Genomic DNA, 144,179 nt, shown 5'->3' with positions numbered 1-144,179 from the left:
GTACTACAGATAACCGAGAACAGGCAGGTGCGCATTGTGGCAGGCAGACCTATGCATTGCCAAGTGCCGGGCATCGAGTACACCATGGGAAAGCGTGCCATCCAGACCACTCTTGAAGGCGCAACAGCCATCGCTCTGTCCTACAGCGGTGTGCTCTACATTGCCGAGACGGATGAAAAGAAAATCAACCGCATTAGACAAGTCAGCACGGACGGCGAGATTTCTCATTTGGCAGGAGCGCCTTCCGACTGCGACTGCAAGAACGATGCTAACTGTGACTGTTACCAGACAGGCGATGGCTATGCCAAAGACGCAAGACTAAATGCTCCTTCCTCTCTAGTGGTCTCCCCTGATGGAACGCTCTATGTAGCCGACTTGGGAAACATTCGAATCCGTGCCATACGTCACAATCGACCTCCACAAGGCTCTTCAGGTCTTTATGAAGTTGCGTCACCTGCTTCTCAAGAGCTCTACGTGTTTGACTCCAATGGAACGCATCAGTATACTATGAGCTTGGTCACTGGTGACTACAAGTACAACTTCAGCTACAGTAATGAGGATGATATCACTGCCGTAACAGATAGCAGTGGAAATACGCTCCGGGTTCGCCGTGACCCCAACCGGATGCCAGTGCGTATTGTTGCACCTGACAACCAGGTTATTTGGCTGACAATCGGTACAAATGGAGGGCTTAAGACCCTTACAGCCCAGGGGCAGGAGTTGGTACTCTTCACCTACCATGGTAACAGTGGCCTGCTAGCCACCAAGAGCATCCAAATTGGCTGGACCACATTTTATGAGTGAGTGCTACTATTAATTCCTTTATACTGTAGCAGGGCACATCCCGAAAGATTTATTATTATTAATATTATTAGATCTTTTAATTTTATTTTTCAAGGATTGCACGATATTATCGGAATCGACTGATATGGTGGCTGATTTGAACAGTTACTAGCATGTGCAGTAGCAGCAACAATAACCCCCAGGTCATAATGCCCATTCGGTAAGGCCTTTTATTTATCTAGGGGGCACTGTTGGCCTACTTGTAATAAAAAAAAAGTAAAATACACAAATAACATTAAAATACTTGTGTTTCTGTGTAAATAAACCAGTAATTGATGTCATAAAATCACAAGTCTGTTCAGGCGAGAAGCTGTAGCTTACATGAGTAAAAATTACAAAAATGATACTTGTAAAGTAAATAACTGAATATATACAGATTAGTACTGTCAAACGATTAATCGCATCCAAAATAAAAGTTTGTGTGTGTGCTGTGTATATTTATTATGGATATATAAATACACACACATGCATGGATATTTCTAAGAAAAATATGTTGTTTATATATCAAATACAGTATATTTATATATAATATTAATTATATGAATAAAAATATATACATGTAAATACATGTACATATTTTCAAAATATATACTGTATGTGGCGTGAATGTGCGTTATTGCATCTACTACGCAAATTGGAAAATTTGCATGATGCATTGTCACGCAAACCAGTCAGTGAAAAACATTTTGACACATCGAGTTTGACACGTCCTGTTGTATCATTTGCGTTGAAATACGTGGTGATTTATTCATAAGAGTGACATGAAAAACATCCCGCAAGCAATCTATATTGGTATCTGCCGGCCAAAATGATTTGAAAATTATCGGCATATTGGATATCGGCACAATTCAGTATCGTGCATCGCCTTTTTTCTTTTTAAAGGTTTTTTAAGATATGCAGTTTTGATTTTTTTTGTATACATTATTGTTGTAGTGCACATTCCTGCTGTAGGATTTAATATTTCTCCAAGTCTTCTCCTTCAGCAAAAGTGTAGCCTGTAGTTACAAACCCTACCATTTATTTCACCACATGCTATTTAGAGCATGGTGAAAATGCTAAATGAAATTGTGTGACATTTTCCGGCTGGTGGTGTACCAGAAGGTTTTGCATAATGCCACTCTGGGGTAGGTCCTTCTGCCCAACATGCTGGACACAGTGTCTGTGCACCTATCCTGCCATAACCACAGATACATTGCAGGCACTGAGAGGCCTTAACGACTGTGACTTAAATGAGTCAAGTTTTTATTTTGTTATTATGTTGGTTATCTTGCGCAAGCCAGCTGTAAAAAGTAAACATACATTCAAGTTTTTCTCCACTTTCTATTTTTCTTGACTCGAGTACACAAATCAAATCGTCCGTTTGACCTTTGTCAGATAGCATAGATACAAAGGTTTCAGAGGGCCGCTATGCACGCTAGTCTGCTTGATGTCATTCCATCATGTGAACCTCAGTGAGGTCCAATTGTAATAGCTGCTTTAATGGCATTTTTGGTTTGCAGCTATGACAGCGAGGGACGTCTGACCAATGTGACATTCCCCACTGGGGTCATCACCAGTCTAATTGGGGAGATGGACAGAGCCCTAACAGTGGACATTGAGACTTCAGGACGAGATGACGATGTCAGCATCACCACCAACCTCTCTTCTATCGACTCTTTTTACACATTAGTTCAAGGCAAGTCTCTGTTGTATTATCATTATTAACAATGACCCCTGATGGCTCTATAAACTGACCTGTTGCTTTAAGTCTTGGAAATGTTCCACACTGCTAATCAAGCTGTAACTCACAGGTTAAATCAATATTAATGACCAAACACTCATTACTCATTCATTAGGGGAAAAATTGTCAGATGGTAATTTATAGTTTCACTATAATCACAGCACCACAGGGAATGAAAACACTGGACAGCTGGGCTCTGAAATAATACATCTGCATAGCACACTTTAAAGCTGAAGTGTGTAATTCTTTGGATGTTAAAATACTTTTAATAACCTTAACCCAGCGTAATATATAAAGACAACAAGTAATCCATTTGTAGGTTGACTTCCATTAGAAGGATAAACAGTGTGGCGCTATCAAAACATCTCAAATGGGCAATGCTGGCTCAACCAGTGGCCTGGGTTTGGCACCGGACTGTCTGTTTTTCCATCCAGTTTCAGATGGGGAAACCTGTTTTTTTTTTAGCAGTTTTGTTTGATGATGCAGAAATTACACATTTCAGGTTTACAGAATGAGGTAACAGGCAGCAATGGAGTGAATAAATGTGAATTTGGAAAAAGACATTAGATTAAAGGGAATTTCATTAGATTAAAGAAGATTATGTATTTATACGTGTTGCAGTGCAATCACAGCACAAACCAGAGAAATGAATGTCTGTCTCGTGGGGTTTTCTTTTTACAAATCCTTTTCTAAAATCCTTAACCAAATATGGTATGACTTGAGAATAAAAATCAAGGTAGTGATTCTGACACACTGAATACAGAGTCTTAACATAATCCCCATAAACTCTCTTCTCGTGCTTTTTCCTCCTCATAGATCAACTGAGAAACAGCTACCAGGTGGGCTATGATAACTCTATGAGGGTCATCTATGCCAATGGAATGGACTCTCACTTCCAGACCGAGCCTCATATTCTTGCGGGCGCATCCAACCCAACAGTGGCCAGAAGAAACATGACCCTGCCTGGAGAGAATGGACAGAACTTGGTGGAGTGGCGCTTCAGAAAAGAACAGAACAGGGGGAAAGTCGTAGTATTCGGAAGAAAACTCAGGGTATGTCAAAATGCCATTGATATATATTACATGTATTTACTAGTGTTGTCAGAATAATACTTCACATCTGTATAATACCCTTAATAATACTCTAGTATAAAACTACTGGCTTGACTGATTTGAAAGTTGTAAATTATGGGTGATAAAAATGTGTTATTATTTCTACAAACACTGAATAGAAGCTTCATCTTTGATCTCAACTGGCATAACATGCTATTTGAACTAGAACTAATTCTGACATTACACAACCCACAGACACATATTAGAAAATGTCTAAAGAAAAGGCTTTTGTGTCTAGTTATTTTGTCAGTGAACCAGACTATATCTTTTCTAAATTCTCATATTTTTCTCTATTTTCCTTTGTTATGAAACCAGCTGAACTGTTACAGAGTCCTCCGTTGTTCTCCCTCCACTTTCATTTGCTCCACAAAAGAAGCAGGTCATCTCAGAGCATGAATAAAGTAACCCTGATTTTTATATGGGAAACTGCTCTGACATTTCAAAGCCTTTGAGTTGCAAAAAACAGAATATAATTTCATGTCCGAGAGATATACAGTACAATGAGCCCAAAAAAATGAGACTAGGAGAGAAAAAGGATTGGAAAATTGTTAGTGACCTGTTGTTATGCAGTTTCTATTTAGTCCTCAAATGTAACCGAAGCTTGTGAAATCAAATATACCAAAAAATATTATACTTGTTGTTAGCAATGAATGTTATAATCAATATAAATATTCTGTTTTCCTCTCATAAAGGTCAACGGAAGAAACCTGCTGTCTGTGGATTATGACCGCTCACTGCGCACAGAGAAAATATATGATGATCATCGAAAGTTCCTTCTGAAGATTGTGTATGATGCCTCTGGTCATCCTACGCTGTGGGTGCCCAGCAGTAAGCTGATGTCTGTCAACCTCACCTATTCCAGCACTGGTCAGGTCACAAGCATTCAGAGAGGCCCCACAGTCGAGAGAGTAGAATACGACAGCCAGGGACGCATAGTCTCCAGAACCTTTGCTGACGGCAAAACCTGGAGTTACACCTATTTGGACAAGGTGAGAATTGTGATTCTTATAATATAAATTCATAAGTAGTCCTGTTATGTCACAAGATTTGCTTGAGTGTGTTGAATATGTGTTGCTCTGTTGTCAGACATTTCCAAGGGATATTCCAACGATGTTCAAACAGTCTGAAATCAGATGTTCTACAGATCTAAATTAATTTTTAGTATTTGAAAATGACTAAATTCCTTGCTTTTTTGGAGTTTGGCAGTTCAAATCTTCTACTTTCCATGTAAGGATGCCTAATAATTTTGTGTTTCATGCCAGAACACTGTAGGGTAGAAACAGCATGGCAGTGAGTAATGTCTAGGTGAACCCATTTCTGGGTGAACTGTTCCTGAAAGTTCAAGGTGTCCACAGTGCTCGACAATAACTGAGATTTACTGATGGTTGCTCCCTTTGAATTGGTTCTCCAGAAGCACACCATTATCACTGTGTCAGCAGTAGAAACATGAAGTTTGTTGGTCCACAGAAAACCGAGAGAAATAGCTATAGAAAGACCCCTAGTTATCTAGAGGTCCGAAATTTCTGTGGAGATTTGTGGATAAGTTTATAGACACCAGAAACGGGTGTGTGCAGAGAGGGAGAGAAACTGGATGTTGTGGATGTTTCTTCTGAAGAAAATGGCTTAGTAAGGTCTTATAGACAAAGTTACAGTCTCAAAATGAGACCACAGGGAAAACTCAGAGTTTGAGCTCAGCCTAATGATACCATGAACAAAGAGACAAATAGTGATATGTGATAATAGTGATACAGGACATCACACCTTTTTTCGCTGTTGTATGCTATACCCTTGTAAATACTAATACAAAACAGGTCTAATGAAATATAATGTTTTTGTACAACAGTGCTTTAGCGCCACGTTAAAAAAAAATTGTAAAAAATCTATGATTACAAGAATAAATTTGTAATATTTCGAGAATAAAATTATGAGAACACAAGAAAACTCGAAATATTTCAAGAACGAAGTCAAAGTCAAAGTGTTGAGAATTAAGTCCAAATATTTTGAGAATAAAGTCAAAATTACGATAACTAATTTGTAGCATTTATGAGATTAAAGTTATAATATTTTGAGAGTATACTCTAATCTTTTGGACATGCAGGTGGCCCGGATTGGAAGCACCAGGCTATATTCCAAAGTCTTAGCTTTCAAAAAAAAATAAATAAATAAATTCTGTCCATTTTATAGCAAAATACAAACAGTGTCTATTACAATAATGTTTTTTTCATGCTCTTTAATGTGACGTGACAGATCGCTGTATTCGCCTCAGTTTAAGTGTTATGTGAGTCAATCATCTTTCCGATTACAATGAGACATTTGTTTAATTAAATTAGGCTATACTGTTTGTTTTTCATTCCTTCACGTTTATATTGTGCTATAAACATGAAATAAAACATAACACTGACAGAATTTGAAAGCTGAGCATTTGTTATATTAAAAGCAACAAAGCAAAAAATTAATGGAAGACCTTAAATATTATTTCCAATCATTTACTGTATTATACTGTATTATACCACTTTGTTTTATATTAAAAGTATCAAAAGCACAAAGCTTATTGCTATTTTAGATTTTGGCACTAAAATGTCGCCGTAAGTTTGAGTGAACAGTTGGATATAAAAAAAAGTTGGAGTTTCCTCCAAGAGAGCACTCAGCTGGAACCACAAAAGTTTTGTGGAAAGAAAAAACACTGTGTTCAAATGTGTAGATTAAATATGCATGGCTAGCCTGTCTTTCCGTCGCCTGCCACATGCGCAGGTAGCGTGACCAGTGAGAGGATATCAAACATACGCCACCAGCAGTACCCAGGAAACTAGTATAATGTCTGTCCAAGTATGGTTGACAAGGTGAAGGCTTCTCAAAGGTAGACAGTCACTATAGCAATTCCTCAAGATGGAGAGGCCTCTAAGGATGGCCCTCAAAATCTGCAGACGTCAGTCAGAGTGCTTATTTTACCAGGAAAGACATGAATATACGTGGAGTGATGCGGCAGCTCTGAATGCCACAGTCTCAGATCCATTCAGCGAAAGGCTCTGGGGATGTCAGTACTTAAGCCCACAGCGAGAAACACTTATTTATCATCCTTTGCTTCAGCTCACCTCTCACATTGTCCAACAAGACCCAAAACAGACACAGAATAAACATGAGGCGTCAGTCATTCATAACTCAAAGACAACTTGCTGACTTTGTTTACCTTAAGCTTCAAGCTTAGCATACAGATGGATTTTAAAACCCCTTCTTCCCAGTTCCACAACATGCAGAGCACGAACAGTTTTCAACCCACCTTATTGAAACGGGCAAATCGTGAGGCTAAAGGCAGTAATTGTAGAACATTTTATATTTATGCAGCCATGCACATTCAACAGACCTGCATTTAGCAGCTTGAGGGTCAAGAAGAACTCAATTAGGCAAAGAAATAATCACTAAATGGAGCGTTAATACCTGCTTTTACACGCCATTTGCATTTTAATAGCATGTAAGAAATGCATGAAAGAGTAATGAATTGTTTAGGTTAATTTCTCCTCTCTCCCACCTTTTGATTTACAGTCCATGGTGCTGCTTTTACACAGCCAGCGGCAGTACATCTTTGATTACGATCTGCAGGACCGACTCTCCGCCATCACTATGCCAAGTGTCGCCCGTCACACCATGCAAACTATCCGCTCTGTTGGCTACTACCGCAACATCTACAATCCGCCTGAAAGCAATGCCTCGGTTACGGTGGACTACAGCGAGGACGGCCAGCTCTTGCGAGTGGCACACCTGGGCACTGGCCGGCGTGTCCTTTATAAGTATCGGAGACAGAACAAGCTGTCCGAAATCCTATATGACAGCACACGGGTCAGCTTCACCTATGATGAAACAGCAGGTGTACTGAAAACTGTCAACCTACAAAGTGAGGGTTTCATTTGTTCAATCAGATATCGACAGATAGGTCCACTGGTGGACCGGCAGATATTTCGCTTTAGCGAAGACGGCATGGTCAACGCCCGCTTCGACTACACCTATGACAATAGCTTCCGAGTCACCAGCATGCAAGGAGTCATCAACGAGACCCCGCTTCCTATTGACCTTTATCAGTTCGACGACATTTCCGGCAAGGTTGAGCAGTTTGGGAAATTCGGCGTCATCTATTACGACATCAACCAGATTATATCAACAGCGGTCATGACCTACACAAAGCACTTTGACGTCCATGGTCGCATCAAGGAGATCCAGTACGAGATCTTCCGCTCTCTCATGTACTGGATCACTATCCAGTATGACAACATGGGACGTGTCACCAAAAGAGAAATAAAGATTGGCCCTTTTGCCAACACTACCAAATATGGCTATGAGTATGATGTGGATGGGCAGCTGCAGACAGTCTACCTGAATGAGAAAATGATGTGGCGGTATAATTACGACCTGAACGGCAACCTACACCTGCTGAACCCTGGCAACAGCGCAAGACTCACTCCCCTCCGCTACGACTTACGGGACCGCATCACACGGCTGGGCGATGTGCAGTATCGCATGGACGAAGATGGATTTCTTCGGCAAAGGGGTGCGGAGATCTTCGAGTACAACTCTAAGGGCCTCTTGGTCCGGGTGCATAGTAAAGCCAGTGGCTGGACAATCCAGTACCGCTACGATGGGCTAGGAAGACGCCTGGCCTCTCGCAACAGTCTGGGCCAGCATCTTCAGTTCTTCTATGCGGACCTCAACTACCCAACACGTATTACCCATGTCTACAACCACTCCAGCTCTGAAATCACCTCACTCTACTATGATCTACAAGGCCATCTGTTTGCCATGGAGATCAGCAGTGGTGAGGAGTTTTACATCGCTTGTGACAACACAGGAACACCACTTGCGGTCTTCAGCAGTAACGGGCTTCTCCTCAAGCAGGTGCAATATACTGCTTACGGGGAGATCTATTTTGACTCTAACCCTGACTTTCAATTGGTAATTGGATTCCATGGTGGCCTATATGATCCTTTAACAAGATTGCTGCACTTTGGAGAGCGGGACTATGACATTCAGGCTGGCCGTTGGACCACCCCAGATATCAGCACCTGGACCAGGGTGGGCAAGGACCCAACTCCCTTCAACTTGTACATGTTCCGAAATAATAATCCCATCAGCAAGGTGCATGAGGTCAAGGAGTATGTCACAGGTGAGGACAAGGCTCTTCTGGCATAGTGTATAACTATGATTTTACCTAGTTTCACTGATTAAATGTTTGGCAAGGAACTGTCAGGCAGCCTGTGAAGATTTGTTTAACAGTGTCTGTTCTTTCCTTCATAGATGTCAACATCTGGCTGGTGACATTTGGCTTTCACCTGCATAATGTCATCCCAGGATTTCCCATTCCTAAATTTGACCTTACCCAACCCTCACTGGAAATGAGGAAGAGTCAGCTATGGGATGACCTACCGGTATGTAGTCTAATGTCATCATCTGTCCTACATGACTTGGATCTTTTGTAAATAATGCAATGAAAATAATGCACTATTCAATTTCTCAGTTAAAATTCGGAATCATATTCATTCACCTATTAATCGTTTGATTTCATTCAAGTTGAGATTCAGTGCTTACAAATATGTCCAGATAAATAATTGTGTTTTGTCCTTCTTGGCTCGCTTTAGTCCATCTCAGGGGTCCAGCAGGAGGTTATGAGGCAGGCCAAGGCTTTCCTATCGTTTGAGAGGATGCCAGAGATCCAGCTGAGCCGACGACGTTCAAGCCGTGAAAAACCTTGGCTGTGGTTTGCCACGGTCAAATCCCTCATTGGTAAAGGAGTGATGCTTGCCATTACCAGTAAGGGCCAAGTGGCCACCAATGCACTGAACATAGCAAATGAGGACTGCATTAAAGTGGCCACTGTCCTCAACAATGCCTTCTACCTAGAGGATCTTCACTTCACAGTGGAGGGCCGTGACACACACTATTTTATAAAGACCAGCCTGCCCGAGAGTGACCTTGGCGCCCTGCGACTCACCAGCGGTCGCAAGAGTCTTGAAAACGGCGTCAACGTAACGGTGTCACAGTCCACCACCGTGGTCAACGGACGGACACGACGCTTCGCAGATGTGGAGCTGCAGTACGGCGCGTTGGCTCTACATGTGCGCTACGGCATGACACTGGATGAGGAGAAGGCACGTGTCCTAGAGCAGGCCCGCCAGAGAGCGCTGTCAAGCGCATGGGCACGGGAGCAGCAGCGTGTACGCGACGGAGAAGAGGGAGTGCGTCTTTGGACTGAGGGGGAGAAGAGGCAGTTGCTCAGCTCTGGGAAGGTGCTGGGTTATGACGGCTACTATGTACTATCAGTGGAGCAGTACCCTGAACTGGCCGACAGTGCCAACAATATCCAGTTCCTGAGGCAGAGCGAGATTGGGAAGAGGTAACAGTCTGCACAGCACAGACTGTCCAACAGACTACTGCCCCTTTGCTCCACAAGCTCCTCTCGCCCGTGTACACACTCCCAGAGCTCCAATCCCAGAGACTAAAGGGAAGGGGTTTATCCTAGAGAATTGAGGAGTTGTGCCTAAGTGCCACACACACTGCAGTTATACACAAAAACCTGAGGCACTTCCTCTCATTGACTGAACACACCCCCATTCTACATATTTGTTCACATTATTGCATTGAATGGATAATGGACTCTCTAAGAGAGCAACTCAAGAAAAAAAAAACTCTTATGATTTGTTTTTGTCTTTTTGCTTTTTATATAAAACCGTAGAGGTGACTTGGTCAGTGATTAAAATTGAGAGAAAAAAACGGCAAATGTGTTTACATGCGAAGACCACTGCACCCAGATGAACTAATATAATGCCTTTTTCCGCAAGGCAGTGACTGTAATTCAGTGGTCCGTACTGTCCGTGTTCTCAGCAACATGTTTTGTCAACTAGTAAGGACTGAGGTTTCAGACTGTGAGCTGGTTGATGGTTTCTCTTCTGCTTCGATTTCTTAAGGGACACAGTTGTGGTTCATATAATCAAATCTAAGTGTACAATCTCATTCCTGAGATCATTCCAGGTGGTGAATAGAGCGGAAACTGACAGGACAAAAATATATAAATATATATCTCCTAACTGACCGGTACTTTGACAAGAGATGTTAGAATATCTTTATGGATTTTTTTTTTTAAGTAAAAAAATTCCACTTATCCGTACAACAATATTAGTCGCAGAGAAAGTAATTTATGTACAGTGTTTATACATAAAAATAAAATCTTACAAATATTGAGACTTTTTCGTCTTGTCATGCATTACTGTTTATACTCATGAATTTTAATATTTTATCTTATCAAAATTTGTGGTAATGCTAACTGAAATAAAATCAGCTGTACTGTGTCATTGAATCCTCAACATTGTTTTTCTTCTCTTTCCATCCTCTGAAACTGATTGTTGCCATTTTTTTTATTTCTATTTCTCTCTTTTTCAGATTGTCTAAATACGTTCAGTGGTTTCATGGCGTTACTGCCGCTGTAATCAACAATAGGTTTAGACTAGCTGTTTTCCAGTTGTGAGATGAGTAAATACTACAACTCGAATGCTAAAAACCCAACAAGGGTTTAGTAATTTGCCAGAAATTATTCCTTTGCAGTATTGTCATGGTATTGTTCTGTCTTCAATTGAACTGAGTTTCAAGCTTAACGCTTTTAAAGACGTTCCGTCCAGATTTACGAGTTCAAGCTTTAGCCTCGCTTTCTACCAGATATAAGATTTTTTTTTTCAAAAAGTTTCCGCTCTTTTTAATGTGTTAGATAAAGGATACATCACGCTAGCATTAATGTTTGCTGCCACTGGCAGCATGGGGAAAAAAGAAAACTTGCAAGGAGTTTAAATCCTCGCATTTATATCCTTTGACAAGAAGTAACACTCAAACTCTTGAATCAAAAGGTCATTAGACAGCAGAGACAGTGTGACTTTTTCCACTGAACACAGATTTTGCCCTATGATCATGTTATGATGCCAGAAATAAAAATGTTTTGCATGGGGCTACATTTATGTAACTGAACTAACAAGTGCTAAAGCAGGAATTTAGAAATTTACTGAGCACTAAATATGAAGCGAACAGTTACCTTCAAAGAGAATTCCGCCATCACGTGGAGATTGAGTTCTTTTGCTTTTAAAGTATTTGACAACAAATGTATTCATCCAAGAGCACCACAAACATTAAAGTGATCAGAATTCACCCCAAAAGGGAAAAAAATAATTTGTATGCCTAAATGGACTGCCTCCTTCTTCAGATACTGTTTTTGTAAAGGCTTTTTAAAGATTGTATAAAATAAAATGTTCTGACTAATGAATGAGAAAATATTGTTTCCATTTTAGTTTGTTGTTTTCCTATGAAAAGTTTTTAAAATCAATCATGTAATTGTACGGTGGAGCCTATTTTTCTATTCATGAGTGAATGGAGGTCTGAAGGGGATGTTACCCACCTGTGGGCCTGTGAGCTTTTGTTTGGGATTCTTCAGTTACTGACTGATCGGGGAGAGTCTGAGCTTGTTGTTAGAGTGAACTTTTCCCCCCTGGAAAGAGAACAACAAGGTGAGCACTTACTTAAAACACTAGTAATAGCCAGAACGAGAACCACTGCAATATTAACAGTCAAGGAGCCCTTCAATTGGTGTGTATGAACAAATTCAAATTTTCAATATTTGTTTGTCAACATACTCTTATTAAAACGCAGAACTAGCTTAACAGACGTAGATTTGGGGGTGAAAACACAAATGTCTGTGAGAGACGGGAGAACAGAAATCGTCCCTGATATGTTTGCTACTGGTTGCATGCATACAGTGTAAACCCAATGAATCAAAGGAAGGTCACTTTTTTCCTTACAGCATATTAGTGCCAATATGTACGTGTTTTGATATTTCTTTGCACTACAATGTATATGTTGAAGATGATGCCTCTACATTAAACATTATTGCAGTCGTCACGTCTCTGGTCTGATCTGAGGGAGATTGTAAAAGCCGGCTATTTTTCCTAAATTAAAAGGAAAGATGCCTGTACAGAAAATCATCAGTATTTAATTTAATACTTTAAAAAAAAAAAATAAATGCCATTATCATCACACAGTTTACAGTCACTTAAGAGTAACATTTTCTCATATCAGATCTGATGTGGGATTTGGTCAACCTAAAAATGTGTGCATTGTGTGACTGAATTTGTTTGAGTACTGAAAATGCAGTGTGTGATTAGCTTTGTTGCTACTGCGACAAATCAACCATTGTTTTTTTTGTTCAATTACTTTTGTGTATTTTGTATTATCTGTTTTACAAACATGTTCCAAACGATTACTACAACCTGAAGTGATTTTACCTGTAAATTCAATAACTTATCTTACAATCTCTCATTTGTAATGAGGATTTAGAGGAAGTTGTATTACTGATGTTCTTATGTTCTTTGTTTTTGCTCAGTTTTGCTTTTGTATTGTTTTATAGCCACGCAGCATCTCAGAAAAAAAAAAAGCTCATGATTTCCATTTGATAGACACGTCTGTTTAGAGTGCAATTAAAGTGCAATTTTGATGTAATCTAAACTAGGTCACTGCTGGATTCATTACCTTTTATCTTCAACATGTTTAATGCTCCACAGAGATCAATCATAAAAATAAAATGTAATATTCAAAAAAAACGTTGTGTATTTATTAGTCCGTTACACAAATGTGATCACCAGTGCCATGGCTTTGACGATATATGCTTTGAAATGCAATGCATTATCAAGGCTTTTAGATAAAAGTCTCTGCCAAATGCATAAATGTAATTTAATTGAATATCAGTTCAATATCTATGACAGAACAGATAAAACAGAAATTAAAAAAATATCACAAAACAAAGCTTGACAGGGTAATAAATATGAAATTATATCTAACATAGAAAAGCATGTGTGTGAAATAGTTAGAAAATCACTAATTTCACGGTTTCGTGATTCTGTATAATTTATCAATTATCCATATGTTTCAGAACTGATGGAGAGAAAAGTGTCTCAGATTTGATACAGCACATTCCAATTATACATGTTTCATCTTACACTGCTGGAAGCAGCCTAAAAACTGAGGGCCAGAAATTAATGAGTAAGTCTGATTCTCTACTAAAGCCAATCAAATTTAAGCCATCCACACTCTTTCTCTACTGTACCAGTAAAACACCGCCCTACAGTCAGACTTCATTTTTTTGAAGCAGCGAGCCTGAAGGGTTTGGGCCAGAAGACAACCTCTGATTTCATGGGCAATGGCCCATTCCTTACTGCAGAAAAAATAGCTTTGCTGCCCCTTTGTTGTTTTGAGAGCACCAGGCCAGATGTGCTTCCATAACAGTGTTTGAGGCTCACAGTGGCATGGTGCTCTCAATCAGAGTGGGACGCCATCCAAAAGGCTCCACATCTCAAATGTGGCCGTGTTTCCAACAGCTGCAGCTGCCGAACAGAAGACACAAAGCACACTTTTGGGATATGGGAAGGCTTGTGAAAAAACACAGACTGGTTGTAATGGGTTTTCCAGTCACTTCTGCATGTCTCTGAGGTCAGGCACATCTCTTTTGTTTGCCATTTATGAGAAGTCCTGAAGTGCTGATCCAGGCCTTACAGGTGCCATGTGTCTGTTTGCTCTCATTACTGGGGCTCCATTATAACCTCAGAGCAGTCCTAAGTCAACATCCAGCTCAGGCTATTTCTTGAGTGACAAACAAATTATATACAACAGGTCGACGACAGCTGATTTATTTTATGATACAAGTACAAGACCAAGCTGGGTCAATTTCCCTGTGTTATCTGCACAGTGCACACATTCTGTGTCGTGTAGGCTCTACAAAAAACGCTTATTGATATTAGATATCAAAAGTACATATAGCTGCAAGCAGCTATGACAGACCCAAGCACCTGTGCCACTGCCACCTGATGATAGCTTTAGGGAGACAGTTCTGAGAATTTAGAGGGGTTTTTTTTTTTTTTTTTGGTACTTCTTACTCACTCTAAATTCACATAGTGAGCACAACAACAATTTATGTGGGCTAAACTAATAGTCTTTTTTCCATTCCTTTCAGACATGTATGTATAATGCATTAAATTACTAAATCTGTCCTAGTGCATGAATTATTTTCTCACTCAGACACAGCCATCATCCAAAACTACAGACACTTATTTGAAACTTTTTTCCTAGGGCTGGGTGTTGACACAAATTTCATAATTTAATTTCGATTAACAAGCTTGCGATTCAATTCCAATTCGAAATTGATTCATGTACAGTACACAGATTTTCTCAAGGAAAAAAAAAAAAAAAAAAAAAGTCAATTAATGCTGTAAATTATACATGAGAGTCAGTTGGTACAACATTACTATAATATTGAAGGTTAAAATTATACAAACACTTGAATTACACTCAGTTTTTATAATAATAAAGTTATAATATGAACTTTACAATTACGTAATTATATTCCTACTCCAATTCATTTTTCTTTTTTTAATATAAACATTTAAATGTTGGCTATCATAAAAACGTTGTCATAAAAACTGATTTATTGGAACAAATTAAATATTAAATTAAATAAAATGTAATATGGTGCATATATTCAGCAAAAATATGTTAGTGTATGGTAACTGAGTATGTTTTTTCTTTGGTAAATGAGGTTATGTGTGTTTACTTTATATTAATAGTCAATTATTCTGACTATTAATCAGGTAATCGGATAATTATAATTAATTTTTTGTAGTACAAAATCAAGCTGGGTCATTTGGATTGTGTTTAAGTCATTTTAAAGGCTATTGTTCTCTTATGTCTATTTTGTCGTAAGTGAACAACAGCCTTTAAAGTGACTTAAAATACATATATAATAGCAACGAGACAACTTAATTAGTGTAAATAAATTATCAAAAGCAAGTAATCTTGGTTTTATTGAACAAAACTGTTAAAACAATGTATTATAAACAACAGAGCTAACGTACATAATGTACAGAACAAATGCCTGTAGAGGGCGCGAAAGGCCTTACGATTGTTTAAACATTTTACAGCGTGATTTAATCCATGTTTAATATCGACTAAAAAACATTGAATTCAAATGTCTTCTTAATCTTAAATTTTTGCCTACTGTAATTTCTTGAATATGTGGACATCAAAACATCTAAACTAAGAGTGAGGCTTTAAAGTTTTATTTTGAAATCACAATGAACAGCAGTGTTTTCCTTTTATACTGTTGCCACGGGTTGTTTTTCATGTACGTGGGTTGAAGCGGCCCCAATAATGTAATATTTAGCCCCTGGAATGCTAAGTTTACCAGAGGAACCCCACCACAAAATGTGTATTTTACCCCCTGGAAGATGATTTTTACCAGGGGACCCTCTAGAAACGCAACTGGGCTAGTTTTGAGTAGCAATCGGGCAGGTTTTGTTGTGAAAACCTGGCAACCCTGATGAACAGTTGAGAAAGATATTGAGAAAGATATCGATGTTTGCGTCCTGTTTGCGTAGGTTTATAAAAAATTTACCTTACAAATCTGATGAAATAGCGCACATTGCGTTCCCAGATAAACGTTATAAACCCAAACTCACAGCAATATGCAGACATGGAGTTTTAGACGCTCCACACATGTAAATGTTTACAGTTTGTGTAGTAGCATTTACTGAGAATAGAGCCACTCTGAGACACACGTACATAATATTTATCTAAATAATTATATTAAACCTGCAACACATATATTTATTTAATTGAATTGTAGTGTTTAGCAATTCTTAATAGCATTATGCTTCATTATGATTTTTAAATGGGTTTAATATGTGGAATGCACCGGATTTTTCAGATTACTTGACATAGGCAAAATGCAATCGAGGATTTTTAAATATCAAATATTTGAATAGAATCAAGGAATGGTTGCAGCCATAGACTTAAGTATTAAAAAATGGAAAAAAAAAAATAAAATAAAAAAATAAACTGTAAGCCGTAAACAAAGTCATTTGTATGTGACAGTTCACACTGCCAGTTGGTGGCGCTATGACCGTGAGCAACATCAGCAAAAAAGGACAGGCTATATATTTTATCCACTCCCACCAACCTTTTGTTCTGATTTGATATGGAGGGTCACTGCCAGAAATTTATACCCAGGGGGTCAATTTCACAGAGATCGCAATTCAAGGGCCAAAAACAGTTTCTCTGGTGAACCGCAATTATACTAACCATACTAACAATTCCAATGAGAAATGATGAGGAAGTTGCTGATCTTCTTTCAAAATGAAAAACTTTTCACAAAGGAGGATAATTAGAATACAATCATTGATCGAGTCTAAGTAAATAGAACACCTGCATTGCACAACAAAACATTTTCAATAGCTGAGGTTTTTGTCACTTCATTCTGTCAAGTCCAGCTGAATGAGTCAATAAAGACAGATAGATCTGAAGATCATAATTAGCCACAGTAATTAAACCTTGTTGACATTGCAGTCTGTCTTCTGGATTCTGGATGGAAGCCAATGCGAAGCCTTTTTTGTGACAGCTTTGACTTTTTGTGACAAGGATTAAAATGTTTCTTTTAAAGCACAGACAGGTTAAGCTGAACTGTGCTTGCGCAGTCACAGTCTGCCATCAGCCCTTTTTTGATTGAGCAATGTCTTGGTTTCCTACATTGTTCTCATAAGACGACTGATCCAACTTGGAGTCACAGACATAACTTTCCTTTATAGATGGTGTCTCACAAAACACAAACCTGGCCAGACTTGTTTTTAGAGTAGTACATAAATATTCTGTCTTTCTCATTTGGGGAATTTAACAGTGACACTAACCTGCAGATGGCTGGATACTTAATATGAAAAATGGCTTTTTCTTACTATGAAACCTAACAGCAGGACAGCTGTTTGCAAGCATTTCAAATACTTGTTTTCCTGTATGGCACACCCTGAGAGACCTTTGGCCCTTTGCCCTTTTTGTCATAACAGCCATTTATTTCATAATTTGTTTAGAAAAACTGCCAGCAAGCTTTATAGTATGCTGTTATTTGAACCAGTCCGTATGATTTGAGCGAACCTACGGCTAAAGTGAGAACACAATTAAATGCAAACAATGTTTGGAGCAAAGGGAGCTAAAAATACCCAACCAGGAATAAACAGGTTCTCACTTCCAGAGCTTCAAACAAAATTTCTCAAGGCCAAAATAATCCATAAAGACAAAAATGTATATTCTGACTATACAAAAAATGCATCACCTATTTTATTTATAGGCAGGTGGAGAGGGTCACAGGAGCATAATTCATTAAGTACCTTCAGACAACCTCCTCACAGTTTCTGAATTTTAATAAGATAATAGGCTTTAGGTGCCAGGTAGTGATTAGGTTAAGATAAAGTATTCATGATATAAAGACATTCAACCTTAATACTGTTCCTCTAAGGGGGCACATGGGACATTAGATATCCTGTAAAAACCTTAACACTTAGAAAACCAATTATATGCATTTTTGGCTTAGTTTCTCAAGTGTTCAGCGGTAAAACTGGTGTCAATCTAACATTTTTGTAAGCAGAAAAAGAGAGAAAATATTCACAGCACAAAGTAATGTGTGCACAACTTACAAAACCACCACAGACATTGAGGAGCACAAGATTCTCTGCTGCTCTACTGCATTTTATTATGCAATGCTCTGTTGTTAGGATGACAAAAGGGTTTAAAAGTTACATTTTTAGGCTGGTCTTCCTCAGTCTAACAATGCTAGTCAATGTCAAAATAACGGAGGTGCGGAGTGTGTAAATACCAGAACAAAGCATCCATTTAACACTGAAAGAGAGCGAGGTAAGATGGAAGTAGCAAAACATTTAAATATTTGACAGCTATTTTACAATAGAAATGTTAAACGACTGACAGTAACATTCAGTGAAGCAAACTATACTAAACTTTTTCCTCAAATTTTGCAGTTTTGGACTGAATGTGACAAAACATAAAACATCTCGCATTTTCAGTGTAATAAAAATATGTGAGAATGTGTGCATACTTTAAAACATTATTCGCAAACAATTCAAAAATATTTTCCAGCCAGAACTGGGCATTTATTTCACAGTTCCATTTCTTTATACACTGCCTTTCAAAAGTTTGGGATTAGTAAGATTTTAATGTTTTTTAAAAATATTCTCTTAACGCTTATCAACATTACATTTATTTGATAAAAAAATGCAGAAAAAGTAATACTGTCAAATATGAGTAAAGTTCTGTTTAAATATACTTTGAAAATACTTTAAAATATAATTTATTTCTGTGATGCAAAGCTGAATTTTCACCAGCCAGTACTCCAGTCTTTAGTGTCACACGATCCTTCAGAAATCATTCTAATATGCTGATTTATTATCAATGTTGAAAACAGTTGTGCCGCATAATATTTTTTTTTTGGAACACGTGATATTTTCTTCAGGATTCTTTGATGAATAAAAAGTTAAAAAGATCAGCATTTATTAAAAATAGAAATCCTTTTTTTACGATGTAAGTCTTTACTATCACTTTTTATCATTTTAACACATTCTTGCTGTGTAAAAGCATTAATTTCTTTCAAACAAAGAAAAAAAGAATTTAGTAAAAATTAGTAACCCCAAACTTTAATAGTAGTATATATTGTTACAAAAGATTTCTATTTTAAATAAATGCTGTATATTGTAACATTTTATTCATCAAAGAATCCAAAAAAAAGTATCACACGTCCCCCCCCCCCCCAAAAAAAATAATAATAATAATAATTAAGCAGCACAACTGTTTCCAACATTGATAATAAATCAGTATATTACAAAGATTTCTGAAAGATCATTTGACACTGAAGACTGAGGTAATGATGCTGAAAAATTAGCTTTGCATCACAGGAATAAATTCTATTTTAAAGCATATTAAAATAAAAAAAAACACTATTTTAAACTGCAATAATATTTCACAATATTTCTGTATTTTAATCAAACACACCTTTGATGACCAGAAAGGACTTTTTTAAAAAAATAAATACAAAATCTTACTGATCCCATTTTGAACAGCAGTGTATTTTATACTGAACTGCACTATACTTTTCTACAAAAAAAAAAATAAAATAAATAAATATAAAAATCCCCCCCTAATGTTCAAGACATAGTTGAGACCTTGTTTTTATCATTTAATAAAAAAAAATAAATGTTCAAACATACATTTTGATATGTTGTTTCCTCATTTTTAATCATTTTGGATTAAAGCATCTTCTTTGCAGTGAATAAATGTAAACATGTTACACAGCCTTCTGGGAGCTCCCTCTTTTCAGGGCTGTGTGAGCCCATACCAAATGCTATAAACTATTACATGGCAAATAGACGCATTGGGTATATTTAAAAAGGACTGTTCAGTCATCAAAGCCACTAACAGAGTAACGTCTCATTTGATTTCCAGTATGTGAAGCGAGAAACCCAATGAGACATGCCAGTTTAACCAAGAGCTTAGAGTCTGGTCCAGGGTTGATAGCACTGCATGGATCATCTGGAAGCGTACAGCATTAGGCTTCATATGTCAAACTCTAAAATATAACTTTATATACATATAACTTTTAAAATGTCACAATGCATCACATGCAAAAAACCAAATAAAGAATTTTTGTATAAATCAGTAATATACTATAACCTATCCACCTTATTTTTCCCCTAAGAGCATCCATTTGTATATTTTATGGGTCTGGCTTCAGGTCTCATCTGCGTCTACTTATTTTTAGCTGCACAAAATGTCATTTCGCTGCTTGATATTGCAAACTGATGTGTCTTACCATATTATTTTAATGTATAATCTTAATTATGAACACACTGTTTACTGCATGTTGTTATTCTTCTCATTATTTCCCTATAGCGACTAATGAACTGAAAGACTCGCCCATGTCAAAATGTATGTTTGAACATTAAATTTATTACATTTTTTAATTAAATGAAAAAAACAAGGTCTCAACTATGTCTTGCTCGTTGAAGAATAAAGTGGATACAAATAATATTAGACATTAACCTGACAGGCAGCATTAAAAAACAGGGCTTATTAACAAAATACATTCTTAAAATAGGTCATTAACAAAATTACCCTAGTTTTACAGATCAATAGTTTTTGTACATTCAAATATAAATAGTCTATATGTGGCATTAAACTACATTACCTTTATAAATAATGGAAAGCACTTTATCTAATGTTTGGTTTAAGCAATATCCAATATTTAAGTATATTAAGTGTTAAAACTACTTTACAGAGCACGCAGACTACTGCATATTTATAACAGTATGCTGTAATTTATAAATCCTAGGTAAAGGCTTAGCTCAAGCATATGAATTCAAATTAATTATTCCTCTGAAGGTTAGTCTATCTGTAGTCAGTCTATTCGTCTAGCCGTATGTCTGCATATTGCGCAGAGAGCCGTTTTTATTAGTGTCAAATTAAACATTTCAAAACATGCCTGGAGACCCCTCTTCCACTTCGGAACAAGAAAGCTTCCTGTGTGTACTCCGATACGAAATTAGGCTTTGTGAATATGAGCTGAGCCATGTAGTAATGCAAATTGCTTTGTGAACTCACTCTGGACGTGTTCTCTGTTCTTTCAGTAAAAAACAGAGCAGCCACTGGATTCTTGAATGTCATTTTCGTATCATTTTAGATACATTAGGAAGATTATATGAGCTTCGTATGAGTGTAAACACTGAAGCTGATAATGAAGACACGACGCTCCTTGTGCACGTTTTCAACGGCGGCAAATCTAATTAGTAGAGGAAGACGCTTGATAAGGCGATCTGAGGCTGCTATAGCGAGCAGCGCCCTCTGTTGGTCACAACAAACAAACGCCAGAGGTGGAACTGCGGCTCTGATACTCAGCCTCATTGCATTTTTAAACGTTTCGTTTATCTTTACTTAAATGATATCTGGCAAGGTTAGAATCAGAATGAGTTTTACTGCCAGGAAATTTTTCGAACAACTTTTCTTATTCTATTTATAGGTCAAACAGTAGTTTATGAATATTCAAACATAAGTTCGTCTATATTTGGCATTAAATTATATGACGTACATAAATACTAAAATTGCATGCACTTTATCCAGTGATGTGTTTAAGTGTTAAAACCATTACTGTCTCAACGAGCCGCTGTTGCACATTAATGCATTACTGCAAAAATAATAACAGTGTACAGGTTTTTAATAAATCTCACTGAAATACATATTTCTCTTGAGTTGTACTAGTGGTAGCATTTCCACTATACAATAAAATGTAATAACCTTAAACAAAGTTTTAAATATGAAGAGTTCAGATGCAAAACCAGCTAAAAGCCATCTCGGTCAAAAATGAGAGCATTCACTCAGCATCATTATCTCGACACATATTATACGTCCATCAAATAATTTTTCTTCAAACTCGCTGAAATACCAGCCTCAGCCCAATCAGAAGTACTGGTACTTACATAGAAACCTATACATCTGAGCCTGATAAAAACACATTTTTTAAAGAAAGACGTCAGATGGATTTAGTTGGTTTTGCATCTGAACTCTTCATATATGTGACCCTGGATGACAAAACCAGTCATAAAGGTCATTTTTTCAAAATTGAGATTTATACATCATATGAAAGCTGAATAAATAAGCTTTCCATTGATGTGTGTTGTTAGGATAAGACAATATTTAGCCAAGATACAACTATTTAAAAATCAGGAATCTGAGGGTGCAAAAAAAAAAATGCCTTTAAAGTTCTTCAAATAGTGTTCTTAACAATGTATATGACTAATCAAAAATTAGGTTTTCATACATTTACAGTAGGAATTTTACAAAATATCTTCATGGAACATGATCTTTACTTAATTTCATAATGATTTTTGCCATAAAAGAAAAATCAATCATTTTGACCCATATAATGTATTTTTGGCTATTGCTACAAATGAACCCCAGCGACTTAAGACTGGTTTTGTGGTCCGGGGTCACATATAATTTCATTTCTCCACCTTTTTCTACAAGAGTGGGTGAGGTAAATTCCATGTCTCTGACATCTGTCTCATCCGTGTCGAGCTATTTTTAGCTTCAAAGCAGTTCGTTTTGCTGCTTGATATTGCAAATTGGTATGTCTTACCATACTATTTTAATGTATAATCTTAATTATGAACACAAGCATCGTGTTATTTTGGTAATTTCACTATCCACCTTATTTTTCTCGTAAGAGTGGGCATGAACATTTGTATATTTATTGTGTCTGGCTTCCGGTGTCATCTGCTTCCAGCTATTTTTAGTTGTACAATACAGTTTTTGTGGTTTGATATTGCGAACTGGTGTGTCTTACCATATTATTTTAATGTATTATCGAAATTAGGTACTAGTGCAAACAGTTTTACCGTTTACTGCACTTTGTTATTCTTCTGGTTATTTCTACAGCAGCTGATGAACCAGAAGTCTCACACATTGACAGAAAACAGCTTACATCTGCATTTAAAAACAAGGTGGAGAGCAGCTAATGAACCGGAAGTCTCACCCATAGGCTTAGGTGGATGCGAATTACCCAGAAAACATGCAATAACACAACATATGCAATTTCCCATACAATGGTTTTTGTATGAACCATGATGGAACTACAGTTAATTTCCCATAATCCTCATTATCACTTAAGAAGCTGCAAATTTAGTGCATTTCAGAATGTGTGGTTGCTAAACTGAAGACATGGCTGGATCTGCAATTACAGATGTTTAGAACTAAACTTCAAGCGAATAAAAATGTTTAACACTCACTTCATAATCACAGCTATAACACCTTGCCACCTGTATTACTGTTCCTTTTAATGTTTTTTTCTTTTTTCTTTTGGAATCATATGGAAAGCAAGTTTGATGGATATCAAATGGAGCTCTCTGTGTCACATTCCATATGCTGAAGCAAACATAAAGGTAAGTAAAGTCTGCTGCGGTTCATTTAAAAATGCCATAGTGCATTCAGGTCATTTCATTAGCTGTCTGCAGCGCACATCAACTCATGCAATAGATCAAATTGGAGGGTTTTGTGTTTTTTAATGGAGACAATCGGCCAAATGAAATAAGACATGTTTTTAGTTCATTCCACATTTTACTCCAAGAGGGCATCCTTTACATTTCTGATCAAAGTGTCTTTTTACTTGGCAGCTAAAGGAGTTTTTAATGCAACCGCCTTCCTCTAACTGTTTTTATCTTCACTTACAAAGCTTTTGGCTAATGACCAGCGCTTTATCAAGGCTGAAATTGAAAGAAACAGGGAGGGAGCTCATTGCAGGTCCACGTAAGGATTTAATGTATAATAAATCTGAGCTAAATCAGAAAAAGCACCCGATGCTCAATTACGTATTATTTGTCCGTAGGTATTTTATTCGCCTTCAAACACTCACATTATGGTTACCTGAAATATTATCCGAAGTAGCTGTTGGAGTGGTATAATATAATAAATTTTAGAACGTAAAAGATGATTAAAAGATATGATGTTGCTCACATTAAATTATTTTCAGTTTATTCAACACCCACATCACCTGTCACTGTTGTTACACTTGCTGAGCGTGATTTGCCAAACACCATATCGGACAGATTGCATCTCTCCGGTCTGAAAACTTTTTGCCTTTACAGTGAAGAGCCTCTATACTGGCATGGAGGACTTCTGTTTGTCGAAGTGTCAAGCCTTGTTTACAGTTTGAAGATGAAGCCTAAAGGAAACTAGCTTTTGAGGTCAGCAAGCAGCAACATAAGGACAGATATAGTTTACAGAGTGGGAAAAAAACTGATCCTCAGTGCATTTCAAACTGCTTGTTTATATATACACTCACACAAGGACATAAGGGTGAAGCTGAAGAAATGAACAAACAAAAACAACCGCACAACCTACATATCAATCAAAAAGTCAAAATGGTGGCACCCACCATAGTTTACAATCTTAATAATAAAGGTTTTCAAAAGTGCACTCTAAAAAATACTAGGTTTTAAACGACCCAACTTGGGTTATTTGGCAACCCAGCGCTGGGTTAATATTGGACAGAACACATCCTGGGCTATTTTGACCCAGCTGATTGGGTTAAATGTTTTTGCCGGTGTGTCGCTGAAATCTGGGGCGGTAAAGGGCTGCTGTTTGCCGGGGAAAGTACCAACTTCAACTCGGTTGGGTAGGAAAAATAGCCCAGCATTAAAAAATGACTCAGCAGCTTAAAACTAATATTAAAAATAACCCAATAAAATGACCCAAAATGTTTAACCCAGCATTTGGGTTACAAAATTACAACCCAATAAAATGACCCTATGGGCTGAATCCAGCATTTGGGTTAAAAAAATAATAATAACCCAGTTTTTTGGAGTGTGGGTTTTCATAGCGATGCCATGGAAGAACGATTTTTTGTTCTCCAAATAACCTTTCAGTAAACAGTTCCTAAATTTTTTCAATTGCATTTTTGCAATTGAAAGGTTCTATGGAAGTTAAACATTCTTCAGTCATCTGTGCCAATAAAGAACCTTTATTTTTTAAGTGTTGTGTTTCTCTTAAATATTTCTGATTTCTGACATAATATTGATGATAAAGATATTGATAATAATGAGAGATAAACGGCTGGTTTAAAACTGACAGGTTGTTAGTTTTAAGACGCAAGCTTTAAGATGCATCATATATGACATTGATATTACTGTATACATCTTTCTGTCAGCAAGCTTTATTTACATATTCCTCTTACATTAAGTGACATTGTGTAGTGCTGAAAGTACAAGACCTGTCACTTTGAGTTTCAATTTTAATGTCTAGACAACACAAGCGTTGGATGAGAGAGAGTGAAGTACAGCACAATAAGAAACAGTGGCTTTTTCACCCGTTTTGTTCTTAAAGTAGGTCGTCTAGCTCTTTTCTCTCATAATAAGTGACAGGACATTTAAAATTTACGGCGCTGAAAAGATGAAAGCTGAAAAGATGACCACATCACATAAGCAGAAAGGCACATATTTTTTTTTTTTTTACTACTTGATACATCCTGAATCTGAATTCCATCAAATATTTTTGGAATGATTTGAGGCTATCACAGGTCATTACTAGTATGACAGCGCTTTAAATACTCTTCAGCGTGTGCAAAATTAGATTAAGATAAAAATAGATGGTTTTCATCAAGTTATTCAATTTTTTTATTATTTAGTTTTTCCGAGATCTGCTTTTTGTAAATATTTCAGTAACATATATATTTAATAATTTTATTCGTCTTTGCATACTCTGTCATCCTTATGATGCTTATATGCAGACATATCTTCTCCATCATTTTCTGTCAGCTCTCTGACAGTCACTATCAATAAAATGGCACTGCCAATAAAAGTCTAAAACTTGCTGGTGTTGGCGACTTTCCGAACGTACATTTAAAGAGCTACACGTTTCCACAATTTGCATCTTGTGACCAATTTGATGCGCATTTTACCCGTGTCGTTTCTTAAGGCATCAGTATCTCACCTCTGAAGAGGGCCGGTGTGCTTTGGTCTGTCTTCTCTTAGACAGTGCTGGCTGGCTGTCAGTGCGCTGTGTTCCAGAGAATGATTGCACTTGGTTCTCAAACAGACTATGCTGCAGCACTCCATCAGCTACACCATCTGACACATGAACAGGTTTTCATCTGCTTGCTGTAAACTTTTTTTGAAGCATTTTATAACCCCCTTTGCTGCTCACACAGAACACTTTCCTTTCCTGCAAAAGACCATTACAAGACTTATTTTTAGCAGCACCTCCAGACCTCTCACCCGAAACAAATCATCAGAGAAAACTGTCATCCAAAAAAATTATAGGTCTGATCACCTCCACGCATTATGCAATTTGCATATATTTACCAACTCATGTCTTTTTTTATGTAGGCTTTGAGGTGTTTGTGACCTTTCCCATCATATTAACAGCATACTGCATTTCAGATAAAAGAAAAATGGAAGAACAAAATATATTTCTTTTCTCTTGAAGTATAAACTGAGTGGGACTATTCTTTTACAGCAATGACAACTCTCCCATCAGGTGGGTGTAATGATGCAATACATCATCAAACTCAAAGATAAAAATATAAGCAGCCACAACATCTAGCTAAAAAAAGCGCAAAGTTATAGAATAGCAACAAACTAATGATCTACATCATTATGGTTTTAAAAGCTACAGTTACTTCTGATGCAGTCAGAATGTTTATCGCAAAGCGTTAAAGGGACAGGTCACCAAAAAACATGATACTGCAGACATTTATAACACCGTGAGTGAGCATGTCATAAATAGAATGCAGTAGCAGTTTACTGTCTGGGATTTGTCGTGTACGCATCAATGATTATAATGGGTTTTACTGTATTTTGTTGCTGTGCACCACCCAGGTCGCGTCCGGTGTAGACACAGTACTTTCTTCTGCCAAAAAAAAAAAAAAAAAAAAAAAAAAAAGTGTATATATACACATTCCAAAAGCGGGTTCCAAAATAGGTTATTCACAGTAATGTTTAGAATAACAATTTTAGGTTCTCCAAAGAACCTTTCTTAAAGGGTCAGTTGAGCAAAAATGACAATTCTGTCAAGAAATACTCACGCTTATATTGTTCCAAACCTGTAAGACCTTCATTCATCTTTAGAAAACAAATTAAGATATTTTAAAGGAAACCTGAGAGCTTTTTTTGACCTTGTATAGACAGCAACGCAACTACACTGTAAAAAAAAAAAAAAAAAAAAAATGTTTTAATGGGAAAAAAAAACTATTTGTGCTGCCTTAAAATTTTAAGTTTAGTCAACATGAAATGTTAAGTTGTACTACATGAAAACATGGATATTTGAGTAAACTTAAAGGAGAAGTCCACTTCCAGAACAAGAATCACCCCCTTGTCATTCAAGATGTTCATGTCTTTCTTTCTTCAGTTGTAAAGAAATTATATTTTTTGAGGAAAACATTTTAGTATTTTTCTCCATATAGTGGACTTCTATGGTGCCCCAAGTTTGAACTTCCAAAATGCAGTTTAAATGCGGTTGTAAACGATCCCAGCCGAGGACAGAGGGCCTTATCTAGTGAAACGATCAGTTACTTTCATAAAAATAATACAACTTATATACTTTGTAATGTCAAACGCTCGTCTTGTCTTACTCTGCCTGAACTGTTTCATGACAGTTAGGGTATGTTGAAAAACTCCCATCTCAACTTCAAAATCATCCAATATCGCTGTTTTACCATTTTTGTTAAGGGGGTTTGATCTTCTTTGCATGTTCACTTTGCAAACACTGGGTTGGTACTTCTGCAGCGATGTAGGACGATTTTGAAGGATGATTTTGATTTCCAAATCTGTCTTGAACCAGAATACACAGAGTTCAGGCAGAGCAAGATAAGACGAGCATTTGAGATTAAAAAGTATTTAAATTGTATTTTCTTAAATGAAAATAACCAAGCGTTTCGCTAGATATGACCTTTCTTCCTCTGGAATCGTTTACAACCGCATTTGGGATCCTTTGAAGCCGCATTTAAGCTGCATTTTGGAAGTTCAAACTCAGGGCACCATATCAGTCCATTATATGGAGAAAAATGCTGAAATGTTTTCCACAAAAAACAATTTCTTTACGACCTAAGAAAGAAAGACACAAACATCTTGGATGACAAGGGGGTGATTACATTACCTATAAATTTTTGTTCTAGAAGTGCACTTTTCCTTTAAAATATTAAGGCTCCATGGACACTTACTTTAAATTGAAACAACTTTTTTTAAGCGTTTTTTTTTCCCCCCAGTTTAACACGTTGTTGAAATGCATGACACGTCAGTGGTTTAACCATAATGTTATGAAGCTACGAGAACACTTTTTGTGTGCACATAAAACAAAAAGAACGACTTTAACAATTTCTTCTCTTCTGTGTCAGTCTTTGACACAAGTTCACAAGAATACCTAGACACATCAAAAGTATCAAAAGTTAATCTGTGTTCCAAAGATGAATAAAGGTCTTAGGGGTTTGGAACGACATGAGGGTGAATAATTAATGACAGAATTTTCATTTTTGGGTGAACTATTCCTTTAAAATTCACTTTTTCTACTTAGTGTGAAGAACATTTTAATAATCTAAAGAACCTTTTTTCCACTATAAAGAATATTTTATGATATGGAAAGATTCCATGGACGTTAAAGGATCAATGCCAATCAAGAACTTTTATTTTTAAGAGTGTAGCACAATATCCAAGCTTCTATTTTCGTGACAGTGCTAGTGGATTGGGACCGGTGACATTTCATGACATTTCATTCTGACTAAGAGCTATTTTATTTTCCAAATATTTTTTCAGTTTCTTTTAGAAAACACAAGCTGTAAGTGATCCGATATATAAGACCTTTCTTTGAATGTGCTTTTATTCCAAAAGACAAGAGTGTACTGGACATTGAATGTGCCATTTTCACTGACCAACTATTAAAGAGTTAGTTCACCCAAAAATGAAAATCCTGTCATTAATTACTCACCCTCATGTCGTTCCAAACCCGTAAGACCTTTGTTCATCTTTGAAACACAAATCAAGATATTTTTAATGAAATCCAAGAGCTTTCTGATCCTGCACAGACAGCAATACGACTAAAACGTTCAAACGGCCTAGAAAGGTAATAAGGACATCATTAATGTAGTACATGTGACATCAGTGGTTCAGCTGTAATGTAACTGTAATGTTGCGTTGCTTGTAAACAAGGTGCAGCACATCTGGGTTTTCCTGCATCAGCAGGAGACTATTTTATTGATGTTCTTACTACCTTTCTGGGACTTGTACATGGTAGTTCCACTGCTGTCTATGCAGGGTCAGAAAGCTCTCAGATTTCATCAAAACTATTTTATTTGTGTTCCAAAGAATGCAGGTCTTATAGGTTTGGAATGACATGACGGTGAGTAATTAATGACAGAGTTTTCATTTTTGGGTGAACTATCACCCCTCTTTTAATAAAACATGCACAGTCAGTAAAGACACTTGAAACAAGGACCACTTCAAGAGCTGAAAGGCAGCTTTGAAGAGAATGACTTTATGGTTACTGAAAAAAGAAATTAAGATATGGCTTTTTAAATCCTCTAATTTTTGACTTTAAAATCATTTAAAGGTTCTCAAATCTCAACTGCCTGTGAACAATTGGCGCAATTTTCTTAATTTTGTGAAACCATTTACAGCTTTGGTTTATGGTGCCGTTAAGACACTAGTCTGAATGACTTTCTCAGTAATGGCAGCAACGTTCTACACAACCATAAGTGAATGTGCAATTCATTCAGACAGACTAATATAATGTGATCAAATCAGCATGATGCCTTTAATAAGCATTCAGCAAATTGAGTTTATTCAAACTTCTTTTTTAAAGGAATAGTGTGCCCCAAAAATTATTTTTCATTCAATTCAATTCATTATTCACTCACCCTCATGTCGTTCCAAACCTGAATTACTACTTATTCAATGTTTTATAGAACAGCATGACTAAATGATCGCAGAATAAATTTTTGGTGTAAACTATCACTAAGTTTTCACTGCAACACTGTAAATGTTCACAATGGATACTTTACAGTATATCAGGGTGTGCTTCTCCTCCTTGTTATGCTTCAAGAGCCTCATGATTTTAGTATTCAAAAGCTTAGTATTAATTATCATCTCATTAAGTCTGATATAACTCAGAAGTGATACGGATATGTATCGAAGCCCGTTTCCACCACTGAACAAAAAAATAAATGAATAAATTAAAAAAATAAAAAGAGGCAACTGCGACTTTTTTTCCCCCTCGCAAATTTGATTTTCTCAGAATTGCAATACAAACTCACATCTTTGATTTTTTTCCAAGAATTGTGAATATATAAATTTGCAATTCTGAGAAATGAAGTCACAATTGTGAGAACAGATCAGTTTTTTTCCCCCTTCCAAATTAGACTTTATAACTTGCAATTGAGTTTATATCTCACAATTCTGAGGAAAGGTCTGAATTGTCAGTTCTCACAATTCTGACTTTTTTTCCTCGCAATTTATAGTTTATATCATGCAAGTTTATATCATGCGATTCTGAGGAAAAAAGTCTGAATTGACAGATACAAACTTGCATTTGCAAGAAAAAAAGTCAGTCTTTATCTTTCTCACAACTGAGTAGATCACAGTTCTGAGAAAAAAATGCCAGAATTGTGAGTTTATATCTTGCAATTCTAACTTTATAACTCTCAGTTGTAAGTTTATATCCCACACTTCTGAGAAAAACATCAGAATTCCGAGTTGGTATCACGCAATTGCGAGATTAAAAAAAGTCAGAATTGAGAGATAAAAAGTCGCAATAACAGGCTTTCATAGACATGAATATAGTGACTAAACGCTTAGAAAAAGAAAAAGAAATAAATCTAAATCATACTGTTAAGAAAGCATTAAATAATTCCAAAGTTCTCAACAAACTTTTAACCTGTTAAATGATGCATGCCACAGAAAAGAAAAAAAACTATCAGCAGCAGTGTGGGCAGTTATGATTTATTTTGTGGTTTGTGCTATGTAATGAAAAAACAATATTCAAACTCTCGTAGAATGCCTATGCACTACAAACAAGGGAGTAGTTTTTATTCATTTTTTATTTTGTGAGTGTGATCCCGGTATAACAATAAGTAACGCACAACATTTCCACCAAAACTTCTAATTAAAACCTGGAGGTATGGGTTCTAACCTGAAGAGACACAACATGCGCAAAACAGTGTGAACTGGGGTTTGACAGAATACAAGGTTTATCAGCTGCAGTATTTACAAAAGCTTAGGAATATGAGCAAAACAGCCATCAGTGGTTAATGGTTGAAGAGGGAAGGGTAATTTACAGTTCTTGTACTTGTGAAATGAACATCAAAAACTAATCAGCCTCATCTTAGAGAATACAAAAAGGTTAAAAGAAAAAAGTAAATAACACATTTGATTTGGTTCATGTTGGCATCCAGCTTAATTTTAATGTCCTCATTGTCAACCCACTCATCATAAATATTGAAACTCTAAAAGAATCAATTAAAAAAAGGCACATCAGCCAAGGTCACAAACCAGCTGCTATTTTGCATGTAAATTGACTAAAATGTTAATTTTATGAATTAGAGCAAATACATAAAAAGAAAACATTTAAAACATTGACAATAGTTAATTCCAGCAAGATTCAAGATTTGAAGAAACAGATTTAAAACACAAAAGCGCAACAGTGCAATACATCTATTAGTAATCACTGTGTAAACCCATAATGACCTTTACCAGTACATAAGTGAGAATGTTTGTTTTCTGAATACTTAGTGTCATGCTCAAAGTTGCTCTGTCTACGGTGACTGTATGCCCGCCAAACCACTGGAACTTTTCAATCCGGGGTGGTTGATTGAATTAAAATCAATGACAATCCTGCCTTGCTTTGGCTTGAATTGCCTGTAGGGCAGAAGGAAGAAAGAAAATATTACTTAAGTATGACCAAATAAAACATAAGTAGTTTGTCACTCTAGTCAAATATGAGCCCTCCTTTAAAAAAATACCTTGATAAAAGTGAGAGAAAGAGAATTCACTCCTTGTCCTCATTGTCCAAGTTGTCACACCAGTAATTCACCTCAGCACGCTGGAGTTGAGGAAACCAATTACGCACTAGACCTCGTGAGAGTGCACAAGCAGTAACCCCTCCATAAGGCAATCCCAGCAGGGACCAAGCGCCCCAACATCTCAAGAGAAAATACACTGCCAAGAAGAACCAAACCAGCAGGTGGTAAACTCCCAATTTTCCCACTTATAGCCTTGTCTTCTGCCACTGCTCCACAAAACCCGTTTTTCCCTTTTATTTTTCCCTCCTTTTCAATTCACCTACCATCTCTCCTTTTACTCTTTATTCTTTTATTAACCCCTCCTTCCCACCAGTGTGAGGTGAGCTGGATGCAGCAAAAATTTATTCTTCATCATCAAACCTCGATAACAACAGACGTTAATACAAATAAAATCTCTACTGACAGCAAAAGTATTCACAGACTTTGTCCATGAACAACCACAAAGCTTTGTCTCTCGCTCCCCTATGTTCCTTAACGCAAAGTCGGCTTCAGTTGATGCCTGAGCAAATTGATTCATCATCTCTTTCAGAATTCAGAATGCAATTCAGAATTCTGCACAGCAGTAGTGAGGTTTCAATAACACCTCTGTCCATCCTTCATTCCCACTTCATATGCAACTGAAAAAAAAAAAAAAACTGAAAACATAGTCTACTACTACAGTTCAGTGTTAGAGTCGAAGTCAAGTCTAAATCTTTTATTGGAAACATGCACGCAGTGCATAGATACTGAAATCTATGCATAGATTTTTTTTTTTTTTTTCCCCACAGCTCAAATTGTGCATATTGGGAAAAAAAAAACCAAAAACAAATGGACAGCTAAACAAACATTTAAAAAATTACTTATTATATACTGCATATAAAAGCTATAATTTAGAAGCCAACTAACTTTTTTTGTAAAACGCTTTGTTTGAAAAATGTGTACTATGTTTCTTTAAAATAAATGTCACTTGGTTTGATATTTTGTTATATAAATACAAAGACATGCATACATTTAAGAGAGGGTTAAATGTCCAAATAATTTTAAGGGCCACCTAAAAAAGAGGTTGAATTTATTTATACAACTGTTCTTTCTGGTCCTTGAATCTGATCGGCTGAGAGGAGTGGGATATTCTAGTGATATCGGAACTCCAACTGTTTGACCATTGGTATCACTCAGTTTGCGGTATTTCTCACAAGCGAGTCTCATGGCGGACACCCAAATCTGCTATAATTTTGTGAATAATACTGTTTTTGTGTTACGGAATGTAGTTTTAAGAGGTTTTTTTTCAGACAAGAATGTACTTGTTTAAACTTCAAATATACGGTTTGTTAATAAACATAACATCTATTTGAAATTTGCTTCGTTGTTTTCGGAGATGTGAGCTCCAGGGCATCAGCAGCCATTTAGCACTCATGAACCTGCCGAGAGCCGCCTTACCTCGGCCAGTTCTTCTGGAATTTGCCACCGGCTCGGATTTCTCTATAGTGGTTAAACATGAGATATAATTTGTTTGGAGTAAATCTAACAGACAGTGCGGTCATCAGAAATCACCATTAACAGATGAAAGGACAGTATGATAAAGATATTGCTTTCCTCAGCTGACATTCAAACTAATGTTTTATTGTGAATGAGAGACTGAACTGAAGAATGAATGCTGTATCAGATGCAGGTAATCACACTCGCTCTGTCCATCTCGCTCTCATAATACTCTACATAATATAGTGAGCTTTTAATGCAGTAATAAAGCAACTCAACATTCCTAGTTCTAAAGTGACATTTTCAAATTAGTAACGGAGAATTGGGTTAAGCTGTTAAATGGTCAAAAAGAGATTTGAATCTGTGGTGGAAGGAAGTACTTCTGCACAAAAGAGGGTTTTTAAAGACACTCCGTTGTCATTTTTTTATTTATTTTTATTTATTTATTTTTTTTTCCACACTTGTGTCATTGAAATGTTGTACAAACACAATGTCACACTCGTAGTTGTGCGACAGGGCTGTATATGCTTTGATTACCTACGGCCCAATCACAGCCGTGCCGATATACAGCTACTTGTCTGGACAAAAATCTCTAAAATCACGACTATGTAAAATGGATTTTAATATGAGCTTCATTAAATATCTGCAATCAAAGAGCTGAAGTCATGGAAATGCAGAGATCCAGCAGGACAAATTCATAGTAATGCTGGAAGTATTGGAGAACAACCTTCAAAAAGCGGCAGCAGGGGAATTAACCTTGCTACCCTCAAAGACAGGCAAGAGGCATGAAAGTATCTTCAAGGATTTCCTGATTTTCATCTTCAGGCGGATCTACTCCTTTTGTCTCCTCAGGCTCATGTCCCCCTAGTCCTATTTGATCTGACTCTGATGAAAGGCTTCAGAGTATATTTACCGTGCATCTATATATAGTGTGTACATACAACTGGGGAGATGAGATTTCCGTCCTGTCCGCTCTTGCTGTGGTTCCCGCTGGCTCTCTCTAACATAAAGAGGACCGTGTTTGGACTGCAAACCCCACGGAGAGTTCAGTTAAGTTTTCAGTTAACCCTGTATCTCATTAAAAAAAGAAAAAGTGAAGGACTTCTTCACTCACATTATATGTGTCTAAGGGTGTTAAATGTTTGCGTTTAAATTTTGCTCTTTCGGTCCCAGTGCTCTTGGACTTTACACTAACACCTAACTCGATACAGTGTGGGCGATGTGACCAAAATCTTATTTCACAATATGAGAGATTTATATAATATATATCACAACATAGTCGTAAACTAAGTTTTTCAGGTACAATAGGTTTAACAGTAAGAAATACTGCAGAAATAATCAGATGTAATTAAATGCAATAAACTGATTCTTTTCAAAAACAGATACAACAGTTATTCACTCAAGAGTAGTGAGTGAATGTTTTTCTTTTGTTGTTGACTAACATTAATGACACAGACAGCAGCAGGTTTATTACGCTGCTGTCACTTTAAAAAAAGATAGTCACCCAAAAATGACATTTGTGTCATCATTTACTCAGCCCCCTCAAGTTCTTCCAAACCAAAAAGTTTTTTTTGTTGAACCCAAGAATTCTTTTGAATGACGTGAGTAACTGAACAGATGATGGTCCCCATTAACTTCCATAATATTTTCTATCCTACTATATAAGTCAATGGGGACCATTAACTGTTCGGTCACCCACATTCTTTAAAATTTCTTCCTTTGATACGGTTTGACGTTCAATGACCGTGATTTTACTGGTAAAAGACTGTAAAAACTGTATACTATACATACTATATACCTACTCCCCTACTATATACGGTGAAATACTGTATTGGACATGATATGTAATTTTATGGCAGGAAAAAAAAACAAAAAAAAAAAATGTATCACAGTAAAGAATGTATAATTTACACTGAATAACCGTAAATTGACATTCCCAGAATTCCCTGCAATACATTTCACATTTGATGTTTTTTCACTGAAATAACCATGTTTTCTTAGCAGTTTTCTTCTAAATGTGTTAGTATTTAAAAGCTGCTTGTGATGGGCTTTCGTTCATCATGTGACTTTCTCAACACCACCCGCTTCACTGTATTACAAAAATACAAAACAGATTTCAGTACTTCAATAAGTTGATATGTTAACATTATATCAGTTAATAAAATTACAGTACTTGAATGTAAATTTAAGTTAAATCCATAAAACCTTAAATGTTGCTACCATATTTTTTAACAGTAAAATTCTGGCAACCACAAAACCAGTTTTTACTGTAAATTTCACTGATTTTTTTTTTTTAACAGTGCATGGAGTAAAAGGGCATATGCAGACTTATGCACCGTGCTCACTCACTCATCCCCAAGCGTCTTTTTTCAAAGGCTCACAGAAGCTTTTTGAGGCTTCAGGTCACACGTACACCCACACATCTGAGGGTCGGGCTCTGTTACAGCCTTGATTGTACAATCGTTCGGGCCAGTCAGAAGCGACAGGAATGCAAATGAAACTTCTTAATTTCCAAGCCACACACACCAACCCCTTACTAAGGTCAGACTCGAGAGACTCACTTGTACGTGATGCCCGCCAAGTTAAGAAGCCGTCTGGAGGCAGTCATTTCTGGAGTGTCATGGTATTTGTCTGACAAATAGATCACATCCTTTATACCTGTAAGGCAAAAACAGCAGAAATATAGTGTGGGTCAGACAAAAGCACACTTGCACACACACAAACAAACCGAGGGAGAAATTTTAAACAAACAGGCCCAAGGAGAACAAGGACCCAAAATAGCCTGTTAGGAAAGAACAAGAGCTTGTGCTCGGGGAGAAGGAAGGGAAGTCGATAACTTGTCGCTGCAGGCTCGAGCCAATATCAACCAATCCCAATTGAGACAAAATCTGCCCTGCTGGCGTCTTTAAAACACGTGGTGCATTTGGCAGCACCCCCACGCATCCTGCTGACTACTCGCAAGCGGCCCACATGAGGCGATTCTATAAAGGGCCCCGTTAGCCAGGCTTTACAGAGAAATGTGAGGAATCTGGTGAAACCACTTAGACTCCCTCTTCCCCTTAACGCTTTCAGAGGTGAAAAGAGAAGTCCAACATTGCAAACGGTTGCTGCAATCGCAGATGAATATACCGGAGAGAAACACACCCACCCCCCAAAAATACACAGCGTCTCCATCATGTACTTTTATCTGCACAGGAGGAGAGAAGTGCTCTGATCGAAGGCAAAATGACTTGCGCAGAGTGAATTCCACCTGTCATTAAAGGCTGTCATTACAAGCATGGGGCCTCTCCACGGTATTACTTGAACAATTTTTGAGAGGGAACAGATGAAATTACCATGGAACAGCCTGGCTATGCCATCTTAAAACCATTTTGTGGTGCAACAGGGGAAAGAAAAGACTTTGTATATCCAAGTCTCGACGGGCTATTTAAAATAAAAAGCAAATAGTCCATCAAAAAAAAAAAAAAAAAAAAAAAGCCATTCAAAGCGTTCCAGCTAAAGTCTGACGTGAAACATCAAAGAAAAAGTTCGAAGGAATTGCAAACATGCCATTTCATGAAAAGAACATGAGAATACTGCTCAAAACACTTCCAAGACGACAAGCTGTCCAACAGAAGGAAAGGCTCTGATGGAAGGTGGAGCAGAACTCTGGAGATGCTACGTTTCCAGAATGCTCTCTGGAGATGAGGTGACAGAACAGTCCCTCAGTCCCTCCAAAAACAGTCACAGGAAGTGACAAGATGGCAGCTGCTTGGGAACTGAACACTTTAATTCCTCAGAGAGAGGAGAGGCTCTAAAGCAGCGCTTGAGAAGCTGCCGTCGCCGGCACCGAGGAGCCAAAGTGCAGGGGGGACATCAGCATGGGAGCCAGAGAAAGTGAAAATGATTTGGTGTCATTTCATTCTGCGAGACTGAGGGATGGACACATTTGAACGGCATTCGAAAAGAGCAGTAACACTTTCTCACTGGAGGAATAGCTACAGAATTCGATGAAGAAACGTAATACCTGGGGGTCTTCACTTTCTTTTTTTGATGCCCTCATCGCATTTAGTGTGAAAAAATTAGATGGAGAAAGTACGGTGGAGGAGCTCTCAATTTAGCACAAAAACAGTTGTCAAATGACCGACACAGCACACATGTAAGCGGGAATCGGATTAAGGCAAATGAAAGCAGTGTCGCTGGCACGAAAATGTGCACCGACGGCACCAAAATAGTGGAGAAACCTTCATTTTAATAAATCCCTCTGGTTATAATTAAATTACGTTACAGTTTTTCCATTAGAGGAGCACAGACTGCCAATATCAAAAGGTTTATCGTGAACAAATAAACAAGATACAGCCTGGTTGCCTTTATAAGAAAATCAGGGTGGATTCGCATTCCAAGTCTACTAATATTCCCCTTTATCCTCATGTTTTTTCCATGCAGAGGCTTTTCTGTTTCCTCATATCATGGGGCTTTACAACTTCTAGTAAACAAACATGGGCATAACACCTTCAAAATGAACAAACAGCGACGATGCCCCTGACTCAATTCTTTTAAACTCAGCATTCAAACATTAAACATCCGCTTTGTTCAGCTCCATCTGATTGGCATCATCAGAGGGCGTTTTTAATGAGGTCGGACGTTCATTTTTAGCCGCGTTTTGTTGCATCCTATAGAGCGTGAGGAGACGAAAGGGAGAGAAAGTGCTGTGTGTGTTCCTTAATGATGCCGGAACATTGAGAGGAAGCTGACACCCCGCTGAGAGATGGGCCAGGGCAAGGCCAAGCATCCTGAAGATCAGACGGCATCGGAGCGTGTGTCGTGCTATCTTCAGCACACAGCTTCAGTAGGCTTTGCCACAAGAGTACATGGAGGGGGATCAGGAAAAGCAAACCAAAGAAAGAGACAGAGAGAGAGAAAGAGAAGATGAGGACAAAAAGACTTGGAGGGGAGGAGAGAGACTGGGGAAGGGGGTGTTAAGAGAGTTCAACAGATAAGAAGAGATTGAAAATAACAACAGAGCAGGGCTTGGAGAAGGAAAAATAAGAGGAAGACAACCTGTCACCATGTAGGCTGTATCTAACCAGCCAAGAAGGCTCACAAAGAAGATGGCTGCTCAAAGTGACGCCCACTGCAGGTTTCTCGGTATGGAAGGGTGACCATAGAGAACCTCTGTTTCCTCTCGTCTCATCCGTCATTTCATCTGCAGCCACATCAGCACTGGCACAAAGGCTCAAATATCTGAGCAGAAATGCTGATTCTGATGTGTGTGAAGTGCAGAGATGGAACGGAATAAACGCATAACACATGCTATGCAATCCAACAGGGGTGAAAATGAGAGGGAAAAAAGCTCAGGGTTTGTGCACATCTTTCTAATATAAATATTAAATGTGTCTGAAATGGAAAGTGCTTGTTTTAAAGCATAATTACATTAAATCTTGGTCTCACAAAATCACTGTACTGTTAGCAAGAAGACAAAGAAACTAAACTGATTTAACCAGTGTTTCCCCTGCCATTGTATTAGGGGGGCGGATGGCCCCCCCCTCCCCAACAGCACCCCCCTGCCCCCCTCAAATGTCATGTAAACTTTATTTTCTATATAGCGCCAGATCACAACAGAAGTCATTTAAGGTTACCACCATGATCTGACTAAATTGCCCTTTCGGTCTGGTCTAAGCGCCCCAGGTTCACGATTTCTGCCAAGGGGGACCCACGATTGTGCCCTCGTATTAAACAATTTATGTGTATAGACAGACAGATATTTTTTCACATAGCTACGAGAAACGTTAAAAATGGACACGCACAGGCCATGTTCACACTGTCAGTTTTAGGGATTGACAACCGCATCTACCTACAGGTGTGAGTCTCGAAATGTCCCGTTCACACAGCAGCTTACAGCGTTTTGAATACTGTCTATATGAACATGCAATGCGTTTCAAGCCCGTATTCCTTAAGAGTAACCATAGCAACAGAGACCAAAGCAATATCTAAGATAGAAACGTCCGTAAAACAAAGTATTACTGCTTTCTGACGACAAGAGTCCAATCAAGCCACGAGTTCATCCATCAGATCATCATTAACCGACAGCAGCTTTTAAATTTGAGTAGAGATCGGAGCATTTGAGACACGCGCAGAACACACAACTGACGGCAGGCAGTGGCTCCGGTGGAGACTGGATATAAAACTTTTAGATGACAAACATCTAATTTCTCCATCACTGTAAGTTACTGAAACCACACACGAAAACACGCAGCACAAGGTAGGCGCACGTTTGTGAGGAAGAGCCGCTCTCTCGTACTATATGACGGGACAGACAACTAGTTGTCCAGTCCTGTTCCGTTCACACAGTGTGTGTGTTCCAAGAATGCAGTTGTGAGTCCTAAAAATGTACGGGTGTGAGTTTGGTTATAGAATACGGTTGTAAATAACCGTACTGTGTGTGAACGTAACTGTATTAAGGACTCAAATACGGTATTGACAACCATGTTCTGCTGGTGTGTGAAGCAATACTTGCTGGCAAACACTTCTTACTGTAACAAAATAAACAATTACTTTACAAAACTGCTACAACGCAATCATGTATTCTGCTGTATTAAAGCTTTAATCAGGATAAAACCATAACAGTTATATTAAAAGCTAACATAAGCAGTAGCATTTACAAAATCACAGTGTGTCTAAAAGTATGATACAACAACAAACAAAAACACATACACATTCTGAAATGTCCTGTAAGAGCCATGCTTGCACAGGTTCTGCCGCCATCCTCTTCAATAATATTCTCTGCGTCTCATTCGGGCTCAAATTGATAAGCAATATTGATGACGGCATCGCATGTGAGGGAGGTGTAACCGCTCTAGCGGTTTAGCGAATCACAACACACTGGGCCAGCTAACCAATCTAAGCCCATTGTGTATTTCTGAGGGAGGGCCTTCACAAAACCCAGAAATCATCCGATCTTTTATCAGAGAAGCAACAGAACGGTGTAGAATAAAGGTAATTTATGTGAAAAATTATGTTTTTTTTTTTTTTTTAAACAACACATTAACACATGTTAGACTGCACCTCATTAACACAATCAAGCCTAGAAAAAAACCCAGTCAACCACCCCTTTAATATATCCATGACCATGACTGTACTTGAGGCACATAAGTAGCAAGCGGCAGTTGGGACTGTGTGAATAATCGGCTGAAAAAATTGAAAGCACATGTACGCTCTTAGTCACACTTAAGCCCGGGACACACCAAGCCGACGATTGGCCGTCAGTCAACGTTAGGCAGCGTCTGTCAGGCTAGTCTGTTTGGTGTGTTCCACAATTCGCCCCTCGTCGGGCTCACGGCAGCGGGAGTTTGTTGAATCGGTGTCGGGGCTGTCGGCGTGAATGAGAACTCTGACTGAATGTTCAGTTTACCAAATGAATCAGTGTTGGAGAATTAAAGCAAAAGTGATGAAAACAAGTAAGTAAATAAAAGCGAGACAGATGGAAGGCTGTTCTAATGTTATGCAATCTGACACAAGCATTCCAATATGCAAATATTTTCACAACATGAGCCGCTTAAGTTATCAACTCAAAATGGTAAGCAAGTGCTACTTTGTTTACGTTTCATATATTAGTTAATTCATTCATTACATTTATAGAATGCTTTTCTAAGCACTCAAAGCACTATATATTTTGAGGGGAGTATCTCCTCGTCCACCACCAATGTGCATCCACCTGGATGATGCGGTGACAGCCATAGTGCACCAGAATGCCCACCACACACCAGCTTATTGGTGGGGAGGAGAGTGATTAAGCCAATCAGTAGAAATGGGGATTGTTAGGAGGCCATGATGGTCAGAGTCCAATTGGCAGGGCAATTTTGGCCAGAATACCAAGGTCACACAGACCACAGGATGAGCTGGGGTTTTCCCAGGAGGTCTCCGATCCAGGTACTGACCAAGTTCAACCCTGCTTAGCTTTAGTGGGCAACCAGTCTTGGGCTGAAGGGTGATATGGCTGTTTTTATCTTGTATTTCTTGCTTTTGGTTTCTCCTTTTGAATGACAAATATATACTATTAAAAGCTGCTGATATAGACAGCTAAATCTTTTCATGCAGGCGCAGAAAGCCCATGTCCAGTTGGCTATAGTCTGTGCGGTGTTCAAGCAGAGCTTTTTGTCTGTACGCTGCCGGCGCGAGGCAACAACACTATCGGTTTTCATCGCCGCTAGTTCTTTGAAGTTGGCTTGGTGTGTCCTGGACTTTAGAGTCACATGTGAGACAAAGCCAGTTTAATAGCTCAACAGAGATTGCATTTTGTCAACTTAAAAAAAAAAAAAAAAAAAAAAAAAAAAAAGCTTAAAGAGGCTAAATAAATCTTTTAATCAAGTTATTTCTTACTGGAGCAGTGTTAGTGCTAGTACTGAAATTTCTTTGTTTTAAATGCATCTCTGGTGTACACTGCTATTGATTCAAAGAATTTTGACAGTAAAATTAGGACTATGCCTACGTGTCTATGTCTATATGTTCCCGATAACATACGTTTTACAGCACTGTGCATTTTTGGTGACAAGCGGTTTAATCCAATGTGTGTTAAAGACATAAACCAGACTGAAAAAAAAGAAAAAAAAAAAAAAAAAATAAGCAAAAATAACAGAACTAAACTAACAAAAAAAAAAAAAAAAAACAGTAATGGCAAAGTACATTGGCACCAAGTCAACAATATAATCTTTGTTTTAAAAAAAAAAAAGGTTTTTGCTGAAAACATAAACATTTAAATGTTGGCAATAATAAAACTTAAATAAAAACTGATTTAGGGCACATATATATTTTCGTTTGAAACGCATATTTTTCTCTCCGTTTTGGCCTTCTGATTTTGAATAGAAATAAAATGCCAATGATTTAAGTTGTAAGAAAAAGTGAAGAGGACGTAGATGAAGATGGTAATTAAAGCACAGCAGTGGCAAAGTACATGTTGTACCTTGGGTTCAACGGAGTCGGAATGAACCCAGAACATAATAAGCTCAAACCTTTTACACTGTTAACGTTTACTACCTTCAATGTAAATGAAGTTGCTCCTGTTGTAACACCTGTGGTCTGTATGTTAATCAAGTTCTGACTCTCTTTTGTCTAAGATGGTTCTCTGTGTTCCACACGCACTTCCATGCTACAATGGGTCACCATTTGCTCAGGATGTAATCATCCCAAATGGTCTAGAAACAACATAACTGTTGACTTTCTTCTTCTCTATAATAATAAAGCCATTTTGGGAAATGAGCATGATCAAACATATTGTGGAGTGGAATCTGGGTCGAGGCTATAGATTCATACAAAGAAAAGAGAAAAGGATGATCCAACCGCATATCGGCACACATGATTTACCATGATTAACCATATCGCTAGGTGCCATTCACACAGAATGCGCTTTTTGTGTTGACACAGATGTGATGCGGGCAGTGGAATAGGAAAAACGTGCAAGAAAATGTGAGTTTCTTTTCACTTGAGCGCTACGTTTAAATAATGCCTTTTCATGCATGAGATGCTGCAAGAGAAGTGAGTGCAGCAGTCAAACGGGTCTATTTTTACATAGAAAAAACAATGGAAAAGTAGCACAATCGGATAAAAAAACCTGTAAAGAACAACTACTGTATGTCTGATATTTTACGTTGACATCATGGTGACAGGCTGAAAGCTGCTGTTCATTTTACAAAATAGGCTACTGGTGTTATACCTTCAGCCATTTTGAATTTGAATTTCCTTGACGTTTGAGCATTATTTTAAAGCATTTTCCCCGTATTATTTCTTAACTTATAATATGCAGGGTTTAAATCACGACAGTCCACCACATCAATAACTAATTCAATGTGAATAAATGCAGATATTCCCTAAGAACACCCAGTAAAGACACAGTGATGCGGTCTGGACCGTGGCGCCAGCTTCCTTTGAAATATGCTTAATGATTGCACCCACGCCCGCTCCGTCCCCCTACCCCAAATGCTGCCTGTTCATATGCGCGGGAATATGTCAGGGGAGGCTGGTAAAATAATAATTAATTATTGATTATCAATTTGAATCAGTACATAATAAAGAAAACAATGCCTTAAAATGGTATCTTTAAACCGGTGAACCCCCGTAAACTTTTCAGTCCAAGGATTCAGTAAACTAATGCGTTCATGTCTGTACAGAGAAAACCCGGCCAATTTCATCAGAGATTGCGGAGAATCATGTGCAGATGCAAGTTATTCTTTTCAGCTTGCATTTGGGGCATATACCCACTTCTCCAGACACCACTACACCACTGATTTAGAGTAAGTGGCGAATAATGGTTATAGCTACTATATACAATGCAAGCACTGACGGTATAAGGATGCGCTGCTGAGGCGAGGCTCACGCAGCCTCTCCAGTAGAAATTAAAATGTGCAACACAAAGAAACTCAGCGTGATGAGATAAAAAAAAAATGAAAAGATTTGATATTTAAATTAGTCAGTTAAGCTACATCACACGTTTTGACCATCACGACTGTTCAATAGTTCAAGTTCAATAATATTAGGTCACTTACATTTTAGGTGCAGTATTGCAGACTGCTTTTGTTCTATTTCAGCAGCAAAAATAATTTCAAAGAAAGACAGCAAAACCACAGCGCATCTCTATTCATTGCTGAATAATTTATTGTTTTGAACAAATCGGTTGAGTCAAAGTTTCATTATCCCATGCACAAACATCTGATCAATCAGTCGTTTGAACGAATTGTTGAACAACTCATTGATTAGACACTTGATATCACCTACTGGCGTTTTAAGTTTGTTTTAAAAGTACCATTTCCCCCATTTATTGTGTATATTAAAAAAAAAAAATACTTAAAAAAAATCTCATAACATTATTTAATTCATTTGTATTTTTTTCAGTGTAAATTATTTTATTTGCTAACGTATAGATAACAATATTCATATTACTGCAATAGAATTTATAGATTAAATGTAGAATTTGAAATTAAAGATGAAGTATTAAGGTTAGGGGGAAAATGCCTAAAAACTGGTTAAAAAAAAAAAACTGCCCTTGAATTAAATATAAAAAACATGCAGATTTATATGTCACAGCTGATCGAAAACTGATGAGAATATTGCTTTAGAATAAATCATATTTGCAAAAAAAAAAAAAAAAAAAAAAAAAAATGCAGACATTTAAAGAATACACATTGTATTATTTTTATGAAAATAACCGATCGTTTCATAGATACGACCCTCCTTCCTCGGCTGGGATCGTTTGAAGCCGCATTTAAACTTGGAAGTTCAAAATCAGGGCACCATATCAGTCCATTATATGGAGAAAGATGCTGAAATGTTTTCCTCAAAAAACAACTTCTTTATGACTGAAGAAAGAAAGACATGAACATCTTGGATGACACGGGGGTGAGTAAATTATATGTGAATCTTTGCTTTGGAAGTGGATTTCTCCTTCAAAGAGCATCAAAATCATGTTTATTGTTTGCATTTCTGAGACTTCATTTTATATTAGAAGTAGCAAAGCAAAAGCTTTTTGCAATTACTGGATGGCAGGTCTGCAACAAATAATGTTTCACAAGTTCACACTTATATATAATAAACTGAGTAAAGATTATGCGTATTTGGCGTGCTGTCCGGGAGAGGGCTCCGAGCATGTAATCAGAGCCTGCTCGGGAAGAGGGGTCTGAGCTAGGCATTTTAGCCCGAATCCAAAGCGCTGCTTTGGTTATTTGTAGGGCTTCTCTCGTGCTGACTCAATAGGGACTGTGATTGCTGATGATGAATTGGCCGTGTTAATTATGTGTGCGTGCTCCTCCCGAAATTTGTTAATAAAACATCGCTTAGTGAAATTCAAGCATTAACAGAAAACAGCATAGATTGATCTTGAAATTTAAAAATCCATATCATTAGAAATTTAAAAACAAAAAAATGGATAGATATTACAGCACCTGTGCCTGTCTTCACAGCTGACAGATTTACCTGTTGTAGTTTATCCATCTTTTGTGCACAAAATAGGCACGGACACTAATTAAATGTCACTGTTTCAGCCAACGATTTTGGCCCTCCAAAACCATTTCACCCAAATCCGCAAATTGCTGAAATTTTGGTGCATCTCCAATTCATTTTATTAATGCGTGCTTACAAAATGAATGTCAATTATCTGTTCACCTGCAATTTGATTCCTGAACAGTAGAAGCAAAAGTATTGATTGAAAAACCAACATGCACATCATGAAACTCACACAGTCAGAAACACATTTCAGACACACTCTCACCTGCTTGAATAATGAGTTTGGCGCACTCGTTGCAAGGGAAGAGCGCTACATACATGGTGCAACCCTTGACATCTGCCGAGTTCTTATTCATAATGGCGTTCAGCTCTGCGTGGCACACTGCAACAAAATATGAAAGACCTGTTAGAAATGTTCAGAGTTCACGAACGCACATACGTGCAGCACAGAATGATGCGTCAAAGCTATGATTAACATCTTTGCTTCACAACAAACTTGGATTCAGCTTTCTTGGCTTGTCAACATTGTACCACTTCACCACAAAAAGGCTCCAGTCACCAGTTCACTGTTAAAAAGGAAAAAGATTTCAAAGCATGAGTCTGAACAGATGTCAGCTCTCCACAACATCACCCAGAAAAAGCCCTGTCTAATCACTCACTCTGCTCGCCTTAATTACGGAGAATGAATTGGCCCATCAGCGGTGGCACATTACCATTGCACCACGAAACACCAGCCTGACACGTTTATTTTGGCAGAGCTTCAGCACAAGGAAGGGAAAGAGAGAGAGGCCATGTAGTTATGATGGAAGGGAGATGTCAATAATTCACACAGATACACACACTCGTTGTGTGTTTTAACTGGAAGCAAACACACACACACAGCGGAGAGTAAACGTGTGATGATGATGGAGTACGATCAACCGTGTGAACGTGGGAGGGACTGAGCCCTTAAATCAAATTTAACATTTAATACATGTATATTACTATTAATCTGACTGGATTGTCAAGGTAGTGAAACATTTTCAGGATAAACAATCGGCGGGTAAATATTGCAGACGATTATGCTTAATAAATCAGGAGAAGCAGAAGTCGTGATCACGACTAAGATACAATTCATCTTACAGGCCCATCTGAACTGAACCAACACTGAACTGACTTGAGCTGAACAATAACACTATTATCGTTTGGAGCTACTTTACAACAGAATCAGACCAATTTCCATAATCGGTTTTGCCGTTTCCTGTTTATCACTGTGAAGCTGCTTTAACATAATCTGTATTGTATAAAGCGCTATGGAAATAAAGGTGACTTGAATTGACTAGTAAGAAAGATATTGTTATTAAGGCAGCTGCAGCAAAATAAAACACAGTATTACCATCATTCTCTTTTGCTGGAGCATATAAACCTCATCTCCTATTAGAGAATAAGGTGAAAGCACTATTATGTTCACAGGGCAAAAAAAAACAAAAACAAGTTAGGCCACTATGTGCAATACTTAGTATTTCAGCACCCTCTAGTGACACAATACTGTACAGAGCCTTCATAAAAGCAACTACAGTGGAGATCAAAACTAAAGAACAATCTACAATTTCCTAAATTTTACTGCTTAGACATTTTTTAAGTTATCCTAACAGGGGTAGAAAGGCAGTTTAAACACATTTCAGTAATAAACTGTATTCTGAAGCACAGTATAAGAACTCTGATCAAAATTAGAGAACACTTGCAGATACCTCCAAGTTATTAGTGTTAACCTCCTGGTGCTAATTTCTTTAATTATTTGACAAACCCTATTTAACTGGCAGCATTCTTCCAATTTTCACTGAGACCGCAAGATGGCTGGTCGCTCTATGGTGACTGAAACCCTGCAACAGCAGGCTTTCCAGATGAAGGCCAAAGAGATGACTGCCAATACAGAAAGAAATTGTTAATTCCAAATCTGTGATTTCTCAAAAACTGCAGTATTGCAATGATACTAATTCATTCAAGTCCCCCAAAAAGGCTAGTCATCCATGTAAGACAAAAGCACAAGAAGACAGGATAATGCAGACTCTTAATGGGGAAAAATCGGTTCAAACTGCAGCTGGAATTGCTTGCCAGTTGAATGCTGAACAGTTGAATGCTAAATTTTCATGCAAGACAATGCCCCCGTCACACTGAAAAACAGATAAGAAAGTTCCCTGAAGCCAAGAACACTAAAATAATGAAATGGCTGACCCAGAGTCTTGGTCTAAGCTTGACTGAAAATCTCTGGAAAATCCTGGGAGACAAAGTTATGGCTAAGCAACCCACTACAGTTGAACTGTGGAAGAACATGAAGACAAAAAGAAAAAGGAAAAAAAAAAAAAAAAAAAAAAAAAAAGTGACCAAGAGCACACCAGTGCAGTGTGAGAAAGTGTGAGACTGCAGTGTGTCCTGCAGTCGCAAATGTGCTGAAGCCATCTTCTTTTGTAATACATTGGTTACTGTTCTCTAATTTTGATCACTGTGATTTCCACAAAATAAAAAATATTTTGCCATGTTAGTAAAACAGTGGTATACCTACAACTAATATTCCTTCAAATTTTGAGCGATGAACATTAACAATATTTAAAGGAGAAGTCCACTTCCAAAACAAAGATTCACATGTAATGTACTCAGCCCCCTTGTCATCCAAGATGTTCATGTGTTTTTTTTCTTCAGTTGTAAAGAAATTATGTTATTTGAGTAAAACATTTCAGCATTTTTCTCCATATAATGGACTGATATGGTGCCCCGATTTTGAACTTCCAAAATGCAGTTTAAATGCATATTCAAACGATCCAAACACGGTCTTATCTAGCATAACAATAGGTTATTTTAATTAAAAATAATAAAATTTTTATACTTTTTAAATGTATACAATTTAAAGGTCGTCTTGTCTTACTGCCTGGACTGTTTTTTTCCGGTTCATGACAGTTATGGTATGTCCAAAAACTCCCATCTCATTTTCTCCCTCAACTTCAAAACCGTCCTATATCGCTGTTTTACCTTTTTTGTTAAGGGTGTTTGATCTTCTTTGCATGTTCACTTTGCAAAGACTGGGTCGGTACTTCTGCAATGATGTAGGATGATTTTGAAATGATTTTTGAAGTTGAGGGAGAAAATACGATTAAAGGTTTTCGACATACCCTAACTGTCATGAGTCAGAAAAGAGAAAGGCAAGACCAGTGTTGGGGAAAGTTATTTTTAAAAGTAATGCATTACAACACTGAGTTACTCCCTAAAAAAGTAACTAATTACGTTACTTTTTACTTTTTATGGAAAGTATTGCGTTACTTTACTTTTGCGTTACTTTTTAAATCTGGGCAGGGCTTGCTTGTTTGTTTTCAATATAAAAGGTTAGGATATTTGAAGGATAAAGAAGGATGTACGCATTATTTAACATATTTAATTATTGCAGGTTTGTGTCATATTCTGAGTTAAATTTTACAGCTTTTATTCATTTTGAGGAATACTGAATCATTTTTTTTTTGTATGTGAGATGAATTAATGCATGTTTATATTTATTCTAGAACTAACATTTTACTCCCAATTTCTCTCAGCATGGGAAAAGCGGAGCTTTTAATCAAATGGGGGGAAAAGTAACTGGCATTACTTATTTGAAAAAAGTAACTCAGATATTTTCTTGTCAATTAAAAAGTAATGCCTTACTTTACTAGTTACTTGGAAAAAGTAATAATATTACGTAACTTGCGTTACTTGTAACGCGTGACCCCCAACACTGGGCAAGACGAGCATTTGAGATTAAAAGTATTTAAATTGTATTTTTTTAATGAAAATAACCGATCGTTTCACTAGATAAGACACTTCCTCCTCGGCTGGGATCATTTACAACCACATTTGGGATCGTTTGAAGCCGCATTTAAACTGCATTTTGTGTTCAAAAGTTCAAAATCGGGGGACCATATCAGTCCATTATATGGAGAAAAATGCAGAAATGTTTTCCCTCAAAAAACAATTTCTTTACGACTGAAGAAAGAAAGACATGAACATCTTGGATGACAAGGGGGTGAGTAAATTATATGTGAATCTTTGTATTGGAAGTTGGAACTTCTCCTTTTGGGTAAAAAAAAAAAAAAAAAAAAAAAAATCAAGCATTTATAGATTGTTCTTTAATTTTGATCTCCATTGCATTTAGTATTATGTTTACACATGTATCATGTTTAGGCTTAAAGGTTTACTCAAATCTGAAAAAATGTTAGGCAGTTGTCATTCACTCCCTATAACAAAAATGTACATTGCATTGATTTACATTTAAAATTATGCACTTAGAAAGTTGTATATTGTACATAACATTTCGATTCAGTTATGCCAGTAACAGTGTTTCATGGTTCAGTACAAAGTTTTGTATATTTTTTCCACAATTTTAATAACAATTAAACGACAATTTGCGTTACGTGGAGGCAGTGCTGCATGGTTCTTTGCCTCAATGTTGTGCATTAAACAACATGTATTAAGCCTTACTAATCTTAAACCGCAAACGACAACCTAAGGATTTAGTTAATCACAGCCATTTATGACACTGCATAAATGAAGAAAAAAAAAAAAGACAATTACTCATCATAATAGTCAAAACCCTAAAACAGTCAATTAATCATCATAATCTCAATTATTTCTTAGACAGTTAATCGTCAGCCAAATTTAATAATCGTGACAGCCCTAGTTTTGCTCCACTTAGCCATGAGTTTTTTTGTTTTTTTTTTAAATAACCAACAAGACTGGACAATCACCTCATTTTAGCAACACATAGTAACATGCTGAACTAGAACACACAGTGCTAAAAAACACTCTGAACACCTAGCCAACCACTACAGCGAATAAACTGTAAACTGTCTGAAATAGTTTGGGTTTTTTCAGAACATGTAAAAATCTAGGTCTCCTATTTTATGAACTAAATACAGTTATTCTATATAAAAAATTGGTTGAAATGTCCATTTATCTGTACTTTGTCTATGCTAATACATACTTTTAATTATTTAAAAAAAAAAACCCTGTGGCACTTACATTTCATCTATCACTTCTGTTCTTGTAAACACTGCAATATAATAAATCAACTAAATACATTTTGCTTGATTACACAAGAAAGGATCCAAACTATGATCCCTTAGGACTACGAGGGACTTCCTACTGACTCTAAAAGGTTTACCTTTATTGTGCCACCCCGGTGCATTAAGAGAGACAGAGATATGCCAAATGAATCCTTTGAATAGAATTAATGTACCGTCACTCTGCATGAAATTGAACTCTATGCCTGAGCGAGCCACAATTGCAAAAATGATTTTTTTTTTTTTAATGATTTTTATATTCATAAATCATGTCAGGTATGTGTGATTTTACACTAAATACTTTCCACAAAACACATTCATTAGTGCCAAATATATGGGTAATAACAGCATAGCTCCAAAGGAGTGGACTCCCACTGTAACTTTACTGCCGATTTTACTGTTGAACAATATTCCTTTAGAAAAATGAGTGATTTATACACTTTTTAATGTTATGATTTGTAATATCAGCTTTGTTTTTATTTTCGTACTACATTTTTTCCCCCTCATCCAATATCTTGAGGACTCTGCCTCCCTTGCCTTCTCAGAGGAAACACCCCAGACCTGTGGGAGTTTTTAGTGAGTAATCAGCTTGGTGAAATTTCAAGTAATTCTCTGTCTGTGACCAGTGTTTACGAGCTCTGATGACTGATGATCTGAAAAGAACACCACTGCGCACCACTGACAGATACTGTACGGTTTACAGTCATCAAATCTCTGAAAGTTTAGTACAATACAAACTCATCATCCACAAACAGTATTCTGACGGCCTTAGTTGTATGAATTTTTGGCTTGTTGTCAAACTTACCAGACACCAGAAAAGTTCTTTAATCGTGGATTAAACGTGACTTTTCTACATAACTATGACATGAAAAACTTTCAAATACTGAAAGATGTCTAAAAAGTCAAGCCAAAACCAATTTTCTGTATTCTATTTAAATTTTGGGCCACACTGTAGAGGCCAACTCAGTTGGCTTTGTTTAAAAAACAAAAAAAGCCTGACCACTAACAACAGAAACCAGGGAAAAATACAAGTCACGAATACTTCACAGGATCATCCAAGTGCCAGACTGATAAATCCTCTCCTAGGTTTCGCACTTTCCCTTTGGCAGTACGACCCATTCAAAGTCCCGAGTTGGCATGTGCCGCCTTTAGGAACGCCAGCTCCAGCTCATTTCCATTTCTCACACTAATAGCTGCCACAAAGTGACCTTCCCCATTCCCTCACTCAGCAGCTCCACCTTTATCTCTCCCATCAGCCCCATGCAGGTGAAAACTAATCCATGACTGCCGCTAAGCGCTCAAGAGAGCATACACTTTGCCACACCGTGTTAACAGACACCATGTGCTGCGTTGACAGAGCCTCAAATCTAAAAAGCCTTTTCGACCATTGTTTAATGTGGGTGTGCACTGACCTGTCGGTGTCAAACAGAGTCAGAGAGACTGATTATTATGGGGGTAACTTACTGTTGCAGTTTAAAAGCCAAGAAACCAGGGGTCAAATGAAGTACTCACCATAGGGGTATTTGGTGTCCAGCTTGTTATCAGCACTGCGAGACCAGGGCAGCAGGTCATCGTCACAACCATTGGGCATGCCATTGTAGCCGATACCCACTATCTTGTTCTCTTGATTCACGATACAGGCACCAACCTGAAATTAAATTGAATGAAATTTGTTTTCCAAACATCTATCATAATGAAGACAGCCTAGACGCACAAGCCTGGAATTAGACTAGCGATGTGGAAGGGGAAAAAAAAAAAACACACAAAAACAAACAAACACACATTTTCAAAACGGTCTAGTGAGTCAAATAATCATAGTACACTTCATTCCACAGACTTCCATTCAAACACATGCGAATGCAGAAGATCAAAAAACGCAAGCTCACGCAAATTTCACTGTGTTCCAAAGTTCATATTTGTTGAAAATTTGCGCAAATACGTATCACGTGAAACCACATGACCAGTAATAGACTGTTACATCATGTTGTGACTTCTTAATTGAATTGAATTAAAAGAACACAAGCAGGAAAATTGAGTAGATTGAATATTTTTACATTTTGGATGCATTATATGCTGCAGAGTGTCATGTCTCATTATGCCCATTTCTGCATTTGAATTGCATAAAATGTTTCATCTAAATGGAGTACACAGTTTTTAAACTAATAAACTTGCAGGCATATTTGTATATTTGTCATACACAAATGAAATTCATGAGATTTATGTAAAGTAAACCGTACGCATTTTACATTTTTTAATACATTCAAGAGGTTCATGATAGGCTGAGAATTTTGTTTAATTTTTACTTTTTCTTTCTTTTTATTCATTTTTAGAATTAGTGCTATTGTTATGATTACTGGACTTTAATATTTTTCTGGTTTAACTCTTTGTTTACTCTCCAGAGAGTCTTCCTGCACTGGTTTGGTTCAACCTAGGACAAACCTTAGGACAAGTTCGCAAGAGGGTTTAATTTTTTATTTTTTATTTTTCCCTAAAAAAATCTAAATACAGGGTGACAGACGAATCCATGCATTTTGTCTGGTTTGAACCAAGGATTCCAACGACCTAAGACACTTTTGATCGCTGTAGTGCCCCCATCAAGGCGACTGGGGTCACTGTTGCCAACTAATTTTCAGGAAAAGTTGCTAAAGGCAGGCCGATTTGTTGCTAAAAGTTGCTAAATGACGTTGTGACGTCATTGGATGATGACGTCATTATGTAACAATGACGCAAAACTGCAAGGAATATTATTTGAAATATGTTCATTTAGATTTGTTTGTTAAATAAACACGTAATGTATTTTATTTGTAAAAGCTATATGAACAATTTTTATTATACTTTTTATTTTAAATACTACATTGGATTATCAAAATGTTACACATTTTTGAACAATTACTTTTTATGTGTTTTCCAAATAACTAGTAAAACTACAAATGATTAACAATGATAGTTTTAAGCAGTGAATTGGTAGTAAGTTAAATGCTACTCTAAGGAAAATACATAAAATATGGCACAGTATATTTCATATGTTAATATCAAGGTATTTTCCATATTAATTTTTCAACCACATATTTAAAATGACACAACGAATTTAGCAATTTTTAAAATATATTTTATAAATAGCTAAATTTGTTGCTAGGTGCTTTTTGGAAGAAAAGTTGCTAGGGTACTCTGAAACGTTGCTAAATCTAGCAACATTTGATTGGCAACACTGATTGGGGTGAGCCTTAGTGACGATGTAGACTGTGCGAATACAATCCCTCCAAGTTTTAGTTCTCTATGACTTAAGGTTTGGCCTGCCCGATCAGTTTTAGGTGTAGATTTCCAATCCTTGGGCATTCTAACAATCACAACAGTGTTTCAGCATTATGCACATAAAACCTAAAAACTGCTTTAAATACATAAATACATAACAGCTGGGTTATTATTATTATTAGTTTTTTTATTTATTTTTTTTATATCTCATACATTTTAACTAAATTTTTCTTATTCCATATTTGAACCATGTTCATATTTTTGAACAGATTTTTGTTTTTACAATTAAAAGACTGGTGCTCATTCTAAGGTTTCTGAATAAATACCAAATGTGATTTAAATAAATAAAACAAATGCAAATACTTCAACTATGCCATAGGGCTGGGCGATAATTCGATGACAATAATTATCACGGTATAATTTTCCTCGATAAAACGATATGAAGATTTTACCATTATTGTACCATTATGTGTGGTTTTAACTGTGTTTATCATGATTTAAAATGTATACTTGTTACTATGGGAGAAAAAAAAAAAACCTGGGTCAGAATAAATTTATCCATATAAAACTGAGGTTGCTACAATTTTTACAGATGTTACTGATTGATAATGAGCAAAAGTTTACCTCTGCATCCTCAAGCTACTATCAAACGTGCATTTCTAAGAGACAAAAAAAGTGATATTATTATTATCATTATCAGACAACCCAAACCTGTTTCTTGATTTGATACAATATAACACATTATGCAATAGAACATGCAGAAATTAATGTCACTATTTAGATATTTATTTTGTTGAGGAAAATGAATGGTCTGGTTTCTACAACTTTCACTTTGGAGCAAAAATCTCACTTTAAACTTGAAAAAAAATAAAGATTTGACATTTATTGTGATAATTATCAATATCGACTGATATGAAAAAAATTATTGTGACAATTTTGGCCATATCACCCAGCCTTACTATGCCACAATTCATTCCAATTTCATAAAGTCTTAACTTTTAGAAGTCTTTCATAAAAGTTAGACTACTCTGTAACAAGATACACAACACTTGTGGCAGGATGAAGAAAAAAGAAAAAAAAACAAAAAACTACAAGACTCAGTCTGGTCTGAACTTAAGTCAAGATGACCTGATGGCTTACTGTATGTTCCAGCAAGACCCATCAAATTTATCTGATGCAACACAGGTCAGCAGAGGAAGGCAAAAGGGTTTCCTGAGACGATGGATTGCTGTCAACAGTTCAATCAGCGTGAGTGAGGGGGGGAGAAGGCTGACAGAACCCGCATTCTCAGTTGACCAAAACTCTTATGTCTTAGAAACGCAACCCTTCTCCGCGCCTTTAGGAGCAATAACAGATGCATGCATGAGCTGACCGTGGATCACGCTTGACTGAACTTCAATATTACACTTAAATATCGGGAGTGTTTATATTGGCCAGGAGGTCGCAACACAGCGGGGAAGCTCTGAAACCAGAATACGTTCTTACAGTACATAGAGTGGATAAGAGGCCTGTGTCCTTTGATCAAAAAAAGCTGTAGGGTGTTTGAAGATCTTTGAGGTGTTGTAGTACCAAGCTGCTAAAGAGCTTTTCCAAGCTAATATTAATGGAAACAAATTGGTTTTAACAGTAAGAACTTCAGATCAAAACTTCATATTGATTACAAAGTCATCACATTTCAGATTGATGTATGGTCACTAAATCAACCCACATTTCAATCACTAATTCAGGCATTGGCAATCAGTCTCTAGGTACCTGAGAACTGGGGTCCTTGCTCCTCTGCGCTGATAAGAAGGCAACAGCCATGAAATACTCAGGCCACTCCAAATAGTCCTCCCTCTTCTTTGTCACACCTTCACTGTGCGTTCTGGTGGATTGAAAGAACAAATGCAATAAGGAAAAAGGCAATAAACCTTTTTTCATGACAGCACACAAATATAGACAAATCATCACTGATATAACATCTAGGGAAAGGTAGTATAATATATCATATGTGTGAACACAAAATATTTTTTCTACCTGTATTCTAAGAATACGATAAACATGAGGGCTGTATTAAATCAATTACTATATAAATAGTAATTACTATGTTACTATTTATAGCCTACATATTAAGTTTAATATGCAATTTTTAAATCATCATGAACATTTAAGTGCCAAGCACAGTGACAGACTGACATACTGGCAATGCCAACAAATCTGCCAATATTTGACCATTTCAAGATTACCAGCATTGGCTGATATTCGTGCCCACTTGGATGATAAACAGTGTTATCACTCCCCTGATGCCAGTTCAAAAAAAATCAACAAGAATTCTAATCAAATGGATTGCAAATTATTTGAAAACAGAAATTAAGATATGGTAAAAATATTCAGCATATGTGTATCTCAATTACTAAACTTAAATTTTATCTTATTTCTTACACTACGGTTCAAAAGTTTGGGGGCTTTTTTAAAGAAAAAAAAACATTAAAACAATAATACTGTACAGTGTCATTAGAATTCAAAATAGCTGTTTTCTATTTTAACATTTTAATCTAATTTATTCCTGTGATAGCTAAACTGACCTCATGGTATCACGGTATTGTGATTACGGCTCTAAAAAAAATGTAAACGTCTGGGTAAAAAAAAAAAAAAGGAAAAAAGAGAATATTTGGAACAGAGGTTTATTATTTTCTTTGATCTCTTTCTCAAATATTTGCTGAATTGTGGGCTTTTGATGTTCATGGTTTATTTGCTGCTAGACCTACTGCTGCTCTAAAAAGAAAAAAAATAAAGACTGTTAATAAAGAAGTTTATTCAACCTATATCTTTAATTACAGTTATATAATTTTAGTTTATCTTTACAGTGCTAAAAAAAATATTTTTTGTTTGTTTATTGTTTCTTGATTATATTTTTTCATGCACACACACACTTAAACATAAAAGCCAATTAATTACACTTACTTACACTTTTTAATATAAAAACATCTACTACAACCGCTAAGAATAATATCAACTAATGCAATAAAATTGATTATTTTAGTGTTGACGCACATATAGCGATAGCCGATTTTAAAATATTTATTTTTTTGTTTCTAAGCAAGAGACAAAAAAGATGTTTATTTGCTCTATTACAGACCAAACTATCTATAGCCATTTAAAATTACAGTCAACCGCTGCATTTAATCACGATCCAAACAAAAATGCTGCATACATGCAGTATAAGCAGTTTCTGATTTAAATTAAATTGTATAATTTAATAATAAACCAATCTGAAGCAAAAACAATGTTCTAACTAGCTTTGTAAAATTATACTACATAAAACATGCCTGCACGAAACAGAAAACACGAAAAATACCAACGGCACAACATTTTTTTTTTTCTTGGTACTTTACTCTCTGTGTTAAAAGAAAAACATTTATTTCAGTGAAAAAATAAGTCCAAAAATCTCAATTTCAACATTTTGAACAACAGGGCCCTACAATTGTTTTCTTTTCTTTTTTCAGAAATTGTGTTTTCATTTTTCTGATAATCAAATGCAGACATTAAACATTTTTTTAAAAAATGAAAATTAAACCCTTTAATTTGCTGCCAAACAGACAGAGGTTTTTCTGTTAAAATTAATACATAAAAGAAAAATTCTGTGAATATTTTGTTAAAAACTTTTAATAATAATTGTAGTTTTTTTCTACAGTTAGGTGGTTATTCTTATAATATTTTTTTTTTTTTAATTTAATTGATTTAAATTTGCCAGAAATAGGAATACATAAACACCTACATCATACTGTACATTATACAAAGCCTCACTTTCTCTCCAGTCCCGTGCGAAATTCACTGTGTCGGTTTAAACCCCCAGATGTTACTTATTCATTTATATTTTTAAATTCCCAGTCATACAAGTAATATGAAAAACACAAATTATTTTAGAAAAATTAAATATTTGCCATATGCACTTCATGTGTCACATTATTCTTCTATTATATCAGATATTCGTACTATATACATTTTCGCTAAGGAGAAATTGTAGATGCACGTCCCACGTAGAGACAGAAATGACATGCCGTTGTGTAAATAAGATAAATAACATTAGACTACTTCATTTGTTTAATAAAAGAACAAGGTATAGACCTGTTCTATAGCAAAAGGTAACCTTAAATGACTTCTGTTGTGATATGGCGCTATATAGAAAATAAAGTTTACTTGACATTTAAGGGGGCCGGGGGGTGCCATTAATATAATGTCAGGGGAAACACCAAATTTCAGTGGTTTTGAAACTGTGACATTTTCAAATCGCGATTTACCTTAAAACCGGCAATCGACCCATGTGTCGCATTATCCTTCAGAAATTATTCTAATATGCTGATTTGCTACTCAGGAAACACTTCTTATTGTTTTAAATGTTAAAAACAAGTGTACCGTTTAATGTTTCTGTGGAAACCACAATCATTTTTAATGATTTGTAAATAGAAAGAACTAGAACTAGGCTGGAGATAACACTTCAGTGGGTTTTCAGGGCTGTGGGACTACAGAGTAAAGAAATTTGCTTGTTTGTTACATTACAATTGTCTTTACTCTCACTTTTGATCAACGTATACTTGTCTTGTTTTTTTCAAGAAAATAAAACATTTTGAAACTGACCATCAGTCAATGACCCAGCTCTCTAGTTATTCCACTAGCCATGTGTGACTAAGAGCTTTCTATTAATATCAAAGTTTCATGTTGTCTCAATGGAGTACTACATCTTTACTTGTGCTGATCTTAACACTGGTATCCCTGACACCCCACTGATAGCTGTCTACATGTGTGATTTGAGCACTGACAGATATTATCATCATATGGTTCTCCTCCAGGGCTTTCCATTTTAGCTTAAAGTGATATTACACATTTCGCGACACATACCAGTGACTGTCTTTGAAAGGCATGGGGATTTATGTGTGAAGATTTAATGGACCCATCTGACTTGACTCCCTTTTTCCTAATGTCTCTAGTGATTCTGGCTTTTTGAGCAGCTGTCAGAGCAGGTGTGTGTGTGTGTGTACACATATGTATGTGTGAGTTAGTCTACTGGTGAAATACTGAGGGTTGATGATCTGAAGCTAATGGGCAGAGCAGTGACACAATGCTGAGGTAGTCATTAAGCAGTTTTAAAATGTGCAGTTATGTGAAAATCATTCACAGGATATAGATGAAACACCATGGGGTTTAGATTTTCCTTTCAGGTCTAATGTGATTTGTGATGATTATTAAAAACTGTCTGTCACTGACTATGCATTGTGTGGTGCGCCTAACTTACTCCCAGCTTGCACGGCTGAAGATGGCAAACACGACCGCAAGAGGGCAGTTAATCATGATATCCATGTTCATGTCAATTCAATGTATTTTTCAGTATTTGTCTATTGTAAACATACCATAACACTTAAGTAACAGACCAAGGCATTAAGTTTGTGATAATGTGCCAGAAGCATATACACTTAACATGTTGTCTGCACACATCGTACTCATTTTACGAAATCTAACGCAACTCACAGCCTCTAGCACATTTCTCATGAACACAAATCTGAGGTCATGACTGATTCCTGTCCTGACATGTGGTGACAGTGAATTCAACCAAAAAAAAAACGTCTAAACCTTACCCATTGAGCTGTGATGTATCGTTCTTTGCCTTGTTGTCCATGGCTTAGTTAGAAAATGCTGATTTCGTTCTTATCGATACTCCCTGATGTGATTCGCACTGAATGCGTCCAGCTCAGCTGCACAGCAGAGCAGAGGAACTTCCCGCGAAAACAAAAGTCCAGCCCACTGTTCCGGGTTTAGAGGAGGCGCAATAAGTTGAATGGCGCCATCTCTACGCGGCTCTGCACATTACAGTGAGTCGCTATTTTTACGTTACACAACAGTCTATTACACTGTATACTGATGTAATAAAATACGCCTTTTTCTTGAAATTACCTCAGCGGGTCAGAAAAAAAAAACCGTTATGATTACTTATTCTTCTGTAATTATTATTTTTAACAGAAAATACTGTACAGAACGTAAACATAAAGAACATAAAACTCTCTAAAAATAATTTGAATATTTTACCCCTTAAAATGTGATTAGAATGAATACACTACCAGTCAAAAGCTTTTAAACAGTAAGATTTTTAATGTTCTTTAAATAAGTCTCTTCTGCTCACCAAGCCTGCATTTATTTGATCCAAAGTACAGCCAAAACAGTAAAATATTTTTTAGAATACAGTAGAATATTTTTACTATTTAAAATAACTGTTTTCTATTTATATATATTTTAAAATGTAATTTATTTATTTTAAAAATTGTCATTTATAACTATAAGAATTTTTAGCATCATCACTCCAGTCACATGATCCTTCAGAAATCATTCTAATATTCTGATTTGCTGCTCAAAAAACATTTATTATTATTATGTTGAAAACAGATTTTTTTTTTTTGTTTCTTTGATGAATAGAACAGCATTTATCTAAAACTGAAATCTTTTGTAAAGTAAAAGTATTTATTTCTATAATTTCTTTCCCAAATAGATAAATAAATAAATACATAAAAATTATACTGCCTCCAAGCTTTTAAATGGTAATGTATAAAGTTACTAAAGCTTTTTATTTCAGACAAATGCTAATCTTTGGATATTTCAAGAATCCTGAAAAAAAAAATACACGTACTCAACTGCTTAACATTTTTGTTAATAATAATAATAAATGTTTTTTGAACAGCAAATCAGCATTTTAGAATGATTTCTGAATCATTATGTGACACTGAAGACTGAAGTAATGATACTGAAAATTCAGCATTCATACCTTTTTAAATATATTCAGATAGACAGCAGAATGAATCAAATAAATGCAGGCTTGGTGAGCAGAAGAGACTTCTTTACAAAAACATTAAAAATCTTACTGTTCATAAACTTTTGACTGGTGGTGTACGTAATCTCAAAAATGAACAAAACTAAAATTCTGCTGCATAGTTAAAAATGTTCACACAATCAAAATATAAATAAAACAGATTACTGAATGTTTCTTTTTTAATATTCTAATGCAAGTCAGAGATGTATTTAATTGACCCATGAGGAGTTACGTTTAGTTGGGCAATAACCGATAATAATTTAAAAGTGATTTTTATACCAAAATACCAGAAGGATGGTTTAATTTATTTGTTTGTTTGTTTGCACTCATGTTACATTAACCAGTATTTTTTATTATAAATTACATTTATAATTAATTAAATAATTATAAATAAATATTTATTTATTGTTTGTTTGTTTGCACTCATTTTACATTAACCAATATTTTTTTTATTATAAATTATATTTATAATAAAATTTATTTATTTTTGTTATAGCTCAGTGTAGAAGTTGGGTAGTTAAAAAAGTACTAACTCTACCTTAAAGTAGTTTACCCAAAAATGAAAAATCTGTCATCATTTATTCACCATTATGTCGTTTTAAACCTGTATGACTTGCTTTACGCAGAACACAGAAGAAAACATTTCATGTTGTAACTAAACAGTTTCGGTTCCCTTTGACTTTCATTAAGTACAAACAAAACAATGCAAGTCAATGGCAACCGAAACTGTTTGCTTATCAACATTCTTCAAAATATTTTCTTCCGTGTTCAGGTTTAAAGTGACGTGACGGTTCTAAAATTATGAGTCGTCATTTTTGGTTGGACTGTCCTTTTAAGTAGTTCTAATATCAGCAGTCATACAGTCATGAAATGAATCATGAAACTATATCACATAAATCCCCCATACCCCTTCCCTGCTCTGACGCCACAGAAAGGCATTGCGCAATTCGTACCCTAATTTAATCAGTCCACCTGCTCTAAAATTAGCAGGGTCACCAGTTGCAGACAGCAGAAAAACAGACGGTCCACGAGAAGATTTCCTGTATAACTATAGTGAAACTCAGCCTCATTCAACAAAGGGATATAAATAATTGTGCCTTTCTAGGATTATGAGATCAGCACAAACGCAAACAGAGTTGACTCAATACCTACAATTTACTCAAAATCAAGTAAGTTGTCATTTACAGTGTCTCTTTAAAAATCCAGTTTAGAACGTTTATATTTCGCGAACATTCGAAAGCGTTTAACAAACTGAAATGACAAATGCCACTCAGTTGTCTGTTTACACGATTCTAAGAAACATACTTAACCGACTTCCTGATTCACAAAATGTTTCTGTATGTTTGGTTATAAAAGTAATAGTGTAATATTACATGTCCCAACACTGGTGCGATTTACTGGAAGTGTGGTCAAGTTCCAGCAGGCGGCGTGGCGTAATGTGGAAGCGGAAGTGAAAGTGAAAGAACCCCTTGTTTCAAATGTTCCGTGAACCAATGAAACGCTCAGTTGTTTCACTTCCGCGGTCTGGCGCTTGATGACGTCTTTGCGTCATTCTATGGAGGCACGGTTTCTGGAACAGTTCAAATGTCCAAATTGAAAAAAATCACTGCGTTGTTCTTCATAAGATGAAGAAAGTAGATCTAAAACGAAGCATGGTGACGTTTTCCGCGTAGTTTTGGGATCGGATTTTACACATTTGATCGAAGGATCTTTAGAGAATTATCGGCTGCCACCCCTCCAGGTAAATACCTAAACGGCTTCAAAACAGAAGTATGAATTTATACATCTGTTTATAAATAGTGTGCTGGATTGAAACAGGTTTACAAGAATGAACGTCCAAATATGTTAAATTATTAAGTAAATGCACGGCTTAAATGATCCGGACATTATCTTTTATCGTTTCTTTTTTTATCTTACCTTATGAAATGCATTGATAGAATATTTTAAATAATAATTATTGGTCTAATATGGAATTTATGTGAAAGATAAGGCATTTAAAAAGAGAGCACGTTGTGTCCCATTGCAGAGTGAATCATCATGGCTCCACAGGGATCTACATGGTTTTACTCACTACATTGCTACTGAACACTTCCCTAACCCAAATGTTGTCAGCTCTATGACCACAACATCTGCAATTCTGGGGGAAAAAACGTTTTTGCTGTATTTTTTGATTCCTTTGTTCTTTTTTACCACAAATGAGTTTTCCATTGAGACACAATGTCCACTACATTTTAAATCTTCACTGTATTCGATTTCATTTAGCGTCAAGATGCCAGTGGACAGAATGAGAATGCGCCCCTGGTTGGAGCAGCAGATTGAGAGTGGGCAAATTCAAGGTCTTCACTGGGTCAACGAGGTGAGGGTAGAAATTTGACATCAAATTCTGATTCATTCATTTTAGGTAGAGTATTTACACACACACACACACAAATATTGATCTGAAGCTTTCACAAAGAAAAACCGTTCCTATCAAATGGCTTTGAGCCTAGACAAAGTTCAGACAAGACAGACATTGAAGGTATAATGTGCAGTCATATCACTAATTACAGCTTTCACCTCTTAAATAAAGACGAGGACAGAACTATGTTATTTGAGAAGAAAGCGTTTTACAATCCATTACAGTGTACAAAACAGTCATTCTGGCAACAAGAAGAATACTTCAACAATATTACAGCAGACCTACTATAATACTGAAGTCCTCCAGTTTTATTTTACAGTAAATACAGTCAAAAACTGAGGAGGAAGATGACTTTGAATGCACCTAAAGAGAGTGCGGCAGTGTGATATGAGAGATGTGAAAGAAGTGACTCATGTTAGTTTGTGTCTTTACCAATACTTTGTGAAACTGTCTTGTAATTTTATGTGCGCTTTTTACATTGATTGGGTAATAGTACACTATCAAAATGTTTCCATTAACAGGAGAAAAAGATATTTCAAATACCATGGATGCATGCAGCCAGACATGGATGGGATTTGGAAAAGGATGCACCGTTATTTATGAACTGGGCCATTCACACAGGTAGCTGTTGCCTATTATCCCTTGTATAAAGAATGAGACTAACTGCTTTAAAGGTGAAAATGTTCATTTTTTCACTCTGCGTACGAGTTGATTCTATTATTGCATACAGCTTTGAACAAATTTCTAGGGCGATTGTTATGTTGGTTCTACTGATTTGTGACTTCATTTTGCTGTATGAGATTTTGATTCAGATGTTACCCAATGATGTTTTTTAATACAGGAAAGTATCGTCCAGGTATTGACAAACCAGACCCTAAGACATGGAAAGCAAATTTCCGTTGCGCTATGAATTCTCTACCAGACATTGAGGAAGTGAAAGATAAAAGCATGAAGAGAGGAAGCAATGCTTTCAGAATGTACAGAATGCTTACCTCCCATGAAAAAGCTGTTAAGAAAGGTAACTTCAGTCATTAACTAATCACAATTTACTATTTAGGAAAAAATCCCATGTCATTCCATAGCATTTTTGCACGTATAATGTAGATGTAATTTTGGTGTAGAAATTCTAATGATGACATTTAAGATTCTCTAAATGCATATTGTCTTTTTTTCAGGGAAGAAAAGGATAGACCTGGAGCAAAGAGCAAAAGTAGGAATGCATGACTGTATACTCAAACAGTAGTGCACATTTTTAAGTAATGCAAATGACTTGACATGTGTGTTTGATTCCTTAGAGGGGTTTTCAGAAACGGAAAGCTGGCACTCCCAGAAAATTTAAAATGTCAAAAGAACAAAGAGAAGACAGCTTAATGGAAGAAACTACACCGGACAGCACTGTGCTATTTGCTGGTAAATAACCAAATCATTAACAAAATCCCTTGTTTTTTTACTCTCCGAATAAATAACACAACAATAGTGGAGACAGCATTAGTTATGTTTTTAACAATACTGTTAATCTTCATCATTCAAAATTTGGAATATTAGCTGTAGGTATACCACTGTCCTACTAACATGTTTGACACAATTTCCAATGCATTTAAACAAAAACCTATATTTTCTGGAAAACCCAGGGATCTAAATTAGAGAACAGTAACCACTGTAGCACAAACAAAGATTACAACCACAATTATGGAGGTTCACAATTATAGCTGTAGAGGCCATTGCTTTGAATGACTTCAGCACATCTGCGGCCGCAGGACATCAATCATTTCTCAGACTGCATTGGTGTGATCCTGATCAACAGACTGGTAACTGTAGTGGGTTTCTTAGCCATAACTGTCACCAAGGACTTTCCAGAGATTTTCAGTCGAGCTTAGATCAGGAGTCTGGACGGGCCATTTCATTATTTCATTGTTCTTAGCTTCTAGGAACTGCTTCCCGTTTCGCAGTGGACGGGGGCATTGTCTTGCATGAAAATTGCAGGCTGACTGGGAGATACTTGCAGGGAAGGAAGGAACTGCATGTTGGTTTCCATTCACTCTGCCCTGTAGCTGTACAAGAGCCCCAACTCCTGCTGCAGAAAACATCCCCCCCAAACGATGACGCTTCCTTCTCCATCTTTCACTGTATTCTTCATGCACTTGGGCTTCAGTCTTTCCTCAGTTTGACACCGAACAAAATGTTTCCCATCAGACCCAAATATATTAAACTTGCTCTTATCACTAAAGTGAACTTTGAACCAGTTCTCCTCTCTCCACACAACATGCACCTCAGCAAAGGTGAGCTTAGCCTTTTGATTCGTTCTGCTGATGGGAGGCTTGGTCACCGCAGAGTGCACTTTCAGTCTGAGACACGTCCTTACTATGATCACCACTGAACTGACAAGCAATTACAGCTGCAGTGTTGAACCAGTTTCCCCACTGAAAACATTATCCTATCTTCTTGTGCATGTCTAAGGTGGACGACCAGCCTTTTTTGGGGGATTTGAATGAATTTGTGTCATTGTAAACCTGTAATATCTGAGAAACCGCAGATTTTGAATGACCAACTTCTCTTGCAGTGGCATATGAAATATGTTTAAAAACTGCTTTTCTACTCCTGTTAGGATAACTTCAAAAAGGACTAAGCAGTGACTTTCAAATTTAAGAAAATTGCAGATTGTTCTCTAATTTTGATCTCTACTGTATTTATCTATAGTGTTCCCAGAACATATTTTGCCACACTTAAAAATGTATGTAGTTCATTGCATTAGATAAAATGTAAATAATATCTGTCTTTAAACTAAAATGCCAAATGCTTTCACATTTTATGACATTCATTATTCATACATTTTACTGTTAGGGTGGCTTAAAGGGATAGTTTACCCAAAAATGAAAATTCTGTCATCATTAACTCGCCCTCAAATTTTTACAAACCTGTAGTTGTTTGTTTTAAAATAAGATAAGAAGATATTTTGACAAATCTTGGTGACCAATCAATTTCTGGTCCCAATTAAATTCTATAGCATTTTTTTCTATACTATGGAAGTCAGTAGGCACCAACAACTGTTTGGCTATTCACATTCTTCAGAATATCTTCTTTTATGTTCAGCAGAAGATACAAACTCAGACAGATTTGGAACAACTAGAAGGTCACAAAATGATACATGCTTATTCATCAACACAGAGCAGGAGAGCTTCCCTGTACCCACGTCAACTGTGAGGGAGATGGCTGTAGCTGAATTACCTGACGTGTGTGCAGTTGTTGAGGTGGCAACGGAGAATGAAGAACCTGAGTTTAGCTCCACTGAAGTGTGTCTGCCTCTCCAAGACTCCCATGTTTCATCCTACAGTGGTAAGGTTCTTTTTTTTGCATTCAGAATAAGTTACATATTACTGCTACTGTTAGTTTATTATGTTATTGTTGGCCAAAAACACAGCTGGATATTCTTATTAATTTTATTCTATACTTCGTTTCAACAGAGAGTGACACAGAGAGCACATACAGCGAAGAAGACTTAATACAGGTATGGATGTAAATGAAAAATTCCAAGGAAGGATATCTTCCTTTTTTAAATACCACCTTCCCATTCATGTTTTTAAATACAATTTAAGCTCTTAGACCTTAAGAAATTGTGTTTTTGGTTAACAGCTAGTTAAAGGAGAAGTCCACTTACAGGACAGCAATTTACAGATAATGTTCTCACCTCCTTGTCATCCAAGATGTCCATGGCTTTGTTTCTTCAATCGTAAAGAAATTGTGTTTTTTGAGGAAAACTTTTCAGGATTTTTCTCCATATAATGAACTTCTATGGTGCACCGAGTTTGAACTTCCAAAATGCAGTTTAAATGCAGCTTCAAACAATCCCAAATGTGGTATTTTCTCCCTCAACTTCAAAAATCATTTCAAAATCATCCCACATCACTGCAGAAGTACCGACCCAGTTTTTGCGAAGTGAACATGCAAAGAAGATCAAACACCCTTAACAAAGAAGGTAAAACAGCGATATAGGACAATTTTGAAGTTGAGGGAGAAAATACAGTCTGAGTTTTTCGACATACCCTACTTGTCTTGAGCTAGAATTCAGGGAGAGTAAGATCAGATGAGCGTTTGACATTAAAAAGTATATAAATTGTATTATTTTTATGAAAGTAACCGATCGTTTCGCTAGATATGACCTTTCTTCCTCAGCTGGGATCGTTTGAAGCCGCATTTAAACTGCATTTTGGAAGTTCGGGGCACCATAGCAGTCCATTATATGGAAATATTTTCCTCAAAAAACATAATTTCTTTACGACTGAAGAAAGACATGAACATCTTGGATGACAAGAGAGTGAGTACATTATTTGTAAATTGTTGTTCTAGAAGTGGACTTCTCCTTTAAGCAAATACACTACCATTCAAAAGCTTAGGTTTAGTATAATTGTTTTTTTGTTTTGTTTTTTTAAATCAGGTTACAATTTATTTTAAGGGCTTAGTTCACCAAAAAATTGTAATTAATTACTCACCCTCATGTCGTTCCAATCCCGTAAGATCTTCGCTTCAACAACATCGCAACTGACACGTTCGAGGCCCAGAAAGGTAGTAAGGACATCGATAAAATAGATGTGGTATTCTTGTGAATGTGTGTCGAAGACTGACACAGAAGAGAAGTTTTAGTTTACTTGGCGTACAAAAAGTATTCTTTTAGATATACTTTTTAACGTGGTGGTTGTGTTGCTGTCTACGGAGGGTTAGAAAGCTCTCAGATTTCATCAGAAATATCTTAATTTGTATTCCGAAGATGAACAAAAGTCTTACAGGTTTGGAACTTAACCAGTTGCCTATTAGCATGCATATAACTAGCATATTTGCTGTTTATTAGTACTTATGAAGCACATATTAATGCCTTATTCTACATGACTATTATTTAGATCCCTTAATCATACCCATACCTAAACTTAACAACAATCTTACTATTAATAAGCAGCGAATTAGGAGTTTGTTGAGCAAAAGTCATAGTTAATAGTGAGAATTGGTGCCCAAACTAAAGTGTGACCAAACATGAATACTTTTATTCAGCAAGGATGTGTTAAATTGATCACAGTTGACAGTACAGACACATTCTGTTTAAAGACAAACCTGAATAATTTTCAATTTTGACCTGTTTCAAAAGAACCAAATCAGCGTATTAGAATGATTTCTGAATCGTCACGTAGCACTGGAGTAATGGCTAATGAAAGTTCAGCTTTGCCATCACATTATTATATTACGTTTTAAAATATGTTTTAAAAAAGGCAATCATTTTAACTTGTAATAATATGTCACGCTGGACCACAAAACCAGGCTTAAGTAGCAATAGCCAAAAATACATTGAATGGGTCATTAATACATTAATGTCAAAAATCATTAGGATTTTAAGGACAACTGTAAAGGCAGTTTTCTCAATATTTAGATTTTTTTGCACCCTCAGATTCCAGATTTTCAAATCGTTGTATTTTGGCCAAATATTGTCCCATCATAACAAACTATACATCAATGGAAAGCTTGTTTGTCCAGGGTCACATATTTCACAGGGTATTTTATTAAAATAAATGCATGTTGTTGAGCATAATATCAAAAACATTAAATGATCTAACTGACCCCAAACCTTTGAATGGTAGTGTACATAGATACACAACAATAATAAAACATGTAGTTGCCAAGCCACAGCCTGTTTGGGATTTTTTTTGTTCTAAGACTGTTATTAACTTCCCCCTGCAGCTTCCCCAGGACTTGTCCTTAAAATCTCCACAAAGATCATCATGTAATTCTGTGTTAAGGATTCCACCATCAGCCCAATCCTCACCAAACAGATTTGTCACATCTCCAAAAATAAACTTCAAAGTGACCAGCTGCAGAGAGGACCCACCCCTGATTGCCTACAACACTCCTCCATGGTTTCCCTGCCTGTTTAATTTTCCAAAAGCCACAAGCATGCAACCCTCAAACCCTGCCCCGTCACCAGATCTCACCAGCTCACCAGCTTCTCAGGAGGCAAGTGTGATAGCTAAAGCTGTGGACCTCTCTGTTGCAAAGCACAAAACACTACAATGAAGACACTTGAAATTCACAACCCCGCTGCTGTTCTCCTGATACACCTATAACCCCATAATTAAACATTAATCAAGTACTCTCAGGTGCAAGATTTCCCTTAAATATTATTCTGTATTCGGGTTTAGCTTTAAAGCCAAACTGAGTTCTCCAAGCTATCTGATTCCGTTATACTATACCGTTACTTCTGAAATGTTTTGCAACACACTACCTCGTTCTCATAACTATTAAATTGTATAACTACCTCATAGATGTGACACTTGATCACAGAAGCTGTCAGTGTAAGCTAGTAATAATGCAGCATTGAGAGAGTATGCTTGTATTCATTTTGCATTGGAGTGACATTTCATACTTGTTGACAGCTGATGTAATAAAACAGAAAGTAGAACCGTTACTGGAGAATTTTTAAGGGGAATTTGCATGTGTTTTTCTACAGGGTACTGTAGAGTTTTTTGAAAGAAATGCTTAAGGTTTTGTATATTTTCATATGAAACATCTGAATGTATTGTTTTAGCAAATTGGACATTTTGTCTTTTCAGAACAACAGAATTATTGAACTACGGTCTACCTGAGGTTCAGCTCTCTCCCGTATCAGTAGGGCTATAAATACTTGAATAGAGACACTAACTAGAGCTGTCTATTAACTTGTCAATCCGTTTTCATTTGTGTTTTGATGTGTTTTTTTTTTTAATGTAATGAGATTTTGCTAGTTCTTGTATAAACTATTTTTACACAACTAACTTGCATAATGAACAAGTGCAGTAGAGATTTAAAAGCAAATATAAAAACAGGTTTATTGTAGTGTCATGATTAAAAAATTACACAATACAAAATCTTTTCAACACTCATTTGTTGTATAATGTACATTAAAACAGTGGTTTAAGGTGTTAGTAGTGGTACTAATTAAGATTAATGTGCAGTAAAAAAGCAAATCATTTTTGCCTGCTGCATCTTGATTTTACAATAGAGGGATGATCATTTAAAATGCTTTATAACTCAACTGTATGTGTGTATGCAATGGCCTAAGTGATAAATTTCATCTATTAAGATGTTCATTCTTCATGTCATTTGTTTTGTCTCTGATTTCATTTGTATTATATAAGGTTAGTGGTGTACAATTTCATGTTATTAATAGTGCTATATTTATAACAAAACTTTGTACATCTATAACAAGCTTATTATAATGCTCCTTGCTCAATTCCAAGTTGTCATTGAATTGAACACCTATAACAACACTGTAGCACAGCTCATATAAAACATCTCAATCAGATGTAACTTCAAATTCTGTATACAGATGTTTTAAAGGAATAGTTCACCCAAAAATGAGAGAGGGGAGGGGTTTGATAAATAAAAACAAACTCCCTTCAAGCCATCCTAGATGAGTTTGTGTCTTCTGAACAAATTTGGAGAAATTTAAAATAACATTACTTCACCAATGGATCCTCTGTGGTTAAATGGGTGCTGTTGGAATCAGAGTCCAAACAGCTGATAAAAACCATTACAATAATCCACACAACTTCAGTCCATCAATCAGTCAATCTTGTGAAATGAAAGGTGTTTTAACTTCAAAATGTCACTTTTGGCAAAAAAATGACTTTTAATCATTAAAACTGCTTTCTCCAGTGAGAAAACTCCACTTTAGGACTGATTTCACTTGTAAATAGTGCTTGATCTGTGCATATTTCTCATCTGACTCAAACTAGACAACTAAAAAAAGTAAAGAAAAGTAAAAACAAAAAAACCTACATTTTAGCCGGAACAGGTTTGAAGTTAAAAACTGAATCAGGAGAGAAATGTGCACAGATCAAGCACCATTTACAAGCAAAAATAAATAGATGTGAGAGGATAAGACTCTTTCCTCTTTTTAGAGGAAGCATTAAACGAGAAGTCCACTTCCAGAACAACAATTTACAAATAATTTACTCACCCCCTTGACATCCAAGAAAGTCTTTCTTTCTTCAGTCGTAAAGAAATTGTGTTTTTTTGAGGAAAACATTTCAGCATTTTTCTTCATATATTGGACTGCTATGGTGCCCCAATTTTGAACTACCAAAATGCAGTTTAAATGCAGCTTCAAACGAGCAGTTGTAAACAATCTCAGCCAAGGAAGAAGGGTCTTATCTAGCGAAACGATCAGTTATTTTCATTTTAAAAAATACAATTTATATACTTTTTAATGCCAAAAGCTCATCTTGTCTCTGCTCGGACTGTTTTTGTTCCGGGAGAAAATACAATTGGAGTTTTTCGACATACCCTAACTGTCTTGAGTCAGAATACACAGAGTTTATGGAGAGAAAGGCAAGACGAGCATTTGAGATTGAAAAGTATTTAAATTGTATTTTTTAAATAAAAATAACCAATCATTTTGTTAGATAAGACCCTTCTTTCTCGGCTGGGATCGTTTACAAACGCATTTGGGATCGTTTGAAGCTGCATTTAAACTGCATTTTGGAAGTTCAAAATCGGGGCACCATAGCAGTCCAATACATGAAGAAAAAATGCTGAAATGTTTTCCCTCAAAAAGCAATTTCTTTACGACTGAAGAAAGAAAGACATGAACATCTTGGATGACAAGGTGGTGTGTACATTATATGTGAATCTTTGTTTTGGAAGTGGACTTCTTTAATATGGATTATGAACTCACATTTTTGCTAGAAGCAACAGTTTGAAGTTATAACACCCAAATAATAGATCTGTTTAGTAAAAACATGTAGATTTTCATATAACAAGACATTAATTGATAGACTGGATACATATACACATACAAACATAATATATTGTTATTTTTTATGAGCTGTTAGGACTCTCATTCTGATCGCACCCATTCACTGCAGAGGATCCACTGGTGAACCATTGATGAATCTGTACCAATGAAGAAACAAAGTCATTTCCATCTTGAATGATCAGAGAGTGAGTACATTTTCAGCAAATTTTCCTTTTTGGGTGAGCTATTTCTTTTTTACAGTCTGTGCCTTCTTTTGAATTAAGATTGTATCATGCTGCACTTGACACTCTAAAAATCACAGTTTTACTTTTTCTGTAAAGGATATACTTAGACCTGTGTACAGACTGGCTTTTACCAAAATAAAGAAGAAATTGTTTACACGACCACTAGTAACTGAGGTTGTAAAAGATATCCTCCCCTTACTTCACTTTAGGGGGTTTGAAATGGTGGGCAATCCAGACCACCAGTCTGGATGATGTGAAGAAAAACAGTTTACTTCTCAAAGTATGGCAAATAAAAGAACTTGAATCCTCTTCGTCCCCGAACTGCACAGCTTATATAGATCACATGATAGACTGAAACAAAAAAGGGAAGATTGGAAGTTAAGTTGTTTTTCTCTAGAATTTCTCTTGAAGCAGTGCTGTCTGTTAAAGTCATGTTCTTCCTTTGCCTACATTACAAAGATAACGTCACAATTCATAAAACTATATTATCTAAGGTCCAAAATCCACTATTGATATTCACAGTGACAAACTTGACTCTATAAAATGAAAGTTTATATTAAGAACACATTAGATCTTACCACCAGGAATGAAGAGAAGAAATCCAGGAACAAAGAAAATTGCACTTGAAACACCTAAAAAAGGCATAAATACATGGGTTACATAAATCTACTGGACAAAACTGGCATAAAACCAATTGGTGATTTAGATTATGTCTGAAGGTAGTGTTGTTTTGGTTTTAAGGCATGCAAAACACTGACGTTATAATTAACTGAAAGAGTCTGTGTGCCAAAGCAATCGTGCTCATTTACAACCAATGCCAACGTGATGGGTCTTACCTGCGTGAGGGTTTAACTGTATGACAATGCCTGTAAAGATCAAAGCTGATAGGAAGGAGGAACAGGGAGGGGGAAGATAGGAATGGGAGAGATAATACATTAACGAAATAGCCGACAATCGCATTTGAATTTACTGTCTGTGCTCAAGATCAGAGTTGACAGCAAGATAAACAAAGACAGCACTTTACAAGTCAAACAGAAACAGCAGTTCCCAGACACCTTCCCCCTGAGATCTGTAGCACTTATTATGATCAAAAAAAACATCACAAAAGGTATGATAGTCTCACCAACTCCAGTGATTAAGAGGAGGAATGAGGCAAGAACGACTCGTCTGTTCTTCTTCACCAGCGGGTGAGACGTCCACCTGGGAACAATCGACACAGAACAAAGAACAAGGGAAGAAGAATATCAAACTATTTTAGTTTACCCGATCAGAGTTATTTTAGTTACCATTAGCTTAAAATCTCATCCATAAGTATGTAAATAAAGGGGTATGAGTGTGTGTTACCCGCAGCAGTGAGCAGACAGCTGTGTGACTGAGCTGAGTGTGCTGAATGACCACTGAGAGCTGCAGTAGGATAGAGTAGCGGGATCACTGGAACACAGACAGACACAGGGCTTGACGTCAGGCTTTGACAAGTACTTACACATCAGCAAATGCCAAGCTAAATATTTGATTTCTTCTAGTTGGCTTTTTAAAGGATTAGTTCAGCTTAAGGTTAAAAATTTCCTAATAATTTACTTAACCCCATGTCATCCAAGATGTTCATGTCTTCCTCTAAGTCGAAAAGAAATTAAGGATTTTGAGGAAAACATTCCAGGACTTTTCTCCATATAGTGGACTTGAAGGTCCAAATTGCAGTTTTAATGCAGCTTTAAAGAGCTCTACACGGTCCCAGCCGAGGAAAAAGGGTCTTATCTAGCAAAACGATTGGTCATTTTCTAAAAAAAAAAAAAAAATTGTATATACTTTTTGACCACAAATGCTCATCTTGCACTAGCTCGACTTCACGCATTACGCAGTCATGTTGGAAAGGTCACCCAGTGTTTAGAAAGTGAACATGCAACATGACCCTTTACAAAAAAAAGGTAAAACAATGAAGTTGGACGATTTTGAAGTTGGAGGAGGAAATGAGATGGAGTTTTTTCACCCTACTCTACCTTTTTGAACCAAAGTATACAGACAAAGAACTAACCGCACATGATCTTTCATACGTGATTATGTAATGCATGAAGTCAAGCTAGTGCATGACAAACATCTGTGGTTAAAAAGTATATAAATATAAATTTTTTAAGAAAATGACTGATCGTTTATTCAGTCATTAATAAGACCTTTATTCCTCGGTTGGGATCGTGTAGAGCCCGTTAAAGCTGCACTGGAACCGTAACTTGTTGGCTCGCATTGAAGTCTACTATATAGAGAAAAATCGTAGAATGGTTTCCTTAAAAAAAAACTTAATTTCTTTTTGACTGAAGAAAGAAAGATATGAGTGCAAATTATCAGGAAATTTTTATTCTGGAAGTGAACTAATTCTTTAATGTCTTCTTTATGTGGCAGTTGGTCACTTGTTCTCTAAGGAACAATGTGTGGTAAATTAAGATACTAGACTGAAAATTTATGATTACCCTAGGTGTTAAAAAAAAAAATTTTAAAAAAGTAAAGGGCAAAAAGAAACAAAACATTGTTATATAAACCATTTAAAATCTGACATTTCTAACAATAACTAAGGTGAATGACAATTAGATTTTACCACAGCAGCTACATAGATCAAAGCTACCATTTTACCTATGATTAACAGGGATAAATGCACAGTTTAAATTTCTAAAATTGGAAAAAAATACCTTAAAAATTGTATTTAATTTAATTGTGATTAAATATGTTAATTTAATTATGACTAAATGTAAATGAACATTAAATGTGAATTCAATGTTATTTGTGAATTCTGAGTCCATCTCACAAAACAACTCAGAAATATGTCTACTTGTTTTCAAACGCATTACAAATTTGACAAGGATATAATTTTTTTTTCTCTTAATATATACAATAAATATTTGGTTTGCCCTGCTTAAACATTTTCTTATTCTGCTTGTTCAATCTGTCAACAATTTATCTACCTACCTATCACTAAAATAAGACAGATAGAAAATGTACATTACACTGGCACATCCATCATCACTGACAATTGCTGTTTTGCTGCTGAAGGTTTTAAATCTCAGGTGAATTTAATTACTGATTTATTACACCAACTTTAAAGGACTAGTTCACTTTCAGAATAAAAACTTTGATAATTTGCATCTTCAAATGGCCCTACACAATCCCAGCTGAGGAACAAGGGTCTTGTCTTGCGAAATGTTTGGTCATTTTCTTAAAACAATACAAATTTAAATACTTTTTAACCACAAATGCTTGTCTTAAACAAAGAACTAACCGCACTTGCCTTTTCCTTATGTAATTATGTAATGTGTGAAGACGTGCATGTGCACAGAGCTACAAGACGAGCATTTGTGGTTATAAAGTATATAAATATAGAGATTTTTTTTTTTTTTTAAGAAAATGACAGCTCATTTCACTAGATAAGATCCTTATTCCTTGACTGTAAAGCCCTTTGAAGCTGCACTAAAACTGCAATTTGGACGTTCAACCCGTTGGCCACCATTGAAGTCAACTATATGGAGAAAAATCCTGGAATGTTTTCCTCAAAAACCTTAACTTCCTCTTGACTGATGAAAGACATTAGCATCCTTAGCATCTCATGACTGACATTGGGGTGAGTAAATTACCAGGAAATTTTCATTCCGGAAGTGAAATTCTTCATAAGTGGTACAATGTAGCTTGAATTAAAACTTAAATCAACATATTCAGAGTTAACTAAACTCTAGATTCATTTTAAATTCTCTTTAATGACGGTGCAATACATCCTTCATAATGTACTATGCACCTCATATTATTACATCCAGTTAATTTCCTTGCTTAATGAGAACATTCAAACTAAAACTGCGAAAAGTCTAGTGTAAACAAACCTGATTTTGAAGAAGTTATTGAAAGAAGAGTTCACAGTGCCACCTAAAGCATCTTCATTTTCCAGGTTCTGTGGGTGAACACAAAATAATGTCAGTCACATTTGCCAGTAAAAGACTCTCAAGGAGAAAATGACATGTAAACAACACCTGACCTGATATTTCAGATTACTGTGTTCAGGAGTGCCAGCGGATCCAGAAGTTTGTGTTTTGGAAAAAGAAAGAGGTCCAAACGTCATCTCTCCCCCGACATCCTTCTCTCTCCCCTTCCATTCCCCCACATCCTCTCCAGGCACCACACCTTCCTCCTCCTCCCCCTCCAGGACAAACGCGTCGTCAATTGTGAACTGTGTCCCCATAGCTACAGGCCCTCAGATATTGGCTGGTCGTTAACTGGCAAGCACTGTGAAGTTGATAAACATCCTAGTTTAGTTAATGACCTTCTACACTCTGCCCTTTGTTTTTCTCATAATGCAGTATGGTGCACTGACTGCCATTTAGAATTACTTTATAATGTACAATAATAAATTTGACATTTTCTCTCTGAATCACTTCCAAAAGCATAAGGAATGAAGTGCAAACAACATTCCCTTCTTTAGATCAAAGCTGCTCACTATACAGAGCATTTCAAAGTGACTGTTCTAAAAAAATATATACATATACAAGCACAACAAGGAAGTTTAACAAGTAAAAAAAAATCTGTTAAAAATGGTCTTTTAACAAATGTTAAAACTTCCATTATGAAGCAGATTCAGGTTTAGTTGTAGAATAAATCGCTGTGTGTGACAGAATAATTGCCCTGAAGAAGCATGTGACTGACACGCTCTTCCGCTTGTGCTTAACAACCGAATGTTTGCGTCCACCCAAACAAATCTACATCTTGCGCATTATAAAAAGCTCGTTACATGCGACACGTAATTTTAAACATGTTACTTTAATAAAAGGTGAGTTTAAAAATGTACTGTAAAACAGCCGTTTAGTTTTATGTTAACAGTTGCTAATTTTACGAGTTCGTCTGAAGATTTAAAGAGTCGAACATCCCGTTATCAACATCAACAATAGCGCAAAATTACAAAGGAAGAATCCTCTACTTACTGTCCATTACTCTTGATCCTCGTCAGTTACTCGTAGATCTGTCTGGCATGATCCTTAGATCCCTTCGAAGGTACACTAGTTTAGTAAATCTGATTAAATGTATTATTTACTCGCCGGCGCAAAACTTTAACCTAAACTTTGCTAGTAACAGCTGCTTCTTTTTTGTGGGTCGAGTCTAAACAGACAAAGTAGCGGTTGCCTCTTCAGCGACACCTAGAGGCCTGGAGGACCCAACAATTACGGTGCTCATTGTTCATGAGAACATTGGAGTAGTTGATTCAATTACAGAGAAATTATCAATGTATATTTACGTATTTTTGCTGATTTTTACAGATATATATCGTTATTCCTTAAGTAATTATTGTAAAAAATACATAACTTAAAATGTAAATATTTGTTGAATTAAACTAAAGATAAGAAAAAGGAATAGCGATGGTGAGCATGACTTGATTTTAAGGAACTTATTGGGATAAAATGAATGTTGATGGGTGAATGTTGAAACGCAGTTATTTAGACATTGGCCACAAGGGCATGTGACCCTGGACCACAAAACCAGTCATAAGGGTAAATTTTTCATCTGAAAGCTGAATAAATAAGCTTTAGGACAATATTTGGCTGAGATACAACTATTTGTAATCTACTGTACTCTGAGGGTGCAAAAAAAATCAAAATATTGAGAATTTTAAGTTGTCCAAATGAAGATCTTTGCAATGCTAATTAAGAATTAAGTTTTGATACATTTATGGTAGGAAATTTACAAAATATTTCCATGAAACATGATCTTTACTTAATATCCTAATGATTTTTGGCATAAAAGCAAAATTAGTAATTTTGACCCATACAATGTTTTGTTGGCTATTGCTACAAATATCCCCCTGCTGCTTATTTCGTCACCTTAGAATTATAAGGTTCTGTCTGACATTTTTGTCAAAATTAAGTTATTCACATATTCTTATTCGGCAACTTATTTACATTATGTGATGTTTCTTTTGTAACCGGTGTACATTTTTGGCCTTTTATTAGTTTTATAATTTGTTTTGTTATTAACACAAAAATGGTTCTATCTACGGAAGTCGATGGAATGCGAAAACTTTGAAGCTCAATATCTCAAAAGTGCTCAGAATGCAGATAGAACCTTATAATTCTAAGGCAACGTTTTGCTTACAGTCGCATTGTGTTTGGATCTGATGACTGAACTCATCAAATCCGTAACTATTTAATATGACAATTTATGTAAGAAAGGATTTGTGTAAATGGAACTCTGCTATGTTCTTGTTTAAGGCCAATATCAGTTCCAGTGTTAGGTTTTTTTTTTCTTCTGTTTTAGCTACACATTTATCATCCTTCCTTATAGTCTGCAAGCTTAACTGTATGTAAATGAAGACATGCTTCTAGTGCTAAATGAGTTTGTCACCTTTTTTCTATGGTTCTCAGTTCCCCAATATCATTGTATAATTGATGGCTGTCGCTCTTTGTTTCATTCCTCTAGTGGTATGACAAAGCAAAGGTGTGAGCATTCGTTAATTTCTGTTATAATCAAGTCTCTATGAGGAACTTTTCAGGCGTATCTATGTGGAGTAACTATCCATAATATTTTATGCAGTACCACTTAAAAAGAATAGCACAATGTTATGTTATAAAATGTGAGGTTATGATGGATTATTATTCAATTAGGATGATTTTCTTAAACATAAAGTGGGTACGGAAAGTATTCAGACCCCCTTAAATTTTTCACTCTTTGTTATATTGCAGCCATTTGCTAAAATCATTTAAGTTCATTTTTTTCCTCATTAATGTACACACAGCACCCCATACTGACAGAAAAACACAGAATTGTTGACATTATTGCAGATTTATTAAAAAAGAAAAACTTAAATATCACATGGTCCTAAGTATTCAGACCCTTTGCTGTGACACTCATATATTTAACTCAGGTGCTGTCCATTTCTTCTGATCATCCTTGAGATGGTTCTACACCTTCATTTGAGTCTAGCTGTGTTTGATTATACTGATTGGACTTGATTAGGAAAGCCACACACCTGTCTATATAAGACCTTACAGCTCACAGTGCATGTCAAAGCAAATGAGAATCATGAGGTCAAAGGAACTGCCTGAAGAGCTCAGAGACAGAATTGTGGCAAGGCACAGATCTGGCCAAGGTTACAAAAAAATTTCTGCTGCACTTAAGGTTCCTAAGAGCACAGTGGCCTCCATAATTCTTAAATGGAAGACATTTGGGACGACCAGAACCCTTCCTAGAGCTGGCCGTCCGGCCAAACTGAGCTATTGGGGGAGAAGAGCCTTGGTGAGAGAGGTAAAGAAGAAGCCAAAGATCACTGTGGATGAGCTCCAGAGATGCAGTCGGGAGATGGGAGAAAGTTGTAGAAAGTCAGCCATCACTGCAGCCCTCCACCAGTCGGGGCTTTATGGCAGAGTGGCCCGACGGAAGCCTTTCCTCAGTGCAAGACACATGAGAGCCCGCATGGAGTTTGCTAAAAAACACCTGAAGGACTCCAAGATGGTGAGAAATTCTCTGGTCTGATGAGACCAAGATAAAACTTTTTGGCCTTAATTCTAAGTGGTATGTGTGGAGAAAACCAGGCACTGCTCATCACCTGTCCAATACAGTCCCAACAGTGAAGCATGGTGGTGGCAGCATCATGCTGTGGGGGTGTTTTTCAGCTGCAGGGACAGGACGACTGGTTGCAGTCGAGGGAAAGATGAATGCGGCCAAGTACAGGGATATCCTGGACGAAAACCTTCTCCAGAGTGCTCAGGACCTCAGACTGGGCCGAAGGTTTACCTTCCAACAAGACAATGACCCTAAGCACACAGCTAAAATAACGAAGGAGTGGCTTCACAACAACTCCGTGACTGTTCTTGAATGGCCCAGCCAGAGCCCTGACTTAAACCCAATTGAGCATCTCTGGAGAGACCTAAAAATGGCTGTCCACCAACGTTTACCATCCAACCTGACAGAACTGGAGAGGATCCGCAAGGAGGAATGGCAGAGGATCCCCAAATCCAGATGTGAAAAACTTGTTGCATCTTTCCCAAAAAGACTCATGGTTGTATTAGATGAAAAGGGTGCTTCTACTAAATACTGAGCAAAGGGTCTGAATACTTAGGACCATGTGATATTTCAGTTTTTCTTTTTTAATAAATCTGCAAAAATGTCAACGATTCTGTGTTTTTCTGTCAATATGGGGTGCTGTGTGTATACATTAATGAGGAAAAAAAATGAACTTAAATGATTTTAGCAAATGGCTGCAATATAACAAAGAGTGAAAAATTTAAGGGGGTCTGAATACTTTCCGTACCCACTGTATATTTTATTGCCTAGACAGAATATTTTTGTCATGTCTCTTCTGAACCTCAATGAGGTTACTTCGGTTCATAAAAATGTTTTATTTTCCTGGGTTGAAAAAGGTAGCAAGTATCATGTGACAACAGTTTGACTGCATAGTTAGTTAATAATAATAATTATAATCTGATCATTTAACAATTTCAGTGTTGCTCAGATTCTGCTACAGTTTTTTCACAATGCGTCTTTAATCAGCAGCATTGAATGTAAACAATGCCACTGAACCGAACGAAACTTGCATATTTTGCTGATTATAGCTGCTGACAATGGTCAGTTATTGTCATGTTTTGGGCTGTACCAATCGGTCAAACATTTGGAGTACATTAGACTGCCAAAAGTTATAACAAATCAAGAAAAAGAGTGCAAAAAACTGTCTGAAGAACAAAAGGCATTTGTGATTGGCCAAACTGAACCAGGATTTTCAAGAACCTTGACAACATTTGTTTGTTCATATTTCCAGTCAGGTAAGTGAAATATTAAACTAATATCTTAATACTGCTCGTAGGTATCTTTACCACCTATTAACTTTAGTTTGTCAAAATATTGCTAAGATTCACTTTCAGCATATTGACATAAACGAATGTGTATTCTGTCAGTTGTTTTACGCTGTTTAACCACTAGATGGTGGCAAAATGCAACCTACAGAAACTCGAACACTTGCATTTCCTTCCTGTGTCATCCAGTGGAACAGATGCACTCACCAGCCACTTTATTGGGAACACCTTGTTAGTGCTGGTTCGGACCCCCTTTTGCCTTCAGAACTGTCTCCGTTTTTCATGCCATAGGTGCTGTAAACATTCTTCAGAGCTTTTGATCCATATTGATATGATCACCCAGCTGCAGATTTGCCGGCTGCACATTCATGATGTGAATCTCCCATTCCACCACATCTCAAAGGTGCTCTACTGAATTGAGATCTGGCAACTCTGGAGGCTATTTGAGTATAGTCAACTGATTTAGGCCAGGGGTTCTCAAATATGGCCTTCAAGGTCCACTTTCCTGCAGAGTTTAGCTCTAACCCTAACCAAACACACCTGAACAAGCTAATCAAGTTCTTCAGGACCACTAGAAAGTTACAGTCAGGCAAGTTTGATCAAGGCTGTGGATCTCAGGGGCCATAGTTGAGAACCCCTGATTTAGGCTTTGTGGCGCATTGTCCTGCTGGAAGAAACTAGGCTATGGTGTTTAAATGATGCTCAACTAGTTCTAAGGAGCTCAAAGTGCGCCAAGAAAATGTCCCCCACAACATTACACCACCACCACCACAAGCCTGAACAGTTGATACAAGGCAGGATGAATCCATGCTTTCATACTGATTACACCAAATTCTGACTCTATCATCTGAATGTTGCAGTAAAAATCAAGACTCATCAGACCAGACCAACTTTTCCAGTTTTGGTGAGCCTGTGTGAACTGTAGCCTCGGTTTCCTGGTCTTAGCTGACAGGAGTGGCATCCAGCGTGGTTTTCTGCTGCTGTAGTCCATCTGCTTTAAGGTTCGACATGTTGTGCGCTCAGAGAAGCTCTTTTGCACTGCCTTCCTGTGGGCTCAAACCAGTCTGGCCATTTTACTCTGATCTCTGGCATCAACAAAGCATTTTTTACCCATGAAACTGCCGCTCACTGGATATCACTGGATGTTCACTAAAAAACTCTAGAGATGGTTTTGTGCATGAAAATCCCAGAAGATTGGCAGTTTCTGAAATACTTAGTCTGGCACCCACAAACATGCCACATTTAGAGTCACTTAAACCAACTTTCTTCCTCATTCTAATACTCAGTTTGAACTTCAGATCAAGACATCTTGATCATGTCTGCATGCCTAAATGCATTTAGTTGCTGCCATGTGATTGGCTGATTAGATATTTGCGCTAACAAACAGTTGAACAGGTGTACCCAATAAAGTGGTTGGTGAGTTTTACAGGGATCCATTAAGTTGATCCTGAAGGCCTGCAATTTCAGCTATCTTTTCATTAACCAAATTATTCTGACTGATTATGATTCAAGGAAAGATTCAATATGTTGACAATATAATCTTCCATTGGAAATGGAATGCATCATAAACAAGTGACTACGTGGAATAAAAAAAAAAAAACTGTTTAAATGATTACAGAAATGCCATGTGCTAGCAATCTAAATACTTACAGCTAATGGTATAACTTTAAGACATTCCACTGAAAGGTTTCAAGACACAAGACATTTAAAACATATAACCAAACATGTTATTTTATTGTCTGAAAAAGTAACACAATCTCCCAACTGGGTTTATCACATACACTACCACAACGATGAAACACCATTACTACACAAATAGGGACTTCTTTTCAAATATTATAGACATTACAAAAAGATCCCTCATATCTTTCAGTTTTGTTTTGAAGTTATACTAAGCATGGCAGATTGATTTCATTTACAGTATGATACTGTACACTGTCACCATTTAGAAACAATGTTGTCTGACGTGGTTCTAAAATCCATAATGTTAAGGGAAGACATTTCATGGTCATTTTTATTTCATATGAAATATTTTACAATATAAACAAAGCATCCGTCTTGGATGGACTTAACAGCAACCAGAGGCCAGGCATTTCAGTGCAAACATGTTTTTTTACAAGGCAGTCTTGGCTGCATTACTCCCTTTTATCTATCAAAAACTAACAGAAAACAAAAATGATTTCCAGATGAAGGAGGGGGTCAAAAAGTAAAACTAAATTTCACAAAATGTGACAGATATCCAAAATGCATCCTCTGACAGAGCCTTGTTAAGTAAAGGAGGCCATGGGTTTGTATTAACATCCAACAACAAAAAAATTCATCACTGAACTGAAATATACTTCTGGACTTAAATCGCTGTTTTAAGTAAAGCTCTGTTGCAATGATTTGAGAAAGTATCTATTTATAGAGCAGACGTTACGAGGTCTAAAGTTGCTCTCTGATGTACATCTATGATGTCTAGCGATGATATAAAATGATCATTTAATACATGAGGCTCGTTTCTTTCCGCATTCATCATCCCACCTCCAACTACAGGGTCTAAGAGGCTGTTTGGACCCTAACCACTGACCTCTCAAATATTAGGTGGGAAACTGAAAACAACGCTGTTGTAATCAGCATTGCCGAGGCAGGTGAACTAGTTTTGATTAGGCGAAATGTTTCGGATTGGTGTACTCTTGACATATTTTAGAATGTAGTCCCTTGGTTTCCATCTAGATGCATTTTTAACAAATTAGAGTTATGGTTACTCACTAGGCTTGAAATAAGAGCGAAGGGGACAGCAGAGAACAGAAAATGGCTTCTTACACAAATTGGAGGGAAAACATAAAACTGGAAATGTGTTGTCGATGTGGTGCTAGACAGATTTATACACAACTTGCAAATAAGTAAAAGACACTTCTGTCAAAAACTGAGAAGAATTGAGTTGAAACTACAGCACTTAATACTGATTACTTTAGAATAAGTCCTCTTAGTTACAATGTCCGCCGCTCCTTGTCAACATTCACAGAGAAGAGGCTGATAGCGCTGTGTTCCACAGGCAAAAAATCCAAATCTGTACACGTCCCTACCTTGTTGTTACACAGGTGGTGGAGGTAGCTAGTTATGTGCATGTATGTGGGGTTTAGGGTAGTTTGCATGGCTGATTGCAGGTGTGTGTGTTTGTGTGTGGATAGTAATCGAGCGAGAGGGAGTGAGCTGAAAGTGGTTAACGTCTTTGATTTCAAACACAATAAGTCCCCCTGGAGGATATCCACCTGAACACTCATCGTAAAGCAACAGAACTGTGGAGGGTATGGGCAAAGAAACAAATAAACGCCAAAAAGGGAGGATCACCACATAATAGCACCAATGGATGCGACATGAGCTCTGCTCTCTTTCCCGAATCTCACCCAGTCACTGCCAGAAGGGACACGATCGTTAATTCTGGTGCATTCTTGAGATGGCACGCCGAACAGTTAAAGCCATAGTCCAAATGTTCAAAGCAAGTATTTTGATGTTTAATTCAATCTTTGAAACGAGCCTTCGCTCGTGGATCTGAGACTTACTGTATATTCCACACGGCAGGTCAAAACCTGATGTAATCTATTCAACTGTGACATTTGAAAGGAATGATAAATAATTATTTGTACATACTTTCATTGAACCAGTTGTTCCAACCTATAATAAGCATTTATTGAAATCATGAAAAGATTGTGAATATACATATCATGTGTTGGCCGGGGCAGAATTTTTAACCATATCATCTGTTGACCTTGAGGTCAAGAACATGATTTGAGTAATGATCAAAAACAGCTCAATTCCCAAAGGAAAACAAGAAAGCAAGCAAAAGGTTGAAAATAAAACACCATAGTGGTCCGGATTGAACTCAAGTAAGAAGATCGTTGAAAATAAAGGTTTTATCAGAGCAGCAAAAGGGCCTAGTCTCTGAATCCCACCGGCCCAAAGGAAGAGAACTGTATGAGCTTTCCTTGGAGTGTTTTGGACGCAACACCCGTGTTCCCGCCATTGCGATTTCCAACATCCTCCTTCTTTCGTGACAACAAATAAAGCCATCAAGCTACACAGAAGACAAGCATGTTTCCAAACCAACAATGACATCCACAAGTGTCCTGGCTCATGAGACTAGGTATCGGATTCACACCGGCGTAAAACACACACCTGTTTTTATTTCAAAAGGGAATAGCAATAAAAAGAATGTACATCTGAATTAAACCAAGGTGAAAATTCAATTGAAATCAGTTAGGTTTTTGTCTACAGAGAGTGTTTTATTCCCTTAAGAAACAAAGATTGGTGAAACGATCCACAGAAACATGATTACAGACTGACTGATGTTTTTACCTCTTCTTAGGAGAGTTAACTATTCATGACCTGAGATTAAATATGAACTTTAATGAAACAGGTAAATCCATTACGTAGCGTAAAGGTGCATACAAAGTAATTGTATGCACAATACGTTTGGGTTGTTAAAAAAAATAGTCCTTATTCAAAATGAAAAAAAAAAACTTTAATTTCAGACGAGAGATCATTTTTTCCCACTGATTCAGTCTATGTATTGTTTTATTAAGCATGTGAGTATGATTCTTATCGTGTCACCAATGTAGCTAACAGTGCCATGACAAATGTATTTGTTTTTAGGAATATTATACAACTTTATGAACCATGAATTCGATGTTGCTCAGATTAGAGCTTTTATGCCTCATTTTTTGACTTGTACTGCATTCCAATATCACAAATCTGTAATACCTTTGACCTGCACATCAGCATCTATTTCTTAATGCGTGCAAACGTAATCCATTGGCTGGATGATCTCTAATCTGTGACTGACAAAAATACTCTTGAAAACAAAACATTGTTAAATTACCAGTTACTTCAAGCCTATTTTGAAAATAACGGTTGATTCCGACTGGAGAATTTCCTGATTAATTGCTTGTTAAGGTAAATCCTATGATGAGAAATTTCCTTTTCCGTGTTTTTCCCTTTTTTTTTTCCTTTTTTTTTCTTTTTTTTTTTGCAGTGACCATTTATGCTGTGGGAACAGTCTCTGGAAGCCATGCCTGTGGGTTTAACAGTCCCCATGTAGTCGAGGTGCTTGATGGAGGGAGTCACCCAACCTCCTGCACTTAGGCACCCCAACGTTGCAGATCACCCTGACCCTACGTCAACCCAGATGGGCCCATGTCAGACGCTGGTGATGGAGGCAAGGCAGTTGGGGGATTTCTGCAGTTTCTCAGGTTGCGTGGTAGGGGGCTCTGGGATTGCACGGAAGCTGAATGGGGGGCCGATGCTGGTGGTACCCATGTGGCCTGGACTTAGGGCCGGATTCTGTCGCCGGTTACTCTCTACAATGCTCGAGGTGTTGGACGCCAGGCTTTCCCGTGTGCTGAGAAAGTGGTGGAGGTGGGAAAATGACCAGAGAGAGGAGGAGACAGGGAAAGAACAAAAAGTAGAGTTTAAGACAAGATAACCGATTCATTATTTTGAGGCATAAGAAACAATACAAACCATCACAAAAGTCTTCAGAAAGCGTAAACACAACCTCACCCTTACCAATGGCTTCACTCTGGTTTGCAGGATTGTTTGGCTGTACAAAAACAATGTACTACTACTTTATGACAATATGACAACAATATGTTCAAGCAACTAAACCAGAAGCGCTGACAGGCAACCATAGTTTGACAAAATATTAAATAATCATATACTCATGCTCATGTTGTATGGCTGTACTCCACAGAAAACAAAAGGAGAAATTTTGAAGAAGTTTTCCTGCTTTTGTACATAAAATTACAATGAGCAGATATTGAAGCTTACAAATTCAAAATGGACACAAAAGCACCATAAATTTATTATAAAAGAGGTCCATATGATTGTGTTGAAAGAAACAGGACTGTAATTTGAAGCTTTATTTAGTGAAAATCTTCACAGCTCTCTATAGTGCATTCAACAGAGAAGTAGCAAATGTGTTCACAAGTATTTAGTGATGCTTTCATTGTGATTTTGTGTCTTGCGTTTTCTGACGCTTGAAGCTTTCACTGTAATTCTCTGTAATTATATGAAAAATAATAATCAAAATACCTCATGAAAGTTAGTCATACAGGTTTGGAATGACACAAGGTTAAAGGATAGCTCACCTAGAAATGAAAATCCCTCATTAATTTTGCAACCTCATGTCGTTTCGAACCCGTAAGATTTTAGTTAATCTTTGGAACACAAATTAAGTATTTTTGATGAAATCTGAAAGCTTTCTGAGCCTGCATAGACAGCAACGCAACTGACACATTCAAGGCCCAGTGGTTCAACTGTAATGTTATGAAGCTGTGAGAATACTTTTGTGCGCAAAGAAAACAAAATATGACTTTATTCAACAATTTTTTCTCTTCTGTGTCAGTCTTCGGTGCGTGTTCTCAAGATTACCACGACGCATGTCCTTGCCACCTTTCTGGGCCTTGAACGTGTCCGTTGCATTGCTGTCTATGCAGGGTCAGAAATCTCTTTCTCTTAATTTGTGTTCTGAAGATGAACGAAGGTCTTACAGGTTTGGAAGGACATCAGGGTGAGCAACTAATGACAGAACTCTCATTTTGGGGTGAACTATCCCTTTAAGTAAACAAATACATTTTTGTGGAAAACTATCTTTAAATACAAAGATTAAACTCAGATATAATGTATTTAACATCAGTACTGTACAGAGAAACATGCAGGGTTTTTTTTGCATATCCCACTCAGTGTAATTGCATTACTACCTCACATCAATCACAAACTAAATTGTGTCTATGCACAAGAGCTATGCTGGTGTTTTTCCAGGAGCTGTGAAATGACATCATCGCTAATGTGATGAGTCATCCAGAAAATAGTGAATGATTGTGTGTGTGTGTGTGTGTGTGTGTGTGTATGTGCATGAAGGGACTGCTGGGGGTCATAAAATTAGAGACTTGTCACAGTTTGTCTTGTAGGTTTTGTAGCTCCATCACAATGTGACTAGGCCACAACTACTGTATATTCAATGCTTATTACTATTATCATCAGAAAAAGACAGTAAAATGCATGGCGTTACACAAATTTTCCAAACATTACAAATGTAAGGATACAAAAAAAAAAAACATTTTCATTAGCAGTATGAGTTGTTTTGATAAAATATATTTTTGGTACTTACATACAGTGTTAAATGACAATGCAAATGTCCATATAGAGAGGCTTTCTCTGGTATTTTCGGTATAAAAGTTGTTTTTCACAAACTGACATATCAGTCAAAGAATGAGGTCATTATTAGGTCAAAATAAGTAAACAGCCCAAATGCTGTAGATTTACACTCTCGTGGATCAGCAAAGTGCAGCTACAACACAAATGTGCACTACACTGCAAGAAAAAAAAATCTGTTTCTGTTAGGTATCAGACATTTCCCTCAACCTTTCAATACAACACAATGTAATGTGCAATTCAAAGTACGGGTGAAACACCTGGGAAAAATCAATAAAGAAAATTCCTTCATATTAATATGGTTTGCCTGTATTTTTATGGAGTTTTCTTAGAGTATATTGTAAGGAGTAGAGGCAGCACATGTGCTGAACATGTAGGCTCTCTCAGTTATTCTACCCCTGCCATATCCCTCTGAATGAGTCATACAGACACAAGGGGTCTATTTTTAGCAGCTGAAAAAAGTCCTCACCCTCTCACTCATAAAGGGCTTCTGCTAACACATACACAGCCCTGGGAAACCCACTTAAAGGCTGTCTGTGCTGGTTTGTGGCCTTGGCAAAGAAAAAGGGGAAATAACCATGCCATACATCATAGTGTAAGATGGGATAAATTATATGGGCCCTATGGCAACTATGTGCTTTAAACCAAACATCAAAAATTGTAATAGACATAATAAATGACCTATGGAAATCAATATGTCATATTGCGGGATGTGGAAGTGGATACTAACATATTAGCAATTTATGTGTTCTGGTGAGCATCATCTTATTTCTTTGGTAAGAAGGATGAATGGCAATTAGTTGATGCATTGAACACTTGTTCATGGTCAATAATTGACAAAATACGCTCAAATATCGTAGCACCTTCTGTCTATGAAGTGAGTACTTACCGAGGGGAGTTAAACCCACTGTCTACAGTCACACTACTGCTGTCCATGCTGTCCAGCCGTGCTGAGTGAGCCGACTTCTGGCTGTTATTATTCTCGCTCTCCTTAGGGCTGAGCAGAGTCAAGTTGTTCTCAAACTTTCGCTGTAAATCCCGCTCTTTCTCCCGTTCTAGTAACCACTGCATGGTCCCGCCACCTCCACCACCGTCTCCGGCCCCTGCCCGCCCCTTTGCTTCTGTCGGGGCGGCCTCTTTATGGGAGGCCTCCTCTGCCTCCTCCTCATCGTCATCATCTGACACGTTGTAATAGTCAAAAGCAGCTTCAGATGTGGAGGGAGCACCCTGTTCTGTGCCTGTAGGTGCCGGGGCAGAAGCAGACAGAGGGGCGGAGTTGGGTGGCTGTTGGGTCTCCAGAGTATCGAGGACCTCGGATGATTTCATGTGCGGAGTCTTACGCAAAGTGCCTGACTTTGAGTAGCCACTGTCCACATAGCTCACAGTCAAAACATTGTGTGGCGGTTTGAACAAAGTGTCCTTACTAAAAATCTCTTTCCTCTTGTCCACCCCGCCACCAGTGCTACCACCACCTCCCCCACCCCCTGGGTCAGTGTTATGTTGGTGCTGTATCAAACGTCCATTGGGCATAGGCTCAGGCGTCTGGCTCGGTGTGGGTTTGCCAGAACCGTTGTGCCCCTTGGTGGAGGAGTCCTCCAAGGGGTGAGGAGAGGTGAGGTGCGGCGTCTGCCGGTCAGCTGGAGAGCCCTTGCGCATTCCGTCAGATGGGGTTAAAGTGTCGTGGTCAGATTTGCCCAGAGGCAGCGGGGCAGTAAGGATTGTTTCATTCGATGTATTGCACTGGAAGTAGTCATCAGCCAAAGGCTTTGGCGACAGGGCCTTCAGGTCACTGTAGGCTGGGAGGCTGTCCCTGCTCTTGTTCCGTTCTAGAGGGCTGCAGAGTCTCGATTCGTCCAGACTCATTTTGCCCATATCAGGTACAGACATTTCAGAGCTGAACTTGGCAGCAGAAAACATGATGCACGAGTAGTGTGGGGCCTTCTGAGAGGAGGCCCTCAGCGTCCCGTCGTCGGTATAGTAGCGGCTTCTGTCGTCGGGACTGCGATCGTAGTCCTCGGCTGTGCCAAGCGTGGAGCTCCCACCTCCCAGCGGGCCCTTGGAGTTGTCCATAGAACGTGATCGCTCTTTAGCCTTGTCGGGCCGCTCGTTGCGTGACTTGCGGTCCTGAGTGTGGCTGTGGCTCCGGTGCACTCTAGAATGGGACGTCCCACGTGAGGGCTCAGGAAAAGGCATCTCTGTCCGCCTCTTTGCAAGCTCCCCCGAAACATCCCACTCCGGGGTGACAGGAAAGTGCGACTCGGCAATGTTGGGGTTGCTGTGGACAAGGTAGGCACCACCACTTCTGCGTTCCACCGTGTACATTCCCTCTCTCGGCGAGCGTACCAGAGAGTGACTGAAAAAACGGTAGTCCCTCTCCAGGCTGACTGCTGGCAGGTCCAGATTGGAGCCCTCAGAGGGGTCTCCCCGAGAAGCCCGCGTCTTGCTGTGCGAACGCGACTTCCCGTGCGGCACACGCCGGTGGCCTCGGCTACGGCGACTGCGGGCACTGTGCTGTGCGGAGGAGCTGGCCTTGCAGCGCTGAGCTCGTTCCTCTTCCAGCCGCTTCATGACAGCTGTGTGACGGGCCACGTTCTCCACCGTCAGGTCTGGGTTGATGCGGCGGATGATCTCCATCTCCACCTCACGAGGGATTGCTGCGGCAGACGGTGTGTCCTCGTCCCTCAAGGGCCACTCCTCTGGAGGGAACTGTGCTGAAAAGGTGGCCAGTTGTTTGGTTTTGTCCTTTTTCAAGCTCAAGCGGAATAGCTTCAACCCAAACTTCTTGGACTGCCTCTCGCTGCTGCCCCCACCGCTGCCCTCCTTCTTCTTGGTTAGTGTGTCTGTCTTGTAAGAGAAGGTGGCCGTCATACTCTTGCTCTTGTCGGCGGGGTCAGGAGGGTGCTGAATGGCAGGTGGAGGGGGTGGGGGTTGGGGGTATGAAGGGGGATCTCCTTTGGGTTCTTTTGGGGATTTTCTTTGAATTGTAGAGGTATGAATGCTGGGCACCTCATCGCGGTAGGCGTTGTAGGAGTCGCAGTGGTTCTTAGGGTTAGGCCTTTCTCGTACGCAGCCAGAGGTGGAGGGAGTGATGGTTCCAGATTGTGGGGATGTGCATTGCTGTTGAGGTGGCGCCTGCTGCTGCTGCTGCTGCTGCTGTTGTTGCAGCTGTTGCTGCTGCTGCTGTTGTTGTTGCTGCTGCTGTCGCTCTGGATGCCGCTCGTCCAAGTGGTACCACTTGCTGTTGGTGCGGATGAGGGATGGGGTGATGAAGTAGGTCTGTGGTGTAACAATGAAGTAACCTTCTGGTGTGGGGTAGATCTTTCTCTCCCGTACCAACATGTTCAGCGTGTGCCGCAGGATCTCTGGACTCGGAGTGGGTACACCTAAAGAAAACACAACCGGATGTCAATTTCATAATCGTTTTCATAGCGCTAACATGATGTAAGTGCTGACACAACTTTTTCTTTTTGGCTAACATTTGTGATATTATAATATATTATCAATACTAATTAATTTTTTAAAAGAAAAGCTCAACAGGCAAACACTTGGATGTGAAAAATAGAGTGGGAAAAAAGGTTGGGAGGAGAGGGGAGTAGCAGATTAGTGGGTTCATGTTGATGTCAGCATTATCCACAACTGCTCTGACGTGCCAAAAGTAGGATTAACCGTGAGTAGGTGCGATCACACAAATAACTACAGAAGGCCAATCAAAAGAAGAGCACTGGTTGCTGATTTATGTCACCACCAATCACAACGCGCCAGTCATTACCTCATCTTTCATCATCAAGTCTGTAAGCCCCTCAATGTAATAAGACAAAACCTGCCATTGTGACTTACCAAAGGCCCCTCCTTCATTAGAACTCATATGATAATAAAATAATAATTATATTTAAATATTTTAATACAAAAATTATTTCTTACAGGTTTAGTTAGAGATTTTACATTAGCTAGACTAAAATTGTAACTAATAAGCCTAAGGTAAGCTAACTGTTCACTAAGAAGTCGACCTGAATACTTGTATAACTTCAACTATGTTATTGATGTGAGACAACAGAAACTGTTTATCACAAGTTCATGCCAACAATCAATTAACTCATTGTTATGAGTTGATTAGTCAATCAATCATCAATTATAATTGGGTCTTTTTTGTTACTGTAAGACAACCAACCTTGATGGAGCAATATATTATATGGAGAATATATTATTATACAATTAAAACGGTTGACTTACCGAGACACTCACAGAGAGAGCGGTGGTATGACTCGGTACTGTGAATGTCTCTCTTAGTTTAGTATCGTGTGTAAAATAACTAAACATTGCCTGTAACTCACAGACAAGGAGCACCAACAGGGTAGACTGCACTACAGGGTACATGGTGTCCTCAGTGCACTCAAGTCCTCACTTCACCCAAATCAGCTTTTCAACACTCAATCACAGAAACACACACAACGGATAAAGGAGCAGATAAGCTGTAACTAGTCAGGGTTAAGTGTTGCCTGCCATTACATCATACAGTGGTAGTTGCCATACCAACATGACGCAACCTAGAGCCTCTGTTCCTTTTTTTTTTCTTTTTTTTACCACTCCTTTAAGGGAATGCAGACAGACTCTATTCAGGTGAAGTTTGCACACTTTGCACTTTGATTGACTGATTTCTCTGAACAGAACTCAGCAACGTAAGATGTACAATAGACCTTTTTCACAGACTGCGATTATGATGACGATTCACAATTATAAACATTTTAAATCTGGCAATGGTTTAAATATATATATATATATATATATATATATATATATATAGAAAACTAGTTAACGCTGCTAAATGTTTCTAATACAAAGGCTGAGGGAGTGATGGTAAATTTGATATCTTTCTCTGTTTTGACCAACGTTATCAATCTTTCTTTTTTTTTTTTTTTTAGAAAATCATAGAAATGCTATTGTAGATTTTGTAGTTGCTGTTGTTTTGCTATTGGGGCAAATAAGAATGCAAAAAATGTAGTTTATACTAATGTTATAGTTTCTGTTCAAATGTTTTTGAAACTGAGTTCATAGTGTCATTATTAAAGGAGTGGTTCAATTCCAGAACAAAAATTTACAGCTAATGGACTCACCCCCTTGTCATCCAAGATGTTCATATCTTTCTTTCTTCAGTCATAAAGAAATTATTTTTTTGAGGAAAACATTTCAGAATTCCTCCCCATATAATGGACTGCTATTGTACCCGCAAGTTTGAACTTTCAAAATACAGTTTAAATGCAGCTTTAAAGGGCTGTAAATGATCCCAGCCAAGGAAGAAGGGTCTTCTCTAGCAAAACAATCGGGTATTTTCTAAAGAAAATGTACTATTTATATACTTTTTAACCTCAAACGCTCATCTTGTCTAGGTCTGCGTGAACTGTTTTTTTTCTGGTTCATGGCAGTTAGAGAATGTCGAAAATCTCCCATCTCATTTTTGCGTCCAACTTTAAAATCGCCCTAAATTGCTGCAGAAGTACCAGTCCAGTGTTTACAAATTGAACGTGCAAAGAAGGTGAAACGCCCTTTACAAAAAAGGTAAAATAGCGATGTAGGATGATTTTGAAGTTGGAGGAGAAAGTGAGATGGGAGTTTTTCGACATACCCTAACTATTGAACTGGAAAAAACAAGCTCAAGCAGACCTAGACAAGACGAGTTTTTGAGGTTAAAAAGTATGTAAATTGTAATTTATTTTTAGTAAATAACCGATTGTTTTGCTAAATAAGACCCTTCTTCCTTGGCTGGGATCATTTAGAACCCTTTAAAGCTGTATTTAAACTGCATTTTGGAGGCACCATAGATGTCCACTATATGAAGAGTAATCCTAAAATGATTTCCTCAAAAAACAATTTCTTTACGACTGAAGAAAGAGAGACATGAACGTCTTGGATGACAAGGGGGTGAGTGCAGTATCTGTGAATTTTTGTTCTGGAAGTGAACTACTCCTTTCATTTTATTTTCACCAGCAACATGAAATAATACTAAGTAATGTAGAGAATCATTTTAGATTGTCTACTCCAAAACAGTCACAATAATCACAAATAACAATTACAGTATTATAGAAAAAACATTTCTTTAAAAGGTAGTTTTGATAGCGATAGTGTATGAATATTTTCCTTTTCATCTATAAATCAAAAATATCTTTCTTTACTGTAAAAACCTTGCCTAAAAAAACACTCATTATGGATTTGACCTAGTGCTAAAATCTCAGCAGATATATATTGAAACTAAATAATCATAGCTTGTGCAAAACTGCAATTTATCCGGCACAATTTTTTCTAATGATCAGGATTATCCCAATAAAACTGAAAGTCTTTTTTTATAATGTTATAATGACACTTGCATATGCAAAACGTAATGTGGTTATGTCTATTATAAAATACTGTTGGTGTTTACAGCACTCAAGTGTGTGTGTGTGTGTGTTCAAAAGTGTGTCTGGAGGGCTACCTGGGAAGCAGGTGGCAAGGTGCTCCATCAGCGCATCTTGTGTGACAGGCTTGCGGGCAGAGTTCATGGCTGAGATGGCCAGACACAGAATCTCTCCCAGTGGGATGAACTGAGACTGACTGATGGGTGACATACTGATCGGAGATACATCGCCTAGAGAGAAACACACACACAAAATAATATTCAGTCCTACTATACCAGAACATGCTTGTTTGGCAACTGATTGGTCCTTAAAAGTCACCTTTTTTAATGCAACACAAACAAATAACAAAACTTATATTGATGTCTCCAACAGTATTAAACTTCTACTTTACTTCCAGAATAAAAATGTCCTGATAATTTACTCACACCCATGTCATCCAAGATGTTCATGTCTTTCTTTCTTCAGTCAAAAGAAATTAAGGTTTTTGAGGAAAACATTCCAGGCTTTTCTCCATATAGTGGACTTCAATGGTGGCCAATGGGTTGAAGGTCCAAATTGCAGTTTCAATGCAGCTTTAAAGGCTCTACATGATCTATCTATTATCTAGCAAAACGATTGGTCGTTTTGTAAAAAAAAAAAAAACATATATACTTTTTAACCACAAATGCTCATCTTGCACTAGCTCGACTTACATAACACGCATTACATAGTCATGTTGGAAAGGTCATACATGACGCAGGTGGGAATACTGACCCAGTGTTTACAAAGTGAACAAAAAAAAGATAAAACAACGATGTCAGATGATTTGAAGTTGGAGGAAAAAATGAGATCGACCCAACGTTTTTGAACCTCAGTACACAGACAAAAAACAAACCACCTATGACCTTTCCAACATGATTAAGTAATATGTGAAGTCGTAGACACGCATTGCAGAGCTAGTGCAAGAATGGCCGATCGTTTTGCTACATAAGACCTTTATTCCTCAGCTGAGATCATGTAGAGCCTTTTGAAGCTGTATTGAAACTGCAATTTGGACTTTCAACCCGCTGATCCCCATTGAAGTCCACTATATGGGGAAAATCCTGGAATGTTTTTCTCAAAAACCTTCTTCAAAAATTTATTTTCAACTGAAGAAAGACATGAACATCTTGGATGACATGGGGGTGAGTAAATTTTTATTCCGGAAGTGAACTAATCCGTTAAATTGGCACCAGTAAAAACAGAGAGGAAAAAGGAGGAGTTTGAGGCCAGGGAAGGGTGTTGAGGAGTTTTCAAGATGCTATACGGTCACAACAGTAGCGTGAAGGTTATCCAGGGTGTGTGATCGCGTGCTGCCAAATGTGACCTTATACTGACGACTCAGCAATAAGCCCCTCTGCCTGCGTAGGCAGAAAGACCCCAGGCCATGCGTCAATATTGATCCCAAAAAAACACCCATGCATATTGGATTTACTAGAAGCACAACTCAGAGCAAATCAAACATATTATATCACATAATACATCTGAGAGTTTATACTTCACTTTTCCACTCTAGAGTGTCGGAAAAGAGTGGAATGACTTTTAATAAAGAACTACCCACTGTTGTCCTTCTCATTATTAAGAAATCATATTCACTACATTATTTGCAAATGAAATATGACAGTACTGTCTGACACACCTTATAAACTCCATGTATTCCCTTTGTAAAAGTTACAAACACTATGAGGTGAGAACTGAGTCAGCATTGTCCAAGCCATGGCTGAATATTATTATGGATCATTTATACAGTTATTCATATTAAAATGAATTCCAATTTGGGGGATGAGATGAGAAATACAATGCATAACCACTGTTGCTGAAACAATCATAAATGATACACTTGAAGTCTAAACTGTTAAAAACACTAATCTTGAACAAAAAAGCTTTAAAACCAGTATCCGTTCATGTGTATTCCCACAAAGTATCTTAAGAAAAATCATATGTTTTACACCGAGATTACACTGTAAGCCTGAACGACTCCTTTAACCTTTAAAGATTATGCTATGCTTCGCTTTTTAGCTCGCCATGCTAAAAGAAACCATAAAACTGGTCCGAGTATAGCGTAAAGGGCAACAAAGGGTCTGAAGCTGCGCTGCTAACACTGCAGGATGCAGATAGGATGACATCATCCACACGGAGCTGCTGCTCTCCTGGTGTGTGTGCGTATATACGGCAGGCAAAGGACCATCACTCAAATCCTAGCCTGTGCGTCTCACTGTTCGAGCAGAGTCGGTACAGACAGCAACGTGCTACTCGTAACCCTCTAAATGACTTACGGAGCATTAGTTACTGCTGGGGAGGCTGCTAGCCCAGCGTTGTTTTTGTGAGGTATCAGCATGCTAGAGCTAAATTCAGTTGCTCTCCATTATGAATTTTATTGTTTTTACTTTAGTAGGGGAGGATCGCGGGTGTGAGGACGTGAGAGAGAGAGAGAAAGAGAGAGCAGGATGGAGGGAGACGCAGAGAGACCCCTCCCTCTACTCCTGTGCTGCAGCCATCAGAAAAGGCGGCTCTGGCGATGGACACTTACCCAACATGCTCCACTCCACACAAAGACAGGAGAGGTGTGACCAATCACAAGCAAGCTTCATGCACACCTTTTTTTTTACTCTCCTCCAGCACTGCTCACTGGCACACACACACACACACACACACACATATCTGCTTGCTCTACCCTCTCCTCTGTCTCACACACACACACAAGCTAGTAGGTGGCCTGCTGAATTCGTTGTTATGGCAACGCATCCCAGTTGCTCTCTCTTGTTCCTCAGATGTGTGCTACGCCAGGATTTCTCTCTCTCTCTCTCTCTCTCTCTCTCCAGCACCCACTTTTCTGTTCTTCCTGTCTCCATTCCTGCTCTTGTGCTTCACACTCAATCTTGTTAATGAAAAATTGAGGAGAGCACGTTGGCTGCAAGACTAAGCAAAACCTGCTCAAACACAAGGCCCTTTAGGTAAATAACATCTTTTTTATACACACATCGTCCTTTATTCACAAATATGGAGTTGATTATGTAGATTTTCTATACAATCAAACCAAAATTTATTCTCACATTATCACAGTTTATTTGCTATAGTTTAGAAAATGGTGATTGATCAAGTCAGATAACTTTGATAGAAAGGTATGTGTAATGGGTTACAATCAACCAAAAATGATTGTTAGTATGACAATATTTACACAACCATTTTTGGGTGTGCTAAAGTGTTCTGCACCCACTAGTAAAAATGCCAATTCAAATGTTTGGGTCAGTGAGTTTTTTTTAAGCATGGATGCATTAAATTGTTCAAAACGGCAGTAAAGGTTACTACTTAAGATTACTACTTACTTACTACTCAGATTTATAAAATAATTATAATACTAAATAAATAATAATAATGATAATAAGAAACCTTTCTGGAGTGTCAAATCAACATCCTGAAGACTAAAGTAAATTCAGTTTTGTGATCACAAGAATAAAATTATATTTTAAAATATATTAAAACAGCTATTAGAAATTGTAATAACATTTCATAATAATAGGGGTCGACGATTATCAGCCTGGCTGATTATCGGCACAGATATTCGGCACTTTTATGGTTATTGGTCATTTTCAAAGCAGATTTGTGGATAAAATAATTGAAAAGCATTTAAAAGAAAGTTTTTTTGTCAGAGCCCTTGTTATTTTTTATTCTGACATATATTTAACATTTTTCACCAGACATATACATCGGTGTAAAATATTGTTTATCGGTCTACTTGTAATACTCAGTATCGGCATCGGCCCTGAAAAACACATATCAGTCGACCCCTACATAATAACACTGTTTGCACAGTGTTTTACAATGTTTACCATTATAAAAATTTTACATATACTATAAATATATACAGTCAAAAATTATTCGGACACCAGATATAATTTTTGATTTGTTTTTTCTAGTGGGTGTAGGACACTATAGTTCATAGAAAAACTGTGACATATCATACCCAAAAATTCTTCATACAGTGGACTATCAATTAAATTGATAAAAATTTGTGACCAAAATTTATTCAGACACTTTGACCTGACCATGTTTAGCTTATGTGTTTTTTTTATTGCTAATGCGACCTTTTTACACCACAGACTGAATAAAATTAAGCATTGCTTGGTAAGTGGTCAACAAAGTATTCATAAAATAATAATAATAATAATAATAATAACAATATAATTTTTGGTTGACTGTAATACATTACATACCTTTCTATCAAAATTATCTGACATTGTTAAGATGAATTTGTTCTGACACAGAGTTCTTGTCATATTTTATTACCATTTTCTAAACTATAGCGAATGAACTGTGATAATGTGAGAAATGTTGAAGGTGAATAAGTTTTGGTTTGACTGTAAACTGTATGGCTATTATTCTTCCAACTATGAATAAGAGTATAGCACTAAAACATTTACTATGTTTAAATCCATTCCACATGTCTTCTATTTAAATTTCAGAGCAGAAAATGCAGAAGTTTGCTGATTCCATCTGTGCCTGGTCATCATCACTACTCATGGGAAACAGACAGCTATGACATCTATGATTTCAAACAGGACTATGAATAGCACAAACAAACAAAAGAACTTTATGCTTCATGAAAAAAAAAAAATCCTTCTGTTCTGTTTAGGGTATGAGAGACTCCAAGGCTGTTTAACCAGCTCATAAACATACTGCACATCACAATACTTCATGACTAATCTTATGATAAACCATTTAAACTTGATTCAACCAGACAAAAAGAAAAGAGAACCTAATAAAAGCACCATTATTAAATAAAGCATTACTATTATTGATATACGTATCCTATTAATATTTGCATGTGTAGACCTACAGCAGTGGGGTCTCTGGGACCGCAAACAATTAAAACAAAGTTAACCTTTACAGTACTTGAGGAATAATATTCTCCCTCTGTCCAAAAATTGGCGATGGGCAGCACAAATGTTGTTACATTACGCACTCTAGTCTTTAAGCAAGCTAGCTTGTATGGCTGCACTTCTGAGGTGACGTCATCCCACTGGGCATAAGCACTTGACAGGAAGGAGGGAAGAAAGAGAGTAAAGATGAGATCACGAGATGAGAGATAATTTACCGTGTTATAACTTACAATCAATGTCTCAGATGTTCTAAAATTGTTTAACAATATAATACAAGGCTACTTGCTGCTATATAAGCAGGGAAAATAGAAAACAGTGCTGAGTTTTACTGTTTGAAATGTGTTGTGGATCTTTAATAACTCACCAGATGGCATAAGCAAAACTATTTATGATAGTGTAATGTGGACTGACACAGCTGGCGAAAAGTCCAGTCTCAAGTACATTATTTTACATTAAAAAGATGGTTGGATTTAATTCAGGCCTTCACAGACAGCATTTCAGTTCACAAGATCCCTATGCAGTGTTCACCACATACTCAGCAGGGGGTATATGTAGATATGTATTGTTACATACAGTATTTAAACTAAGATAATCTGTTATACATAAAATCTCTTAATTCAGTGATAAGTGACTGTTGTGAAACCACACTTAAAGGGATAGTTCACCCAAAAATGAAAATTCTGTCATCAATTACTCTTGTGAACACAAGCACTGAAGACTGACACGGAAGAGAAGAAATTGTTGAATATAGTTATTTTTGATTTCTTTGTGCACAGAAAGTATTGAAGTATGTCCTTCCTTACTACCTTTTTGGGCCTTGAACGTGGTAATTGCATTGCTGCCTATGCAGGGTCAGAAAACTCTCGGATTTCACCAAAAATATCTTAATTTGTGTTCTGAAGATGAATGAAGGTCTCACGGGTTTGGAACAACATGAGGGTAATGACAGAATTTTCACTTTTGGGTGAACTAAGGTGAATCAAGGTAATTAACAGTGTTAGACCCTCAACTCATTGATCCTAATTTGGTGTAGAAGCAGTAGTAGTAGTTGGGTAAATTTCCCTCTCCACTTCCTGTGAAATGATTTACTGATGTGAATATATTCCTTATGCCATTTGTAGTGCCCTTCAAAGTTAAAATGTCTGGAAAAAGCTGGAAATCTGGAATCTCACATAAAATGTCTGAAAATCCTGTGAAGTCCACTTTTTAGGGCACTGTTGGGTGATTGGTACCCATACAGATCTATAAGCCCAGAATACTCTTAAAGGAGAAGTCCACTTCCAAACAAAAATGTACAGATAATTTAATTTAGGAAAACATTTCAGCATTTTTCCCCATATAATGGACTGATATGGTGCCCTGAGTTTAAACTTCCAGTTTAAATGCAGTTTAAATGCGGCTTCAGTTTTACTATTTAGCGAAACAATTGGTTATTTCTTAAAAAAAATACATTTAAATATTTTTAATCTCAAACACTCATCTTGTCTTGCTCTGCCTGAACTTTCTCCCTCAACTAAAAGAATTATTTCAAAATCATCCTACATTGCTGCAGAAGTACCGACCCAGTCTTTGCAAAGTGAACATGCAAAGAAGATCAAACACCCTTAACAAAAAAGGTAAAACAGCGATATAGGATGATTTTGAAGTTGAGGGAGAACATGAGATACCCCAACTGTCATGAACTGGAACAAAAACAGAGTTCAGGCAGAGTAAGACAAGACAAGCACTTGACATTAAAAAGTATAAATTGTATTATTTTTATGAAAATAACCGATCGTTTCGCTAGATAAGATCCTTCTTCCTCGGCTGGGATCGTTTACAACCACATTTGGGATCGTCTGAAGTCCACTATATGTAGAAAAATGCTGAAATGTTTTCCTCAAAAAACATAATTTCTTTATGACTGAAGAAAGAAAGACCTGAACATCTTGGATGACAAGGGGGTGAGCACATTATCTGTAAAAAACAATTCTGTAAGTGGACTTCTCCTTTAAAGAATAAATATTTCTAGCATTTTCAATGAACCGTTCTGTTCCTCACTATGGGTTGCCTTTTATTTGAAAATAAAAAAATATTCAAGTTCAAAATATTCAAAATATTTAAGTTTAAAAATTATTCTACTAATATAAATTTTAATATTAATTTTGCTTAACTATGCAGGCTTTACAACAATGGGGAAAAAAGGGAAACAGACGCAAGCTTAACCTTAGATTCACCATCATAACCTTATGAAACTCAGGTAGAAGTTTAACTGAGGCAACACTAGATGGAGGCAGGAATCCAAAATGCCCAAAACCAAACGGAGGGAAAAGGACAGGAGTGAAATGTTTTCTTCTCAGCTAAATTTTTAATTAAATCTCCTAACTTTTATTCATCTAAGGCTGTCACTCTGTCTTGAACACGTTTTAAATATTTAACAAATGCTTATCCAAATACCAGTTTTCCATCTCAAGCCTGATTTGAATTACTGTATTATTTGATCCAATGTGAGAAATTAAGGCTAATTTTCTAGCCTAATTGGCACCTGAACCTGCTCGATCAACTCAGGGGCGCTACACCAACACTCAGAGAAGATGGAGGCTTGGTCACCTGACTAATCTCCTTGGTGATCTATGATGTAAACAATGAGTGGGAGTGAGTGAATAAGGTTCAGTGGGGCACAGATTTGTTAACTATTTGATATGTTAAACACATGCTTGTGGCCTTGTATATTTTAAGACTAGATTGTTTTATGAAATTAAACATGGAATTCACACACATAGGTGAACAAATATGCTCATTAAAAAGAAAGTATCCTTTTGTTTTGCTAAACAACACAGAAACTTGTTAGGAAAGCAAAGCTTCCCTAGACAAGACAAGATGTATCCAATATGAAGTGGATAAGTAAGTTTACACACGTGATAAAACTTTAAACGACTGACGAGGACTACAAAATGGAAAATATGATGAATTACGGTTATCTAAACAATGCAATAATTCATTGCAATCAGATTGTTGCTCGGCTCAGGTACATCTTGTACTTTGTTAGCTCTACCTCTAAAAAAAGTACAAAGAAACAAAGAAAGAAAGAGAGAGAGAGCCTTTACCTAAATCCTCACAGCTGCCCACTGAACGAGAGGTGACCTCATTTTTTGTCAGAGAGGACACAAAAGATCCGTCTCCATGACAACAAACCAGAAAAAAAGTGTTTGCTTGTACACACCAAATGTGGCCAGCACTACCCTTGGAGCCCTATTGTATAGGCCATGCTTTCCACTTGTGCTGTGGTGCTGTTCACTCTGAGAAGGGCTGTAATAGTTGAGGTGCAGATCAAGAGCCAAGTGCAAAACAAAATCTTTCAGCCAAATGTCTGAAATTGCAAATCACGTATGAAAAATAGGTGGCAGTGTGTTTTTCTCACAAACTTTTCATTAAAGGGATAGCCCAGAAATTAAAATTCTGTGATTAATTGCTCACCCTCATGTCGTTCCAAACCCGTAAGACCTTCCTTCATCTTCAAAACACAAATTAAGATATCTCTAATGAAATCCAAGAGCTTTCTGACCCTGAATAGACAACAACACAACTACCATGTTTAAAGGGGTCATCGGATGCCCATTTTCCACAAGTTGATATGATTCTTTAGGGTCTTAATAAAAAGTCTATAATATACTTTGGTTAAAAATTCTCAGTGGTAGTGTAAAACAACACCCTTTTTACCTTGCCAAAATCAGCTCTGCAAAAATCATCTCATTCTGGTCGAGGTTGCTTTAAATGCAAATGAGCTCTGCTCGCCCCACCCCTCTCTTCTCTCTGTGGAGAGACGAGCCTGTTTACTTTAGCCGCATTTAGCCGTGTTTAGCCACTAAACTTGCTAACTAGCACGTTATTAGGAAAAGTGATTGCAAAGATTCATAAAAAAATCCTTATACTCACTTCTGCTGTAAGTGAAGCTGGATCACAAATGATTTGTGCGAACATAGACGGATATATGTAGATCGGGAGGCGCATTCGCTTCACAAACAAACGTAATCTACTGCATCTTCAGCGGCTCAGACGTCGGGAGTAAATGACGACCACTACGTTCATTATTACATCCAGCAACACAACACCTCAATCGGAGATATTCTTGTCTAACTTACATCCCTGCTCCGACATCGAAACAAAGAGGGCGGACTGTTACAGCTGATCTTAGGTAAGACGCTCATGTCAATCAACTATCGTGGGAGTGGTCACACCGACAGGCATCTGAGAATGGCTCGATTTGAAAAAGGGGATACTATTTTTACAGATTAATTAAAAACCACTGCATGGATTTTTATCATTATAGGGTAGATTTGTACAGGCACTGCCAACACACATTAATGTTCAAACAACATGTAAAAGTGAACTTAGCATCAGATGACTCCTTTAAGGCCCAGAAACGTAGTTAGGATATTGATCAAATAGTCCATGTAACATCAGTGGTTCAACTTTAATTTTATAATGCTACGAGAATACATTTTGTGCAGAGAGAAAACAACAATAATGACTTTATTCAACAATGTCTTCTCTTCCCTGTCAGTCTTCGATACGCATTCATGACAGTACCACGCATGCTTGAGCGTGTCAGTTGCGTTGCTGTCTATGGGTCAGAAAGCTCTCGGATTTCACCAAAAATATCTTAATTTGTGTTCTGAAGATGTATGAAGGTCTTACAGGTTTGAAACGACATGAGGGTGAGTAATTAACAACAGAATTTTCATTTCCGGGTGAACTATCTCTTTAACGCCAACATCTATGGGTACGTCCTACAAAAATCCACTGACCATATGACATCTCTATACATCAATCAATATAGTATCTCAGTCACCCTCTCCCACACATTCAGCACGCCCACGAATTACATCACGTCCCATATGGCAGCCCAGCAGCTTCAAACTAGTTCAACTCCACCCATAAGACACACATTCACACTCTCTCTCTCTCTTTTTGATGGGTAGGTAATGGATTAAGGTCACCAGACTGACTAAAACAGGTTGTTGGACAGACTTAAGCCTTGTTTATGTGTAGCCACGTCAGAGTGCACCACAAATGCCTGTAAAAAGCAGCCCTCAATGTGGATGAAAACATCTTGGTTACATCAGCAGTATATTCACAGCCTGTCTGAAAATGGTGGGTGAAGATAACTGCTTTAAAAGTACTCGTCCTACACACGCCTCTCTGGGTGGGGAGGAACAGCCAGAACATGTATTACCATATGCGAGTGTGTTTAGATTTCACCCAAGCACAAGTTAATCATAATCGTCCTAAACAGCTATATAACCTATCACTTTCAATTCATTTTTAGGACATGTGAGTGGATTGGCCCATGTGACATACATACTTTGAGCTGGCAGTCAAAAGCAAAGCAGGAAACTTGTTAGAGGTTGTTAAACCAATGTCATTTGAGTAAAAGAAGTAGTTTAATGTTCCACCAATCATTTTCTCAGTCTCGGTTTTTTAATCATTTAAATTAAGTTACAAACAGATGGGAATATTGAGGTCTCAATTAGTAACTGAATCAGTTTTGAGAAACTCCAGGGTTGTACACAAAATACACTACCAGTCAAAAGTTTGTGAACAGTAAGTAATGATTTTAAAGAAATCTCTTCTGCTCACCAAGCCAAAATTTATTTGATCCAAAAAACAGCAAAAACAGTGACATTTTGAAATATATTACTATTTAAAATAGCTGTTTTCTATTTGAATATATTTTAAAATGTAATTTATTCCTGTGATCAAAGCTAAATTTTCAGCATCATTACTCCAGTCTTCAGTGTCACATGATCCTTCAGAAATCATTATGCTGATTTGCTGTTCAAGAAACATTATTATTATTATTATATTATCATTATCAATATTCACATTTTTTCAGGATTCTTTGATGAATAGAGAGATTCAAAGATCAGCATTTATCTGAAATAAAAAGTTTTTGTAATATCATATACTATATCATTCAAAAGCTTTTTGGGAAAGAAATTATAGAAATGAATACTTTCATTTAGCAATGATGCTTTGAACTGATCAAAAGTGATGATAAAGACATTTATAATGTTACAAAAGATTGCTATTTCAGAAAAATGCTCTTCTGAACTTTCTATTCATCAAAGAAACCTGAAAAATTCTACTCTTCTGTTTTCAACATAATAATAATAAATGTTTTTTGAGCAGCAAATCAGAACATTAAAATGATTTCTGAAGGGATCATGTGACTGGAGTAATGATGCTAAAAATTAAGCTTTGAAATCACAGGATTAAATTACAGTTTAAAATATATTCAAATAGAAAAAAGTTATTTTAAATAGTAACAATATTTCAAAATTCTGTTTTTGCTGTACTTTGGATGAGATAAATGCAGGCTTGGTGAGCAGAAGAGACTTTAAAAAGCATTAAAAATCTTACTGTTCAAAAACTTTCGACTGGTAGTGTATAAAAAAGTTTAAAAAAGGCAACCACGGCTGCCAGAAATTCACCATAAAAATTTGCTGACAGTGTTTCAGTTGTTACGGGATACCATAATGGTGCCTGTATGTTTTATAACTTATAACTGTATATTTCATCAAGTGAAATAATGTTAATATCTACTTATCGAACCACATAATGAATCATAAGTGGGCTGTCCATGAAATGAATGAATACTGTAGACACAATGCAGGGTGTTACACACAAAGACAAACTGTCATCACAGTAACATAAGACAGTTGTTTTTTCTGTAAAAATGACATTTTTACAGTATAGAATATCAGACTCAATCTCTGCAAAATCATACATTTTAAAGAGGTTCAGTATGTAAGTATGCGTGCAAAGCATGTATTTGTTCTGGAAACATGATACACCACTGACTAATTTACACAGGATTTTCAACATACAACTATAATCAATGTTAGCAAAATTCCTTTTCAGCTTTTAAAAAAATGCTGAGCATTCACTAATACTAGTTTGCAGTGTTGTTAGCAGCATTATTTCCAACAAAAGAGCTCCTCAGAGCTACTACCTCTCTACATTCTGCTTCTCTTTTATGCTTTCTAAACTCCAGCTGAGGGTCTAGGCATTACATGTAAACTAGGTGGAATACATTCAGCATTACACCAGTGAAAAAAGTCTGATGATGCAAAGCACTGTGTGCGCTAGGCCAGCAGGGTTAATGCGCTGCTGTAGCTAGCCTAGCCTCGCACTGCCTCAGTTGAGCGTGTATACAGACTGTTGGCCACTACACTCCACTGCATTGACACACTTTCATCCTGCAAATCTGCGACATGTGCCATAATCAGCATATGAAATTTATTTTAGTAACATTTTAGCTATGAAACATTGGATTTATGTGTCAACATGCTAGTGAATATGGATGTGAAATCTTGGACCAAAATATTACGTTTTTTTTGTTGTTGTTGTTTATTAGCAGCCAAGGTCACCATGAGCTGAAATCAATGGCAGCTTACGTTATGCTATTGACTGGTCTGGCTAACTTGTGCTAAAACAGAGTTCAAACCGGCCCCCTGAACAACCCAAATTACGCACAGGTCATAAGATACTGAGAAAGAACTATACATGTAGTAGACCAGACTAAACACCATTCTGGATATTATCTCTAAATGCTTTGAGCCCTCTATAAAAAAATCATACATCATACAGCCACAAATAAAGCATATATAAAAACCTACGATCCTAATATTTTGAGATATCTCTCTCTGAGGCAGATGCTATGGCACCGGATTCCAAATTTAGCCAGGGCGAGAGTAGCCCTTGCCAAAAGCAAGCCATCCTGACAGAAAAATGGTAACAGAAATCCTAAAACATCTGCTCATGCAAAGACCAAGTGTAAATGCCCTCCAGGATATATTTGAGTCAGGCCATATAGGTAAACTTCATTCTTCCTAAACATAACTACACATAAGTGAGTCATGGAGAACACACATGGATTGTGCCACTGCAAAACGTAAACACTAATTGTCATATAGGGCAAGAACAAGGATTCAACTGAAAATTTTGGCATTATTAGCATCATCAACATTTGCATAGCACAAGAGGAGTAGATTGGATTTACAGTATATCAGTTTGCAGAGGCAAGTTTATGTGAGCAAGTGTACATGTGTATATCCAATCGGATAGTAATCAATCATGAAACATGAAGTGACTGTAAACACACTGTCCAGTTAATAAATAACTCAATTCAAGTAATCCAATGCCTTTTACAAATAATCTTGATTTTAAGTCAAACCCTTTTCAAGAAACCGCTGTACGAGTGAAATATAGAAAAAAGACAGAACTAAGCATCAGTGGTGGTTATGAGCTCTGTATTTATTGACATTTATATATTTGGCAGACACTTTTATCCAAAGCAATTTATATTATAATCAAGGAACACACTTAGCTACATGTACAGGTTTGAGTTTTTTGGGGAAAAAAAACATGGCTGCAAAAAGTTTTGCACTGCTATCAACTGATAATTCATGTGTAAACCAATATATATCAGCCAAGGCATTGACCAATACATTTATTTTGTGTTTTATTTTTACGGCGTGCCAGGCTTTTATTTTGACAGTGATGAGAATGTCAGCGTCTGAGCGCACAGAGATCCCATTCCCCATTTCTGATAGTTTATTGTCTCTTGTGTTCTGTCTAATACATTATTAGACAGAACAGCTAAATAAAGTAAGTTAGCTGTATATGAAAAATATATTATAGTGTATGCTTTTCTATTATTAATAATAGACAACTTTTCTATTGTTAGTAATAACATTAAAATAGTTAGCCAAATGCATATGTACATGTAGCGACAAAAGGGTGTAAAAAAATTACTGTTTATTTACAGGTTTAAGCTAAACTTTAAAGGGGACTTAGGATACCCATTTTCCACAAGATGGTATGATTTTTTAGGATTTTCATGAAATGTCTACAACATACTTTGATTAAAATATCTCAATGATTGTGTAAAACAACACCTTACCTTGTCAAAAGTACTGTTCACAACTCGTCACATATTGACACTTGGTCAGGACCTTTGGCATCACATTTTGATGCTCAAGGTACACCTTTACTAGCATTTTTGAAAGCACAGAATAGTCACTTATCAATGCGCGGCGTTTAATCGCTGAAAATGATGCCCCTTCTTTAACGCGCCCACATCTCATTCAAAAAGATATCGTAGCATGACGCAATGAATTGGTCACGAGACACACAAGAGCCAATGGCATTTCAAAACCAATTCCTCTCACAAATCAGTAACTTTGCATCAGAAGACTTGGAATATTAATATTTTTTGAATAAACTATGACTAGTTGTATCTGACTGTTATATCCTGTTTTATTGACAAATGGTAGATTTAGGGGCAGGGGCTGGGTTACGTGCTCGTAAATGTGTAAACAGTGTAATGTACATAAAACTGTTGTGACTGTTTACATTGAAAAATCACACCCAACATATATGCAATAATGGCAACATTATTATCCAATATATCCAGTCCATCAGCAGTCGTGGGTGGGGCCTGTGCAGTATGACATCATCATAACTGAGATTGTTTAGGTTTTTTGGGGATTAAAAAAAGGAGTGAATGAATATTTCTCATTGTAGGGTGGTTGTGTCTACACACTGCTAAGACAATTTATATGCAAACATAATGTAAAAGTGAATTTAGCATCCAGTGTCCCCTTTAAATATCCCAGATTTCTACTAAAATCTCAAACTTTTGGACTTACGTAGTTTGATGAAACTGGACAAACCTAAAGGCCTGGGTATACTTCTTTCCCTATGTTAACAAAGCTTTCAAAATACACTCCGCCATTGATGAGCACAGATGGAGTTCGACACAAGCACAGTTCCACCTAGTGGACTTCCTGTCTCAACATTTACCTCGCGCCTGCGCTGTTGTATACACAGAGAGAAAAATTGGGCTGCGCGTGGAGGGTGTGCGCAGACGTCCTGATGACGAAAATTACATCGCTCGGACAGTGCGCTAACCAGCGCCAGAATATAGAAAGCCGAAGTATACTTTGGGCTTAAGAGCGCTCAAGCAGAGTTTCCTCTTCTCATCTCATAATTTCTGAAGATCAAAAAGTTGCAACCCAGCGAATCGATCTACACCAAAAGAAACACATAGCTGTATTACACTAAACTTCAAGCTATAACTACTTTCTTAAGTCCACAAGGCATTGACTCTCAGCAGCATAGTGGTCCAAGCTATAACCGAAAAGAGAGGAAGGGGGGGTAGAGCGGAGTGTGCAGGGTGGTCCCCTCAGACTAGGCCCAGACTCTCTGCTGACCCACTTCCATCTGAAGACCAGAAGCACAGTCGTATACTCCATAGGCAACACTACTACGAGCACATTTACTGAATACAGAGGTAATGAAGATACAGTCATACTATATGCACAGCCCTCCATGTTACTGTAAGGATTTGTTAGTATCCTTCAGGCCTGGCGCAAAATGGAGACCAGCGTTCTTTACTACACAACGGAAAGGTCAAATATCGCTATATAGGACAGACTATAAACGAACGCTGCTTCAAATGGGGGTCAATGCAGAATCTTCACTTTAATGCAGTATGTTAGCTTGCAGTCCTACTTCTGTGGCCTGATCGCTCGCCATTCGTTCATCCCTCCCTCTCTCGTGCTCTCATTCTCTTCTCAATCATCCCATGCAAATCCTGCATACAGTCCCACTAGTGATGTCAGCATCTGGGATGTCCAGAACTGGGGTGGATATTTTTAGCCTGGTGCAACGAGTAATAGTACGTGTAGAAGAGAGAAGGAGAGGAAAAAAATAGAACGCCCGAGCGAATCTGTGTTGTGAGGATATAATAAGATGGTCTATATTAAAATAGGTGCGTGTGTTTATCATAACAGGGAAAGCAAGAGGCACTACATGAGGGCTTGTGCGCGGCACATACATCTTTCACACATGCATGTGTGAGTGTCATTTTTAATGTAAAAGATCCCAAAGGCTTAACTGAGTTTCTCATAGTGGCTGGATGATTTCTACAAATCTATCAGCTGACTGTAGGCGGAGACCAGCGATTTATTCGAGCACAGCCTCTTCTATCTCTCTCTTTCTCCTCTACGCACATTACTACAGAGGCCAGGCTATTACTGCACCAGCATGGCCTCGTTTCTCTCCCACGCCTAAATCAGGGACTCTGTCACAGCTGGGCCGGTGCGTACGTGCGAGTATGTGTAGCTACTTTGTGCCACTAAAATCAAGTCCAAAAGAGTTCAGTGGAAAACAGGCAAGTAAGATGATACCCTTAATCAACATAAAATTAGTTATTCAAGTACTAAGTTATTAAAAACAGGAAAAATGCTATTGGCTTGTAATGTTTTATTAAAATGTAGCAACGTTTAAATTGTTTTCTTGCTTCTACTGACATCATTTTGATCAGAAATGCTTTTGGATAATATTAGCTACTTGCACATTGATTTAGCTTGGATTCAATGTGGTTCATTTTTGGTATATAACACCCATTTTCACCATCCAAGCAATTTCTAATAGATAAAAACCTTAACTTTTTTAATGGAATATCCTGTCTTTTGGAAGTATCATGGCATGCAAAAAAATCAGTGTGAAATTCACAATGATTTCAAGGATAACAATTCATACTGGGAGCTTTTTTTGTAATAAAAAAAAAAAAACATTTTAGAAGATGTTGGTTTTGCTTTTAGCACAGGATTCAGCAAAATGTTTCATGGACACATACAATAACTATTATATACACTATCATTCAAAACTTTGAGGTCAGTGAGGTTTTTTTTTTTATTTTTTATTTAAAGGGATAGTTCTCCCAAAAATGAAAATTAGCCTATTAGATACTCACCCTCCAGACATCCTAGGTGTATAAGACTTCTTTCTTTCAGACAAATCCAATCTGAATTATATTAAAAATTATCCTGGCCCTTCAAAGCTTTAGAATGGCATGGGTGGGTGTTTCTCTTCATCAGTCCAAAACAAGTCCAATAAAGTGCATCCATCCATAATAAAAAGTGCCTGACATAGCTCCAGGGGGTGAATAAAGGCCTCCTGTAGTGAATTAATGCATTTTTTGTAAGAAAAATATCCATATTTAAATGGCATCGGCATTGCGCATGCGCCGCCCAGAAGTGACGAAAGCGAACACACCGTGGAAAGAGGTAAACACACCACCGGTCATGAATTAGAAGTTCAAAACCAAAAAATTCGGAGGGTTTTCATATAAACCAAGAGGAGACTGGTTTTCCTTTGTTAAAGTAAGGAAATTTAGCTTTTTTCGCTCCTGTAAACAAACGTTTGTTTGTGCGAGACTCACCAGCGCATGCGCAACACCAACATCCAACGTTATCCACCCAGAAGCGACTAGCTGGCACAAACTAGATTAATGTGATTATTACATTTTTAATAAGGATATGTTTCTTACAAAAATGCATCAGTTTGGTACAGGAGGCCTTTATTCACCTCCTAGAGCCATGTGGAACACTTTTTATTATAGATGGATGCACTTTATTGGACTTGTTTTGAAATGATGAAGAGAAACACCTGCCCATGCCATTCTAATTGGATTCATCTGAAAAAAGGAAGTCATATACACCTAAGATGCCTGGAAGGTAAATATTGGGCTAATTTTTATTTTGGGGTGAACTATCCCTTTAATACTTTCATTCAGCACTCTTTCTACACTGCTATAAAAAATGTACTTTAAATAAATGCTGTTGCCGTTTATTAAAGAATCCTGAAAAACAGCTGGCATCACTTATAATAGCAAGTTAGTCTAGGATAGGCCTGTATACCATAATTAGCCTGTGCTAACAGGTATATTTGTAGCAATAGCCAAAAATACATTGTACTGGTCAAAATTATCAATTTTTCTTTTATGCCAAAAATCATTAGGATTTTAAGTAAAGATCATGCTCCATGAAGATATTTTGTTAATGCCCTACCGTGAATATATCAATATGTAATTTTTGATTAGCATATATGCATTGCTAAGAACATAATTAGGAAAACTTTAAAGGTGATCTTCTCAATATTTTGATGTTTTTGCACACTCAGATTCCAGATTTTCAAATAGTTATATCTTGGCCAAATATTGTCCTATCCTAACAAACCATACATCAGTGGAAAGCTTATTTTATTCAGCTTTCAGAAGATGTGTCAATCTCAATTTTAAAAATGGACTCTTATGGTTTTGTGTTCCAGGTTTATAAATGAGATTTTTAGCAAATAAGGACTTAAATTTCCAGCATAGGCTTAATGGAACAACGTCTCTACCTACATTTTTGCAAAACACCTAAAAGTACCTATACATAAAGTTTACTGAGGCACAACTAATACACTTTGACATTTGTATCGTGTATCCAGCTCCACAGTTTCTCTATGGCTTTTCTCATGTAGTAAACTTGCTTGGTAGCTCACCTGGTACAGTATAGTGTATAGTTAATACAGAATTTCATCTCATGTTTGCTGTTGGTACTGGTTAACACAACAGAGCATTAACCTTTTAGTTTCATTCACCAGACTTCAAATTTCCAAACTACTGCAATTTGTACTATAACCAGTGTAAGAAAACATTGCCAGATTCACGTTCATCTGTTTCAGATAGAAAAGAAAAAAGAACACACTTTTATCACTACTCACTGGACATTTCATATGCGAAAAGCAACGTAATATCATTTTGCAGAAATTTCCAATGATCCTGGACTGTACATTTCAGGCTGTTTTTTCAAGCACTTTTGTCACAGTTTCTCACTTGGCATATGATTTTTTATGTAAAAGAGCAGCTCAACATTCTCTGAAACATCTCCTTTTTTGTTTTAATGATGGGGGAACAATACGTAAATGGCAACAATTTTCACTGTTTCTAAAACACTTTGTCACGTTAAAAAAGTAAGACCTGGAAAAAGTGATAATTCAAGTGTAGACATTTTTATCTGGCTTGAAGTACAGACAATTTAAACCTCATCTGCTGAACACTAGCCTACTTTGAGGTACTTTCCATGGGGTACAAAATAGGGTCTGATGCTTGGGGGCATCAGTTTTTTCAGCAAATGATCAAAGGAGGTACTTTACTTTACAAAATGTTGATTGCCTTAAACATTCAAACAAAAATGACCAGTTTATTTTGTACATAATCAACTGGGAAAAAGCAGTTTAAAACCTTGATTTGTGTGATTGGCAATAAACATTACATTAACCTTAAAACAAAAATTGCATTTATCAAATCACTATGGCAGAATGGGTAATAAGTGCTCAGATTTTGCCTAAATTAAGCTAACACTCAGTAAAGGTTAGCTGATTTAGGCTCAGATGTTAATGATAAACTTAATTTCCCAATACCTAGAGACAATATTTGTTTCATAATCATTCTCACAATAGTTTAGGTAAAATTGATTAATTTTTAAATCTAATGGATGCTGTGACTATAATTTGTGGTAATTTACTTGTCTTCAGTAGGTTTGCAATTTGTTAATTAGTCAAAAAATGAAAAAACTATTTAGTATGATAATCTAAATATTAATTAAACAGTTGTGAAATTATTCAATATTTCTATGATTTTAATTGTTGGACAGAGTCAGGAAGGTCAAGATCTTTAGGATGGGACAGGCTTGGTTAATCTAATGTTACATTAAAGATATTTAACAATTCTCACAACAAAACATGTAATTTGTGCCTTAAATGCTTTACAAAAACATAATAGGACACCAAAACGTATCCTATTTGTGAGTGTTCCCTGATATTCTTAAAAGTTACAGATTTTCTCCTTCTCATAGTCTCTGTGCTAACTTTGCACCCATTTCCTCACACCTCTAGAACACACACACACACAGACGACTGTACAAACATCTAAGCAGATATATTGCTTCTGACATTTTAGTAGAAGCACCAAACTAAAAGGACGCAACTTTCTTCACCCAAAACACAGATCAAAAATACAGTTTAAAAACTGAGGTGCTGTCACCTTGCCATTTCACTATTGAGCTCCTCAACAGGCCTGACCGGCTCTCCAGCTGAATATTATGGACAAGACTCACAACCAAAATGGAGAAAAACAGCCATGAAACCTGAGGCCATCTCACAATCTCTCTCACTACGCATGTACAACTGGGAAACCAGCTGCCAGAATGGTTATTCATGATGCTACAAACTTAATACTGTAAAACCCTTGCTGGGACCAAAATGGTGGATGCATGATGTTGATTTCATCCTTTTTGGTGTTGCGACCACTTTAAAAGCCCCTGTCTATCAGCACATTAACCTCACATGGCTATTTAAACAAGACACGCTGATGATGGAGAACGACTAGGCTAACAAACATTCACGGTAGGGTTCCTCAAATCCGGTCCAGGAGGACCACCCTGCAGAGTTTAGATCCAAGCCAAATCAGAGGCACCTGAGCAAGCTAGTTACTAGAAGATTACAGGTAGGTTTGAGCTGAACTCTGCAGAGCAGTGGTCCATCAGGAGCAGATTTGTGGAACTCGGATTTACGGCCTCTGGTCCAAGGTGAATCAGAGGTCCTGAGGGACCCACCTGGTGTCATGTAGCCCCGCGGAGAAGGGGAGATGTGGGTCGGAGGAGGGGGCGGTGGAAAGTGCTTATGGTGGTGGTAGTCCTTCTCACTGCGAGAGCGGATGCGCTCCAAGGCCCGCTCCGATAGATCCGAGCTGGGCCAGGCCCGCCTGAGGTTGGTGCTGCGGGTCTTCTTCATGCCGGCAGGTTACCCGTGGAGGGGGGACGGGGGGAGAGAGGGAAGGGGGTAAGGGGAGGGAGGGGGTGGGGAGTAACCTGAGGTTCAGTCCCTCCCCCACATTGGCAGGGGACACCCCAGTCCAGGTATCAGGCCAGAGTCATGGTAAGGGCGCTCTCGCACATGCACACGTGCGTACGCATATACACACATACGCGCACGTACGCACGCGAACCGGGGTGACACGTGGCGGCGCAGGCGGGCGTGCTCAGTGACGGGCAGGCTGGCTGGAGGTGGGCGTGGGAGCGCTGGGCTGGGCTGTCCTTTGAGGCATCACCCTTGGCTGGAACAAATCCCGCCGACCCCCTGCCAAACATCCGGATTCATGTGCCACGAAGGGCACATTACGTCGCCAGGCACTGCGGGGATGGGAGAAGAGGGGGACGGCGGGGTGGAAATGGGGCGAGAAGAACGAGAAGCGGCACGAAGACGATTCCGGACAGCGCGTGCGTAGCGACAAACACACATATGAGTTTAAGCAAGGTGCATTGCGATGAAAGGATGGAGCGGTGAAGGAAGATAGAGGAGGGAGGGAGGATAGGGTATTGTGGAGGGAGAGAGGGAGGGAGGGAGGGAGAGAGAGAGAGAGAGAGCGAGAGGCCTGCCTGTCCAACAATAGCCCAATTCAGCACGGCGGCAGCAGCCCCTCGGACAAGTCCGCTGAAAAACAAAAGGCCTGCCAGGGAAAGAGAAAACGCAAAGGGGAAGGGAAAAAAAGAAGAAAGGAGAGAACGGCCTCTGAGGTGACCTCGAAGCTTTGGTGATCTCAGTCCGCAGACAAGCCCGTGTCAGCCTCCCTTCCTCTCCAGCTCTACCACTAGCCTCCGTCGAAAAACGACGCCACGCACGAGGGGAGGGCAGAAAAACCGCGACAAGGGGGAAGGTGGAAAAATGGAAACTGCAGATGCGGAAGAAAGGTCCTCCTCTTTTGTTCCGTAATTCCACAGTGAAGGAGGACGGCGGCTGCGAGGCTACACGCTCATTCACGCGACTACATCTTGTCTCCGAGGCTCCCTCCTCTTTCAATGCTGATGCCGTCGCTGCTGCTGCTGCTGCTGCTAACACTGCTGCTGCCAGCACCTTATGAAAGGGGTGTGTGTGTGAGTGTATGTGTGAGTGAGGGGGGGAGGCAGGAGAGCAGCAGAGCAAGCGATCGAGTGTGTGAGCGCGCGGCAGAGGCTGTACGTGAGCGTGCGTGTTTCGGAGTGCGATTGAGAGCGGGTTAGCGTGGATGAAAGATGGGGGAAAGGGAAATAATAACAGGGTTCATAAAGGACATGTAAGACTGAATAGAAAATACATGCGGACCATAGCAGGTGTCCTTAGAATTACGTGTAATAAAAAAGTGCGTATCTTCTCCATCTTCCCCATGACCCGCTTTAGTTCCACGCTAATTGTACAAGAATATTCGTCTTATTCAATACTCATTTTATCGTTTAGCATTCATAAGCAAATTCAAGGCCAAAGCACAATAATTACAGAAAAGAGAGAAATTTGTATTTTTGTCGTTTGTGATTGAATAAAGCGAAAAATCAAAAATCTCATCTACTGCTTTCATCAGCACGTTTATACTTATTTAGACATTGTAAAGGGATACTATACCCAAACATTATGGCTCATGCTGTCCAAGATGTTTACAGAGACTTTTAAAAAAATAATCTGTCTCTGTGAGTCCAAAGTGGATACGACCCCCAAAGCTAACATTTCAAAAAACATTTAAATCTAACACAATGCTAATCCATATGACCCCAGTGGATTAATCAATCTAAAGTGAAATGATAAGTCTATTTGAGGGAAAAAAAATTTAACTATATACCACTGTTTCATTGTTTGTGGCCAATTTTCATACCTGCATTCACATTCACATAAATGTCAGAATGTTATGAAGTGTGATCTAAGCTTGGTGTGCAAGTGATGGTCCTCTGTGCTTCCATATCACTTTTTGAGAAAGCTTCACAACATGCTTATATCTAGGGCTGGGAAAATAAATCGATGCATCATGGATCAAGAAATGATTCTACATCGATTCAGAGAGATTTTACGAATGCATAGCATTTCTTTCTTGAGTCGTTTCTGAGCTTAGTTTTAACAGCAGATCAGGGTTGCCAGGTTTTCACAACAAAACCCACCCAATCCTCCATTAAAAACGGCGTTCCGGTCGGCACCGATAGCCTTGTGGGCAGCGTGCCAACATGTAGCACCGTTGTACTCCGGCCGTCCCGAGTTTGAGTCCCGGCTTGTGGACTTTTACCCATCCCACCCCCCCCCTCTCTCTCTCCCACTTTGTTTCCTGTTATACTGTCCTATTAAAAATAAATGCCAAAAAAAAAAAAAAAACGCATTCCAGGGGATAAAATATATATGTTTTTTACCAGGGTTCCCCTGGTAAATTTGCATATCAGTGGCTAAAATATGACAATATTGGGGTTGCTTCAACATGCGGCAACAGTGTTAAAGTAGCCTAGTTCAGCGGGAAAACCGCAGACTTGGCAACACTCCAGCAGATAGCACTGCATGCTTTAGTCGTACTCTGTTTGCTTCCAATTACTTACACACACTTGAACCTAAAATAATCGTTCATAAAGTTCGAAAGGTTGAAGCGAATTACAAGGGTGTTCACAGTGGGCTATGTTTACATTAATTTCACGTCATAACAGCACTCTGAGCCGAAGTGCAATTACATGATGTTCAGCTGTCTTCTTCGTGAGCAGTTGAATGTGCGGTTAAAAACTAGATTAGAGCACTATCTGCTGTTAAAAACTAGTCTCAGATTCCAATCACAATGCATTTGGAAAATCTCAGACAAGATTCACGATTCACGATGCACTGATTTATCATCGCAGCCCCATTTACATTACCCTTCACAAGGTGTTGACGTTCACAGCAGGACAGTTGGTCGGATTGTTTCACTTCAGAAGATATTAATTCATCTGGGGTTGTATGGTTCATTGTGTTCATTTTGTGTGGTTTTTGAAGCTTTAGCTTGGAGGGACCCATCTGCTTTAATTATATGGACTTAGAGATGGATTGTTTTTCTAAAAATCATATCCATTTGTGTTCCACAGAAGAACAAAAGTCATATACTCTTGAGAACATTTCAGTAATTTTCTCCATATAGTGGACTTCTGTGGTGAGCACAAATGTAAACATTTTAAAAATGCAGGTTAAAAAGGGCTCTAAATGATCCCAGCCAAGGAATAATGGTCTTATCTAGTGAAACGATCGAAAAATTTTTTACAATTTATATACTTTTTAACCTCAAACGCTCATCTTGTCTAGCTCTGTGTGAACTCTGTGTATTCCGGTTCATAACTTTATTTTAGCGTCCTTATTATGCCACATATACTTACTATAGTAGATTTTATATATAACAGTAAATACTAAAGTAAACAGTAAATTATCCCAAGGTCATTAATTAATATAACTTAATACTTACTTGTGCAATTATGGCACCTTAAAATAAATTCTAACTAAACTAAATTATTTTACAGTATATAGTGGATCATCTCATCTCACATGACCATTACTAGTCACTTTTCCTCACTAAATAAACTGTGTGAGTGTGAATAGTGCATTTTTACCTTGTCATAACCATAAACAAAGCATACCTATTAAGATGCAGTTATGTAATTTCTTCTCAAAATAGTTGATATTCAAAAATCTGAATAAGACCCCAATAATAATTGTGTCTGAATGAAGAGGACTCATGATAGCAGCAGGGGCCACGTATGGGAGATGTAGTTTTTGTGTTGATTTAAACCAAGACGAGTAGGAGGAGGAGGAGGTTAGAGGCCAACTAGGCATGACAAAACACCAATGCCTTCCCTTCAAGTTGCTCCCACCCCCTCTGCAATTAAAATGAGAGTGAATGTGACCACAGCACAAACTCCCTGCAAGAAGGCGTTACAGAGGCTAAAGGCTAACAACAAGCAAGAGGGGGTGTGACACAACATGCTGTGAACACGACCTCTGTGAGTCAGCTTTAAAAAGTTAGAGAAACTCATTTTCCAGTAGAAAGTAAAATTAACAGTAGAAAGTAAAACAAATGTATCAGGAACTCAAAACCTGTGCCTCGAGTTTCAGCACATTAGCTTTAATTTGTTTTGAAACATGAGTTGTCTAATTCAAAAACGTATTTTTTCCTTAAAGGAGTAGTTCACTTCCAGAACAAAAATTTACAGATAATGTACTTACCCCTTGTCATCCAAGTTGTTCATGTCTTTCTTTCTTCAGTCATAAAGAAATTATTTTTTAAGGAAAACATTTCAGGATTTCTCTCCATGTAGAGAATTTCTGTTGTGTCCCCAAATTTGAACTTGCAGTTTTAAATGCAGCTTCAAAGGGCTCTAAACGATCCCAGCCGAGGAATAAGGGTCTTATCTAGTGAAACGATTTTTGTTCTGGAAGTAAACTAATCCTTCAAGTTAACTTTACAAATGCATTCAGTTTTGTTTGTTCTAACCTATTCATACCTACCCAAATATGCATGTCATAAATACAATATGTGCTTTGTTGTCACAATATAATACATAACGTAAAAAGCCACAATATGCTTTTCACTAACAATGAATAAATGGTGAAACTCTGCAAAAGCCCCAGGCCCTATATATGTCACAATAAAATCCATAACAGCTGATACAATGAACCTCATATAATAAAGAAAGGCATTGTGGAATTTCTGAAATTGTGCATATAATAACTGCCACAAACAAATGCCTATGAACAGTGTACAGATACACATATTTAAGTATGGATAATGGCTTATGTTTCTAATGATAAATGATCAGTTTTGATAAATCTGCAATGAGTTTAATCCTAACATACCCTCTAGTGGTACAACAGTGCTACTATGAGTCTCATTTACAATACCTGGAACAAGTCACAACAAGAAAATTGATCAACTCCAAGTGTACAAACATGGCAAGTATTACTAGTCAGATTGGTTATTTGTTTTGTTTACCTACACTACCGTTCAAATGTTTGGGGTCAACAGGGGCGATTTTAGGATTTTCAGATTTTCAATGAGGCTATTATAATATACACTACCGTTCAAAAGTTTGGGGTCAGTACATTTTTATAGTTTCTTTTTTTTTTTTAAAGAAATTAATACTTTTATTCACCAAGGATGTATTAAGTTAATAATTAAAAGTTTATTAAAAGTTAATAATAAATAATTTACATTGTTATAAAATATTTATATTTTGAATAAACACTGTACTTTTTAAACTTGTTATTCATGAAAGAATCCTGAAAAAAAAAATCACAGGTTCCAAAAAATATTTGGCAGCACAACTGTTGATATTATCCAACATTGATCATTCTAATAATAAATCCGCATATTAGAATGATTTCTGAAGGATCATGTGACACTTAAGACTGGAGTAACAGCTGATAAAAATTCAGCTTTTCATCACAGGAATAAATTCTATTTTAAAGTATGTTAAAAAACATTATTTTATATTGTAAAAACATTTTGCAAAATTACTGTTTTTTTTCTATATTTTTAATCAAATAAATGCAGCCTTGATGAGCATAAGAGACTTCTTTAAAGATTATTACAAGTCTTACTGACCCCAAACTTTTGAACGGTAGTGTATATACATATATATATATATATATATATATATATACAAAATTTGCATTTCTAGTACAACCCTATTTCCTTAAGTATGCAAACCTTATTGCACATGCACTGGAATATGCATTATATTGGACGTTAAATTTTCGAAAGAGCTAATCGCAAAATTTTAGGACGTCTGAGTAGTCAGTTTGGCCTAAGTTGGCAGTAAGTTTTTTTTAAAGCTTGACATGGCTGCATTTGTTTTATTAGAAAAAGAGTAAAAACAGTAATAATGTGAAATATTATTACAAATTGAAATCCATCTTTAAAATGCAATTTATTCCTGTGATGACAGAATTACTCCAGTCTTCAGTGTGGCATAATGCTTCAGAAATCACTCTAATATGCTGATTTGCTGCTTAAAACAGTAATGCTACTTAACATTTTTTAATTTCTTGCTGGATAAAACTATTCATTTCTTATATATATATATATATATATATATATAATACTTACTATTATTTTCAGTGGGGGCAATGCAGTGTAACTAGCCCTTTGTGTCAACAAAACACTAAAAACACAAAAATACTCCACAAGTGCATTAGAAACTGTGAGATTCATTCTAAATACTCCTCTACCCTTATTCGCTGTGGCCAGCAGGTTCAGCTCAAGTACATTCGAGGAGAGAGGCCTTGTGCTATAAGCTCGTCCTCACACCGTCCTATCGCTGTCTGCCTGCTCATCAGCTGAAATCACTAACTATTCTGCTTGGCTGCGGATTGGAGGACGGGAGATTGGATTAGAGAGAGGGTGAAGAAAAAAAAGAGTGAAGTTAGATGGGAGGGGGAAAGGCGAAGCTGCTCTGGTTCATTCATACAAAAAGGAAGGGGGAAAAAAACACCAGCCATCTTATTTCTGAGCCGCAACAGCAGCCGTAACCATGGCGACGTTGCTTGATGAGCTCATAGGCTCTGCAGTAGGACATCTCTAAAAGGTGAATGGTGGAGATGCCACTGAAAATGTGGAGAGGGGCTAAGGAGGATTACTATGCTTTTATATTTTAGATAATAATTATAAATAATGAAATTCCTATATTATATGCATGTATATATATACACACACACACTCCCGTTCAAATATTTGGGGTCAGTAAGACTTGTTTTTTTAATGTTTTTTAAAGAAGTCTCTTCTACTCATCAAGACTGATCAAAAATACAGAAAAAAACTGTAATATTGTGAAATCTTATTACAATATAAAATAATGGTTTCTATTGTAATATACTTTAAAATATAATTTATTCCTGTGATGCAAAGCTGAATTTTCATCAGCCATTACTTTTCTATCACTTTTTCTTATCAATTTAGCACATCCTTGCTGAATAAAAGTATGAATTTGTTTTTAAAAATTATGAACAGTAGTGTATTTTGTTAGAAAAGATTTCTATTTCTGTTATTTTCTTTTCTATATATTTTTAATTTTATTTTTTTTTATTTATTTATCTCTATGTAAATACATTTAAATAGTTATATTATGCCATTCACAAAACAACCCTTGCCGATTTACATTAAAAAACTACTAGAAGGATGGATGCAGATGAAAATTATACTCCATGCCTCTAGATGGCAGCAATGCATCAAATAGAGCAAATTTTCTTTGAAAAGTTTTGCTTTATTGTTCTTGGTCAATAAATAAGCCTCATATGAACAACAGAGTTAGAGTCCACATACATTCACATAGACAACTTCAGATGAAATTATGTTTTTGCTTGTTTTGTTTTTTTTCTCAGTTACTTTCTGACAAAAATGATTCTAAACAGTACCAGAAAAGGTTTCTTAAGATTGTAACAATAGCAGAACTCTTTTCAATGCCAAACACAAACTGTGTTATTAGGTTCTATAAAGAACCAAGCTTTGAAAATGCTATATAGGACCTTAATGGCATTACAAATGTTCTTTCTAAAAATATTTTATGTTCATTAATATTAGTATTATTAATATTATTTTGATATATTATTTATTGATACTGTACCTCCCTGGTCTTACAATGTCTTGTAGCCTCACATTTTACCCTCAAGCTTTGAGAACCAGACAGAAAAAAAGTACAAATAAATACTACACCAGTACAAATAACGTTAGATAATATTTTACTTGTAGTTATTTCCATCTCAGTGTGCAAATATTCAAGTAGTAGTCATAGCAAAAGGGGCAAAAAAATAATAAAGGAAATGTTTTTATTTTGTGCAACTAATACACAACTAGGCGCACATTTGTTGTTTTTAAAACTTTAAAGCCATGTGAATAAAGGCTTTTTATTTTTCACATTATTTGAGTGCCTTGGACTTGAGTTTTTAATACACAACCAGTTTTGAACAAAAATATGCAGTCAAATTGCAACTATTTGAACACATAAAATAATTAACTGTTATTTTATTTTTTATCTATCTATCTATCTATCTATCATGGAAATTATTCAAAAATTAGTTCCTGGATTTCAATGCAACAGGAGGGTTAAGGTCACATCACTTTTAACAAGTGATAACTTAATATTAGGAATCACAGTAGCATGTATGAGAGAGGTTGTGAAAGTGTTCTCATGTAAATGAATGCTTGTTCCAAAATTATATTAAATGAATATATATTACAAAAACTAGCTTGTGTATCGTTTTCAAAGTTATTCTGCATGTTTCACTCTATGGTAGGTCCAATATAAATCAAAGGATTAAGCATGATTAATAAATAAATAAATAAAGAAGCAATAAAACATTTATATAGCCCAAATATTGTAAAACAAATATTGTAAAATTGACAAAACCACATTTTTCAGTAAAAAAGTAATATATTTAAATACATTTATTTCATACTAAGTATAGTTAAACTATATTAACATATTTACTTAAATATTGACTAACCAATATAAAAATGAACTGTATTTGAAGTACTACTTGTGCACAATGCACACTTTTTAATATTAAACCTAAAATGTCACTATTGATGAGGATTTAAATGCAAGATATTTAAAGACTTAAATTAAATACTTGCAATTGTAGCACAATTAAATGAAGAGTTCAGATGCAAAACCAGCTAAAATCATCTCGGTCAAAAATGAGATAATGATACCGAGTGAATCCTCCTGACACATAGTATACGTCCATCAAATACTTTTACTTCAAACTCGGTAAATTCCAGCCTGAGCCCAATCAGAATTACCGGTACTTACATAGAAACCTATACAAAGAAGCCAGAAAGAAATGCTCATTTTAAAGAAATACGTCAGATGGATTTAGAGGCTTTTGCATCTGAACTCTTCAAATATACTTAAGTATATATTTTGTTGTACTTCAGCGCTGCCTCTGCACAATTTTAGTGCATTAAGCACAAAATTAGTATGTAAATGTATTTGTAATATACTCAGCATGAAATGAATGTATACATTTTAGTATATTTATTTTCACTAAGAGAGTGACACTAGTGTAGAAGTTTCACAAAACCTTTCTAATCCAAGTTGAAATTCTCTTAACAGAGAGTGACCTCAACAGTAGAGCTTTAAAAAGCCCTGAGAGGAAACAACACACAAATGTGTTCCCTTCCTCCTTTTTAATAGGGAATGGAACGACAAGCCTTGATTATGACACGTTAAATAGCGTACAAAAAAAGGAATCCAGAAACTGTTTTGAATCCAGAAACCAGCTTTGAACAGGGCAAAAAATGTTCTCAATAAGAAATTCTCAATTTTCAATAAATGCGTTGTTTTATGAATAGGTCCACCGAGCCATAATAAGAGAGGACACTAAATGTAGATTAAAACAAAGCCTTGGTGAGTACCTTCAGATTCAACACAGAAATCTACACTAACAGTCTAACGCTAAATAAGAGAAACTCCTCCTAAGTATTACAAATACTTAACATTCAGATATTCAAAATCATCTCAAATATGATCAGCATACCTTGTTTTGTGTTGGTGCTTATTCTTGGTTCTTTTACTACAGGGTTCTAAAGGAAGCTAATAATGTTAACAAATAAAAGTCTATTAATAAAAGAAATTAGCAGAATTTTTGAGAAGTTCCTCAAGACAGTGTGGTGGAACAATAACACCTCAGGTGACAAGCCCATTAACCCATGTCACAAATCATAATAAATATGCGATCTTAATTTTTCAGAAGCATGAAAGTAAATTGATTAAACAGATGGAGGCCCATCAGTGGGCAAAAAGGTGTTTAATACAAAATAAAAGTGAAATTTGTTCGCATCCAAATGTTATGAGCTCATGAACATACCTGATAAACCATCAATAATCAGTCCATTTATAAACTATACCAGCACTTCTCGCCATCTGAAAAGGTCAGTGATGTGTCCATTTGAAAAACAAAAACTAGCAAAAATCTAGTTTCTTAAAAATGTATTCTTCGTATTTTGTTTTTGAAAACGTTCAGAAAAGTTTCAAACAAAAACAACTTTCCAAAAAAAAAAAACTATGTGTTGTTGATTTTGTGGACAAAACTGTAGACAAAACTGTTTTTTTCCTATGAAATACAATAATATATTTAGCCAAACTATGATATTGTTCTAAAAATTAAATTTTTTTAATGAGGCTTTTGAGGACTAAATAAAAAACAGTGTTATTTCATTGACAATTATATACAGAATCTATCCAGTCTAAACATATGCACTAACATTGTGATCAGGTCTGCTAAATAAGTGTCAGAAATTACTGCCAATGTCTTTGAAGCAATAGTATAATTTAAAAAAATATATATCTTTGTACACCACTCCATTAAAGCCTTAAGACTTTTCAATAATAAAAAGAAACAAACTGACAGAACAGTTGCTGACTATTGTCTTTATCACAGTAATTTTCCCCTTTCAAAGCACTCTATAAATGTCAGAATAACATTTCAAGTGGGAACATGCCAGGTTGTAGGATCTCCACAGCCTGTCCTTCATGTAAGAGTACAGGTTTGACAATGGCACGGCTGTAAAATGCCTTTTTACTTGTGAACCTAAATCCATTCAAAAGCAAGAAGGCAGCATTCAAAAGAAAGACATTTAAATCATGAATGGGCTTTAAAAAAAGACTATCAAAGCACTACCTTATTTATAATGTGTTGGCAGGAACTTTGGTGAATGTCTGTGCACCTACAGCACAGCAAACAAACAAACTGAAATTGATTTGTGAAGAAATATCTCAAGAGTCTCCTGCGAGTCCGCACACACAGAAGATTGATGAAAGTGTGCAAGAATGGCAGTTAGTGAGACAACACTCAGCAAGATTTTACTAAGGTGACACATAAGTGAAGCAGGGGAGGGAGAAGGTGAAGAGTGCAGGTTAGGCTCCAGGCTAAAGGAGAGGGCTGCTCCGCAACAGATCACAGAGATCACTCACAGATCTTCTTACAGGCCAAAGATCAAAGCCACAGCTGGGTTTTCAACTGGAAAATTAGTCAAAGTGGAAGCTCAGATATGGAGTGGCAAGACTCTATAAATATATAGTTAATGAGTAAAAAAAACAAAACTTCAAACTTAATACTGTTTATACGGTGGCCGAGAGAGCTCAACGCGCTGCAACTTAAGAAAACACATTCAAACAGAAAAAAACGACAACAAATTAAGAAAACACCTTCATCAGTTTGACAACACAGGCGCTGCAAATCCTCGCAACGCAAACACAAATCCGGAAACGCGCTGCAAATTCTCACAACACAACCAAACACACGAACGCGCTGCAAATAGCACGGACCACAACGGAAATGTTTCAGGGGGACCTCAAAAAGTGACGGACCCGGCTGGGACCTGAATTTTGACCTGATTTTAACCATTAATGAAGCGTTGCATTTTTTTTTCGTTAACTTTTAACGTTATATTTATTTGCATGTATTTATTTATTTATATATTTATTTGCAATTAAGTTAATAACGTTTCACAGTTAAGTGTGTAATTCGTCAGATTAGTCTAATAATATCCAAGAGACCAATGAATCGTATGATCAGGATGTTAAACAAAATAATCAGGTCCAGACACTGAACATTTATTTTTCTATTGCCCTTATGCTATTTCATTTTGGACTGGCTTTAAAGATAAAGACAAAGATATTAAGCAAACCCCTTAATTTAGATTTTCATAACATATATATATATATATATTTTTAAACCCCTCTTTTTCTGAAACAGGTTTATATTGTAAATCTCTTAATTATCTTAGCAAAGTTTTATATTCACAAGTCAAAAGTAAGTCAGAAGAAACCATTATCTCATTACCCTCTCTAATATGAGATCTCAAAATAAGAAGCTCATAAAAACAAACAAATTTGAAAGTTTTTTAAATGTATGTAACTGCCCTGGAATTTCCTTTTTTTTTTCTTTCTTTCTTTCTTTTGGTATGTTTGTGTTCATTTTGGGCGTTTTCTCTTTCTGCTGTTATTTATTTTTATTTTTTTGCAGTTGAATTTGCAATTTGAAATGTTGCCTTGTTTTTTTGTTCGATGATGAAACGGAATAATAAAAAATAAATAAATAATAATAATAATAATCACGTCCCAGCCGGGTCCGTCACTTTTTGAGGTCCCCCTGAAACATTTCCGTTGTGGTCTGTGCTATTTGCAGCGCGTTTGTGTGATTGCAGCGCGTTCGTGTGTTTGGTTGTGTTGTGAGAATTTGCAGCGCATTTCCGGATTTGTGTTTGCGTTGCGAGGATTTGCAGCGCCTGTGTTGTCAAACTGATGAAGGTGTTTTCTTAATTTGTTGTCGTTTTTTTCTGTTTGCATGTGTTTTCTTAAGTTGCAGCGCGTTGAGCTCTCTCGGCCACCGTATGTTTAGCTATTTCAAGACCACACGGTTCTCAGCACAATTTTCTGTTGCTAACTGTCATCAACATCAAATGGAATTGTCATTTAACAGTTGGATGAAAGAGGCAAATTTTAAAAACTAAAAAATAAAACTGTGTCCATGCGAAAAAAGGAAAACTTTTAAAGATTTAGTGTAAAACGCATATGCCACGTTCTTAAACACGTTCTTGCATTTGTGTTGGTTTCACATGGTTTTGAAAAACTTTCAAGTAAATGTTTTCAATTAAGTAAAAATGCCATGTGGTAAAAACCATCAAGCCAAAAGTTTTTAACCTGTTAGTGTTTCAGAGTGTCACCCGTGGTAAACTTCACATTTAGTTAAATTTTACAGGAATGCCAAGGGGTTAAAGTTATTTTTCATGGTAAAATACTATGTGCTGTTGATCTTTTGGATGAAACTTTAATACGTAGTAGAGCAGTTGTTTGCTATTTTCTATTAATTAAAATAATATATTATGTCGGTAACACTTCACAATAATGTGTCATTTGTTAAAGGGGTCATCGGATGCCCATTTTCCACAAGTCGATATGATTCTTTAGGGTCTTAATGAAAAGTCTATAATATACTTTGGTTAAAAATTTTCAATAGTTGTTTAAAACAACACCCTTTTTACCTTGTCTAAATGAGCTCTGCAAAAATCAACCCATTCTGAGGGATTGTTCCTTTAAATGCAAATAAGCTCTGCTCACCCCGCCCCTCTCTACTCTTTGTGGAGTGATGTGCTGCTCTGAGAGATTGTTTACTTTACTTTGCTGGGAAACTTGCTAACTAGGATGTTATTAGGAAAGGTGATTGCAGATATTCATAAAAAAAAAAAAACTTATACTCACTTCTGCTGTAGGTGAAGCTGGATCACGAATTATTTGCGCGAACATAGATGCATTTATGTAGATCGGGAGGCGCATTCCCTTCACAAACAAATTTAATCCACTGCATATTTAGCGGCTCAGATGTCGGGAGTAAATGACAACCACTATGTTCATTATTACATCCAGCAACACAACACCTCAATCGCTCAATCAGAGATATTCTTGTCTAACTTACATCCCTGCTCCGGCATCAAAACAATGGAGGTCAGACTGTTACAGCTGATCTGAGGTAAGACGCTCATGTCAATCAACTATCACGGGAGTGGCCTTTGTGGTGTGACGCCACAACGACAGGCATCTGAGAATGGCTTGATTTGAAAAAGGGGATATTATTTTTACATATTAAAAACCACTGCACGGATTTTTATCATTATAGGGTAGATGTGTACATACACTTTCAAACATGTAAAAGTGAAGTTTGCATCCGATGACCCCTTTAAAATCAGTTGATGTATTAACTAACGTGAACGAACAATGAGTAATAAAATGATTACATTGTTTATTAATTTTTGTTAATGTTAGTTAATACAAATACAGTCATTCATGTTACTTCACAGTGCATTAACTAATGTTAACAAACACAACTTGTGATTTTAATAAAGCATAAGCTTGTGTTACCATTATGCCAAACTACTTATTTCTTCAAAAAAATTATTTTGTAAATAAGGATTGTATCTTCATTATAGTTTCAGAACAAAATTACATAAAAAGCACTTTTTTTCAATTTAATGTAATTTATAGTGTGACCTGTATAACTTAAATTAAACTTGAATTGGTGTTTAGGCAGATAAACATCAAATTTTAAATTTTTGGTGAACTACCTTTAATCATGGCTTTGTAAAGCTGCAGCCACTGCACTATAGTCAATTTAAGTACGAGACAACAGACAGCAAAACATAAACAAAAAACTACTGACTGATGCACCTTTAATTAAAAAAATTAGTTTAGAAGTGACACTAATAGTCAATCCTGCAATAGCACATCTGTACTTGCTTCAGGTTTTGTGTGCGTTTGTTTAAAGCCCAGGCAGGAGTGGTAGATTTATAATGAGGTGTTGAAAGTGAACCTGCACAGGCATCAGCGTCCCATACACCACATCAGCCAAATATGCAGTAAGACACCACAACTCAACATGACTTACTGCTGACCTCTCTCATACAGACACGCACAAAATGATTTACTCTCTGTGGATGATCAGGTGTTATCAACGCACCTGATGACACACTACTTTTTAACGTCTTTAACCCCTCAAGCGAACTGGGGAACAAGGAGCAAGTTGAGGCACACAGAAGGTCAAAAAGAAGTGCTTATTTTAGACGTTACTCAATAAAATGTAATAGATTCTTTAAAAAGCACCAAATAATTAGTTAAATATGCAGGAAAATAATCACAGACATTGTTAAAAATAAACTCCAGCTGCTTTTTTAAATTTTGGGATCCTTCTCGAGAATGTGCAGAGATGTAGGTGCTACAGACAACCAGGAACATTTGACTGCTGTTATACTCTTAAAAATAAAAGTGCTTCACGATGCCACAGAAGAATCTTTTTTGGTTCCATGAAGAACCTTTAACATCTGAAGAACCTTTCTGTTTTGCAAAGTTCTTCAGATTTTAAAAAGGTAAGAAAGAGATGGTTTCTTTGATGTTCCTTTGACTGAATGGTTCTTTGTGGAACCAAAATGGTTGTTCTATGGCATCGCTGTGAAGAACCTTTTAAAGCACCTTTATTTTTAAGTGTGTAGTTTGTCTGGTGTCTATCTTACACTGTTAAAATTGATGACCTGCACTTATTACCCTAAAGCAGGGGCGTCAGACTCAGTTCCTGGAGGGCCACAGCCCTGCAGAGTTTAGCTTCAACCCTAATTAAACACACCTAATCCAGCTAATCAAGTCCTTCAGGCTTAGTTGAAAACTACATGGTATGTTTGTTGGAGCAGGGTTGGAACTGAACTCTGCGGGGCTGCGGCCCTCCAGTAACTGAGTTTGACACCTGTGCCCTAAAGAGCTATTTCTACCTGATTTAACCAAAGAAATTGAGTTTTGTTTTTCTAAATTTAAGTGATAGTTCGGTCATTTTGTCATGAACATGCATCAAAGACTGACAAGGAAGAAATTGTTGAATAAAGTCGTTATTTTTGTTTTCTTTGTGCACAGAAAGTATTCTCATAGCTTCATAACATTAAGGTTGAACCACTGATGTCACATGGACTATTTTACAGATATCCTTACTACTATTCTGGGGCTTGAACATTGTTTTACTGTCTATGCAGGGTCAGAAAAGCTCTCGGATTTTATCAAAAATATCTTAATTTGTGTTCTGAAGATGACCAAAGGTCCTACGGGTTTTGAACGACATGAGGGTGAGTAATTAATGACAGAATTTAAATTTTTGGATAAACTTTCCCTTTAATGTGTTTAGATTTAACAATATAAAATAACATATTCAAGTATTAGAATACATTGAAAAATAATATTTTAACTTGAATAAAACCAATTAATTGTCATTGTTTATATGTAGCATTTTATGAATACACAAACCAACGTTTTTGTTCAGATATGTGCTGAAACTTGGATGCACTGACAGCATCTAAAACCTATTTATGATTTCTTTATAGATCCTAAATATATTTTTATACTTTATTTTAGATCCCTTAGCCCTATCCACAAACCTGTACCCACATTTAAACAAGCCAGAAATATGTACAATAACAATACTTTTAGTTACAACTGACCACTATATAGATATTTTTCCATAAATCCACCTCCTATCTAAATCTGAACATTTTTTGAAGAATATATACTAGGGCTGCACGATTATGACAAAAATCATAATTGTCGATTATTCCCTTGAAATTGTAATTGCAATTATTAATTATGATTATCACAATTTACATTGAATGATGTTTTGAATAGCTTTATACCACTGTTTGAAGCAACTGCTTGCCACATTTTTATATATAGTTTCTTCTTTAAATATAAAAAAAGCAAAAATTTAAAAATGTAAATAATAATTTATTTAAAAAAAAACCTTAAGATAACCTGTAGGAAAAATACACACACTCTCTCTCTCACACAAACACGTCTTAAAGAAGTCCACTTCCAGAACAAAGATTTACGGATAATGTACTTGCCCCCTTGTCATCCAAGATGTTCATGTCTTTCTTCAGTCATAAAGAAATTATGTTTTTTGAGGAAAACATTTCAGCATTTTTTTCTCCATATAATGGACTGATATGGTGCCCCGAGTTTGAACTTCCAAACTGCAGTTTAAATGCAGCTTCAAATGATCCCAAATGTGGCTGTAAACGTTCCCAGCCGAGGAAGAAGGGTCTAATCTAGCAAAACGATCAGTTATTTTAATAAAAATAATACAATTTATATACTTTTTAATGTCAAATGCTCGTCTTGTCTTACTCTCCCTTTTTTGCGGTTCATGACAGTTAGTGTATGTCAAAAAACTCCCATCTCATGTTCTCCCTCAACTTCAGAATCGTCCTATATCGCTATTTTACCTTTTTGTTAAGAGTGTTTGATCTTCTTTGCATGTTCACTTTGCATAGACTGGGTCAGTACTTCTGAAGTGATGTAGGATGATTTTTAAATGATTTTTGAAGTTGAGAGAGAAAATACGATTGGAGTTTTTCGACATACCCAAACTGTCTTGAGCCAGTTCAGGCAGAGCAAGACAAGATGAGCATTTGAGATTAAAAAGTATATAAACCATATTATTTTTATGAAAATAACCGATCGTTTCACTAGACAAGACCCTTCTTTCTCGGCTGGGGTCGTTTACAACCGAATATGGGATCGTTTGAAGCTGCATTTAAACTGCATTTTGGAAGTTCAAACTCGGGGCACCATAGCAGTCCATTATATGGAGAAAAATCCTGAAATGTTTTCCTCAAAAAACATAATTTCTTTATGAATGAAGAAAGAAAGACATGAACATCTTGGATGACAAGGAGGTGAGTACATTATCTGCAAATTTTTGTTCTGGAAGTGGATTTCTCCTTTAAGAAAGCAGAACAATGTAAGTAGATTTTTGGTTGTGTGTGTGTGTGTTTGAACTATTACATAGTTGTGGCGTCTATAATTGTAATCACGATTAGAAATTCAATTAATTGTGCAGCCCTAATATATACAGCATAAAGAAAAACGTTACAGGCAGGTAAATCACATTAATTTATTTCAAAAATAGCACTACCAAAGTAGTCCAAATAATGACAAAGTACTGAATTTAAAGTACTCTCTGGCAGCATACAGTAGTTTTGTGTTAAGTATAGAGACTTTTTTTATATTTTGGATGGAAATTAATATTGTTAAATAAAGACAAAGTTAAAATTTGGTTCTGTTTCTTACACAAATCACATGGATTTTAAAGATTCATAAGGATTCGTAAACATTTTCACGTCTAAAGTTGTTCACATATGTTTTAGATGCTGTCAGTATTGTAAGTTTTTCCTGTACATTTTTTCAGGTACAACATAAATCCATAAAACCATGACACTAGTGGTTCAACTGTGAAAAATCTTTTTTCTGAAAAGGAAAGTTGACTATGACTAAGCCATGCTGTCCACACATCCCTACATGAAGCTGATATGCTGATCCATTGGTTATTTCCCTTCATTCTCTTCTGCACTCCTCCCTTTCCTGCTATTGAAGACAAGGCTTCTAGGGCTTGCCACAGAGTTCCCTTTCCTGTCCCCCAGCCTTCCTTCCCATCTGCGCCAAAGCGGACCTGCCACCACAATCCGTGTGTATACACCACCTCCAGGGACATTGTACTGTCACAGTCCTTGTACATTTCCGGCCCGTGACAAGCTGATCTATGGACAGCCATCCACATTCCAATGACACAGTACTGGCGGATACTGAACATGGAACATGTTTAAAAGAGGATTCTCACTTTTCAGCAAAATGATTACTATTCTGCAGACGACTTCAGGAATCTCCTTAAGAGTGTGGTTACCAGTAAGGCTCTGAGTGGTTAGTGTTTTGTGAAATCTAAAACTTCACGGTCTCTGGGCGACCTCCAAGTAATACAGACATGAGAAGTAGCCATCCCAGAGTATAAATCTTCAGTCCAATTCATCCTGACATCCAAAAGAATGTATGGGCTTTGAGTTACACATCTTGAATTTCTAATTATGTAGAAGAAGTAATAGCACGTTGTGTTTTTCACACTTTGTTGAAACTGCTCATATTTTGTTTAACAACAGCAAAAAGCAGTATTATCACAGAGCCATTACTCTCATGAACTTTTCCTTTTACTACATCTCTTATATCCTATCCAGCATTTTGACAGCATCTAACTATGTTCCATCTTTGAATGTAAAAACACCCAGGCTGTTTACTTCAAAAGCTTTGATATGAGCTTGAGTCAAACTCCATGTCTGCAATTAAGTTTTACCAGACAGTCTTCAAAGATTTAAGAAAAGGTTCCTTAGGTGAGTTAATGTCACCCTTAGCAGATAAATCACTGAGCATAAACAACTTCCCCACCACTCACACAAACAGGTATGAACTCTACTTGACACTACTTGTTTGTCGTGCTTATGATAATCACACACCTTAGGGGCCTGTGCAGTGTCAAGACATTTTTAGCACTAATGGAAACTTTTTTAACTGTCTAGATGGCAGTGTCTGATGGCTGGGGTGATGTCTGGGTTATACATCTAAAGAAACATAAACTTTTGAGTCTTCACTTTTGTTGGTCCTGTTTTACTGCACAGAAGGAAGGAAGAAAAAACTCAAGAATAAAATATCTATAACCCTGCCAAGAGTTGGTTTCTTGAGATGCGGAATGTATAGCATCAGCAAGTATAAGAATGTAAAAAATAAAATAAAACCTGCTTATTTTAAAACGTAATGGTCCAGAACCATAACTAAGCAAAGATTTTAGTTTATGTAACATGTAATGTGGGTACATAAAAATGGGTACATAAATGTTTATGTGACACGATGCACAAGCTTTGAGTGACAATATATCCTCATTTTCCCAGACGTGCCCTTGGCAGGATTTCTAAATTACCTAAAATGCTTTTTTCATACTTGCTTAAAGTAATAGCATGCAGGCATTGCACAGTGTAAAAAAAAAAATCTGTAGTTTTAACTGTAAAATATTGTAAAAATGCTACAGAAAAAAGTTCCCTATATACAGGAAAAACTGTAAAAGAGGTTTGTAAAAGATCTAACCAGACCTTTAATGTAATTTTACAAAAAAATGCTGCTAATTGCACAGTTTTTAGAAGTAAAAAAGAACAAATCAAAGCATAATTAACATTGAAAAACTGTAAACTAATATTCCACTTCACATTTATTTCATTTGAATAATCACGTTTTTAATAGTTTTTGTTATCAGTTCTGTAAATGTGTTTACAGCTTTTCTGTATTTTTTTACAAAATTATTCTGGCAACCATAGCTGCCAAAATTATTTTGTAAAAACTACAGATTTTTTTTTTTGGTGTACATAATCAACCAATTGTGTGATAATGGTCAAAGCAATGTAAATACACATAATGTACGATGACTGTAAAGAGCATTTCAACAAAAAAAACAAGCCAAAACCCAGACATCTTAGGGAATTTTGAAATTCTAGTCAGGACATGTCCAGGAAAAAGAGGACGTATGGCCATCTAACATGAGCAAAATGCTTTGTTTAGGTTCTATAATGATTAACTGATCCTTTTAACTATTCTCATAAAGTTTTTTTTCACATGCTGAGGAAAATCACAAGAAAAAAAAGTCACTTTTAAGTCACTATGTTAAATGGTTAAATACGGTCTTATGGCTGTCCAGGATGGATATCAATATAAGAGATTGGAAAACAATCCTTTCAAATGAGAATATAATGTTTACTACAATTCCTACAAAATACACTACATCGCAAAATCAAAAATCTGTGATCAAATTCTTGGTAGCACTTTGGTATCATTAACATTAGTTAATGTATTAACTAACATGAACAAACAATTAACCATACATTTGATGTTAGTTAATAAAAATACAATTGTTCATTGTTAGTTCATGTTAGCATTCACAGTGCATTAACCAATTTTAACAAACACAACTTGTTATTGTAATAATGCATTAGTAAATGCATGCTGAATTGAACGTTAACTAAGATTAATAAATGCTGTAGAATTATTGTTTATTCTTAGTTCATGTTAACTAATGTAGTTAATGAACCTGATTGTAAAGTGTTACCAAATGATTTGCTATAATAACAGCATGTGTTTGCATATATGAGCTGATGCTAAATCAGTTAATGATGTACTGTATTAATAGTTTATATGGTATACATTTGATAAAAAATAACAAAGCAATAAATTAAAACATAAAATTAGTAATTAATGAGCTTTGTCAGATAATTAAATAAATAGGTACTGCAGACCAAATCTGATAAATACCCAGAAACTCAATGTTTCCTTGAAACTTATACAACAGTCCAAATCACTGAATTTTAAAATGAAGAATCAATCATTTTCTGAGTTGGAATGTAGATCGGCCCATTTAAGGCAAAGAGCCTAAACTAAAATCTGCAAATACTAGACACATCACCACATTCCAAACCAAATCATTCAGTACCAGGCAGTGGAATGAAAAGAATTTCCCTCTGAGCTGATAGTGCAGTTATATGTACCGGTTTGTTTTTATTTGCATTATGGGTGATTGAAGGCCAATTTCTTCACAGTCTCACCCTTGAAAAATATCCTTTGTTTACACAGCCTTCAACACGTACAAAGAGTCAAGACAACTACGGGTGAAATATAAAATGTTTCACATGCAAACTGCCACACTGTGAAGAAGAAGACAATTGTAATATGTTGTTAAAAGTTATTATATTATAAAAGTGAGCAAATCAATGTTTTCAGGCAGTTAAAGAATAAGAACTTCCCACAGAGATAAAGCACATCTTTGTGTAGTTCGTTTCTGTATGATGTAGAATCCAGTGGAATGTTTTAACTTTAAACCTGTTCCTCCTTCAAGCACATGTCAAGATTTATGGGGGTGTTAGAGCAAAGAATGGGTGAACCCTTCAGAATGGATGGTTTGAAAGTAGCAACAGTGACCTCGTTTATGTTGTTTTTACAACAAGAAAATCCTCATTAAATGTGTTTCTACATGATACAGGGAAAGCATTGGATTTAATGTATCTTGGGCTCTTGACCTCATATTCAAAAGCAACATTTAAGGATTTAGTAGAGCTTATAGTTTTACAATAACCTCACAGCAAATACTTGTCACACTCATTTGTCCAAAGTTGTCAGATTTTTAAAAATATTTTTTTTTTCTAGACATTAAAATGATTGTTGAATACATAAATCAACGCATACCGCTCTAGCAAACTGGTAGCATCTGGCACCTTTATCACAGGAAATGCAGCTGCAATATTTTATAATTCTTAACTGTATGTAATACAGCTGTCCTAACAGCTATTAAAACCTGTTGGAACGCCACATGGTGAAATCAGGAGGGTGGCCTCATCAGCAGTTGCAAAGCACAAAAACTGACATGAAGACCAAATAGCTGGCCACTACAATAATACTTTATGAACATAAATAAATAGCAAAACGCAACACAAAACTCTTCAAAGTACAACATATAAAGTGATTATCACTTTTTAGTCATTATAAACACTCATCTCAAAGTATCAATAAAATATATAAATATAAAATATGCCTTGTCAAATATAAATTTTCCTCGTAAATGATATGGTATTTCATACTTTTCTTACTTAAAAACACTTTTTACAGTAAAATGCATTTTCTCGTGAGGTAAGGTATCTTAACCAATTTTTACCCTGTAGATAATTTCTTCAAGCAGATAAACCTCACCTCATAAGAACCTCATACTGATTTTTTTGCATTTTAAATTTGCAAGTGCACTGGCATCTTCATTATGGAGAAGGTTTGCAAATTCCTCTCAAGCCTCTGCACCCACACACCACCGTGTTAAAATAATTCACTGGCACTAAGGTTCGCCCACATTATTCCTCGAAAAGCAACTTGACTGCTTCCTTTCCCCATGGCTGTCCAGCAGCAAGGATCCCTGTGTGATGCCATTTGGTCAGGCTTACCTATGCACTTGATCTCGAAGCCCCGCGGTGGTTTGAGGGCTCTCCGGGTCCATCCTTCCCTCAGGACCTCCAAGTGATCCTCCTTGCCTTGAATGAGCAGAACATGTTCATCTATCCAGCCCAAGAAGAAGGTCTCCGATATGGCGTCCGTGACTTTCTTATTCCAGAAGTGCTGCATGTTCTCCGCTTTGAAGTCGGCGAAAATCTCATAGCCGGTGTGGTGGTGCTGAAGCTTCTCCGTGACCGCGGCTGCTTCCTCCGTGCTGACCCGCGACAGCACTATGGCAAGGGAATGGGGCGCTATCTGCAGGAACTTCTCCATTCTCCGGCGCGTTTCACACACAGGCCACGGCGTGGATTGCGACCCTGTCCGATGCTCCGCGGCACTCACACGGTGTTTTATTGCGCACCTTATTGAATTTCCAAAACGAACACATTGCACCGTATTTCACTTGATGTCCAGGAGCCGAGGCGCTGTGCGTGACGGCGGAGGGTCCACCAGCATGATACGCGAGTGAGACGCCAATGTCATTTATTCATCACACAAACGCGTTCCGCACGGTGCGCCCATAGCCCGATGCCAGCGGTCCGGTGGGCAGTATTAACCAGGCAGGCACTGCACTGACGGGCAAAGCAGCTGAGCTGAATGATCAATGGGTCTGTCCGTATTAATAGATCTCAACCTGCCTCTTTCCACACCTCTCCCGCGACATTCTGCGCATACGGCCGAAAGCAAGCGAGAGCGATTCCTCCACCATCCAGGCCTCTTGAGCGGTGGCTTGATCGATCACTGCATTCATCGGTGATGTTTGCTGGCCATAAAGCGCAGGAGATGACTTCATCCCTTCTTATTCATGTCTTCATTTGGTGCACTCCGTGGTTGCCTCCCAGTCGGTCTCGTGCGCTACGGGGCGTTCATATAGACCGTACGCTTTCTGATGTCACACTCGCAACCGTTAACTCGTCTCCGGAGGCGTCGGGCTCTCGTCCCTGACGCCTTGCGCCTGCTGTCCGGTGCGGCGGATTAGATTGGACGTGTCGACAGAGAGAGCGCGGATCACCAGATGTTTTCCTGACTCCACCTACAGGCGGCCTTCAAAACATCGCGAGTACAGTACACGAGCCTCGCAACAGGTGAACATGGGAAAAGCGGAACGAGAGCTAGTGCAATGCATTTCAACACTTTTCGCGACAGGAAAAACGATAGGGTGGACTTAAAAGAGGCGTTGAGAGTTCAGGCTATCTCTGGATAGCCTGTTTTCCCTTTTTTTAACCGGCTCGTATCCTTTAGTTCATAATGCAAGCATAATGTTGCATTTCACCCGAGTGTAACTATAATGAGCTGATTAAAAAGAGAAAATAAGTTTATTATTATTATTATTATTATTATTACTGTTGTTATATTACGCACAGTGCTTTGGGTCCAAGACAAAATATTATTCTTTAAAGCGGAACCAAACCTATGGGCGAGACTTCCGGTTCATTAGTCGCTATAGGGAAATAATGAGAAGAATGCACAACAAACCAGTGTGTTCATAATTAAGATAATACATTAAAGAAATATGGTAAGACATACCAGTTTCCAATATTAAGTAACAAAACTAACTGTTTTGTACAGCTAAAAATAGCTGGACACGGATGAAACCGGAAGCCAGACCCATAAAATTTACAAATGTCTGCACCCAATCTTATAGAAAAACAAGGTGGATGTCTTTAATCATTTTGATTTGTTGGTCTAGGTTTTTGTCCATTCTTACGGCTGTGTCCATCCTTTGTAAGTTATTAATTAATAGTTCAATAGTTCACTCATTGTAATAGTACACAGAGAAATCGTGAGAAATGTACTCATGTTTAGTGGAGTACATTCTTTCAGACTAAATGTGTTTGTCCATAACAGTGTAGATATTTTGTTAGTCAAAATGTATTGGTTTTAGGCCATTTAGCTTGACGTGATCTGGAATTTATATATGATTAAACATAAATATGTTTCTTTTTTTTTTAAAGTTTTAAAGCTCAAAAGGCACCGAATTGTAGAATTGCCCCAGCCAAAACTGTGGAGATATTAATAACTTATTTTATTAACACAGACATTAAGTATCTTATAGTCAACATAATTCATTTTTCATATGGGTAATTAAGTTAAATGCTTCATAGAGAACTGAGAAAGTAAAAACTATAGTTTCTAAAAGTTCTGTATTTCTTTTAGATCATAATGAGTTCCTTTTTTTTGTTTTGAGGTAGGCAGTGTGAGACTGTGGATTGTTATCTGAAAAGAATTTGGCCTTGTTTGCATTTGTGTGAGGTTCTTTTTCTCTAAGGCCTTGATCAAATAACTTCTATACAGAGAGCAAGGGCACCCAAGCTTTGGTGTCAGCTTTCGCTTCCCAAGTTCCCAGAGTGTTTCCTCTTGTTTAGTGATCTGAGTATCACCAGAAAGAACAAGGCTGAGTCTTTTCAAATCCTGACCCAGGGTTGCAATTGTTTGGATAAAAAGGTATTTCTTCACACACTCCCACAAAATCCCAGGTAACCGCAGTATTGATGATGAATTATGTGCGTTGCGTTTCACAATATAGGTAAGATACTGGAGTAGATACTTATTAACCGACAACTGAATTCATAGATCATTTAAAATGCTAACTTAACAATCCTGGGTTACAGCGTAATCCTGATTACTGTGTAACCTAGAATAAATATACATTAACAGCTAATGATCAACATTTGTAATGCTTAAATGAGCAGGTGACCTAACAGCCTAATGTTTTGTAGTGTTACTCCATATGTGTAGGCTGCACTTTAAACCCACTCTCAAGAGCGTTTTTGTTTTTTAACAGAATGAGATTTTCTCCAGCAGACATTACTGTAAAAGGAGCTGTAATTAAAAGCACTTTTTTGAACTTCAGAAAAGTTCAAACTGAGTTCTGAAGCAAAACCAGTTGAGAACCACTTATGCCTTTATGGTGACATCTGCTGGCAAGCAAGACTTATTTATACTGTCAAAGAACAGAATTGTATGGTTTGATGTGGTCAGTGATTTGCTACTATGTGTTTTCTGGGCGGTTTCATAACACAAGCACGTGCTTATATTAAAATTCCAATTGGTCTGTATATGTCTGACCGCTGAAAATATGTCTTTTATGTAGTCTTTTTGCCATTTTTCAGTTTCATAGGTTGAATTAGGTCCCAGCCATTCAATCTTCAATATTTCTACCAACACCTCATGATAAAGCTATAAAATATCAATCAGTTTTAAGCTTTAAACTTATCTCAACACAGCAAAAACATTTTTCTTAATAGCTTTTTTCTAACTTATTATACATATTAATATTTTTATTATTAATTAATTGAGCTAAAGTGAAATATAAAGTGCACAAAGAATACAAATTAAATTCTACTCTTTTCTAGCATAATCAACAAACTATTGTCTTTTATACACAACAGCTTGGACACACCTCCTCATTCTTTATTTGTACCATTTTCCACATTTAAGAAGAATAGTACAAACAAAACGATGAAATAACACAAATAAAATGTTAAATTAAAGCTGGTGTCTTTTAGCCTCTTTAAAGTTGTCACTCATTGCCTGGATTCCAGCTCTGCACACTCTGGGCATTCAACCAACTTCAGTTCCTAAGACACTTGAAGAAGCACACTTGTTGGCTTCTTTTCCTTCAATTTCTTAAAAAAAAAAAAAAAAAAAAAAAAAAAAAGTTTTGTAACAATTTTCTTATGTAGCCATAATTTATACTCTGAGAACAAGCCTTTACATCCAAATATTTTTAAAAGTAGACATAAGTTCAGTCAAATGTGTCTAAGCTTTTATCTAGTAGTGTAAATTATTTCTTTTTGAGCATTTTTTTAGATGCAGAAAATAGTGTCTGCATATCCAAAAACGTATATATATTTTCCATGTGACACAACAAGCATCAGATTAGAGACATAACAAGCACTGATTTATTTAAATAGATGAAACCTAAAAAAAGAGAATTTTTAACAAAAAAAAAAAAAAACATCACTCCAAAACAGTAACAAAGAAAATGAATTTGTTCTCTCACTGGAAGACATTTCAGAGGTGTGTTTTCATATATACTTTCTAAAATGTGGAACGAAAGAACAAGAAATGCAAATAAAAGGTGTTGACATAATGTTCATCAAACCCTGTGCATTTTGATCACTTTCCTCTTTTTTAATAACATGTATTACCCTGGACCGGGTGACCTCCAACATATATAAACTCTCAAGACTTACCGAAATCAGCAGTTAAGAGGAAAAAAAAAAAGCTTAGAAAAGAACTCTTTGTTGTCTTATGGACATTAGTGGCAGTATCTTAAACATCTGTGTTTCCAGGGTTATTTACGTCTGTTGGTCGTTTCCCCATCCTAATGCAAAAGCAACAACAGCACCTGTTTGGAAACTTTTCAGCTAAGTGCATGAGGAGAACCTTTTAACATAAGTTAAACACAAAAATCGCCAACCCCCACACTTAAACAATCTAGCACATCTTCTGTAAGGCACTACCTGGACCGCCTATCCTTCTTGGCCCTATCTGCACTTTTTCCATAGTCTTTTCACTGTCGCCCCTGCATTTGGGGCAATACCATTTACCCTTGGGCTTGTAGGTCAGTCCGACACAGGAAAAATGGAACCACTCAATAGGACATTGCTCATTGTCGCAGCCAATCATCTCCCCGTAGGACACCTGTTCACAGAGGCAGTAGGTGGGCTCGTTGGGATCGATGGTGAACTCCACCGGCGACGCTTCTCGCTCTTGCTTGGCCTTGGAGCGCTTCTTCTTCTTGGCCGACTTGGACTTTTTCTCACGGGGCTGCTGCGGAGGCTCTTCGCCCAGGTCTTCCAGGGCTCCGTTGGCACAAGTGTCACGGCTCTCGCTGTTGCGCTGACGTCTGGGTCGCCGCGCCGAGGAGCGCTCAGGCATAACGTTCGCGGAGGTGCTCGCAGGGTCGTGCCTCACCTTCTCCGCCGGCCGCTCCGCGTCTCCCGGCTCCAGGAAACAAGGCGAGTGGGCCTCGATCTGACGCGAGCGGTTCTCCACCACCTCCATCATCTGTGTGACCACATGGATTTTCTCATCTCCCAGCTCCTGGCTGCTGATGAGCGCCCGCTGCAACTGAATCTGCAGTCGCTTGCGCTGCCCACTGTCAGTCTCCTTTTTGTACTTTTCATAGATGTCATCCACCTCCTTGAGGACCTCTGAGTGGCACAGAAAAGAGAGTGAGGTGGAGACAAACACTTTCAATGGATATTTTAGAAAATGAAGCGAGTGCACGCCCAGTGCATTTTACAAAGCCTCACTTTAACATACTACTGTTCGCAATGCATGCCCCGGGTTGCTCTAGTGCTACCCCTGCCGCTGTGTAACAAAAACATACGAGCAGCCTAACGTTACCTGCCCAAGCATACATGCTCCTCGGTAGGGATTATAAAAATACGAGGAACTAACAACGTGCATGAATCGTTTCCGTTGCATATTGATCATTTTGCACGGTAACCTTCATTAAGTCCAACTCGAAGGCGTCGACATCGAGCTGTGGATGTTTCGGCTACATGCGAACAAAACACACGCCGACTGAAAGCACCATTACGTCGATACTATGGCAACTAAAGCGATGCGTTAAAAGAGCGCAGCCAAACAACAGTACAGAGTATGCACTAGTCAAAATGGCTGATCACTGCTGGTAGGATAGTGTTGCTGGAACAAACACAGCTGAATATGCCAAAGACCACATACAAGTAAAACACAACGGGCGTGGACAGCTTTGGAAGCCCTGACAAATGTTTAATAAAAATGTGTTCTGTGTTATTGTGAGGAAACGAAACGACACCGGTCTCCGGGGTGAAGTGTACACGATGTAAATGAACGTAAATATACATCATACCGCGCTGGTACCTTTGGCAAATGTTTCGCTTACCTTGATACTTGGTGTCGATCTCTCGCAACAATGAAACATTCCTCTGTATGTCCAAAGGCAGCGATTCGACACATTCCAAATAATCCTCCACGTAGTTGACAAGCTGCGATTTTTCCACGTTTGGATAATGCCCTAACATGATGGTAGTAATGCATCAAGCAGCTATGCGCCTTTTCGAGAAGAACCGCGGCTTAAAAAGAGGCGCTTTTCACTCATAGGTTCCTTTAAAATATGATGTTAGTTGGCAACCTTGTGGAGAGCCACTCTTTCCGGACAAATTCAGTCCAGTCTTCTCTGGCTACGAGAACTCCTTCAAACAAAACTATCAGATGTGCGCATGCGTAGGATCAACCCATAAAATGCCGCGTTTTGCATTTTCAGACGCTTTAGCAAATGGGGGGTGGCGTTGCTGAGATGTGGGCGGATCGGCGGATCAGCTGGGCGCGTCCAGAGTTCATATGGAACCGGAGGTTCGATTCATTAAAAGCGGGATCGAACCGGGAGACCACAGCGCTAGACTGCAACAGTGTTAACAAAGTATCGTTGAGAATGTGATGATGTAATGGAAAAATCGTAAGTCTAACAGTGAGTTGTGAATTAATAACTCTCTGTCACTGATAGTGAAAATGTCCCGAAACTCAGTTCGACTAAGATTTTAAGAACACTCAAAAGCTCACATAGAGCACCAATACAGAAACACATTATACAAACACAGACACACAAATAAATATAAATGATTTAAATATGATATGCGAACTAAACAGTTTTCAGTTAAACACTATATACAGCAGTAAAATAAAAAAT

The 144,179-nt window shown here is 37.1% G+C and overlaps 6 protein-coding genes across 28 annotated transcripts in view; 2 read left to right on the top strand and 4 right to left on the bottom strand.

Moving 5' to 3' along the window:
• The window catches only part of LOC127152700 (teneurin-3), a 589,677-nt gene extending 576,796 nt beyond the window's left edge, over positions 1-12,881 (top strand). For all 17 annotated transcript variants that reach the window (XM_051093627.1, XM_051093698.1, XM_051093924.1 and 14 more), the window contains 7 exons: positions 1-800; positions 2,343-2,518; positions 3,380-3,615; positions 4,368-4,664; positions 7,216-8,827; positions 8,959-9,089; positions 9,300-12,881. The exon at positions 1-800 is cut by the window's left edge and continues 75 nt beyond it. In XM_051093627.1, coding sequence (XP_050949584.1) covers positions 1-800; positions 2,343-2,518; positions 3,380-3,615; positions 4,368-4,664; positions 7,216-8,827; positions 8,959-9,089; positions 9,300-10,058 — 4,011 coding nt within the window. In that variant the 3' untranslated portion in view covers positions 10,059-12,881. The remainder of the gene's footprint in view (positions 801-2,342; positions 2,519-3,379; positions 3,616-4,367; positions 4,665-7,215; positions 8,828-8,958; positions 9,090-9,299) is intronic.
• Positions 12,882-31,132: 18,251 nt separating this feature from the next.
• Positions 31,133-62,110, bottom strand: dctd (dCMP deaminase). Of its 2 annotated transcripts, none has more exons than XR_007827792.1 (7): positions 59,484-59,810; positions 55,624-55,735; positions 52,132-52,267; positions 45,822-45,938; positions 36,148-36,244; positions 32,072-32,267; positions 31,133-31,967 (listed from the first exon to the last, which is right to left on the bottom strand). XR_007827792.1 is itself a non-coding variant. In XM_051110157.1 (7 exons), the coding sequence occupies exons 2-7, from the start codon at positions 59,522-59,524 to the stop codon at positions 31,865-31,867; spliced, it is 606 nt and encodes a 201-aa protein (XP_050966114.1). In that variant the 5' UTR covers positions 59,525-59,705; positions 62,080-62,110; the 3' UTR covers positions 31,133-31,864. The 2 variants fall into 2 exon arrangements, 1 of the variants encoding a protein (XP_050966114.1); XM_051110157.1 differs by lacking the exon at positions 32,072-32,267 and adding an exon at positions 62,080-62,110 and having other exon boundaries at positions 59,484-59,705.
• Positions 61,492-69,685, top strand: irf2a (interferon regulatory factor 2a). 5 transcript variants are annotated; one of them, XM_051110136.1, is made up of 10 exons: positions 62,235-62,447; positions 62,733-62,866; positions 62,969-63,062; positions 63,626-63,725; positions 63,946-64,122; positions 64,280-64,314; positions 64,400-64,514; positions 66,270-66,437; positions 66,566-66,609; positions 68,826-69,685. In XM_051110136.1, exons 2-10 carry the CDS (start codon positions 62,823-62,825, stop codon positions 69,156-69,158), a joined length of 1,110 nt encoding a protein of 369 aa, XP_050966093.1. In that variant the 5' UTR covers positions 62,235-62,447; positions 62,733-62,822; the 3' UTR covers positions 69,159-69,685. The 5 variants fall into 5 exon arrangements, with proteins under 5 accessions (XP_050966075.1, XP_050966093.1, XP_050966065.1 ...); XM_051110108.1 differs by having other exon boundaries at positions 66,198-66,437; XM_051110099.1 differs by having other exon boundaries at positions 66,195-66,437.
• A 238-nt stretch (positions 69,686-69,923) lies between these two features.
• tmem134 (transmembrane protein 134) lies at positions 69,924-77,228 on the bottom strand. Its single transcript, XM_051110148.1, has 8 exons — positions 77,054-77,228; positions 76,114-76,361; positions 75,962-76,029; positions 73,449-73,535; positions 73,228-73,304; positions 72,941-72,985; positions 72,683-72,736; positions 69,924-72,455 (listed from the first exon to the last, which is right to left on the bottom strand). Exons 2-8 carry the CDS (start codon positions 76,315-76,317, stop codon positions 72,373-72,375), a joined length of 618 nt encoding a protein of 205 aa, XP_050966105.1. The 5' UTR covers positions 76,318-76,361; positions 77,054-77,228; the 3' UTR covers positions 69,924-72,372.
• Positions 77,229-85,381: 8,153 nt separating this feature from the next.
• Positions 85,382-140,280, bottom strand: stox2a (storkhead box 2a). 2 transcript variants are annotated; one of them, XM_051099077.1, is made up of 4 exons: positions 137,446-140,280; positions 94,569-94,721; positions 88,995-91,488; positions 85,382-86,291 (listed from the first exon to the last, which is right to left on the bottom strand). In XM_051099077.1, the coding sequence occupies exons 1-4, from the start codon at positions 137,765-137,767 to the stop codon at positions 86,090-86,092; spliced, it is 3,171 nt and encodes a 1,056-aa protein (XP_050955034.1). In that variant the 5' UTR covers positions 137,768-140,280; the 3' UTR covers positions 85,382-86,089. The 2 variants fall into 2 exon arrangements, with proteins under 2 accessions (XP_050955034.1, XP_050955107.1); XM_051099150.1 differs by lacking the exon at positions 137,446-140,280 and adding an exon at positions 114,881-116,359.
• An 855-nt stretch (positions 140,281-141,135) lies between these two features.
• ing2 (inhibitor of growth family, member 2) lies at positions 141,136-143,715 on the bottom strand. The gene is given in 3 exon segments (XM_051099272.1): positions 141,136-141,997; positions 142,000-142,656; positions 143,376-143,715. Coding segments are annotated over 3 exon segments (834 nt in total). The 5' UTR covers positions 143,515-143,715; the 3' UTR covers positions 141,136-141,959.
• Positions 143,716-144,179: the final 464 nt, after the last annotated feature.

Source organism: Labeo rohita, chromosome 1 (genome assembly GCF_022985175.1).
Source record: "Labeo rohita strain BAU-BD-2019 chromosome 1, IGBB_LRoh.1.0, whole genome shotgun sequence".
Taxonomy (NCBI): Eukaryota; Metazoa; Chordata; class Actinopteri; order Cypriniformes; family Cyprinidae; genus Labeo; species Labeo rohita.
Note: the sequence above shows the minus strand (reverse complement) of the source record. Positions and strands in the feature narration are given on the sequence as shown.

What these genes read in the sequence shown, in the direction of transcription:
- dctd (XM_051110157.1), bottom strand. Translation starts at nt 59,524, where the DNA reads ATGGACAACAAGGCAAAGAACGATACATCACAGCTCAATGG. An exon ending in GATACATCACAGCTCAATGG is followed by an intron (nt 55,736 to 59,483) that starts GTAAGGTTTAGA and finishes TCAATCCACCAG; the next exon opens with AACGCACAGTGAAGGTGTGA. An exon ending in CAAACTCATTATTCAAGCAG is followed by an intron (nt 36,245 to 45,821) that starts GTGAGAGTGTGT and finishes TTTGCCTTACAG; the next exon opens with GTATAAAGGATGTGATCTAT.
- irf2a (XM_051110099.1), top strand. Translation starts at nt 62,823, where the DNA reads ATGACCACAACATCTGCAATTCTGGGGGAAAAAACGTTTTTGCT. An exon ending in GAACTGGGCCATTCACACAG is followed by an intron (nt 63,726 to 63,945) that starts GTAGCTGTTGCC and finishes TTTTTAATACAG; the next exon opens with GAAAGTATCGTCCAGGTATT. An exon ending in CCATGTTTCATCCTACAGTG is followed by an intron (nt 66,438 to 66,565) that starts GTAAGGTTCTTT and finishes TCGTTTCAACAG; the next exon opens with AGAGTGACACAGAGAGCACA.
- tmem134 (XM_051110148.1), bottom strand. Translation starts at nt 76,317, where the DNA reads ATGGGGACACAGTTCACAATTGACGACGCGTTTGTCCTGGAGGGGGAG. An exon ending in AATAACTTCTTCAAAATCAG is followed by an intron (nt 73,536 to 75,961) that starts GTTTGTTTACAC and finishes TCTGTGTTCCAG; the next exon opens with TGATCCCGCTACTCTATCCT. An exon ending in CCTCTTAATCACTGGAGTTG is followed by an intron (nt 72,986 to 73,227) that starts GTGAGACTATCA and finishes CCTTCCTATCAG; the next exon opens with CTTTGATCTTTACAGGCATT.
- stox2a (XM_051099077.1), bottom strand. Translation starts at nt 137,767, where the DNA reads ATGGAGAAGTTCCTGCAGATAGCGCCCCATTCCCTTGCCATAGTGCTG. An exon ending in CTTCGAGATCAAGTGCATAG is followed by an intron (nt 94,722 to 137,445) that starts GTAAGCCTGACC and finishes GTTTCTCTCTAG; the next exon opens with GCGATGTATCTCCGATCAGT. An exon ending in AGTGGGTTTAACTCCCCTCG is followed by an intron (nt 86,292 to 88,994) that starts GTAAGTACTCAC and finishes CCACTTTCTCAG; the next exon opens with CACACGGGAAAGCCTGGCGT.